This window comes from Ursus maritimus, unplaced genomic scaffold, assembly GCF_017311325.1.
Source record: "Ursus maritimus isolate PB19 unplaced genomic scaffold, ASM1731132v1 scaffold_30, whole genome shotgun sequence".
Lineage (NCBI taxonomy): Eukaryota > Metazoa > Chordata > Mammalia > Carnivora > Ursidae > Ursus > Ursus maritimus.
Genome location: NW_024425564.1, coordinates 9,041,207 through 9,167,335, shown reverse-complemented (window position 1 = coordinate 9,167,335; position 126,129 = coordinate 9,041,207). Strand labels below are relative to the sequence as shown.

General features: G+C 44.2%; 3 protein-coding genes and 3 non-coding genes across 20 annotated transcripts; 3 read left to right on the top strand and 3 right to left on the bottom strand.

Moving 5' to 3' along the window:
- Positions 1–4,884: 4,884 nt before the first annotated feature.
- Positions 4,885–4,957, bottom strand: TRNAK-UUU. The gene has a single exon. It is a non-coding gene; the product is annotated as a tRNA-Lys (tRNA).
- Positions 4,958–13,718: 8,761 nt separating this feature from the next.
- On the bottom strand, positions 13,719–17,880 carry LOC103665077 (zinc finger protein 883-like). The gene is given in 3 exon segments (XM_008692996.2): positions 13,719–14,717; positions 14,719–16,583; positions 17,581–17,880. Coding segments are annotated over 2 exon segments (1,998 nt in total). The 5' UTR covers positions 16,384–16,583; positions 17,581–17,880; the 3' UTR covers positions 13,719–14,384.
- Positions 17,881–38,084: 20,204 nt separating this feature from the next.
- On the top strand, positions 38,085–84,704 carry ZNF391 (zinc finger protein 391). 10 transcript variants are annotated; one of them, XR_005838839.1, is made up of 6 exons: positions 38,088–38,242; positions 38,457–38,636; positions 44,077–44,185; positions 79,056–79,150; positions 83,510–84,194; positions 84,305–84,704. XR_005838839.1 is itself a non-coding variant. In XM_040645151.1 (5 exons), exons 4-5 carry the CDS (start codon positions 44,100–44,102, stop codon positions 46,084–46,086), a joined length of 777 nt encoding a protein of 258 aa, XP_040501085.1. In that variant the 5' UTR covers positions 38,085–38,242; positions 38,457–38,636; positions 39,584–39,664; positions 44,077–44,099; the 3' UTR covers positions 46,087–48,097. The 10 variants fall into 10 exon arrangements, 4 of the variants coding, with proteins under 4 accessions (XP_040501085.1, XP_040501084.1, XP_008691212.1 ...); XR_005838837.1 differs by lacking the exon at positions 84,305–84,704 and having other exon boundaries at positions 83,510–83,706; positions 83,909–84,194; XR_005838838.1 differs by having other exon boundaries at positions 38,089–38,242; positions 83,510–83,706.
- ZNF184 (zinc finger protein 184) lies at positions 80,267–104,168 on the bottom strand. Of its 6 annotated transcripts, none has more exons than XM_008692993.2 (6): positions 103,658–104,168; positions 103,328–103,463; positions 93,266–93,333; positions 86,010–86,136; positions 85,595–85,690; positions 80,267–82,637 (listed from the first exon to the last, which is right to left on the bottom strand). In XM_008692993.2, the coding sequence occupies exons 2-6, from the start codon at positions 103,332–103,334 to the stop codon at positions 80,680–80,682; spliced, it is 2,256 nt and encodes a 751-aa protein (XP_008691215.1). In that variant the 5' UTR covers positions 103,335–103,463; positions 103,658–104,168; the 3' UTR covers positions 80,267–80,679. The 6 variants fall into 6 exon arrangements, with proteins under 6 accessions (XP_008691215.1, XP_040501064.1, XP_040501063.1 ...); XM_040645130.1 differs by having other exon boundaries at positions 103,753–104,168; XM_040645129.1 differs by having other exon boundaries at positions 103,328–103,817; positions 103,998–104,168.
- A 3,634-nt stretch (positions 104,169–107,802) lies between these two features.
- On the top strand, positions 107,803–107,884 carry TRNAS-AGA. The gene has a single exon. It is a non-coding gene; the product is annotated as a tRNA-Ser (tRNA).
- A 16,534-nt stretch (positions 107,885–124,418) lies between these two features.
- TRNAS-AGA lies at positions 124,419–124,500 on the top strand. The gene has a single exon. It is a non-coding gene; the product is annotated as a tRNA-Ser (tRNA).
- The last annotated feature ends 1,629 nt before the right edge of the window (positions 124,501–126,129 follow it).

Below are 126,129 nucleotides of genomic sequence, written 5' to 3'. Positions count from 1 at the left end.
TTTTTTATTTGCTTGCAAGGGCGCGGGTTTTCACAAGGATAGTGCGCCTGGAATAGAGGGAATAAACCCAACTTATTGCTCAAATGATTACATTGTGGCCACGACTGCAATTGGATCTCGTCTGGAGCCGTTGTGACACATAGAGAAATAGAAAATGATAAACTAATAAAGATAGAGGCTTCCATCCTAGGGCCCGTCTGCACGGCTGTAAACCTCATGATTACTCATGTCAACTTTTGGATGACGCCGTCATGAGTTCGCTCAGGCACTCGGCTAGGCGGTGGCTCGCACGCTGGCGTCTGCCTTCACTCCATCTCCCCGTCCGCAATTACACTGAAGGAGCGGCCTGTGCAGCGTTTTCCTCTGGCGACGAGTGGCAAGCGCAGCGGCCGGCCCAGCCCAGGATCCTTCTCCCATTCCCGCCGCGCGCAAAGCCATTCCCCGCGCAGAGCGGGGGCGCACGCGGCCTTTCTCCGCGCAGAGCCGGGGCGCGCACAGCACAGCCCAGCCGGCTGGGGGTCGGCGGGGAGGTTGCGCACGGCCCTTCCCGGGGCAGAGCGGGGGCGCACCCCCCTTGCCCGCCCCGCTCCTGAAGGTCCGGCTGCTTCCTCCGGAGCCGGGCAGCTCCCCGACACCAGCGTCCCCTCGCGGAGACAGAGAAACATCGCTAGTCACTTCCGGCCAATTTCAGGTTGCCCTCGCTTCCTGGAGGCTCTCACTTAAAAGGGCCTTTGATTTGGGTCTTCTTAAGGCAGTCCAGGCGGGATGGAGCTTCCGTTCGGCGAAGATTTCCTCAGGCCAAGACCAGGACAAGGGTGGTCTTGAATTCAGATTCGTTTTCCCAGACTCCGCGTGAAGAAGGAGGGAGACCAGAGACAGGAACCAGACCCTAAGCACCTACCTGCCCCTCTTAAGCCCGCAGGGGCACTCTGGACCCGAGAAAAGGGAAACGTGATTATTGCTTTCGGGCTTTTACCCTCCTAGAGCTTCGTTATCCCAAGGAGATGCTGCCATCTTCGAAAGATGCTGTATTCTCCCAAAAAGCAGTTTTCTTGAAAAATTTTCTGACTGCAACCCAGAGTCAGAAATCCATTTTAAATCACAGCTCAATACAGAATACAAACAAATTCGTGTCTAAATAGAGAGTATAATCTAACTGAATCTATCCATCTCGAGAGAAAGAGAGAGAGAAAGAAACTGAACTCCACCAAACAATAGTTTACTGCGTGGGGCTTATTCTGATATTTCCTATTCCTATTACAGTCTGTTTCATTTATTAGAATACCAGTCTTTTTTTTTATTTAAATATTTTATTTATTTATTCGACACACAGAGAGACACAGCCAGCGAGAGAGGGAACACAAGCAGGGGGAGTGGGAGAGGAAGAGGCAGGCTCCCAGCAGAGGAGCCTGATGTGGGACTCGATCCCATAACGCCGGGATCATGCCCTGAGTCGAAGGCAGATGCTTAACAACTGAGCCACCTAAAATACCAGTCTTGACCTTTTTTAAAATACTGATTTTACGCTCATTCACTTCTGAGACACAAAGTGGATTGAAAAACACTGTCACCTATATAATGGTATTAGAAATGGCTTGTCCTTCGGGGGTCAGAGAGTGCAGTGGCAGACAGGAATCTTTTCCTGCTGGTGGGACCAGCAGTCAAAGAGTTAAGGGAAAGGTCGTGTTACACCAGCTTTTCCTTTTGGTATTACACAGTAAACATGTTAACTTCTCAGCGTCTATACTCTGTATGCCTCTCTGTGTGTTTATTCCTGCAGTGGGTGAAGGAATATTACACAGTCTGAAGAAGTCCTTTCTGATTCAGTTTTTTCCACCTATGTCCTACATCTGTGAGGTGATTTCTTTCCCCCTTCATCTGCTGAAGGATTCTTGCATCCAACCTATTGTTCTGATGGTTCCCTCTCCTTGGAGAACTCTTACCTCATATCTCTATAGGATTTACCGCCCCCCCCCACCTTCTTCAAGTCTTTGTTCAAATGGCAGGACCAATACATCCAAAGGCTTTGGATAGATGCCACCTGCCCTCCATTTTCTGTGAATAGCTCCAAGATATTTGTATATTAAGTTCCCCTTACATTTTTCCGCGGATGGGTAGTTCTCACCTTCCATTGCTGTGTGTGTAGTTCTGTCCTTCTCTGTCATTTTGTTGTGTGTGTAGAGTTGTGCAACCACCGCTGCAACCAAGATACAAACCATTGCAGTGCCACAAAAATCTCTCCCGCTCTCTCTCCCTATACTTACACCCACCCGCCACTCCCCACCATCCCTCACTCCTGGTCACCACCAATCTGCTTTTCATCTCTGTAATGTCATTTTGAGACTGACGTATGTGTGAGATCAAAAAGCACGTGACCTTCCCAGATTGGCTTTCTCCACCCAGCACAGCGCTCCTGGATCCATCTACATTGTTGCATGCATCAGTAGTTGTATTTTTACTGCCAAGCTGTACCCCGCGGAATAGATGTACCACAATTTGTTTGAGCAATCCCCACTGAGAAACCTGCTGGTTGTTTCCAGTTTGGGCTATTACAAATAAGGCTTCTCTGAAGAATAGTGCACGGTTTTTGTGTGGCCCTAAGTTTTCATTGTTCTGGAATAGATGCCTGGGAGTGGAATGGCTGCATTGTATAGTGAGTGTTACGTGTAGTTTCTTTAAGAAACTGCCAAACCGCTTTCCCGAGTGGCCGCACCATCTCCTATTCCCGTCAGCCGTGGGTGACAGACAGGTGTAGGGTCTCCGCGTCCTGGACGGCCATACGCAGTGTCGAACAAATAAAATCTGGTCTTTTAACTCTTCTAACAGATGTGCACTGATACCTCATCGTGGTCTTCATTCACATTTCCTACATGACTAGTGATACTGAACATCCTTTCATGTGCCGTTTGTATATCGTCTTTGGTGAAATGTCTCTTCACGTCTTTTGCCCGTTTCCTAATTGATTGTTGTTTTAATGTTGAGTTTTGAGAGTTCTTCGTATATGAGTCTCGTATGAGTCTTTTGCCAGATATGTGGCTTGCAACCATTTTCTCCCACCTGTAACTTACCTTTTTATCCTCTTAAGGGGGTCCTTTGCAGAGAAAAAGCTTTTAATTTTAATGAAATTCAGTTGGTCAAATTTGTCTTTTATGGGTGTGTTTTGGTGTCATGTCTAAAACTCTTCAAGCCTGAGGTCCTCCAAATTTTCTTATTTTTTTCCTAAAAGTTTTATTCTTTTATGTTTTACTTTAAATCTGTAATTTCCAGTTAAATTTTTAATACAGTGTGAGGTTTAGGTTGAGATTCGTGCTTTTTTTGCCTATGGATATCAAAGTTCTCCACCACCATTTTTTTTTGGAAAAGCCTAAGGCTTTCCTTCCTCTACTAAATTGCCTTGTACTTTTGTCAAGAGTAACTTATCTGTACTTGTATCTGGTGATTTATAGGTTCTCTGTACTGTTTCATTGACTTATATGTCTATCCCTTGGCCAATAATGTACAGTCTTTATTACTGTGGCTGCCAAATGTCTTGAAATAATAAGAGTGATTTCTTCCACTTTATTTCTCTTTTTCTCAAAATTTGTTTTAGTTATTCTAACTCATTTGCCTTTCCATATAAATTTTAGAAAAGTCATATTCATATCTACAAAAATAACTCACCTGGATTTTGATAGGAATTATGTTAAACCTGTCTCTAATTTTGAGAAGACTTGACATGTCCGAGTCTTCAATCAATGAACACAGAATATGTATTTATTTAGGTCTTTGATTTCTTTCATCAGCCTTTTGTAGTTTTGTATTTTTTTTTTAAAGATTTTATTTATTTATTCGACAGAGATAGAGACAGCCAGCGAGAGAGGGAACACAAGCAGGGGGAGTGGGAGAGGAAGAAGCAGGCTCACAGCAGAGGAGCCTGATGTGGGGCTCGATCCCATAACACCGGGATCAGGATCACGCCCTGAGCCGAAGGCAGACACTTAACCGCTGTGCCACCCAGGCGCCCCTGTAGTTTTGTATTTTTGAGCATGTACATGTTCTGACAGATTTGCATCTAAGTTATTTTTTTAAAGGATGTAAGTGATACTGTATTTTGGTTCTCATGCCCACATGCTTATTGCTAGTGTATACAAATACAATTGCCTTTTATATTTTGATCTTGTATTCTGTGACTTTGCTGGAGGTTTTTGTTTCAGGTTCCTTGGGATTTTCTATGTAAACCATCACAGCATCTTCAAAGGGAATGGGAAGTACTATCCTTAGGCAGAGAGGGAGGGGAAATGTGTATTTCTAGAGAAAAATACAATCCACTGGGCAGTCAACTGCACCATCAACTCACGATTGGCCAAAATTGCAGCAGTGAACGGCAAAGTGTCCCTGGGTTTCTGGGGAGAATGAGTATTTCACCTAAGACCTTACCGCAGTATCTGTCAGGTAACTCCGCACCATTTGTCTTAGAATTAGAATGTGACGTCACCAGGGCTTGGCAGAGAGCTCTCCCCATCTGCCAAGTAGCTCAGTTGTGAGTGTGAAGGACTGAGAATCTAAAGGTCCCGGGTTTTGACACAGTGAACACTTTACTCAATAAAGATCGTTTCCAGTTCCTTTTCTAAAACACCCTAGTCTAGAGGGATAGCTTTCTTCTACTCCTTGGACTGTAAGCCTTTTGTACTGTGCTCCTGGGGGAAATCTCTATTAAAAAGCACTAAAGTCATCTTCTGCTTGGTAGAGAATAGCAAATCTCAGCTAAGTTAAGGTTGAAGGTAACTGACTTTTTGGTGTTTTCTCACTGTAGACAGGTAAAAGTCGTCAAAGTGGAACCCAAATTCCCTTCTTTGAAAGACAAAAGTTAAGAACCTTCAGACCCAGGGTAAACAAGGACCACAGTGCCTGGACAGGGACTTGAACCCTGGACCCTCAGATTAAAAGTCTGATGCTCTGCCAACTGAGCTACCCAGGCTCTGGGAAAGCTGTCTTATCCATATGCATAAATAGGAGCAAGCTTAATAGAGTGGTGGATTCATTCCTGCCTTCAGGAGGGGCAACTGAGCAGGTGCTCAACCTCTTCAGTCAATTCACCTAGCACCTGTTTATGTTGTCTGTAGGTAGCTAGAGAAGGGATGTAAATGGCATCAAGAAAACAGTCCTTATTTGGGTACAGTTGTAGAAAGGGAAAATAAACACAAGAAACCAACAGATTGCTTCCAATAAATATTTAGGGAATGCTTAGTGAAATCTGTCAGCTCTTATTTACTGGGCACCAAAAAATAACCAAAAAGGATACAAAGAGGAACAAAGAAACAATAAAAATATAAATAAATAATTTAAAAAAACAGAAAAGAAACGTGAAAAGCAACCAATGGAGAACAATAGTAAGAATCTGCCAAATTTAGTGACATCTACCAATTTTTTTTTCCTTGGTGAAAGAAAAAAGCGAGTCATTAAAAAGGAAGGGAAATGTCTGGTGACTGTGAGTGGCCCTGTGTCGTACACTCCACTGATGTTCTTAACCCCTTAAAGAATTTTGACAACTTGGTATTCCCTCTTACAGTTTTTCACTGGACATGTAGCATTTTTCTTCATATGTTCAAACTCTTCTGAAGAGTATTGTGACTTGTATCAAAGGAATCTAAAAAGTTTAGTAATTTAATACTTCTCTATACCCCCAGAGAGATAGAGGAGGGAGGGAGACCGAGAGAGAGACCCTTCTTTAATCTTCTGTGGAAGATTTTACATTGATCCTTTATCTCCTTGAATTCGTTATTTCCATTCTGTGTCTCCCAAAGAATGTTATCCCAATTCCATCCCTTTGTATTTAGTCTTTCTTGATCTTCCTACCATATTTCCTGATACCAAATACAGTTATAAAAATTGAAATCTGATGTTATTACCTGTGACCCCAAATCTCTGTTCAAAATACTGCTTGTGGATTGGGTTATACTTGCATCTCCTTGAAGTGCAAAAGAATAGATAATTTGAAGACCCCCCTTTACTGGACGATGTAATGGGTGTGAATGTGGAATTTGTTACCCCTTGCTTACGGCCCCCCAATGAAATCCTGTAAGAGACCACCTCAACTGAAGGAGGCATCTCTCACTCAGGATTTCCAATTGTTCCCACCCTGGGAATCCGCAAGGAGAGAGCTTCTACAAATCCAGGACAATGTGCCACAGTCAGATGAGTCTTCGTTTACAGAAATGTCTTGATTTACCAGCAGAAGGGCGGGATTTTTCCGAGGACGGTGAGAACGTGGAACTCAGAGCTGTGCTTCCCTGGCTGACTGATTCTCCGAGGCGAATTTTCTATCGCCACATTTAACCAAATATGAAAGATCCAGAAGTAGATTTAGTTAAACTGCTTGGGTACAGTCCGGCAGGCGTTGCTATAGAACTCACCCAAGGATGGCTTCGACTTGCTGATCTCCGGACCGCACGGCCCGCGTCTCGCCGCTGCTGCGCTTGTGAGAGGCGCACCCTCGCCAACATTCAATTCCGGTATCACAGTTTTTCCATAACGAAAATGGTTTCGTTTCTTTCCCCGTCCTTTTTCCTTCGTCCTCCCTCGCTCACTCCTCCGTTTTCTCAGCCTCCTTAAACCCGGTCCCTTGAGAAGTAGGTGGTTCCAGCAGTCCTCCAAGTTCCTGCCTCCCCAGTGCGCCCCGGACGCAGCTCCCGAACCCGCTTCCCCGAAGCTTGTATGGCCCCCGGAGGAGCTGCAAGGGAGGCGGCGGGGCGCGACGCGGGGACCCCCGCGCTGGGGAGGAGCCGGGGGCCGGGTCGTCAGCACTGTGGCCTCCGGGCGGGAACGTCGCCACCAGCTCCAGTCGAAAATCGCCAGGACGCTTTTCTTTTGCCTGCAAGGCAGCCAGACTTCGAGAATTCCGTCTCTGATTGAATAAGTTTGGATCCGTTTTGACAAGGACCAGGAGTTCCTGTGTTTGAACGGAGATTTCTGTTTTCTGGCCTTTTCTGCGGGCACAGGCTCTTGGAAAGTGTGTCCACCGGGGCTGCGGCTGCGGCGGCCTGTGCGCGCGGGGGCCGGGAATTACACGGCGTGTGCCCGTGAGAACTTCACTCCGCACACACGGTACTGGAGGCCATAAAAATACTGCCCACAAATGCGGACTTTAAGTCTCTCCACGGCAACTTCCCCAGTCCTCCGACCGGAGAGCGTGCCAGAGGCTGGAGCGCACAGGAGCAGCGAGATTCCTGTTGCCTCAAGTCCTCTCTGCTTTCCCACTTCGCAGGGGCGGCTGCCCTCGAATTCCTGCCCCGTTTCCCATTGGCCAGTTCCTGGTCGTTCTTTGGATCTCGGTTCGGGCATTACCCATTACCTCCTGCTGCAAGCTTTTGCTGACTCCCCGAGGCTGCGTTTTGCAGCTCATGGAATATACCCAGGATTCCTGAGGTTGTTTCCATTTTATTAATAGCACTTATTACATGTTGTATTATTACTGTCTTGTATGTTCCTTCCCTAAACATTAGCACGCGCAGGGCTCAGTCCTTAAATACCATGTGTATGCAGATGTCTCTTTCCGCCTCGGACTGTTCCTTCAAACTCCGCACTCACTTATGCAACTGCTTTCTCCACGGGTATTTCATACCTAACACGGTCCAAAACTGAGCTCCTGGTCTCCCCCCAACCCGGCTGCTCACCAATCTTCCCATCCCAACAAGCAGCTGCCCCAGTTGTGGGTGCTCTTTGGCTCAGATCCTACATCCCATCTCTCAGCTCCCCTCCAGACCTTTTCTTATTCCTCCTGTTGCTATCGCGCTAGAAATCTACCTCTTGCCTAGATTTTTGCAATAAACTCTTCACTGGTCTCCCTGTTTCTATTTCTCTTTGCCCCCTTCCTGTCTATTCTTAACACAGAATTAGTGCAAAACTCTCCAAGGGCTCCCCTCTGATTCCAGAATGAACGCTGAAGGGCTTCTAGTTACCGGTGCAGCCACCCCTGCTCACTCCTCCCCCTCACCTCCTCACTCTTCCCCAGCCACACAACCCCCTGCTCATCCTCAGACAGTCAGACAGGAGTCAGGCCTGCCCCAGCCTCAGGCCTTTGCACTCCTTGTGTGCTCTGCCTGGGAACTCTTTTTCCCCCCAAACTATGTGCCTAACTCAATTCCTCCTGTCCTTTAGGGTTTTGCTCAAATATCACCTTTTCAGGGAAAGCACACCTGCTCAACATATTTAAAATTTCAAAACACTTTTTAAGGAGTCATCCCTGTTATCTTCCTGCTTTAATTTTTTAGTAGTACTTATATCATATATTTTTTCACTTGCCTGAATTTCCCATTAGGACGCAAATTCCATGACTAACCGTTTGCTGAGTAAAGGTTGAATGAATGGCCTGCCACCTACACAGGAAACACTCAGTAAATGAGTCTTCTGCGGGAGAATGTGCAAGCAAATTTCAAGAGTTTAACCCAGAATGGGGACAGGAATGGGCTTTTCATGGGTGAAGAGTTCCAGGTTCTGTTTCCACGGCTCCTGGTGGTGTGGATAAGCCTGAGCCATAACCGCGGGTCTTCTGCTGAATCTTGTGGTCTATCCTGTTAGCCAGCAGCCCGTCCGGGAGTTAGAGCTTGACGGGGACTGACCACCTGCGACTCAAGTCCCATCTGCAGAGCTGCCGGCCTTCGTCTCTGCCATCATTAGCTCTTCCCCTTCCCAAACCTTGAGGCCGCCCAGGAATAAACCCTGGCTCCTGAGCTCCTGGTGCCCAAGGATGAGGCTATAATGCAGGAGGCTCCAGGGCGTGGGAAACTGTTCCAAAGAAGACACACGTTCCTATAAGGCTCCTGAATTCTGCTTTGAGAGATTTTACTCATTTGGTTGTTTAGTATTTTGAAATAGTAATGGACTCACAGAGTTCAAACAATCATACAGTGATGTTTGCCTTGTCACCTACTGCCTACCTGGTTCCTACTTTGTCCTCCATCCTCCATGGGTTCTATTGTTCTTCATTTCTTACCTGTCCTTCTGGAATGTATCCACTTTCAGGTAAGTGTATTCATTTGTTCTGGGCCTTGCTTTGGATACTTCACAATATAAGTTGGAAATCTTTACATGTTGATACAAAGGAAGCTTCCTTGTCTCTCTTTGTTCTGTTTTATATTTTTATTGTGAAATATAACACACAGAGAGGTAAATAAAATCTGTATCTGCACTTTAACAAATAGTTACAAAGCGAACATCTAACCGTCACTTGGGACTGTGATCAGGGCGTTGCTGGCACTCAGGAAGCTGCGTGTCCCTTCCCTGTAAGCCTCTGTCCTTCCGTGTTCTCCTAATGCCCCCAGAAAAACTCAGCCCTGACTTTTACAGTAACCGTGTATTTACATTCTTAACACACTTCACCATGTACACATATATCCCTAAACGATATAACCTAATTTTGTCTGGTTTTGCAACTTTCATAAGTATCATCATACTAAATGCTTCCTTTGTGTCTTCCTTTGACAAAATTATGTTTGCAAGGTTCATCCATATTGTTTTCTGTAGATCGGATCTGTTGTCAACTGCTGACTAGTATTCACACTGTTCATGCCAGTTAGTGCAAATGTTCACTCCACTTGCTTCCAATTGTTGGCTTTACAGACAAAGCTATTGTGACAATTCTCCTACAGATCTCCTTCTGTACATGTGCACATATTTCTCTTGGTAGAGACCTAGGAGAATAGGGTATGTGCACCTTCAACTTACGAAAGTCCAACTGTTTTCCACACTATTTGTATCAGTTCAGAGCTTTAATAGTAGTGATGAAAGTTATTACTTTACATCCTTGCCAATAATTAGTATTTGTCTTTTTAATTTTAGCAATGTTGGTGGGAGATCAGTAGCACCTAATTACAGGATTAATTTGCATTTTCCTAATTTCTAATAAGGTTGATTGCTGTAGTTGTTTTAAAGTATGTCCACAGGGGCGCCTCAGTGGCTCAGTCAGTTGAGCGTCTGACTCTTGGATTTGACTCAGTTAATGATTTCATGGGTCATGAGTTCAAGCCCAGTGACAGGCTCCCCACTCAGCACGGAGTCTTCTGGAAGATTCTCTCTCTCTGCCCCTCCTGCAACTTGCACGTAGGCACTTGCACTCTCTCTCTCAAATAAATAAATAAATCCTTAAAAAAATAATAAAGTAGGTCCACACACTCTGTGGCACTCCTGTCATCAGAAGGTGGTCCAAATACACTCTCCTTGCGGGGGCCATACTGACTAGCTTCTAACAAACAGAGCGAAACAGAAGAGACACTGGTGACATCTCAGGCTAAACATTTCCGCCAGGCTCCCATTCTCTCTCATAGATGTCATAGTCATAGAAGTTGTTTCTTTATTCTCTATTTTCGTGCTAGCCCTGTGTCAGTTATTTATGTTGCAAATATCTTCTCCCATTTTGTGACTTAGATTCATTCTTCCATAGTGCTTTCTGAGGGACAAGTTCTTCATTTCACTTATTCTTAATCTGTAAATTTAATCTCATTAAATTTATCCATTATTCCTGTTTAGTGCTGCTGTGTCTTATTCCTTACTACTGTCCAAAAGTCTGCAGTCTATTTATTTATATTCTATTCTAAATGCTTTATACTTTTGCCTTTTACATTTCAGCATTAATGTACCTGGAATTCGTTTTTATGTATGGTGTTTTTTTTTTCATATACTTATCTAATTACACCAGCACAATTTATTGACAAATTCTGCCTTTCCATACTCTTCTGTCTGCCATTTATTAAATACAAAATGTGCTCCTTTTTTGTTCCATTGGTCCATCTGTCTGTTCTTGCACAAATACCACACTGTCTGAAGGAGAGCCCTGGGGACCCGGCCTTAGTGCCGCAGGGTTTGGCTGTGTCTCTGCACTAGCCAGGCAGGGGGAGCGTGCAAAAATGGTGCTTGCCTTCACCTCCACCTCTGAAGAAAGTCCCGCTGCTTCCCGCCCCTCCAGGAGACACTTTAAGATTAGCAAATGAATCTCCTTTACAGAGAATCCAGCCAACTCTGGGAGGAGTGAGTCAGCCTGGGAGCCCTTCAAAAGGAGTAGCTCAGACTCCACAGCCCCTGGGGGCCCCTGGACATAGGCCCCCTTAGCTTCCAAAGCCAGACATTTGGGGGCCTCCATGCTCTAGTGCGGGTCCTGAGGTGGGACACAAACACCTCGCTCCTCGGAGAAACTCCAGGCTGAGATTCCTCCTGTGTGTGTCTGCTCCCCAGGGGCGGGGTTTTTGGTGAGACTGCGTCTCTGCCTCTCCTACCCATCTGCGATGGCCTTGTTATCCCCTGTTGTGGAAGGAGTCGTTCACTTAAGTATCAGTTCTTTTTCCGTGGGTATCATTACTTTGGCTTCTAGGTAAAGTGGACTGAAACAAACATTCCAATTCCTCGGACAGATCTGAGTGGGGAGCTCATGAACACCCAACAGCAACAAACTTCACCTGGCTTGAAACCAGATTCACATTTCCTTTGTAATGTGTTTGCTTTGGGGGTGTCTATACTTGACTTCATGCTCAGATCTGGACACATCACTTGGAAAGAAAGGCCTAGTCCAAGTTAATGAATTAAGAAATAAGCTCAATTCCCCATTTTGGATGGGGGGCAATCTCGTACATGCTGACCATGGCCTGCACCTTCTGAGAGTGTACCTGGCCTACACTTCCAGCTACTTCCCGTTATGGAGATACCCCACTGGGACATCTAACCTGCCAGCCAAACTTCCAGACTGAATTCATGGCCCATGAGCTTATGAAACCAGGTCCTTCTCTATTGCAATTTAACTAATGAGGGACACAATCACCCTAAGATCCCTGCTGGCTGTTTATTACCATTTGCCCCTTTCAAACTACGTATGACTTTGCTCCTTCTCTGTCTCCAGTACTTGAGGTTGTACGACCCACTTATGGTCAATGGGATAGGAGTAAAATAATGCACAAAACTCCCAGGTCACACCCCTACTGGGAAAGAGATGTCTTTTCATTTCTGCTGGCTTGAAAAGGGGTAAGATGTCTGGATGTCAGACAGAAACACGCATCGAGGATGGTGGAGTGACCTGACTGAGAGCCTGTGTTCCTGACATCTTGGCATTCCCATCCCCAGGGAACCCTGGGTTGCTTATGTGCACAGTCTGGATAGCCACTGATCTGGGCCTAAGAGATACCCATAATCCTAACGGAAGCAACCTCTGTGAATACAGAGTCAAACCTGGTCACTAACGGGCTGATAAAGAAAGTCAACTGTGTGTAACAACCTCAGTATTTTAAAACTCTCAGGTAAAGAGAAAATGGAAGCAGTGATCTAACATTTATAAAAACTAACGGACTTTTATTGTAAATGGAGACAGGAAATTGGTATTTAGCAAAGACCAAAGTGAGTCACTGATTCAATAAGTTAGCAGTTGTCTCCAAAGCAAACTACGGAAGAAAATGCCAGAATAAGCGTGTGTGAAAGTCCGGTATTGTTAACTGAACGCCAGTGGCAAGTTGCTGGAGAAAATTGAGCATGTCAAGTTAAAAAAAATCCCAGGATAGTGGTGTTAAGTATAGACACTGGAAATTATTGTGGAGAACCATATCCTATTTGAAAGTAGCCATATGACGAATAAAAAAAGGACTGTGGTACAGTATCATCTTTGATTTTAATATAATCACTATACATTTTCATTTGTTTTAATTAGTTTTAAATATATATATTTTAAAAAGTGTAGTTGTATATTCTTGGGTGGAAAAAAACAGAGAGTTCGAAGAGTCATCTTGCAAATGAGATAAAGCACATGTGTTCATCGCGGTCTCGTTACCACAGCATGTTTCCTCAGTCAGTGAAGATTTACTGAGCATCTACTGTATTTCTACTTCCACTTAGCTTCAGTGAAGTTATAAAACTCTAAGGTATGGAACCTACGTTTAAGGGGATTATTGAACATCAAGGAACCACTAAGTACTAAACCACTAAAGTCCATGTGAATAAATGCTACAGAAATTGGAAGAAAAAAAGAGCTGAGTGCTGAAAGCAGCTGATGAAGGTGAATCATCATCATCATCCAAGACCATGTCTGCGCTCGACCATAAGATGAAGTTTGAGAGGCAGGAATCAGGAAGGTAAATAAGGAGGGTACTCAGATTGCTCTCAGCACATGGTCAAAGTGTCGGGAAGTAGGAAAGTGGGACTGCCTGGCTGAAATGTTCCTCAAAGGGAGAGTGATTGCTGTATGGGGAAACAGGCTGAGAAAGCAACAACAAAAAAGTCATTAAGTAGCCGCTCTTTTACAGTCTCTTACACTTGTGCTCATAGTTTTTAAATCCACTGCATAATTTGCTAAAGTAGGCTCCTGTTCCAAAAGCATTAAATTTGTTGTTATCAAATGCTTTTAAAAAATAGTTTCTCTGGGGATGCCTGGGTAGTGCGGTCGTTAGGTGTCTGCCTTCGGCTCAGGGCGTGATCCTGGTGTTCTGGGATCGAGTCCCACATCGGGCTCCTCTGCTGGGAGCCTGCTTCTTCCTCTCCCACTCCCCCTGCTTGTGTTCCCTCTCTCACTGGCTGTCTATCTCTGTCAAATAAATAAATAAAAAATCTTAAAAAAATAGTTTCTCTGATTATAAAACAATGCATAGGCATTACAGAAAATTTGAAAAAGATTAACTGGTCAACTTATAATCACAGGCTTCTGAGATAAATCTTCATATTTTCAGGCCATTTTCTCTGTTATCACAGGACAAAGACAAGAGACCAACAGACTTTTCTGGATGTATAAGATCTCAAAATTTATTCTCATTCACATGGTCTTTACATAGTTAAGGTATAGAAACAACAAATGCATTTTCCAATTCCACCTTTTCTTGGTAACCTGCTCAAGACTTTAGAACTGTTGTCTAGTTCCTTTTCACCCAGGACATGATAGCAACCTATTCAACTTAATAGAGAAAATTTATATTACAACATTAAATTTGGGTGGATTCTAGGTAACCCAGCCTTTACCAACAAATTGATTCATTCTTTTTGAGGTTTTATCAAACACCATATTCTTAACCAAGACCCCAACCTTCCTACTGCAATAATTAGCATAATTTGTACTACTTTATCTCTAATCTCCTCGAATACTTCTGGTATTTTAATTTTGGAGGACAAATACACAGGTAATAAATAGCATGTAGCCCATATTTTTATTGAATTCCCGATGCCTACTACATCCTCACACTGTAAATCAGACTGTTGTAGAATAAATGAGTCACAATTTGAGTCACATCTATAAAAACCTGCATTGGTAATAAATAAAATAAAGGTGGATCTTAAAGGTCAATTAATCGGGTCTTCCATTTTTCAGGTGAGTAAATTAAGGCATGAAGAGGTAAAGTGACTTACCCCAAAGTAAGTAATAGTCCTAGTTGGCAACAGAGCCAAGATTAGAACCCGGGACCTCTAAAACCCAGACACGTGCTCTTCCCACTAGACCATGTGGCCACTCTAGTTAACGATCCTCCTTCTGTTTCCCTGGGAAGGGTCTCCACAGTAACCAGACTCTCAATGCATTCAGAGGATTTCTCTCCAGTGGGAGATTTTTCATGTCGAATAGATAAGTTTTGTCCAAAGGCTGTCCTACACTCAGTATGTATATTTGCTTTCTCTCCACTATGAACATTCTGGTGTTTTGTAAGATATGCGCTCTGGCTGAAGGCTTTTCCACTTTCATTATATTTGTAGAGTTTCTCTTCAGTATGAGTTTTCTGATGTTTTTTTCAGGTCTGTCCTCTGGATGAAGGCTCTGCCACATTTACTGCACTCATAAGGTTTCTCTCCAGTATGAATGATTTGATGTTGAATAAGGCCTGGGCAGTAACTAAAGACTTTTCCACATTCACTGCATTTATAGGATTTTTCACTAGAATGAGTTTTCTGGTGATTTGTAAGGTTTGTACTCTGACTGAAGGCTTTTCCACATACATTACATTTATAGGGCTTCTCTCCAGTGTGAGTTCTCTGGTGTTGAATAAGTGCTGACCTATTGCTAAAGGCTTTTCTGCAGTCCTTGCATTTATACGGCTTCTCTCCAGTATGAATTCTCTTATGTTGAATAAGAGCTGAATAGAAACTAAAAGCTTTCCCACAATCATTACATTCATAGGGCTTCTCTCCAGTGTGAGTTCTCTGATGCTGAATGTGCCCCGAGCGATCGCTGAAAGCTTTCCCACATTCGTTACATTTGTAGGGTTTTTCTCCGGTATGAACTCTCATGTGTTGTGTAAGGAATGAACTCTGGGTGAAAGTTTTCTCACATTGGTTACATTTATATGGTTTATCACCTGTATGACTTCTCTGATGTTGAGCAAGGTATGTACTTCCGCTAAAGGTTTTTCCATGTTCCTTACATTCATAGGGCTTCTCTCCAGTATGAGTTCTTTGATGTCAAACAAGAGCTGAGTAGTTACCAAAGGCTTTCCCACACCCGCTACACTCATAGGGCTTCTCTCCAGTGTGAATTCTTTGATGCTGAATAAGGGCTGAGCAATCGCTAAAAGCATTCCTGCATACACTGCATCCGTATGGTTTCTCTCCAGTATGCGTTCTCCGATGTTGAATGAGGTCTGAGCAGTAACTGAAAGCTCTCCCACAGTCATTACATTCATAAGGTTTCTCCCCAGTGTGGACAATATGATGTCGAATAAGAGCTGAGTGATCACTGAAAGCCTTCCCACAGTCATTACATTCATAGGGCTTCTCTCCTGTATGAATTCTCTGATGTTGAGTAAGGTATGCACTCTGACTGAAGGTTTTACCACATTCATTGCATTCATAAGGCTTCTCTCCAGTATGAATTCTCTGATGTAGGGTAAGATGGGTGCTCTGGCTAAAAGCCTTTCCACATTCCAGACACTTATAGGGCTTCTCACCAGTGTGAATTCTTTGATGCTGAGTAAGATATGTGCTACGACTGAACGTCTTGCCACATTCAGTACATTCATATGGTCTCTCCCCACTATGGATTCTCTGATGTTGAATAAGGACTGAGCAATAACTGAAGACCTTCCCACATTCATTGCATTTGTAGGGCCTTTCTCCTGTATGAGTCTTCTGATGGTTTGTTAGGTGGAAACTCTGGTTAAATCCCTTTCCACATACAGTGCATTTATAGGGTCGCTCTCCAGTATGAGTTCTCTTATGTTGCACAAGAGTAGCATGGTCTCTGAAGGTTTTCCCACACCCACTACACTTACAAGGTTTCTTTCCATCACACTTCCATTGTATAATTAAGTCTGAGTTTTGTTTTAAGATTTTTCCGTGTGTACCATGTTCATGAAAACACTCTTCTATAGGATCACTCTGCTCTGAAACTATTGATTGTATAATGAAAACTTTTCCAAATTCACTAGATTCTGTATCTCCTTCTTTGGCAGGAATTTCCATACAGGTGACTTTATCTTGTCCCAGATACTTCTCCTGGTTTAGGTGCTGATACTTAAACTGTTCTCTAGATTTCCAGGTATCACCCAGTACAGATTTTCTCTTTTTAAGTTCTTCTGTGTTTATTCCTTGGGATGTACCTTCTTTGAAAATGTCCTGATGCTCTACTGTTGATTTCTTGGCTTTAGGTCCATACTTGCCATCTATAAGACATAAAAACACAAATCTATTATATGTCCAATGCTGGAAGAAAAGAAGCTGCTCTGTGAGGAATGGGGTAATGAAACTGTAAATACTGAGAACACACAACACTGGGGATATAAATGTAACCTTGTAATCTAGGGAGGGGTTAGCTGGAAATGCTAGTGGTGTGACTTAAAACAAAGTAATCAAAGAGAATGGAACAAACACTGTCAGGTGAGAAGGTGATTTGGGAAAAGACTAAATTGTAGAGATTAGAAAAGAGAAAAATCATGAAGATGAGTGGGGATTAAGAAAAGAAAGCTGTTATTAAAGAGAAATGGTTTTCATGGAGTCTTCTGTGAGAAAACTACTTAATCAACATTTAAACTATTATCCTAAAGCCCATTAAGAGCTCTTTAAGAAACCTTTTCTGGGGCGCCTGGGTGGCTCAGTCACTTAAGTGTCTGTCTTCAGCTTAGGTCATGATCTTGGGGTCCTGGGATTGAGCCCCTCATCAGGCTCCCCACTCACTGGGGAGTCTGCTTCTCTCTCCTTCTGCCCCTCCCCACTGCTTGTACTCTCTCTTACTCAAATAAATAAATAAAATCTTTTTAAAAAAATAAAATAAAAAATAAATAACCTTTTCTTTTGGGGCACCTGACTGCCTCAGTCAGTGGAATGTGTGGCTCTTGATCTTGGGGCTCGATCCCATGACCCACAAGATCACAACCTGAACTGAAATCAAGAGTCCAACGTTCAACTGACTGAGCTACTCAGGTGCCCTGACAGCAGTTTTTGAATATTAGTCCAGCCACTTTTTTTTTTTTTTTTTTTTGCAACTAAACCCTGGATATTATTTAAAGAAAAAGGTGAGATAAAGCCACTACCCTAATATTTGGAACAGTAAATGTTTGATAGTATCTACTTTTCAAATAATTACAGGCATAAAAGCTAAGGGGGATATTCAACCTATAAACAAAACAACCACTGAAGAGACAATTTTTCACAGATACTCACTATTAAGGGGCACAGACAGAAACGATGAAGGGAATCTGTGGAGTAGTCAGAAAATGAGGCGAATCAGAGCTACATCCTGTCGTGCACAGCCTGAAAAGATGGTTTCATAAAGGACAGTGAACTTGATCGATTTTATCTGAGAAGATAGAAGGGGGTTAAGGAAAGGCCATCAGATTCTTCTGGAAGGAAAGGAGTAATGTCCTTTCTAAGTATATTTACAATACAGTAGTGAGAGACAAACACAATTTATAGAGTATACAGATAAGACAGGGATGCTGGGGGCGCCTGGGTAGGGCAGTCGTTAGGCGGCTGCCTTCGGCTCAGGGCATGATCCTGGCGTTCCAGGATCGAGTCCCACATCCGGCTCCTCCGCTGGGAGCCTGCTTCTTCCTCTCCCACTCCCCCTGCTTGTGTTCCCTCTCTCGCTGGCTGTCTCTCTCTGTCAAAATAAATAAATAAAATCTTAAAAAAAAAAAAAAGACAGGGATGCTGGATTTACAAACTGGGAATTTAAAGCTACCATGATTAATGTGGTAAGTGCTCTAATGGATAAAGCAGACAGCATTCAAGAACATGGACAACGTAAGAGGAACCCCCCCACCCAAAAAAAAGCTAGAGAATTTAAGATTATTTGAGAGAGTGAGAGAGCGTGTGCGCGCCCGTGCGCGTGCAAGTAGGGGGAGGGGCAAAGGGAGGAGGAGAGAGAGAATCTCAAGCAGACTTGGCACTGAGCAGGGAGTTGAACGGAGGCTCCATCACAAGACCCTGAGATCATGACCTGAGTTGAAATTAAGAGTTGGACACACAACCAAATGAGCCACCCAGGCACCCGACATGCTAGAGATTTTTTAAAAACTGTAACAGCAGTGAAGAATGCCTCTGATGAACTCATTAGTGGGCTGCACACATCTGACGAAAGACTCTCCAAGAGGATGTATCAATAGAACTTTCAAAAACTGAAAAGCAAAGAGCACAAAGACTGAAAAGGGGAAAAAAAAAAAAAAAGAACAGACACTTGTGAACCTTGTCCTATGTATCTCTTCCTGTCACCTTCCCCATATCCTTGGTAATATACTAAGCTGGCCAACATATGTGTTTCCCTGGGTTCTGTGAGCTGTTCTAGCAAGTGATGGAACCCAAGGAGGGAGGTCATGGGACCCTCCAGTTTGTAGCCAAGTCAGACCGAAGTCGTGGGCAGTCTGGGGACCAACTACTTGCGATGGGCATCTGAAGTGGGGGCCGTCTTGTGGAGACTGAACTCTTACCTTGTAGAGTCTTTGCTAACTCTGATTAGTGTCAAAACTGAAGTGAATTTTAAGACGCTTAGTTGGTGTCACAGAGAATTGCTTGGTGTGGGGGCGGAAATCCCCCATCTTTGGTGTCAGAAGTGTCATGTGTGGTGGTCGTGTGAAAATACGGGAGAAAGCCAGGAGTGTGTTTGTTCAAGATAGACCTACAACATATGTGTCTTTACTGTCCAAATAGACTGCAATTACCCGTTTGTATCACAGAAAAAAATCTTTTCCTGGGCTGTAACACTCTTTACAAACAGGACTGATTGAGCCAGTACTTATATTTAAACTTGATCATTTTTATGAAGAAAAGGCACACTTGACAATTAGAATAATGCCTACTGGTTATCTTTGTCCTTCCAAGCATCTTTAGGCTATTTCTGTTCTGAGTAAATGACTGCACTAAAAAACTTCTATTCTTTCAACATCTATTCATTGAACACTGTGCTAAATACTGACAATATGGTGCTGAGCAAAAACCCCTGAGAGCACCTGATCTCACAGAGCTGAGTGTCCAGTAGATAAACAACAGGCACACAAATATGTACATAATTGTAGTTGTGACAAGTGTCACAAAGAAGAGTCACAGGATGCTATGAGAGTCTTTAATAAGGCCATCTGACCTGGCCAGGGTTTCAGGAGAGCTTATTTGAAGAGACAATGCTGGACTAATTTCTGAAGGATGTGTGGGAGTCACCTTGGCAACAAAACAGAGGAAACGGAAGTGTGAGGAGAGGTGGGGGGGGTGAGAAACAGAAGGAGGCCAGTGTGGACAGAGCACACAGGCTGTTGGTACTGAGGGCGGGGAGAAGTGACACCACAGGACAGACAGGCCAGCTATGGGGGGCTCACAGGCCATGCAGAAGCATTCAGTCTTCAACCTGAAAGCAAGAAGCAGCCATTTCAGAGGAGACAGAAGATGACAAAGCCACATCTGAGTGTTAAAAGGATCTCTGCGGCAGTAGGCAGAGAGGTGGAAAGGCCAAAATGGACGTGAGAGAATATTTGTATGGACGCCCCAGAAATCAAGGCAAGGTGAGAATATGGACTCAAGAGACAGTGAGCAGAGACAGAAAGCAGCGATGGATTTGCAACACACAGGGGAGGGACAGGGCATGGGGACACGGTGGGCAAGAAGTGACCGGAAGGGCCCACTTCTGTGTTTCTGGAACTTCCTTCATGCGACCAGTGCATGGGCCTCTTCACCATGACAAGGCACACTGACGGACAACCAAGTGGGTCTCTTGGGTTTTTTTATGTGATTGCTGAGAAGTGATTAAGTTCTTCAGGATGAAGGGAAATAATACCAGATGGAAATTCGGATCCCCCAAAAGAACTTAAGAGTATTAGAAATGGTAAATATCTGGGTAGATTAAAATTTATTTTGAAGAGTTTGTTTTTATCTTTTTAATTTTATTTACCATACATATGTCTATTTAAAGGAAAAATTATAACTTAATTGCCTTGTACAATTCACAACGTATGTATGGGTAATACAGGAAACAACTAGAACAAAAGAGGGTGTGGTAATGGGATCTACATGGTTGTAAGGTTTCACATTTTATTTTTTTAAATTTTTTAAAGATGTATTTATTTATTTCAGAGAGAGAGCACAAGTGGGAGGGGCAGAGAGAGAGGGAGAGAGAATCTCCAGCGGACTCCTGGCTGAGCACAGAGCCCTACGGGGGCTCGATCTCACAACTCTGAGATCATGACCTGAGCCAAAACCAAGAGTTGGATGCTCAACTGACTGAGCCACCCAGGCACCTCTAAGGTTTCACATTTTAATGTGAAGGGAAACATTAATGCTAAGAAGCCTGTGAGGAATTAAGGATGCATACTGTAATCCCTACTGGAACTACTAAAAATAATAATGAAAACGCGCACAGCTAAAAAGCTAATAGGAAAATTTAAAACAAATATTTAAAAATATTTAAGTAGTCTATGAAACAGGAGGAATGGAAAATCAGGGGAAAACAAGGGGACAAACAAAAAGCAAATAATAAAATGGTGAGACAAATCCAAACATACTAGTAATTACATGAAATTCAAATAGTCTAAACCAGGGGTCAACAAATTATGGCCCGAGGGCCAATCCTGCCCAATGCTTATTTCTGAAAATAAAGTTTTACTGGATCATAGCTGCACCAATTCATTTACATATTGTCTATTGCTGCTTTCTCTCTTTACGCTTTTTACAACTCTTTGCAGAGTTGAGTGGAAGTGACGAGCTAAATGGCCCATAAAGTCTGAAATATTTACCAGTTGGCTCTTAAAGAAAAAGTCTGTCCAATCCTCATCTAAGCCCCCTGGTTAAAAGGCAGAGATCATCAGAATAGATAAGACAAACTATATGCTTTCTACAAGAGACATATTTCACATATGAAGACACAGGTCAAGGGTAAATGGATAGAGACAGATTTACTATGCAAACTGTAGATTTCAAGATAGAATTATCAGAGCTGAAGAAGGACATTTCTTAATTTTCAACAGCCATCTCTCAGCAATTAAAAAAAACAGTACAGGCAGGAGATCTGAATAACACTATCAAACAACTTGACCCATTTGATACTCTGTATACTACATCCCAAACCGCTGAATTCAGTTCTTTAAGCCCACGTGGCACATTCCCTAGGACAGACCAGACGTTAGGCCAAAACAATTTTCAGTAAGTTTAAAAAGATGGGAATCAGTATCTGAGCTGGGACTTGGAATTCTAACCACAGTGAAATAACAAGAATCAGATTTATCCTCCTGTCTGGAACAACCAAAAAATATTTGAACAATGACAAAATCTGAAGTGACAATATATATTTTGACAGCAGACAAAATACATGAAACAGTGGTTTTTAAGATACCAAACATCCAGTAGTCAAGGTGACCCTGAGATGCAGGAAACATGGGGAGAGCCCCACAACTGGCCTGGTGTGGTAGGCAGCCTCCAAGATGATCCGCAATGATCCCTGCATCCTGGCCTTCCCAGCCTTGTGTAATTCCCTTCTCTTGAGTAACCTGCTCCAACCAATAAAATATGGCAACATTGAGGGAATGATTAGGTCACAAAAGAATGTTATTTCCGTCTTGGTAGCAGATTCTCTCTCTTGCTGACTTTGAAGAAGCAAGCTACAATACTGGAGGTCTGTGTGGCAAGGACCAACAGTGGCCTCCGTCTAACAGCCAACAAGAAACTAAGTCCCATAGTCCAATAACTCGACAAACTGAATCCTGCAACAACCACATAAGTGAGTGCGGAAGTGAATCTTGTGCACAGCCTTGCAAAAGACCCTGCGGTAGAGGATCCGGTTAAGCCGTGTTCAGATTCCTGACCCTGGGATAATAAATGCGTGTTGTTTTAAGCCTGCTAAGTTTGGGGGGTGATTTGTTACGTAGCAATGGATAACTAATGCATCCAGCAGACTGCCTTGAGAGTTTCCAGGCTGTAGCATAGAGTTAGGGAATCCATACATAAGAGCTGAATAGATGGAGTGCAGAGTCTGGGGAGGCCCATGTAACCGGAGTTTGTAGAACAGAGTACTGAGAAAAGAGACACATGTAGAGAGAACTCTGGAGATCTGCAGAGGGTCCTCTCTGAGTATTTAGCAAGGCACAGATCACCATATGCATGTGATCACCATATGCATGCACTCAAGGCCAGGAAAAGAACTGTTTAAAAGTATTAGAGGTGCTCAGAGCTCAAACAGGGCCCATTCTGACAGCCATACTAGAAAATTGCATGATATATGAAATACGGGATTGAATCCATAGAACAGTCATGTTAATATGAGGGAATAAATAGCTCTTGGCTGAGAACTGCTTTGGTCCCACTTAACAAATCTTAAAAGCAAGACCTGAAAGGATCAAACTGTTTCCAAGTAACTTAACTGCATCCCAGATAAATGTTCACAAATATTTTTAGGAACACAAAAATACCTAGCAACCAAAAAGATAAAATTAATGCTGTCTGGCATCCAAACAAAGACTAGTGGGGGGGGGGGGAAGAAAAATTGCAACCCACAATGAGAAAGAATCAGTCAATAAAAAACAATCTGAACAAACAGATGTGAGAATTACAATTGATACAGTTACATTCCACATGTCTAAAATAAGTAGAGAATAGCAGGCAAAAATTTTTTTAAAAGGCTCAAAATGAACTCAGAGATAAAAACTAATATGATCAAGATGAAAAATGCACTGATGGGTTAATGGCAAATTAGACACTGTAAAATAAAGACTGGTGAACCTGAGGACAGCAACAAAACTATCCAAAAGGAACAGAGAGAAAAGATAATCTTTTCAAAAGAATGAACAGAGTATCAGTGAGCTGGGGGCAAATTTAAACAGACCAGTATTTGTGCAATTGATATCTATAGATTGGGGGGGTAGGGCAGAAAAATACTTGAAGAAATAGTAGCTAAAAACTGTACAAATTTGATGAAAACTCTAGACCCACAGACCCAAGCAGCTCAACAAATTCTAAGCACAGAAACATAGAGAAAACTGAGCCAATGCATATAATAATCAACTCAGGCAAAACTAGTGACAAAGACAAAATCTTAAAATCAGCCAGAGAGAAAAAAAGACACATTAGAAACAGAAGAACTCAGAAACCAAGCAATCTAGAAGATTGTGAAGAAACCTCTTTAAAGTACTTACAGAAAGAAAAAATGGGTCGCCTCAGAATTTTATATACAGAGGAAATACCTTTCAAAACTGAAAATAAAACGTGGCACCTGGGTGGCTCAGTCAGTTAAGTGGCTGCCTTCAGCTCAGGTCATGATCCTGGGGTCCTGGGATTGAGCCCCCAGACTCCTCCTGAGTCTGTTTCTCCCTCTGCCCTCCCCACACTTGTGCCCTCTCTCTCTCAAATAAATAAATAAAATTAAAATAAAATAAAGGCATTTTTCAGACAGAAGACTGAGATCATTCAGAATATATTCTCTGAGGAAAATGAAATTAAATTAGCAATCATTCACAATAAGATATCTAGAAAAATCTCAATATAATTAGAAATTAAACATAATGCTAAATCAATTCAAAAAATTATAAGAAATATAAACTATTTTGAACATAATGGTAACATTAGGTAACACATCAAAATCTGTGACATCTAGCTACAGAAGTACTGAGTAGCCATGTGCAAAAGAACTTCCAGAAATGAGGAACACGTTCTATTCCTGTGCTGTTAAATACAGCAGCCCTCACCACATGTGGCTATAAGGATTTGAAATATTGCTAGTACAAGGAGGTGAGCTTTTAATTTCACTTAATTTTTTAAATTTTAAATAGCTACATATAGCTGGGGGTACTGATATTGGACAATACAGTTCTGTATCTTTTTGTTTGTTTGTTTTTTAAAAAATATTTTATTTATTTATTTGACAGAGAGATAGCCAGCGAGAGAGGGAACACAGCAGGGGGAGTGGGAGAGGAAGAAGCAGGCTCCCAGCGGAGAAGCCTGATGTGGGGCTCGATAACGCCAGGATCACACCCTGAGCAGAAGGCAGACGCTTTAACGACTGAGCCACCGAGGCACCCCTACAGTTCTGTATCTTGACATGGTAGAAGTTAACACACCTATAAACAATTGCTAAAACTCAAACCATTGAAATAAAATTGTTGAATTTAATTGTATGTAAAATACACCTTAAAGCTGGGCAAAAAATAATAGGAAAGGTACAGTTGCAAAAGTATATAAAGTATAAAGAGGGAGAAGGGAAAATGAAAGGTCTTGAAACCGTAGGAAGGACGGGATCCAACGTGCAGGTGGAATTGTCCCGGAAAGGCAGACAGAGCTCCTCTACGGACATGGGCGGGATAAAGGATAGGATGACACAGATTTAGGCAGCTTTATATTGATTTCAGGAAGGTGAAAGAGTCCCCATCTGAGAGACATTTTCTTTGTCATCTGTGAAGAATAAGAGGTTCAAGGTTCGAGAAGACTGTAACCTAAATCTTTTTTACACACAACCACAGAGTTCTGTTTTGTTTTCAGTGCTAATATATAATGATTTTTTTTTTCTCTGTAAAGGCAACTATGGTCTAAATCGAGGTAATTTGTTCTGAGTTTTACTAAGATTTGGTCATTTTATCAGCCTGAGTTGCACTGTGTTCTTTTTTATTTCTCTTTTAAAGTGAGGGCATTATATCGCTTTAAAGATTATGTAGGTTAGTTTTACCCATTTAATGAATTTCATTTCAGGATAGAGATGAGGGCATTACAAAATATTTGTTATTAAAAGGGCTCATTGGGTCTGAAATAGTGGAGAACCACTGATAGACGGTCATTTAACCTCACAGCAACTCCCTGATGAAGTTACTCAAAAAAGTGAAGTAACTAGGGGTGCCTGGGTGGCTTTGTCGGTTAAGCGTCTGCTTTCAGCTCAGGTCAAGATCTCAGGGTCCTGGGATGGAGCCCCGCATCAGGCTCCCGCTTCTCTCTCTCCCTCTGCCCCTCCCCCTGGTCGTGCACGCTCTCTCTCTCAAACAAATAAATAGAATCTTTCAAAAAAAAAAAAAAAGTTAAGTAACGAGTCTAAGCTCATCACATGAGCAATACATCTCAAACCAGCATTCAAATTCAGACTGGTTTGCTTTTCAAAACCAGGCTGAATGAAAACACGTTCACAGAAAAGCCTGTACACCAGCACTTAGAGCAGTACAAGTCATAATTACCAAACACCGGAAACAATCCAAATGTTCTTTACCGGGTGAACAGATTGAAACAACAACCGTGGTCTATCTATTTAGTGGGATGTTCCTGAGCAATAAGGAACTCAAAAAGCCAAAGGAACCTCAAAGGCGTGGTGCTGAGTGACAGTTGCCAGTCCCGAAACGTCAGACAGCGTAGATTCCATTTATATGACATCCCGGAAAAACAGACTAGAGAGATAGGGGTCGGTCCGCGGCTGCCCGAGGTAACAGTGGGAGAAAGGTGTGACTATGATAAGGGAGAGCGCAAGGCAGGTTTCTGGAGTCAGTGAACCGGCTCTGCGTCCTGACTGCTAGTGGTTGCACGAACTCTACACATAGGTTAGAACTGTACGCTCCTCTCCTATTAGCTGTACTGTCCGATAAGTTTGAAACGAAACAAACCAGGCCGTTTTCATTAAGCCACCACGGATAAAAGGCTGGCGAGGGAGAAGGGGTCCCGGGAAGTGATACAAGAGGGGCGTTGCTCGAGGCTCGCACCTGCGCTCCCACCTGCGCTCCGTAAAGACCCCACCCTACAGGCCAGGAAGCCTTCTTCCCACCTACTCCTACAAACTTCCCTCCTGTGCGCTCTCGCGGGAAGGGAAAGCTGCGTGTCCTCACATCCCGTCTCCACCTCACCCCCGGTTCTGTATAGATCACTGTTCTTGTGATTTGTCCCGCATAGCCGATCTGTGGGAATAACCTTGGGAGCCTGGTTACTTAAAATATATGACCGGGCCTCCGGATCAGAAGTGGCCCTTCTGCTCTGAACAGCAGGAGCTACAAATCTGGTCTCACGTCCCCTCCTGCTGCAGGCGGGGCTGGCCCCCCCGGAACGGAATCCGGGAGGGGAGGCAGACACACAGCCCGGGCTCCTTGAAAATACAGAAACATGGTAACGTGGAAACGCAGCTCGCTCCCAACCGCACGTACGCGAACGAATGTTTGACTTCAGACCCTGTCATTCGCCCCGTGAATATGGCCCTATGGGGACGGTCGGTTGGAAGTCTCAGCTGAGGGCAGGACGCCCTGCCCAGGCCTCCCACCGAGACTCCAGGCTGGCTGTCTCCACCCGCTTCCCCAGCTGATGAGGCTGGATGTCGTAAGCACCCGATTCGATCTAACTCGGCCTTATTCTCATTTATTGTCTACTATTACCTCCACTGTGTGTAGATTCCTTTCCTCTTCTGTTTTTATTAGGTTTCTATAATAATAATAATAATAATAATAATAATAATAATAATAATAATAACAATAACGTTTTATTTCCTTTTCCACACCGCAACACGGCTGTCGTGAATCTTTTGTGCAGAACGCCCCCACACCCCACCCGGTCACTGGCTCTCACCTCTCTCTCCCTGCAGAGTCGTCGCCGCCACCGCTGGTCCGCTCCCTTAGTGGCCCTGCCTGCGGACACCCACCTCCTTGCGGCCTCTGGACCCCAGGCTGGACCCCGTCACTCTCGGGAGAGCCCCTAGCGCCGGGCTCCGAGGCCCGGAGGCCGCCCCGCCGGAGAGGCCGAGCACCCTCTGAGACGCACCGCAGATCCGGGGCCTGGAGGTGCGTCTCGCACCCCGACCCCCGCGCTGCTAGCGGGCAGCAACCGCCGCACCTGAAAAGGTGACCCTCCGCCCCCGGCCCCTTCCGAAAGAAGGCCCCTGCGAAACTCCGGACCTGCGAGGCCTACCCCACCAGTCCCGAGCTAGTGGCACCAACTACCCGGTCCCGATCCCGATCCCGGAGGAACTACGGCCGAGCGGCTCTTGGCCCCACGGGACCCGCTCTTTCCCCGGGGACATTTCCCAGCTGCGTCTGCGGCTGCGCGGACTCGGACGGGGGCGGGGCTAGGGCCTGTCCACGTGACTCTAACTGGGCGGGTCTTCGGGGTTTGGCCGGCCGGGGTCTCTAGGACGCCGGGCTAGTAACTGGGGGACCCCTGAAAAATCTGCATGCACCGAAGCGCCTCTGTATTAGAGCACTGACTGTTCTCTAGTTGGCAAAGGAGAAAGGCAGGCTCCTACCGTCGTTTCTCGTCGTACGTTAAACCACTAATGAAAAACAATAGAGCCCCGGGAAAATCGGACTCCTTTACTTCAGGATAGCGACAGACAAGGCCTGTGAAACAGAGTGTGCCAGGCACTCTTCTAGGCAAGAGTATTCTCTCATTTGAAAAAGCAAAAATCAGCTGTGCCATAGACCAGACTCAGAGGACGCTGCTGGAGCCTGCTGCAAAGTTAACAGCAACTCTCTCCCAAAATCATACCGCAGCTGTGAAGTTTCACAATGATCCTCTTTGAATAATTACTGCTTTTTTATCAATGATATCTTTGCCTTGCTACTCCCACTTAAAAAAAATTACCAAGAAATCATCTTTGCTAAAATCAGAGACTGTCAGAAACTGTTTGACATCATTGTCAGGATAAGTAAATGTCCCACGCCTGCCTGGAGGTTTAAGATTTTCCATCTCTTAAAAAAAAAAAAAAATTAATCCAGACCAGCCTTGCATTGAGCCTATCAAAACACTTCCATAAAATTTTATCTAAAATTTTACTTTTCTTCAAAATCCTGCGATTTTTCCCTTCATTTTTTGTGAGATGCTCCATGTTACTGCTGGTAACGGTCTACCTTGTTGCAGCGGATGAATAAACCTAATTTTGTTGGACTGAACGTTTATTCCTGGTGGTCCTTATCAGATGTGTCTTAGCACATCTTACCTCAAACATAAGCTCCAACAGAGACTGGCATGTTGTCGATAATAAAATAATTTTTGAATAATCGAAGTCATTATTATTAACCTCATCTTACAGATGAGGAAATGGTCTCAGAGAGGTTAAATAACTCACCCAAGGTTACCCATGATTTGGCTAGAGGAGCTCACATTCTTAATTGTTGTGTTATGGGCCGTACTACTTGCCCAAGATAGAACATGCTTCAAGTTTCACAACTAGCAAGTGGCAAAACTAGGATTAGAGTCCATGTCTAATTCCAGTCCGAGTATTTTCCTACTCTACCTACTGTGGTATTTGCGTGTGTGTGTGTGTGTGTGTGTGTGAGAGAGAGAGAGAGAGAGAGAGAGAGAGATGTATACTCTAGCTCATCTACCTGATCTTGTAGAGGCTTCAATATATTTACCAATGACAATATCTCCGAGACCCAAATACTGTCATATTTCAGACGGAAACGTCAGATTGCATCCCTTGGTAAGGTATGGCCTTGATGCTAGCTGTTCATTCTGACAGTGATGAGTGAGAGTGAAGGGGCCTTGCTCTGAGAAGCACACTGGTAGTCAGAAGAAGTCAGTAACGAGCAGAAAAGTGCAGTGCCTGGTGCTGGTGAAGTGCTAATGTGTCTGCATCTCCGACAATGTCATAGGCTCTTGTTCCTTCCTAAATAGACAAGCCTGAGCAGCAACGTCCACGGATTTGTCTGATTGTCTCTCTGCATCTCCTGAGTCCTGTACCCTTATATGTAAGCAAGCCTCCCAATCCTCTGGTTACGAATGGGCGGAATTTGAAACCTCTCACTGTGTGGCACCCTCCCTCGGTGCATCTCAGAGAATGTTCCTCGCGGTTCCTTCCATAGGTCGTCATGAAGATTAAAGGAGTTACTAATGTGATGCTGCCAAGAACCCCGCCTGGCAAATGACATAAGGAACATCTCAAAGAGGGTGGGAACAGTGAAGAGAGAGTCAAACAGAACCCAGAATTAAATATGTAGAACATTAATGCTCCTAAATGAAAAACTGCCACAAAGATTAAAATAAGGCAAAATTAGAAAAAGACAAACAATTCTATCTGGAAAAATTAAAAACTAGAAAATCATTGTCAAAATAAGCTGGGAAAGGTTAAAGTTCATGACCTTCAATGATGCAGCAAGACACGGACATCGATGGACACGTATGTCTGCATGACGTGTGTGTGGAGAGAAATAGATGCTGCCGTGCTTGACTCTGGACCCCATAGATTCACAAATCTAAATAAAAAGCAAGCTTTACAAACGTCTCAGGAATGTATACATATTGTAAAGGAAAAATTATGTGACCTTAAAGAGAAATAATAGAATAAAATGGTCTGTTTGCATAACATTTTTTCAAATATTTATTGGAAGTATTTGTAAGTATACGGGTGGGTGACTTGACAACTGCGCACACTTGAGTGAACACCACCCCAGGCAAGATACAGAGCATGTCTGTGCCCCAGAAAGCTCCCCTGCAGGCAGTGTCCCTGCATACAACACTTTAATGATTTCCCATTAAATAGATGAAATCCGAATTTTTCATTAAAAACATATTTGAATCACTGATTCTTTAATAAAAATTTTTATACTACTTTGTTCGAAGTTACGTCTCTTGGCATTTGTTAACTTTAACTGATTTTACAAATGAAAAACAGCGTTATTGACTTTTAGATACTCAAACTGCCCCAAATGCCAGCTGTTAGAGTTGTACCGAAATAACCATCATGTCATTAACCCATCAATGGGTGGATTAAATTGAAGTTAATATAAGTTTAAACCTGTATTTTCCATTTAATATTATTGAATACTGGCCTAGAGATTGAGACAAATAATTTCTGTATACTGCCACTATTTCCGTTCTCAATGTTTGGTTGTATTATAACTGTTGCCATACAATTTAGAGTCTCTTTTATATTGTTTTTGAACCCGCACTGATTAACAGCCAACTAAACTAAATAGAAGTGAATTTTGGGGGGAGAGGAATCAAGTTTCACAGTTTCATTTCTGGTTTCCTCCTCCTATGCTGTGGGTATCTCAAGAGAACTCGGGTTTACTATCATCTTACCTTCTGACCTAAGGCCCAGTCTATTAAAATGGCATGACCTTATTTAATATGGACAATTAGGTTCACTCATGGAGCATAATAACATAGTGCTTTTTCAAAAAAGATTTTCTTTCTTTATTAGAGAGAGAGCATGTGTGCGCGCACTGGAGGGGGGGGTGAGGGTCAGCGGGAGAGGGAGAAACAGATTCCCCACTGAGCAGGGAGCCTGATGCAGGGCTCAATCCCAGGACCCCGAGATCACTACCCAAGTCGAAGGCAGATGCCCAACCAACTGCCACCCAGGCGCCCCAACATAGTGCTTTTAAACCAAGTGCCAAGTAATAAGAAATAGCCTCAGAGATATAGTATCTGTGTGTCTTTCCTAAACCTCTACTTCTTCACTGGTAAGTTCAAAGGAGAGAAGATAGGTTTCAAAAAGTACAGGCCTCTATCCTGTAGAAGTTTATTCTTGTGAAATGCATCTTGAAAATCGCTCTCTTCCCGTGCGTCTTTCCCCCTGAGATAAAACCTTATGGTGTTGGGGATGAGGAAGTGAAGAGAAGCATAGTGATGGAATGAACAGCTCTGTTAAAGGGCTCAGTTATTTAAAAGGTGTCCCCTTGCTTCTATAGGAATTGTCTCTGTCATGGCTGAGAGGATTTATGTGATAGATACTTGGATTCCTGGCTTCTCTGTATAGAACTTGTGGATGTAGAATTTGGGGTGATCTTCCAATTAAAACATTTTCTCAATTTTTATTTGGGTGGTTCCATTTCCATTTGGGGCACTCCTTTTTTAAAATTTTCATTATTTTTTAAAATTTTCATTATTAAAGTATGCCTGACATTCAATGTTGTATTAGTTTCAGGGACACGACATAGTAATTCCAGAATTCTATACATGCGCACTACCGTAGGAGAGGTTGCCAGCTGTCACGATATAACGTTATTACAATATGTTTTACTACATTCCCTCTGCTGTACTTTTCATCTCCACGACTTGTTTGTTTTATAGGGGAATTCCAATTTTTTAAAGTTTCAGAAAGCTTCTGAAGATGAGGGCATAAAAAGTCTGACTGAAAATGTTTTAATGAATGATAGAAGCATTTACATGGAGTGTCTATACGAAACACTGATAAAAAGTGGAAATATCAGAACTACACAATACCTGTGCTCAGTTATCTTACAAAACTTACCTGGTAGTGTCTTGCTCACAACATTAACTTGCTGGCCTTTCATGAAATGTCAAGTCTTACTTAAACTTTCCTCGTATTGCCAGTGAAGTCTTTGATCTCTGGTGATGATTGATGTTCACCTGAAGCCGTTAATACATTCATCCCATTCACAGAATTTCTAGGTAGTGTGAGTTAGCCGATGCTTAAAAGGATTGGACTCTGGGGATGCCTGGGTGGTGCAGTCAGTTGAGTGCCCAACTCTTGGGTTCGGCTCAGGTCGTGATGTCAGGGTCCTGGGATCAGGCCACGTCATCGGGCTCTGTGCTCAGCATGGAGTCTGCTTGAGAGTCTCTCTCCCTCTCTCTCTGTCCCTCCCTTCTCACTCTCTCTAAAATAAATAAATAAATCTTTATTTAAAAAAGGATTGGGGCGCCTGGGTGGCTCAGTCGTTAAGCGTCTGCCTTCAGCTCAGGGTGTGATCCCAGAGTCCTGGGATCAAGCCCCACATCAGGCTCCTCTGCTGGGATCCTGCTTCTTCCTCTCCTGCTCCCCCTGCTTGTGTTCCCTCTCTCGCTGGCTGTCTCTCTCTCTGTCAAATAAATAAATAAAGTCTTTTAAAAAAATAAAATAAAAAAGGATTGTGCTCTGGCTGAAGGCTTTGTCGGACTAACGACAACCGTGAGGTTTTCCTGCAGTGTGCAGTCTTCCGATTTTTGGTGAGACTTGCGCTCTGGGTAAAGATTTTGCCACATTCACCACTTTCATAGGGTTTCTCTCTGGTATAGGTTATCTGATGTGTGATAAGCTGTGAACTCTGGCAGAAGACTTTCCCACACTGGCTACATTCTTAGGGTCTCTCTCCAGGACATTTTCTGATGTTTGGCAATATTTGAACTCTGGCTGGGGGCACCTGGGTGACTCAGTCAGTTAAGCATCTGCCTTCAGCTCAGGTCATGATCCCAGGATCCTGGGATCAAGCCTCACATCCCTACATTGGGCTCCCTGCTCAGGGGAGAGTCTGCTTCTCCCTCTGCCCCTCCCCCCTGATGCGTTCTCTTTCTCTCAAATAAATAAATAAAATCCTCAAAAAAGAAATAAGAGGACTTTTAAGTGAATGTCAGGACTTTGGCTTTGACTCGTGAGTGAGATGGGAAGCCACTGGAGGCTTGCGAGCGGCAAGTAATATGATGGACTGTGAATCCCTGCGAGCTGGTGTGGGAGCAGTGCACTGGATCAGACAGCAGGAGGGAACGGAGCCCCGCAAACAGAGGTCACTGTCCCCGCCCTCTACGTTTCCTTTCTTCCGCTGTGCTAGCTCCAGGTCCTCCCCCAAGACCAGAGCCTGCACAGCTCCTCCTGCCAGGACACCCCAGGAGTGCACAGCGCACCAAGCCCCGTGACACTCCTCTTTCCTTTGGTTTATTTAAGGTGATGCTGGCATTTTAAAGAGAGGCTTTTACTAAAGAATAAAAATATAAGAGTAGAAGTGGACAAGTTTAGGGAGTGCATGTCTCTCATTCTACTTGGTGTCAGTCACTCCCTTCCTCACTCCAGCCCTGCTGGAACTTGAGCTTCTCTCTGTGGATTAGACAGAATCTAGCTTGGCTGCCACAATGGTGGGATTCTCAGTCCTTCTTGGGGTACGGGTGTTGGAAGTCATGAGGCAGAGTGAGGAACATACCCACAGTTTGGAGCCTAAGGCCAAAGGGAGGTGTTTGGGGGAACCATGAGAAAGCATCTTTTAATTTATCCAGGAGGTGAGAACTGGAGAGTGCAAAGCATCTGGGGGCGACCTCGAGCGCTCTACTTGGGAGAAAAAAAACCAAACAGTAGCTTCCAAGAAGGACTGAGAATCCCATCAGTCTGGTGGCAGAACCAGCCCTTGATATATTGTCTACTTATTTTTCTGACTCTTCTCTTTTCCCATCTGTTGCATACTCCACAAGAACACACATTTCTGCTCAGCTGTGTACATTGAATAGGATCTAATAAAACAGGAGACACTGAATACATAAATGAATGGATGACTGCCTTTCCTTTATTTTCTTAAATTTATTTATTTAAATTCAATTAATTAACATATAATGCATTATTAGTTTCAGAGCTAGAGATCAGTGATTCATCAGTCTTATATAACACCCAGTGCTCATTACATCACATGCCCTCCTTAATGCCCATCTCCCAGTTACCCCATCCTCCCCCCAGCAATCCTCAGTTTGTTTCCTGTGATTACGAGTTTTTTATGCTTTGTCTCCTCCGATTTTGCCTTGTTTTATTTATCCTTCCCTTATCCTATGATCCTCTCTTTTGTTTCTTAAATTCCACATACCAGTGAGATCATATAATTGTCTTTCTCTGGTTAACTTATTTCACTTAGCACAATACCCTCTAATTCCAACCACGTTGCTGCAAATGGAAAGATTTCATTTTTTTTTAAAGATTTTATTTATTTATTTGACAGAGAGAGACAGCCAGCGAGAGAGGGAACACAAGCAGGGGGAGTGGGAGAGGAAGAAGCAGGCTCCCAGTGGAGGAGCCCAATGTGGGGCTCGATCCCAGGACCCTGGGATCACGCCCTGAGCCAAAGGCAGCCGCTTAACGACTGCGCCACCCAGGTGCCCCCAAAATTTCATTTTGTGATGGCTGAGTAATATTTCATTGTCCATATCTACCACATCTTTTTTATCCATTCACCTGTCAATAGACATCTGGGCTCTTTTCCATAGTTTGCCTATTGTGGACATTGCTGCTATAAACATTGGGGTACAGGTGCCCCTTCAGATCACTACATTTGTATCTTTGGGGTAAATACCCAGTGGTGTAATTGCTGGGTCATAGGGTAGCTCTATTTTCAACTTTTTGAGGAACCTCCATACTGTTTTCCAGAGTGGCTGTACCAGCTTGCATTCCCACCAACAGTGCACGAGGCTCCTCTTTCTCCGCATCCTCGCCAACACTTGTCGTTTCCTGACTTGTTAATTTTAGCCATTCTGACAGGTATGAGGTGGTCTCTCATTGTGGTTTTGATTTGTGTTTCCCTGCTGCCGAGTGATGTGGAGCAGTTTTTCTTGTGCCTGTTGGCCATTTGTACGTCTTCCTTGCCTTTTCTTTAACTTATATTTTTCTGATGGCTTTGTCTGTCTGATGGTTGATTATATATCAGCCAGTAACTTAGTTGACTTTACTTTTTTTTTCTTTTTAAAGATTTATTTAGTTATTATAGAGAGAGAGCATGATCGGGAGGAACAGAGGGAGAAGGAGAGAGGGAGGGAGAAGCTCCAGCAGACTCCATGCTTTGCGTGGAGCCCAACACAGGGCTCAAACTCAGGACCTTGAGATCATGTCCTGCGGTAAAACCAAGAGGCAGTTGCTTAACTGACTGTGCCACTCAGAAGCCCCTGACTTTACCTTTCAAAGCAGACTCACCATACGTCTAAGTTGCAATAAATGTCAAAGAACTGAAATCTTACACAGAATATATTCTGACCAGAACTAAATTGGTAATCAGTATAGTATACAGAAAAGCCTGGGACATTAAGAAATTAAAAACACACATTTCTAAGTAACTCATGAGTAAAAGGAAAAATCACTAGGGAAATCAGAAAGTATTTCAAGTTAAATGATCATAAAAGTGCAGCATAGCAAAGTGCGTGAGATCTAGCTGAACAGCTCTGTTAGAGGGCAGGTTGTACCTTTAAACGCTTATATTAGAAAAGAAGGTTTAAAATCAATTATCTAAGTGTCTACCATGAGAAGCTAGAAAAAGAACATATTAAATCCCATACAAGTAAATAGCTGTTAAAGACTAGAAGGCAATGGAATAGAAAACAAGGTTTGAGAAAATCAACAGAAAAAAGCTCTTTGAAAGTATTGGTAAAATTGCACTTCCTAGAAAAACTGATCAAGAAAAAAAGAGAAAGTTCACAACTTATCAATATGAGGAATGAACAGAAAATATCATTACTGATTCTATACACATCAGAAAAATAATAAGGGTATAGTATGTACAAATTCCTGCCACTAAGCCCAACTTAGGTGAAATGAACAAATTCTACGAAAAACACAACAAAACTAGCACAAGGAGAAATATATTTATTCATATAAATAGCCCTGTTCTTATTAAAGAACTTCAATGGATTATTAAATGGAATTCTACCAACAAAACAAAACAAAACAAAACAAAAACACCCCTCCAGGCCCATATGGTAAATTCTATTAAACACATAAGGAAGAAATAATACTATACTTCCCCCAAATCTTTCAGATAATATAAAGGAAGGGAACGATTCCCAGGTTGTTTTACGGGAGCAGCATAATCCTGTCACCAACTCTTGACAAAGACAGTATGATAAAATTATAGATCAATACCCTTCGTGAACACAGAAGCAACATTCCCTAAAGTATATCAGATAGATAGAATCCATCAATATTTAAAACTTTATTTTTTATTTTTTAAAAAGACTTACTTAGGGATACCTGGGTGGCTCAGATGGCTAAGCGTCTGCCTTTGGCTCAGGTCATGATCCCAGGGTCCTGGGATCGAGTACCATGTTGGGCTCTGTGCTCGGCGCAGAGCCTGCTTCTCCCTCTTCCTCTGCTGCTCCCCCTGCTTGTGCTCTCTGTCAAATAAATAAATAAATAAATAAAAATCTTAAAAAAAAAAAACTTACTTATTTTTATTTTAGAGAGAAAGAGTAGGGGGGAGGAGCAGAGGGAGAGAGAGAATCTCAAGCAGATTATATGCTGAGTGCAGAGCCTGATGTGGGGCTTGATCTCACAGCCCTGAGATCAAGAATCCATCAATATTTAAACAAAATAATATGTCAGGATCAAGCACGGTTTATGTCTGAAATGTAAGGTACATGAAACATTTGAATAATCAATGTAACTCATCATATTAACAAAATAAAGGACAAAACTTCCATAATCTTTTAAATAGATGCAAAAAAGTGACAAATACCCATTTATTTAAATAAAACTCTTAGGAAACTAGGAAAAGAAGCAAAATTCTACAATCTAATACAACTAATATATTTAACGGTGAAATATTAAAGTTTCTGCTTATAAGATTGGAAACAGGACAAAGACATCTGCTGTCATCATGTCTGTTCAGCATTGTACTGGAGGTCCTGGCTGGTGAAATACAAGTAATAAATACATATGAGGAATAAACAGAAAATAAACAACAGTAGATTTAATAAAAGTAATAAAAGAAATAGAAGGCCTAAAGATTGGAAAGGAAGAAGTAAAACTCTATTCACAGTCAGCATTATTATTTATATGGAAAAATCCCAAGGAACCTACAAAACAATCACTGAAACAAATAAGTAAACATAACAAGGTGACACAATATAAGATCAGTATAAAAAAATAAATTGCTGGGGGACCCAGGTGGCCCAGTCAGTTAAGTGTCCAACTCTTTTGAGTTTGGCCGAGGTCATGACCTCAGGGTCATGCGATCGAGCCTTGCATCAGGCCCCACGCTCAGTGTAGACTCTGCTTGAGATTTTCTCTCCCTCTTCCTCTCTCCCCACTTGAGCTCTCTTTCTAAAATAATAAAATCCTTAAAAAAGTCAATCGTCTTTCTATATGCTAGTAGCAAACAACCAGAAAATAAAATGCAAATAATTCCATATCTAATGATATAAAAGCCATAAAGTATTTAGGGTTAAATGTAGCAAAACACATGTAAGATCTTTATACTGGAAACTAAATAGATTGCTCAGAAAATTAAAGAAAACTTAAATAAATTGAGAAACATACCATGTTCATAAACTGAAGACTCAATATTGTTTAGACACCAACTCTTCCCCAGATGGATGCATGTATTTAATACAGCCCCAGTCAAAATCTCAACAGGAATTAAAACGGGAACTGAAATTAGGGACTCGGGGGCTTGTAACCAATGTTCATAGCAGCACTATTCACAGTAGTCAAAAGGCGCAAACACCCCAAGTGTTGAACAAGAGGCGAATGGGTAGGTTTCTTTGGCGGTGAGGAATGTTCTGTATCAGATGGTGGTGGTGTTCGCACCACATTCTGAACACACTGAAAACTTTCCCGTGCACTTTTAAATAGTTAAAATGGAAACTCTTTGTGGTCTGTGTATTTTACTACGATTTGAAATTTCTAAAAGTATAATGAAAATGATAAAATTAGATGGTCTCCAGGCCCCCAGCCGCTCCTGCGGTTGACTGCGCGAAGCCTCGAGGCCGGGTAAAGCAGCCGGTCTCCGCAGTGAGGTCCGGGGACAGGCCACCGGAATGCCGGTCGGACGCGCCGGGTGCCCGCGACCCCCCTCAGGCCAGGGGGCGACCCCGGAGCACAGCCGGAGAGTCTGGACGCTATTCACAGCTACGCGGGCCTGGGCTGTCCTTGAGGACCGCACCGACGCCGCACACCGCGGCTCCCCATCACCGACTCCTGGAGGGGCTCCGCACGGCGCGCCGCCGGCCCCAGCTCTCGGGCGCAGGCGCAGAGCCGCGCCGCCGCACGCTGCCCACGCGCCCCGCCCGCTCGGTGCTCCTGCGTCGGGTCTGCGCCGAGTCTGCGCCGGGCCGCGCCGAGCGCGAGGAAGGAGGCGCTGCCAGCCCACAAACCGCAAGCCGCAGGAGACGCCGGGGCTCCCCGCTAATCCTTCCGGCTTCTTCGAGCGCCGCGCACTCGGGTTCCGGCGCAGCGCGGGTCCGGCCCCGGGTGTGCCCCGGCGCGCGGCCGCGGCGGCCGGTGAGTGGAGCGTGCGGGGCGCTGGGCCGGGCCTGGCCGGGTGGGCCTGCAGGCCCTGGAAAGCGGTCCTGCGGTGTCTGGCCGCAACCGCGGGCGGGGCGGCGGGGACGCGGGCTGCGCCTGCTGGGGGCCCAGTCCAGTCCCGGGGCTGCGCTGGGGGCGGGCGGTGGTCTCCGGGGGTGGACACCTGCTACCTGTCCCCTCTCCCCTGCAGCCAGGCGCTGGATGGCTTCTGTACCCGGCTGTGCCCGTCCCCGCTCCCAGAGCTTGTGCCTGGACTGAGTCCTTTTACCCTTGCAGTCACCCCATGGCGTGCACCGTTCTTATCCCGTGTTGCCGACGGGAAAACTGAGGCACACCGAGATGAGGCCCCTTCCAGGAAGCTACACAGCTTGTGAGTAGCAGCGTTTATTTATGGTTCTGCCCAGGACCGCTGGTACTTGCGTATAGTGGGTGTCCATTCATTGGTGGAGGCGTCGACAGATTCTGTGTATCGCGTTCTGCGTTATCTGGAGCCGGTTCCCGCCAGCACTGTTGCCGCAGACCGTCTTTCAGTAGGTGTCGGGACCTGACCGGCTCTGTCCTGGGGTTGAGCCGAGGCTGCCTGGCCCTCATCATTCCTTTGTCCCTCCGCAAAGGCTCCAGCGAGCAGTGCACCCCACACCAGAGAGCAAAGCACGGGAGGAGAGCTCTTCCAGAACCTTCACTGCTTCCTTGTGACCGAGATAAAGTCTTCACACGGAAGGGGGTGGAAATAAGGGAGAATTCTTGCTGGGTTCCACATGGAAGGGCAAGTGGCGTGGTCCAAAGAACGTCAGACGGTGAGGGTCGCGGGAGGAGGACAGCTGTGAGCTTAGTCCCGCAAAGCGGACTGGGTCTGCTGGTGCTGCGGCACTTGGGTCCGCTGGGCCTGACAGTCGTGATGTGTCGGGATGCAGCGTGTACTTAGCAGTGAGGCGCTCCAAGCAACCAGGTATGAGGTAGAAGGGCGGAAAAGAGAGGAGGACTTGCCACACGGTGGTGGAGTCGTCCTTGGATGGAGCGTGAGCAAGGCAATGACCTCCTAGCCTCTGAAATAGCCGAGGGTTCCCCGCTGAGACTCTGCTCACTCACAAGTCCTGCCTTCCCGTGCATCCTCCGAAGCCAGGAAGAACACTCCTCTGTCCCCACTCTGTAGCAGCAGCTGCTGAAGGGAGCCTCACAAATTCTCTGGGAGCCGCCGCCTTAAATGTGCACCCTCACAATTTTAAAATTCATTTGAGATCTGCACAGCACTAGCATCTCTTTGTGTTGTACGTGATATTCTTTACTGTAAATGCTTTGCTGTCTTCTAACTTGTAGCATTAACAGAAGCCTTGTGAGAAAAAGACAAGCAAGTACTAGTTACGCCGTTTTATGGTGTGGGACCAGGCTTTCAGAAAGGTGAGTGCTTGCCCGGGGACGTACAGCCCTGCCCTGCTGGACGGTGGCAGCTGCCTTCTGTTTTGGTACTGGGGAGGAATTAAGAGGCTGCTATCAGACTCCGTTTGAACTCCTACCCCTTGTGAGGAAACGGACCAAGAGCCTGGATTTTATGCCTCAGATCACCTAGAGAGCTTAGGGAGGGTTCAGGCTTGGCCCAGTTCCATCCCCTTCACCTTTTAGCATTAAAGAGCTAGGGACTTCAGGTCAGACATCAGTGTCTATTGTCCTTTTTCTCTGCATCTGGGAGGAGGTGATTGCTTGTAGGCATTTGTTATACCTCAACCCTTAAGGTTACATTCAACCGGCCAGATGTGGACATGACTAGACCTGTGATTCTGACTGCCTAGGGTAAACCTTTCATTGCCTTTCACCAAAAAGAAAGCTGAGAGGAGGTGGAAGAGGGAAAGGCGACTGTCTCACTAGAAGAGCTGTGTCCCACGTAAGTTAAGGATTCTTCCTTCTCTTCTGAATGTGTCATCTCACCAAGCAGGGGATACATTTATTTCTCTTTTCAGAGAACTTCCATTAGGTGAGACTGCCAAATTTTGCCCAGGATGAGACTATTCTTTGCCCTTAATGTCTTCCTCAACACTCCTTTGCTCTATTTCATCATGAGGTGATTGAAGAAATTTATTGGCCTGTTTCTTGAATGGCTTCATCCAAAACATGGACCTTAGGCTCTCACATGTCTCTGGCGATTTGAAAAGGACTAGGTTCATATTAGTCTAATCCCCTTAGTGTAGGCAGGCAGGTATGTATTTGGGCCTTAAATTTAAACTCCAGGAATCAGAGAGCTTTGTACCAAACAGTCAAGTCCAACATCTTCATTTGACAGATGAGGAGACGTAAAATCCAGATGGGTTTCTTTCCCCTGTTTTTATGTAGCTGTCGTTAGAACGATATTCAAAATCCAGATTACTGGGGCACCTGGGTATTGCAATCAGTCGAGCATCTGATTCTGGGCTTCAGCTGAGGTCATGATCGCAGGGTCGTGAGATCGAGCCCCACATTGGGCTCTGCACTCAGAGCGTAGCCTGCTTGAGAATCTCTCTCTGCCTCTCCCTCTGCCCCTCCCCCATCAAACAAACAAACAAACAAATAAATCTTAAAAAAAATCCGAATTACCTGGTAAATGCTTGCATCACAGGGCCTCTATCTGATGTTTCCCTGATGCGTGTCAAGGCTGCCACCTGCACTGGGCTGGCTGGAGAATGTAAGGCTCAGGTCCCACCGATAGGGCTTTAGCACGAGTGGGACCCAGCGTAGCCTCCCAGGGTGCCCCTTTCAGAGGCAGGCACTCTCCAAGCCCCCGTGGCACTCTGCGGTTGAGGTCATGCTGGCACCCTGGGATCAGTGGGGGTTAGTTTCTTGGCCATTTAGAGGCCACAGGAGTGGAAAGTGCAACTCAGGTGTTGTTCCCTAGTGAGTCTGAGTCCAGGATTTAACACTTAGCTTTGGGCCAAATTACTTAACTTCTCTGTACCTCGGCTTCTTCATTTGTATTGTGGAGATAACAATAGCACCCTTCACTGTTGTGAAGCGTACGTGAGTCAATATTCATAAAATGCTTATAATAGGCAGACCCAGAGACCTAAAGAATCTCCCAAATTAGGTTCCTTTGTTTTAATGTAGAAACTTTNNNNGGTTTCTGTGTATCGATCATGTGTCACATATACAAACAAAATGCATAATACAGTTATGCATGTAAGGAACTTCTTTGAAATGCCCAAACAACTACATTTGAGGACACTTGTACTAATGGTATACTTATGAATTGAATTATACAGGTAAACTGATATCACATTGGCTCAGCTTACCAATCCCCACGATATTAATGAGCATGAAGGAGAGCTGTCAACCCCAAGCTGACCATCTTTGAATTCTGTCCTAGTTCTTTCTCTGTCCAGGATATTCTACTTCCTTTTAGGTAGCCTATGTTTTCATGGTTCTAAGAAGACAATTTACAAAGATCTTCAAATTTCAGATCCTCCTGCTTAGGGGAAAACCCAAACCACCAAAAACCTAAACATTTTCTCAGCAATGTCTCCTCCCCAGGATGGAATATAATATGTAATAATGTATATTATTATATACATATTATTATTATGTATATATATTCCACTATGAGCCACAGTCCCATTTACTATCCTGTAGTAAAACTGACAGATTGTATTACTTACCTATAGATGTAATTTCCAAAATATCAATATATTACCTAACCCTGATGTAAAGGAAAGTAACTTATATTAGAATAGTATGTATTTCAGGGGCGCCTGGATGGCTTGGCCGTTGAGCATGTGCCTTCGGCTCAGGTCATCATCCCAGGGTCCTGGGATGGAGCCTGGCATTGGGCTCGCTGCTCGGCGGGAAGCCTGCTTCTCCCTCTCACACTCCCCTTGCTTATGTTCCCTCTCTTGCTGTCTCTCTCTGTCAAATAAATACATAAAATCTAAAAAAAAAAAAAAAAAAAGAACAGTATGTATTTCAGTGTGTGCGGATTGGATGAAACAGATGCCTATGTCTATTCACAGAATCACCGTGAATACAACAGCCACAAACACAGCCCAATGTATGAATGTCGTGTTTGTGAATCTAATACCAGAAGTGGTTTGATTTTCCTGAAATGGTGAACAAGTCCTGATAGCTTCCAAAGAAAGAGAAGTATATTTCCTTAATTTTCCAATGTATATCAAAGCTGTGCAAAATATTTTTTATCTCCACGTAAAGTAGTGTTAGGTTCTAGCCTTAGGTAACGATTAACTTTTTTTTTTTTTTTTTGAGTGAGGGGAGGGGCAGAGAGAGAGAGGGAGAGAGAGAATCTCATGCAGCCTCCACTCCCAACATGGAGCCCAACACAGGGCTCAATCCCAGGACCCTGAGATCACGACCTGAGCCGAAATCAAGACGCTTTAAGTGACTGAGCCACCCAGATGCCGCTATGAACAACCTTTTTGAAAGTCACATAGGATCAGGAACATTTTTTTTGTTTTGTAGGAATGTGTATTATCCTTGACCCCCACTAAATCCCAATAGCACCATCCAATCAACATGACGATCCAAAAAAACCCCTCACCAATTTCCAGAAGTCTCCCCGGGAGGTAGTACTGTTGCCTTGAGAATTACTGTCATAACAGAGAAATAACAGTGAACTGTCAACAAAATCCTGATGGCGTAGTTGGAGGGTCTGTGCTGCAAGAATGCAGGCCAGCCAACCTAGCAATACGGCGGATTCCTACTAAGGAATGAGGGCGCCATAAAGTATGCAGCTGGATTGTAGTGGGAGGTTCTAAATAAATCAGACTCTTATTCGATCTAGTGGTAGCGCTTCTGTGTTCCCTGTTTCCAGTTGGAACGCATGTTTTTGGCTAAGCTGGATACAGACAGCATCATCACATTGCCTTTGAGGTTCTCCCCGTGTGACTTCTTGGTGGATGTCCACCACGGCTCACCTGCACATCTGGGAGGGTTCCAGTCTACAAGAAAGAAAATACCTGTGAAAGCAGATCATGTCCTAACCCAGTGGATCTCAGACTGTGCTGTGAGCAGAAGCATTAGGGGAAATGGTATATAGCTGACTGTCAAACACAAGGGCTCCAGATGAACCCACTTAAAGCTTAAAGAAAAAGCTTTCGTGGGGAAAGTTAGAGTCCAGAGATGGGCAAGGAAAGGCACAGATTCCCACATTCTCCCGTTTTCGCAGCAGAAAGGCTGCTGTAGAAGGTTGCTGTGCGGGTCACTGAGCATAGGTCAGCGTTCCAGGAGACGGCCTGCTGGTCTTACTGAGGAGGGAAGTGTAAGAACACCCCGTCAGTGGGGAGGTAAATGGACTGCTTGGTGCTGGGCCGTCTCAATGTGGGGTGCCCGCTGTGTAATAAGAGGGTCCGAGAAAGCTAGCTGCCTACTTCCTGGGAACGTCGAGGTCCTTGGGAGGTGGTGGCCCCTGCTGGCAGAAGGGAGAAGCCACCAGTCTATGGGAAGCTGAGTTTGTATTTTAGACCCTCATGCTCTGTGAGGAACATTTTTTAGGCAATCTAGAGTATGTTTCTAGGGTTCGTTTTGGACAATTCTACTTGTCAAGTTAAATGAAGTTATTAAATACAAATGCCTGGGCCCCATATCATACCTAAAGTCTGAAGCACAGTCCAGGTATCTTGACTAACAAGTTCCATGGGGGATTCTCATATGAATGTGTATAAACTTCTGGAACCTAATTTTGACCCCTTTCAGAAAGCCGTTTTTGCCAGGCCTTCCTCCCACAGCTTCTGAAATTCACACCATCTTTTCTATAGATCAAAGCATTAAGATTGAGCTCTGAATAGCCCTGTGTCTCCAGCACCCATAGCCTTGTGTTAAATCTTACCCACCAACAGGAATCCCAGCATGTGAATTGGACATGGTCATTCAGTCGGAGGGAGAACAGCTGTGGATGCTGGAACTTCAAGGAACTGAAGAGGGGAGTGAGCAACAATACCTGTCTGGGTGAGTGATATCATGAAAAGACCACTGATTCGATATTTAGGAGATATGAGTTCCAGTCTAAGCTCTTGGAATTTGCCGGGTGACTTAAGTTAGTCTGCTTTCTATTTGTCCAGTAAGTGAGCTGGCCTTGGGGAACTCTGAGTTAAGCTCTGTCACGATGAACTCTGAGAGCAGACCTGTTTAGAAGAACACCTAAACTAGCTGGGAGCACGTTTGGGGGCATGTTGGGTGGCAGGGTTGTAGACAGCATTTCTGAAATTCTGTTCTTTCTCAATCCCAAGAAAATGACTGCATCCAAGCTTGATAGAATCATCCTTACTGTTTGTTTTTTTTTAAGAGGGTATCTTTTCTATACTTAAGAGTCTATTCTTCTCATCCCTTTCCGTTCTCCCATTTACCATTGCCGATCGGCTATACTAACTAACAGCTCACTTTACTTTCTGATCCCCTAGTCTCTGCTCATCAGCTGGTATATCTGCTAGTTTCCATTTTTTTTGGCTCAGCGTAGGACCCAGTTACCCTTCCCATATTTCTTGATGTCTCTCTGCTCCCCATGCCTGTTATAAAAACTCTGCCTGTTATCTCTTCTGCTCCTGTTCACTTGCCTTCGACTGTCCCTTTTTGTTTTCTTCCCATATAAAGTTGCTAGGGTGTGTGAATGGCAAATTTGTTGTCTTTTTTTCCCTGCTGGTTTATTTTCCTTGCTCTCCGTACTAGATGCAGGTGACATTTGCACTTTAAATGTCTTTCAGATAGGGAGATGTGAACTGAGCCAAAGCATCAACACCATTCAGGCTATTTCTGAAGAACTAGAGTTTTCAGGGTCAGCAATGGAAAGTCTCAGAGGGAATACTGCCCAAGGTCCTAAGAATGAAGAGGCCTATAAAGGAGAGGGCCGGTTATCAAGGCAGACAAAATGTCCTGTAAAGAAGACATCTTTTGAGAAAACAGCAATCAGGAAAGTGTCGATGACCCTCAAGGAAATTTTCACTAGGGAGAGAGTTCCTGAATCTAGTGAATTTAGTCTAAGCTCAAAAGTTAATACACAGCAGAACATTCCGAAGGGAGCTAGATCCCCCATATCTAGGAAAAACTCCAAATATAATTCAGACTTCATTAGACACCAAAAACTCTTCCCACAAAAGAAACGTTGTAAAGGCAATGAGTGTGGGAAAGCCTTCAGTTACCAATCAGACCTTATTGTCCACAGGAGAATTCGTGGTGGAGGAAAGCCTTTTGAATGCCATGAATGTGGGAAAACTTTTAGCCGAAGTACACACCTTATTGAACATCAGAGAACTCACACTGGAGAGAAGCCGTACGAATGCAGTGACTGTGGGAAAGCTTTTAGCCGGAGCACTCACCTGAGTCTGCATCAGAGGATCCACACTGGAGAGAAACCGTATGAATGTGCTGAGTGTGGAAAAGCCTTCAGCCGAAGCACTAACCTCAGCCAACATCAGCGAACTCATACTCAAGAGAAACCTTACAAATGTAATGAATGTGGGAAAGCCTTCAGTGACCGTTCAACCATAATTCAGCACCAGCGAATACACACCGGAGAGAATCCCTATGAATGCAGTGAATGTGGAAAAGCTTTCAGTTGGATCTCCTCTCTCATTGAGCATCAGAGAACACACACTGGGGAGAACCCCTATGAATGCGGCGACTGTGGGAAAGTGTTCAGTCGCAGCTCTTCCCTCGTTGAGCATCAGAGAATCCACACTGGGGAGAAGCCGCACGAGTGTAGAGAATGTGGGAAGGGCTTCAGTCGGAGCTCATCCCTTATTATCCACCAGAGAACTCATACCGGAGAGAAGCCTTACAAATGTAATGCCTGTGGGAAAGCCTTCAGCCAGAGTTCAACTCTCATCAGACATCAGCGACTTCACACTAAATAGTGGTTGGGCTTTTCCATTAATGTTAGCATAAGAGCACACAGTGTTCACCTCCTGTACCTGCAAAGAAACACAGATACGTCTTTGAAGTTTTCTTCTCTACTAGCTAGCTAGGAGCCAGTTTCAACTTAGCCTTCCTTCCGCTTTGTAAACTAGATCCTCCAATGAGTGATAAATACAAGGGGATGACTTTAAGAACCTCACATAGCCCATCTCCTATTCTGGAGGACTCCAGCCTTAGGGTTTAGACCTGACACCTTGTATTTGCTCACTTTATCTATTCCATGGGGCTTGGGTCCCCGAACAGTCAGTGAACCTTGTTTCTGACCGCATCAGCCCCTTTACATAGAGAGGAAGTCCTGTGTGCGTGATGCTGGCTCCAGTAGCTGAAGAGAAGGAGCTGGCTTCAGAACAGGACAAAAGGCTGCCCACCAGTTTGGTGACAGTAGTGTTGAGGCAAATCCAATCTCTCATTTTATAAGGACAGATTTTTCTCTTAAACCTTTTTTTTTTTTTTTTTTTTGCTGTAGCGTATTTTCCTCAAAGTATAAACCATAGTTCTAATGTGCCTAACTAATCCTAGTATTATTTTATCTTATGCTTACCAAGAATGTCCTAAAACTTCTATTGAGTTCTTTCATTATTTAAAAAAAAAATTGCTTCCCTGGTTTTTACATTTTTCTTCTGTTTATAGACTTCATGAAACATACCCTCTGGCCCTAACTCTCACCAATTCTATAATGCTGATCTCTCAAGGACAAATTCAGTGCCTATTTCTTAGTCTTTTTACTACTTGACATTTGTGGAATTGGCACTTTTGGTCACTCTTATGCCTTAAAATTTGAGCTTCTTCTGGCATCCCTGATTCTGTGCTGATCCACGCTTTTCCAACCTCCCAGCACTCTCTGATTAACAATGGTCAGCTCTATAACTTTGGGCAAGAGTTAGACCAGAACGGTCTCATGTGATCGGGTTATAATACTTGAGGTTACTCCATTAGATTGTAAGCTTCCTGGAGACAAAGGTCTTTTAGATCCCTGTGAAACATCGAAGTGCTGAGTAGTCACTAACTGACCTGTAATTACTGCCTACTTTATCCCAGGTAATCAGTCTGCTAGATTTTATTTGAAATGGCTTACGAGTTGATTTCTTTCTCTATTCTTAGTGCTGCTGCTAGGTGCTCAGTAGTTTGGGCCCAGATTACAAAAGTCAACACTGCTGCCCTTGTCTCCCTGTCTTTATCTAGCTGCTTGACTAAACCACCACCTTGTTCAAAGAGTCCACAGTTTCTAGCGAAAAGATCAGACTGTCGAACTCCAAGGTCTCCCACAGTTACATCTATTTACTTACTTTCCCTTGTTCCCCAGTACACATTGGCAGGCTTGCCCTTTGTGTCTGCTCTTCCCTTTTCTCGCACTTGGCTTCTTTTCACACTATTCTCTGGCACCCTTTGACATCTCCTGCTTTCCTCCTTGTGTCTCCAGAAATCCTGTCCACACTTCATAAAAGGTCTTGCTGAAGTGCTGCCTCCTCTGACACTGAGTCCCCCACCGTAGAAGTCCTTTGCGGTGGTGGTTTGCATTTATTTTCCTGCATTGCAAACTTTCCTATTGTGTTTTCCAGTTGTCTCAGGTGCTTTTTTCCCATAAGCTTTTGAAGTTAGAAATTGTCTTAAATTTCTCAGAAGCCCCATCTAATACATAGTATAATGCAGGTCTGGACTCTAGTTTTAATCTAAACCAGGAGGGTTTAATTGAATAGTGCAATCTCTTTAGTCTTTTGAATGGAGAAATAACCTCATAAATATTTTGGTCCTTTTTGTCCTACCTTGAATTATGTAAATTCACTCTTGGGACTAATTCTTCTTTAGTGCTCCTGGGATGCTGACCTCTTGGCTTTCCATTTCATGAGACTGTTGTAAGGAATAAGTGAGTTTATTCATGTAAAGTGATGAAAACAGTGCCTGCCATAAACTAAGTGCTCAATAAATGCTAATTGTTATGATTCTGCTGTGCATCAGCCTATAGCTTTTCATTTAATTCCCTGCAGGGTCTGTACGTCCATTACCAGCAATGGAAGACTAGGATTACAGTCAATTAAGTTAGAAGACATTTCTGCTAACTGCAGTAATAGGCAATAGCCATCTATTTGTTACAAATGTATCATGTGTGAAAAAGGACTCAAGATAGCTTATGTGATAAAATAGAAAAGAACCAAAACACGTATAAATCAGCAGTAGAGGGGTGCCTGGGTGGCTCAGTCTGTTAAGTGCCTGCCTTTGATTTGGGACATGTTCTCAGGGTCTTGGAATGGAGCCCTGCATCAGGCTCCCTGCTCAGCGAGGAGTCTGCTTCTCCCTCTCCCTCTGCCCTTCCTCCTGCTTGTGCTTTTTCTCAGATAAATAAATAAAATCTTTTTTTTTTTTTTAATTAGCATTAGAGAAAGGAGAAAGCCTAGAAGACCAAGATCAGGAAAAGTTATGGTATGCTGTCATTATCCAGAGAGACAGAGGTGCAAACTGAGCATTCTGGCAACCAAAGGGGGATGGTCATTTGCTTACTTTGTATTTGGAAAGAAAAAAAAAATGTCCATTCTTCAAGGAAAGCAAAGCTTTCCCAATAGATTTAAGATTAATTTCTCCATTTGTATGCATACAATTGTACAATGCATTTGAGAGCAAAAATTAAAAAATAATATATTATCCACAACACTTAGCATATAGTAGGTTCTCCATTGAATAACTATGTAGTTCATAGTGGGCAACTCAGAAAGGAAGGGGAGAAGATTGTTCTTGGATGGAGTAGGGTTAGAAGGAGCAGGGCATAGAGTAGATAACCACATGAAAACTGGAGGCCAGAAGAAAAGCTTTTTTCACCCATTTGAGTCATTTAATTTCCTACCTTATGGGATGAAAAAACTGACGTTTACGGATGTGAAATAATTAACCAAAGACCAGGATTTGACCCCAGTTCTGCTGACCAGTACTGGACCTCTTACGGTGGACCCTGGCAAGGTCTGGAAAAGAAAGAACTGAGTAAAGGCAGAGAGGTGGGGAAGAGCCCTGTTTGTTGCAGTAGATGAACTGAACTGTCTGTGGCAGGGAGTTCAGTGAAGTCTAGAATGAGAAAGCGGACTTGGAATTGGGTAACTTGGTGATGGCCACCTCCAGTCGTAGATCGTGTTTGGGTTTAATAAGGGAATCACAGGAGGTGACTGATGATGGTAATGAAGTGTGGTTTCAGGGGGAAAGATTAATCTGGGAGAGGTGACAGGATGGTTTGGAACTGAGAGAGAAGGTAGGCAGACGCAAGGTGGGAAGCTGGAGCCTTAGGGTGGTGGTATTGGGAACGGAACAGCAGCCGGTGGAGGCGGAGCCGGCGCCTAGATTCGGGCGAGGGAGAGGAGGGGCCGGAGGCTACGTTCCTTAATTGCTGTTGCTAATCTTCCTGTAAGTGACCCGCACCAGCAGGGAGGGGTTTGGGATAGACACTCGGCAGATAGTACAAATGTCGACTCTGATAAGATCCTGTGGCGTCTTTTCCGTCAATGCGGAACCAGAAACGTTCTGGATTTCCCCTGGGGAAGTCGAGTCAGGGGGAAGCGTGATCGCGAGGGGTCAGCCTTTTGCGAGAACAGCGGAGGGTCTGCCCGGAAGTCACTGTGGCTCGGCTCACGCGGAAGAACGCCGCCCGGTACAGCGCGCCTCACGCAGGGCGCACGCGCGGACGCGCACACGTGCCGACGTGCAGCGGGGCCTCACATCCCTCCGTGCGGTCGCTCGGGCCCAGGTCGGGCGCGAGGACCGGAGCGTTCCGGGCTCCGCTTCCGACGTGCTCCGGCCCTTCCCGGCGCCTGTAGGCAGGCGGCGGCCGAGGCTCGCAGCCGTTCCCCCGACGTGGCCGCGACGCCGCTCGCGGAGCCTGCGGACGGGCCCGGGCCCGGCCCCGGTCCCAGACCCCACGTCCCCGCCTTCTGCGGGCGTTCGCGAGCGAGGTGGGCCCGAGGGCCGGGAGGACGCGGCGTCCGAGGAGAGGCCGGCCGAGGCCGCGTCCGCGGGGAGCCCGGCGCTCGGCCGCCACTGCAGCCTCTGGAAGTCCCCGCCTGTAGAGCCCGCGTCCCGGCGGACTTTCTGGGAAGGGACGTGAGCGCGGTGGAAGGCGCGAAAGCGCACAGCGCGGGCGGTACCGCCGAGGGAACCGTGCAGGTAAGGCCCGCAGTGCGCGAATACCGGGGTGCCGTGCTTTTCTTCCACGAAGGGATTCTGCTTCGGGTTTGCCGGCACACTCTCTGTTTGCTGGGGCACAGAACACTCGGCCGCGACTTTCATTGTTGTCGACATTACTTTAATGCTTTTTGATACAAGGGTCTGATTCTGGATTCTGTTTATTTTAATACTTGGTTTTAACGAAGAAAGTGCATTGTTGGCTGTGTTTGTTGAGTCAATATACTTATTTTTCGGTCCCGTTTTTATGCAGAGGTTTGTGTTGAAATGGTGCTGGTGGTTTTCTCTCTTTCCTCATACGAGTTAACTTGTTCTTGCAAACTAATCAGAAGGTGTTGCATTTTAATATTTTTTTAACAATTAAAGATTGAAAAAGGAACATGGATTTTAAAGTTGCTGAAGTTGCCTTCCCTTATTCCTAGTTGATGGCTCCTTTAAGCTGTTTTGGGACATGGAGGCAACAGCTGCTGATCATCAGTTTTAACTTTTACGTCTCATCAAAGTCGTATGTTTCTCTTCATATCACCCTTGGCCTTTTCTCTCCCAGCACATGATGCTTTTTCATATTTGACTGTGAAAGGGAATGAAGGAGATGGAAAGGAAGGACAAGGGTAGGGTGATGAAATTTACGAAAAGGGGTTGGAAGGGAATCAAGACTCCAAATCTGTACCTTCTATGATTGCTTTGAAGTTTTATCTCAAAGATCATAAAACCAGTCAAATCCGTTTTAAACTTGTTCTCTAGGAAATAATTCAACTGATAAAACATAATGTTCACTTATAAAAAAATTATGACAAATTTGGAACATACACAAAGTTAGATAGTACAATAAATTCCCATATAACTATTGCCCAGATTCAACAATTATTGAAATTTTGCCACATTTGCTTTGTCTCTCTTCCTTTGTTTTATTCTTTTGCTGACTTAAATTCTTTAATTCTAGTATATTTAACCCAGTGTTATATCAGTTTCAGGTGTCCAATATAGTGTTTCAAGGATTTCATGCAACACCTGGTGCTCATCTAAGTGCCCTCCTTCATCCCCATCACATGTTTCCCCCACCCCCCCACCCCCACTCTGGTACCTATCAGTGTGTTCTCTGGAGTCAAGATTTGTTTCTTCATTTCGCTCTCTTTTTTTTCCCCGTTTGCTCGTTTTTTGTTTCTTAAATTACACATGTGAGTGAAATCATAAAGGTATTTGTCTTTCTCTGGCTTATTTTGCCTAGGATAATACCCTGTAGTTCCATCTATGTCGTTGCAAATGGCAAGATTTCATTCTTTTTGAGGCTGAGTAATATCCCACATCTTCTTTATCTATTCATCTGTCGATAGACACTTGGGCTGCATCCATAATTTGGTTATTGTAGATAATGCTGCTATAAACATAAGGGTACAGGTATCCCTTTGAATTAGCGAATATTTGGGGTAAATAGCCAGTACTGCAATTACTGGATCTTAGGGTAGTTCTATACTTAACTTTTTTTTTAAGATTTTCTTTTCTTTCTTCTTTCTTTTTTTTCTTTCTTTTCTTTTTTTCTTTCTTTTTTTTTTTTTTTTTTTTTTTTTTTTGAAGATTTTATTTATTTATTTGACACAGAGATAATGAGAGAGGGAACACAAGCAGGGGGAGTGGGAGAGGGAGAAGCAGGCTTCCTGCTGAGCAGGGAGCCTGATGCTGGGCTTGATCCCAGGACCCCAGGATCATGACCTGAGGTGAAGGCAGACGCTTGACGACTGAGCCAACCAGGCACCCCTGAACTCTCTTTCTACCCAAATGGATTTAGATAGAGCATTCTTTGCTACCTCAACTCACCATATAAATGCTTGCTATCTCAACTCAAAATCCAATTTTGTTCAGATGAGAGATGTCTGTAATTTCAGAGAGATGTATAAATTAACTTTAATCTCATCCTGAAGACGCTTGACGACTGAGCCAACCAGGCACCCCTAAGATTTTATTTTCTCCAGAGAGAGGGAAGGAGAGAGAGCATGAGTGCGGGGAGGGGCAGAGGAAGAAGCACACTCTCTGCCGAGGGGGGAGCCTGACGTGGGCTCCATCTTGGGACTCCAGGATCTTGACCTGAGCTGAAGGCAGACGATAAGCCGACTGAGTCACCCAGGCGCCCCTTTATACTTAACTTTTTAAGGAACCTCCATACTGTTTTCCAGAGTGGCTGTACCAGCTTGCATTTCCACCCATAGTGTAAGAGGGTTCCCCTTTCTCTGCATCCTCACCAACATCTGTTGTTTCTTGAGTTGTTAATTGTAGCCATTCTGACAGGTGTGAGGTAGTATCTCATTGTGGTTTTGATGTGTATGTCCCTGATGATGAGTGACGTTGAGCATCTTTTCATGTGGCTGTTGGCCATCTGGATGTCTTCTTTGGAGACATGTCCGTTTCTTCTGCCCATTTTTTAATTGGACTATTCAATTTTTGGGGGTCGAGTTGTGTTTTGCTGAGATATTTTAAATGAAATTGAAACATCATGTAGTTTCATCCCTGTCTATTTCATTATCCATTTCTGAAAACCAGGGACAATTTCCTATGTAACCATTATTGGAGAAAAACAATCAGACCGACAAGACACCAAGCAACACTCGGAGAAGCAGGAGAACTCGGGTTTATTTTACGCCGGCAGACCCAGACGAGCTCACACTCGAAATTCTGGGCCCGGGGTAGCCAGGTTACAGAGCTTTTATAGGGGAGTGCAGGGGGTCAGGTTCCAGGGGCTATGCTGACTGCTAGTAGGTGGGTTTAAATTGGGGGGGGAGGTGCTTTAGGCCGGAACAGCGGTTAGGGCAGTGCAGGGAGCTTGTGGCGGGAAGCCTGTTTCTAGAAGCAGAAACAGCTGGTTATCTCTTGCTCCCAGCGAGACTTCTGGTTATCTCTAGCTATTTCTAGTAACTCTCCATCTTTTGGGGCCTGCTCTGGGTAATTTTCCTCTTCATCATAATGCTACTCTCAGACGTAACAAAATGAGCAGTAATTCCTTATACCCTTCATTTCATAGATGAAATAAACCTGAGCTACATCTTCTGTTTTGGAAAGTGCAGAGAAAGTGAGATAGCCTGGCTCTGGATGTGGATCCATGCTAACGTTAAAGGTTGAGATAGGACATTTCTTCCACATGATGCTCACCATTTCTTCAGAACACTGGCTTCTTGGGGCACCTGGGTGGCTGAGTCAGTTGGGCATCGGACTCTTGGTTTCAGCTCGAGTCTTGATCTCAGGGTCCTGGGATCAGGCCCGTGTTGGGCTTCGCGCTCAGCATAGAGTCTGCTTGTCCCTCTCCCTCTGCTCCTCAATCTGCTTTCTCAAATAAATAAAATCTTCAAAACAAAACAAAACATTGGCTTTTGGGGAGCTAGAGATTTGAGTCCTTGAGAATCATTTTCCAATATTTTTCCTTACTTTGCATCTTCTCCGATAGGCCTCTTCCCATGGTTAACCATTTCCTTAAACTTCATCGTGTAAAGGAATTCTTAACAATGAACATGTGGCAACTGAAATTAAAAACACATCCCATATCCAATCCAACAGCAAGTCCTATTGGCCCTACTTCAGAATTGTTCTGGAATCAAACTGTTTCCCAGTCTGTTCTCAACACAGAACCAAGAGGGATCCTTTTCAGATATTTGTTAAATCCTGTCACCCCTGCTCAGAACTGTCTGGTGGCTTCTCGTCCGGCTGTCTGACCTCTTGAATGTAGCCTCCTGTTGCTGTCCTTGTCATTCACTTTCCTCTGGCCACGTGGCCTTCTACTTGTCTTTAAACATGCCAGGCCACTCTTGCCACAGGCCACTCTTGCCACAGGACCTTCACATTGCTCTTTCCTCTGCCCAGATCCACATAGCTCCCTTTCTCACCTCCTGTGCCATCTTTTCAATGAGGCTGCTTTCTTGTCACCCTAGTTAAAATGTGTTCTGTACCCCATCTTGCTTTATTTTTACCTATGGCATATACACTGTACTTTAAAAAATTTTTATTATCCACCCTGTCAGAATGCAAGCTTCATGAGAGGAGGTATTTCTATTTATTTTATTTACTGCTATGTTCTCATTATCTGAAAGAGTAAGCACTCAAAGAATGAACACAGAGAAAAGCTGATCTTTGTCTTTTTGTTTGCTTTAGATTCAGGGATGAGAACTTAGACAAAGTCCGTGATTTCAGAGCATAGTGTTACTGAATAAGCAGTACCGGAGCCCATCTGAGAGAGACACTTTGAAAACCTTCCTCAGCACCCTTTGTTTGAAGAATCTTGCGTAGGTGAGAGTAGCAGAGCTTAGGAGAAATTGTGTAGGAAAAAGAAATGCTGCATTAAGGTATGAACTAGGGATGGTGGACAGGGAGAAACCTATCAAGGTCTGTTTGATCAAAGTCCCCTTTGTCTCCCCTTGTTTCTGAGTGGCTCAGGAAACATTTGTTTACCAAACAGTTACTCTTTTTCATTCTTCCTGAGAACTGCATTCCTTCCCTTTGGGTCCCAGACCCCTACCCCCTTCTCCTTGGTTTAGGAGGACATCTGTACCTCATTTTGTTTGACTGTCTTTGGAATTTCCATGTATGCATGGATTCCCCTAGTATGCCGTTAAATTTTATTTTCTCCTGTTAATCTTTCTCATATCAGTTTGGTCCTTAGTCCAGTTAGAAGGACCTTGAGAGGGACGGGGTATTCTTGCTCCCGGACAAAGCATAACTCCTCTCTCACTCACTATCACTTGACATGTACAGGTGAAAAACGTTACCTGATGAGTGTGGGAAATCTTTTGGTCTTGTTTCATCTCTTCACATTCAAAGAATAAATATTAGTGAGAAGCCCTATCCATATGCCAAATGTGGAAGGATCTTCACTCAGCTCATGTATTTCACAGCACCAGAGAATTCTGGGAGAAAAATCTCAGAGCAAGTGCTGTTCTTACACAGCATCAAAACTCCGTAACATCAATATAGACTTCTGGTTTCCAGGCCAGCACGTAAGGAGCTTGGAAGTTACCACTCCCATCCTCACAACAAGAAAAAAGCTAAACAAACTGAAAATTAAAAACTCTTCTTAGATCCATCAGAGAATTGAGGTCACAGGGCAAACACCACCCTGAAAACTGGAGGGACAAACACGTGGATACAGAGAATCACAGCTTACCAAGAGCAGAAACCGAGGTTGGAGTCAGCTACTAATAGGAATAACTGAAGGCTAATTGACTAGTTTTTGGAGACTGAGTATGGTCTAACTTGAGAGTTTAAAAACCTGGGAGGTCCAACCTTTGTGGAACCCCATATTTTTATAAGGTTTACCTCCAGGAATCCTGTCAGGTTTTCCCTGTGAAGATCTGAGAAAAATCCTCTCCCTGCTGGAAATAATAATCTTGAAATATGTCCAGAGCTATTCCATTCTCCTTAACAAATGTCTGCCCTCAAAGAAAACTATTTTACCAGAGTCTGACTACGTAGGGGACGGGAGATTCCCAACCCTAGCTCCCTCTTGCCTTCCTGTCTAACCTAAAAGGGAGGGGGAGTACTGAGAAGTTTGTCTGAAGGTTCCAGCCTAGGGTCATAGACACACAACAACTGTTGCCTAACCACAGGTTATAGAACCCCTCCCCCACCCTGACGCCTGACCACATCACTATAGTTCCTGCATACAAATGGAGGTTTACACATGAAAGAGTTGTAATGTTGGGGCGCCTGGGTGGCACAGCGGTTAAGCATCTGCCTTCGGCTCAGGGCGTGATCCCGGCGTTATGGGATCGAGCCCCACATCAGGCTCTTCTGCTATGAGCCTGCTTCTTCCTCTCCCACTCCCCCTGCTCGTGTTCCCTCTCTCTCTGGCTGTCTCTATCTCTGTCGAATAAATAAATCTTTGAAAAAAAAAAGGAAGGAAGAAAGAAAGAAAGAAAAGAAAGAAAGAAAGTTGTAATGTTACCAGGTGAACTGGGGAGACCCCAGGCCTTGGGGCCTTGACCCAGCCTGTCCCAAAGATGTTGCTGAAGGTTCGTGGTCATGTCAGGAGAAAGGATTCAAGGGCAGACACAACAGAGTGTATGAGGGGTACAAGCAGGAAAGTTGATTCAAGCAAAAGTACTCTCTCAAGATGTGAGCTCAAGAGAGAGAGCTGTGCGTCCTGGGGATTGAGTTTCTATCTTTTATTGACAGCTGTGAACTAGGGGGCAGAATATTTATTACTTGGTGCTGGAAGCAGGGTTTCCCGCTTTTTCCTCCTCACTTGCTCAGGGGTTTCCTGTCGTGGCGCCGCCATCTTGGGCCTGTCTGGTGGGATCCGGCTGCTCGCGGATGTGGCCAGGACAGGCCACTGACCTTCCCCTGGCCTCAGGGCATCCCGTTAGAGCCTGTCTACTTTCCCAGTAAAATTCAGGCTGTATTTGAGAAAGAATCTCTGGGGAAACCCAAAGACTACAGAGGAGACAAAAACAAGGACACACGAAATTAGCCTCTGAGGCCTGTGGCTGCAGAAAATAGTGAACACAGTCTAACTCCTAGCCACACAAACATACAGCCCCACATTACAGACCTGTTTACTATTTACTTCAGTTCCTTTTCCAATACATCATGTCTGGATTTCAATAAATAATTACAGGGCATACCACAAAGCACAAAACACAGGCTAAAGAGAAGGCAAACATCAATGAGAAGCAGATTCAGATATGGCATAGATTTTGGAATTATCAGACCAGGACTTTAGCTAGCCTTCTGCTCCCTCAGCAGTTCTTCGTTTGGCTGTGTCCAGTCTACTCACAGATCTGTCTAAACTATTCTTCATTTCTTCACGCTGCTTTTGAATTCTAGCATTTCCTTTTGATTCATACTTAGAATTTTTGCCTACATTATCTGTTCTTGTATGATATCCACTTTTTAAAGCCCTTAACATACTCATCATATTTGAAATTCCTGGTCTGATAATTCCAAAATCTATGCCATAGGTTTCCCATCGTGCTGATGAGGTTGTAGGATATCGGTGAGGTTCAGTAGGGTGGAATCCGGAGCCAACAACCAAGAAAGAATTCTTGAGGCATCTTTGGTGCAAAGTGGTGGGCAGAGCTGCCCTGGAGTCATGAGGAATGGCCCATTATATACCCTCAAGTTGGGAGGGGTTAGGGATAGGGTAAGTCTCTAAGGAATTTTGGAAGCAAGGTTTCCAGGACCTTGAGGGAGTTAGCTATTGTTGGGAAAAGGTCATTTATTAGGTCTAATAAAACCTGAGTCATGAGACCCTTCAGATGTATATCGGTGGGCCATATGCTTGGGGGTGATTGCCAACACGTATTGTGGGGGGGCGGTTAGAGATAAAGGAAGTTCCCAAAGGAATTTTTATACGTTAAAGTAGACTTACAGGATCTTGGTGGAGGGGAGGGGGTCAGGCTAGGACTGCCTTTGGCCCTTAACAAGTATTAACATCAAGGCAGCTGAGTTCCTAGAGGAATGTCACTGAGCCAGTTTCAAGGACTTGTCAATGGGCTGCAGGTAGTAAGGAAATTTAACTGTGTCTACATACGTTCCCCTCTGGAAGCTAGGTTACTGATAGCTTTGTTCTTATAAACTGCTAAGACATTGGTAAACTGAGGGAGACTCAAGTCTTGCAAGATTGTGGTATCTATAGGTTAACTGTTTCTTTGTCCTTTAGGGCAGCCAGGAGTGCCTGAGGAATGTTGCATGCATGGGGGGGCGGTTGCAGGCTGTCAGCTTCCGCTTTGTCCTCAGCTTGCTAGGATTCACTTTTGCCCTTAGCAAAGTACTAACATCGAGGCAGCTGAGTTCCTAGAGGAATGTCACTGTGCGTGTTTCAGGGACTTGTCAGTGGGCTGTAGGTAGTAAGGAAATTTAATATTTTCCTTCTGCCTTTGTTTTCCACATCAAAAGGACCAGAAGAAATATTTGGAGTAATAATGGCTGAGAATTTTTCAAAGTAAATGACAGATAGTATGTAACTGTGGGGACAAACTGATGTGAGAACAAAGCAATGTCATATTTATCATTTTGTGAAACAATTAAAATGTATCTGAGACTTCTCCATTGTTCAGATAAAAGTATTAGCTACTCAAAGACCAGTTTATGTGCATTTAACTTTCCTAGGCCAGTCGTATGCAGCAAGACCGCTTGAGTATTATAATCACCACCTCACACACTTATTCCTTTTAGTGAGCTCTTTGGGAAGAGCTGAGGGCAATTTTTGAACAGATAATATTGGATATATTCTTAATTCCAGGAGTACTGATTTAGCAAAGCTGTTGCTAGGAAGGAGGTTTGGAGGCCTTAGAAACAAATAACACCATCCTGCTGTATACTTCCTAGATAAAAGGATGCAAGTCAGGAACGGCCACGTGGAAGAGACGTGTAGGGCAAGGTATAGGGGACAGGGCGCAGAGCTTTCCTGCCCTCTGGTGCCTCGATGTACTCACCAGCCTGGAAGCTCTCAGAACCCCTTAGGTGAGGGTTTCTAGTGGAGGCTGCATGACATTGGCACGATGGGTTAATCACTGGCCATTAGTGATTAACTCAGGCTCCAGCCCCTCTGCCCTACATGGAAGTCAGGAGTGGGGCTGAGAGTTCCAACTTTCTGATCACATGACTGGTTCCCCTGGTAACCAGCACCCCCATCCTTAGGGCCTTTCCGAAAGTCACCTCATTAACATAAACTCAGGGTGGTGGTTAGGGGCTTTTATGAATAACAAAGGATGCTCTTTCATCATCATCATCCTGGAGTTGTTTCCAGAGCTGGGGACAGAAACCAAATACAGCAGGATGCTTCTATTGCTTTTGTTACTTAAGTAGGAAGTTACAAGGGTTTTGGGAGCTCAGGAACTGGGACAAGGCCAGATACATATTTCTTTTTTTTTTTTTTTCTTTCTAACTTTTTTTTTTTTTTTATGATTTTTTATTATATTATGTTAGTCACCATACAGTACATCCCCGGTTTTCGATGTAAGGCTCGATGATTCATTAGTTGTGTATAACACCCAGTGCACCATGCAATATGTGCCCTCCTTACTACCCATCACTGGCCTTTCCCATTCCCCCACCCCCCTCCCCTCTGTAGCCCTCAGTTTGTTTCTCATAGTCCATAGTCTCTGAAACATGATACAGATACATATTTCTTATTATATTTTAATATCACAACCAGAAATATAGAGGTTTGGAAAAGAACTAAGAACTCAAGAAAGAATTGAAAAAAAGAAAATAATTTCAGAAATGAAGACTAAACTACAAGGAACAGAGGAGCAAGTAAAGACAAATAATATATCAAGAGAAATAAGATAGACAAATATTAAAATCAGATGTAAATCAGGAGATAATGAATTAATGAGGCAACACTCCTCAGTGGCTGACGTTGCCATATGTACCTCTAGTAGATGTGTACCCCGCCTGTGGAGTACCCTTCCGCTGTAATAAATACAGAGATATGAATAGCTAGAATTAAATATGTCTGTAAATTATATATAAATGTAAACATATAGATAGAGATATATCTGGTTAAGGCTTTTGGATCTATTGATTTGTAGGAAACACAAGGGACAAAAGAAATCTGTTAAATGACACTGGGAATACAACCAGCAAAATCCAGTACAGTGATGGGAAGCCCTATGACAAACAGCCTCGTTAGTTCACTAAAAAGTTGGGGGAAAAAATACACAGAAGATGACACTATGGATTAAAAAGTCTCAAGAGACAGATCAACCAATCAACGTATGGCTCTTATTGGGATGCCAGTGCCACTTGTCAGAGCAAGTTAGTTCGGTTGTAACAAGATACCCAGAGGTCAGCCCAGAGGAAGTCACGGCCATGCTGGGAAAGTCGGAATCCAGTGCAGGCAGCACTCCCAAGACAAAGCCATGAGAAGCCGGGTCCAACCAGACAGGCCCGAGATGACTGACAAAGCAGGCCGGAAACCCCTGACCAAAGGAGAAAGCTCTCAGATACGGAGAGTGTATTTTCACTTAAGAAAACTTTCTTGCTTCTCTGCCGTTCTGTCTGTCCCTGAATTCTTTCTTGTGAGATGTAGTGATGACATCTTTGGGGTGGTCTGGATCAAGGCCTCAGGGCCTGGGGTCTCCCCAGTTCACCCAGCAACAAAACAAATAATTGTGAAATTTAAAAATTATGTTAACAAGAAAATGTGAACAGGGATATTATCTGGATCCAATGAGAGAATATATATAGAAGCAATGTAAGTACCATGAAACACCAAACAAATATAAGGTACTATTATTTTAGATTGAAAGCAGAAAGCTTAGGTGAGGAAATTTGAGACATGGGAGAAGCTGTTATTACCTTGTGCTATCAGGTTTTGTAGTTTTCAGGCATCACATCTCTGTATATAGGTCCGAGCAAGGTTCGGTTGTTGCCCCTTCTTCTGGGTGTAGTCTGTAATCATCTGGAGTATTGTCAGTTCCTGAAACATCAAGATCTGTGGCGCCTCTAGGATGAAGAATGGAGCCAGAAGTGAGAGAGGACCAAACTTAAAATAACACTGAGAGTGTTCCGAGCTGTGAGGCCAAATAAAAGACCACCCCGGAATGCTAACTGTGTAGTAAGCCTAAAGAGTCAAGATGCGAACAGGAGGAGGCTCCCAAAAGGGTTGTCAGCAAGGCAAAACAGTTGAACTGATAGATGATCTGATGTGTTTGACGCTACTGAGAAGGTTTTCATGGATCTGCCTGTAAGTTAGTGAATTGGTAGATAGAAAACTAAGCAAAAAAGGACAATAACTACCTTTAGGAAAAACAAAAATCTGTACAAAAAAAGGAAAATTAATCATAGTATACTGTGTGGCTCAGCTGTGAACAATATTTACGTGGTCCTAGTTACCAAAACGTATTTCACCCAAACCTGTGATGTCAGTTTATTGGAAAGGTTGGGGAGAAGGTAGGTGTGGGAAGGTTGAGAGGTAAAAATGTTTATCCTCCATAGCAAAAGCCAATATATGATTACCTAAAAATGAAAAATCAAGAATAAACAGCACTGTAGAAATATTCTTCTTAGAAACATTCACAGTGGGACGCCTGGGTGGCTCAGTTGTTAAGCCTTTGCCTTCAGCCCAGGGTGTGATCCCAGGGTCCTGGGATCGAGCCCCGCATCGGGCTCCCTGCTCTGCTATGAGCCTGCTTTTTCCTCTCCCACTCCCCCTGCTTGTGTTCCGTCTCTCCCTGGCTGTCTCTCTGTCAAATAAATAAATAAAACCTTAAAAAAAAAAAAAAAAACACTAAAGTATTTTTGTAAATGTTACATGGACAATTATGGAGAGATTTATTATTATTAATTGCCTACATAATTATTCACAACACCTCCTGGTTTCTCACTACCTCCTTGCCCAACAATCTCCCAGTATACTTTTTTAAATCAGGAAATATTCAAGACATTCAAAATATTACAAAAGTTAACATAATGAACACACATGTATCCACAATTCTAGCTGAGGAAATCAGCATTAACAGTACAAGTGAAGTCCCTTCTTCCTTCTCTTTAGAAATTATCCTTACTACACCCAAACAGCTAAACTTTAATTAAAACTAGTTTTCCATCCCCTCTCTTTATTTCAGTAAGATTAGAGTCATCTGATATGATTTCTCAAGTATCTGCTTAAGGGTTTGCTAAAGGTTCTTAAAACCATTTTCTCTCCTGGTTGATATATCTAGATTGTTCCCATCAAAAAACCAAATCTGATTTCCCTTGTCTGTCAGTGGTACAGCCATTCTCTCAGGCTTGAAATACAGCCATCGCCCTTGACTTCTGTCTTTTTGACACTCCCACTCTGCCTTGGCAAATTCTGTCCTTACCTGGGATGATATGAAGGAAAGATGATCTAGGACAAGGGAAAGAAATTTGTTCCCACTCCAGAAATCCAGATGGCGTTTTGGAAAGAGCAGAAACTCAACCTCACTCGGGTCTTAGCCAGCGAGAGAATGGTAGCCGCCCCCTGCTCTATGCCCTGCTTGCTGAAGAGGAGAGGAAAACTAGGGAAAATAGTTGGAGATTCACCATTCAGTGCAAATGCCCACCCTCCAGTTGATTTTTTTTTCTCATTAATATCAGAGATGAGTCATATACTCCTCTATCTCTGTCTGCTTTCCATAGCACTGTGACTAAAATCATGGTTTTCGATCTGAGTGAAGATCGGCATTCTAAACATGGCCTACAAAGTGTGTGGAGGCCCTTCAGCCTCTTCCCAACCTCTCAGACCTCCATGCTCCTGATACTCTGGCCTTCTTGTGGGTTTTCAGAGATGCCAGGCCCTCACTTGTCTTAGGCCTTCTGCCTGAAAACCCTACCTTGTTTTCTTTGCCTCTGTTTTAAAGTGTAGGTTTTATTTATTATTCAGGTGTGGTGACATCAAGAGAGTTGCCATTGACAGAAGAGTTTGTTACTTGCTGTTCCTGAGGAGCACGCATGCTGTGCCAGGCAGGGCCACATAGGAGGAAGCACAAAGGTTGGTCAGGAGGCCGAAGAGGTGGGAGGAGAATGTGGGCAAAAGCCTTTATTGTGATTTCTGTATGGAAAAGAACAGACGAAGGAGGGTAGGCAGGTTTAGAATTGGCTAATTGGAATTATTTCAGTGGGGGAGTGTAGGGCCCTGGGGTGATTAGAACAGGGGAATAGCAGAGAGTAGGCGCCAAAGGGGAGGTGTGAGGGGTTTGTGGGCCCTGGATTGGTTTTACATAAGAAAGATATGCTGGGGGCAGGGCAAATTGTTTGATATCTCAGGATTTGGCTGATCCTGGGAAGGGACAGTCCCTCTCCAGTCTGTGAGGTTCCAGATACCGGAGCATCAAGAACAAAAAATACAGAAAATAAGAAAATATGATTAGTACAACCTGTTTAGTCTTCCTTATCCAGTAGCTCTCAGCTCATGTGTCACTTCTTCAGGGCAGCTTTCTGGGACTTCCCAGAGTCCCAGACTAGGTCATTTTACTCTCACAGCTCCTTCACAATTTCTGGCTTATATGATTATTTGGTTAAAGTCTCTCTTCCTGACCAAACTTCTTAACCAAATCCAACATGAGGGCGGGTAATTTCTTTTTTGTCCACCTTTGTATCCACAGTTACAAAACAGTGCTTGGCACACAGTGGATGTCCAAGAAATACCTATGGAATGAATGATTGAATGTCTCTGAGCCTTAGTGACTGCCACACCAAAATGAAAAACTACAGGAATTTCCCTTTTATCTACATGTTAAATCCCTGAGGCCAGCAGCTTAGAAACTATTTTTCAAGGAATTAATGCTTGGCATTCAGGGTGCTAGGTCAAACTTAAAAGCTTATGCAATGAGTAATATCCCTGATGTGTTTGACTCACAAACCATCGTGCCAGTGTGGGAAAATAGATTCTGAATTCTGGACGTGAGAAGCCAACACTTTCCTATCAGTGTCGTCAGCTGGGGTGGGGGGGGCTGCCATTCTAAAATCAGCAAAGATCTGGAATGAGGCTCCCTCTGGCGTGGAGGGAGAGGATGCCAAGCAATTCGATTTGCTAACAGTTTACTTTTCCATAGAGATGTCTATAATCCCATACTGTATACATGAGAATAAATCATAATGGACTTTCTCCTAAGATGTTTTGAAACATGCAGAAATCATCTTAGGACTCAGAAATTTCTCTCCAGCCCATGCAAAGGTCGGTTGCTGTTTATAAATTGAGGATTGCCTGAATGCCCAGCCCATTACTTGACTCTAAGGTGTGTACACAATCTAGCTTTGTAGCTTCATAGAGACAAGCTAGAAGAATAAGAGCAGGGACATCATGGTGTGGTGGTCAGAAGAATGATCCAGTGGATGAAGCTTCTAGCCCCAACAGTGCTACTTACTCCCTGAACAGGGCAGTCATTTAGCGTGAGTCTGTTTCCTCATCATTTCCACTTATCCCACAACACTACTAAGATATTTAAAACACGTAGAAGTGCAAAGAGCAAAATGCTCAGATCTTATTTAATAACTCGTAACAACAAATTGATACCTAATGTCGAGTGCTTATCTGTGAGCCATTGTCGTCAAGCTTTACAGGAATTTATTGAATCTATTGAACCCTAACAAAGACGTCCATGATATTATCCATATATTAAACATGAGGAAGCTGAGTTAGGAATAGTAATTTCATCACAGCTACAGAGGCAGGGCTTGAACCGAGGGAGTCTGGGGCTGGGGAGCCCATACTTCTGCGCTACCATGCCTCCCTAGAAGGAAAGTGGGCTGAGGGCATTTGATAATTGTATTGTTCCTTCCCCCTGAACCATGGGAGTCAACTCAGGATGATGATGATGATGATGATTATTATTATTATTTACAAATTTCATGACCGTAATGGAACCACAGCAGTGCCTGGGGTAGAGAAGTGGTCTGCATGACCTGATGTGAGGGCGACGTTAATGGGTCTCAGGGATTCCGCTGGCATGTCACACTGAAGCAAGACACGTTCTTTTCCCCCAGCCTTCGTTTCAAGAGTTCTCTTCCTAGATGTCTGTTTCTCGCCTTTCCACCCGTTAGAGATTGATTTCATCTTCTCTTGGATCTCATCTTTCTGTTATTCATATCCTCCTTTGAGGCTTTGAAACAAAAAACCCACCACTCACCATCTCTTGGTACAGAGGATTTTGTGGTTTCACCTTAATCCTGAATTTTCCTGGTAGAGCAATCAGGAATGGCTTCAACCTCCACGGCTTTAGGATATTATTCCTTCATGTGACTCTTCTTCCTAAAATCTCAGGCTGAAAAGTTGTAGGTCGGTTGGTTTTTCCTGGTAAAGATTCCTGTTTCCCAGAGTAGCAGGCACGCGGCGGTCCCAGCACCTTGGTCCTACCCCATCCCTGCAGTGCTGCCCAGACACTGGGCTGGCAGCCGCTCCAAGCCTGATTTCAGACAGTCTCACAGGAACTTTGTGTACTGGGACTTTCTTTCCTGTGCAGCACCCGGCTGTACATAGCCTTCACCTCCTTTAATGGCTGGCAAGAACACACAGAGCCTCGGGTGCCTCCTCCCAAGTGGAGGTGGCCTCTGGACAATGCACAGCGTGCTCCAAGAGACCCCGCACCCTCCTGGCTTGGTCGCAGCCCACAGCTGAGAACTACAATTCCCAGAAAGCCCCGTGTTGTCCCAGCTCCCAGACTCCATTTCCCAGAAGTCTTAGGGACAAGTCCCGCCCACACCAGAAACCCTGTGTGACGTCACGGGCGCCCACTGAGGATTCTGCGGGTGTGGGGTGGGCGGCAGCTCGCCAGGTGCTGTGGAGGCGCGGTGGCTCTCGTTCTGGGCGTGTGGCCGACCCTGAATCTGTTGCTGCCTTTTCTATCAAGGCGATAAATCAGAGTGAAGCCATCGCCGTTTTTCGTTATATTTTTCTCGTTTAGCGTGTAGTTGCCCTGCCTGCGATCTGTTCATCTCCATTTCTGATTTGTGGACTGGGAGATTGAAGAGGACTCCCTTCCCTGAATATTAATTCAGCCTGATCGAAGAGGCCACGATCCTTCCCCAGCACCTCCCCGCCACCCTCCCCCAACCCCACCACACTCGCTGAAAAGCAAAAAGTGCTTATCCCGTCAGGGAGATACTAGTAAATGTCCTTTCAACCTCTCCCCCCACCAATACCTGTTTGTTTATATCTGCATATGCTAGGTATGGAGAGAGAGGTGTATATATGTTTACACATAACAAAGATTATAGTATATATGTGACATTGTTTGTATATTCATCTTGAACATCCCCATGTTAATATTTTACATTGTAACTTTTAATAGTACTATCAAAGACCTAACTAATCCGTCCCTGCAGCAGCTTGTCTTTTCAGGCTTTCTAAACACCAGTGTTTTTATTTTGCACCCTTTGCAAATGCTTCAGTCACTTATTATCAAAACAACTTTATAAAATTATTGTACTAGTTGTGATAATGGCATTATGGTTATGTTTTAAAAGAAAGAAAAAGTCTTTTATGGGTTAAGAGATACAATTCCTATGATATCTGGGTCTTACTGAAAAATACTCCGGAGATAAGTAAAAGTGGGGAGTGAAGGGGCGATCACTAAACAGGATTGGCAAAGTACTGAGCATTACTGAAGCTGAGTGAGGGACGCACTGGAGTACTACCCTTGTCTGTTTGAAATTTTGGGTAATTTTTGTGTGTACCAGCATTCCTCATGGAACAGTGAGGTCCTCTGATTCCTTCCTGCCTCATGTTCAAGTCATCCTTTCACCACTGCCCAAATTAAGAATTGTCACCTCCAGTCATCTCTGTGATGCTAGTGATTCCTTTTCTGGGGACCCATCTCGTGACTAGATTTTCCACAGTACCTCTGAGGCTAAAGTAAATCTCCGCTTTTCCCAGAGTGTGCCTTTTATCTTAATGGTCTCAGACATACGTGACCCTGGCATCCAGCTTTTAGCCTTCTGCTCTATTTCCTGGTCTCATTTCATTCTGAATGACATCAGTGTGGCTTACAGGGTAAATGCTTAGTAAATATTTGTTGAATCTCGGTGTCCACATGGATGAATCATCCAGCAAACATTCTGCCTTTTCTCTGGAACCCTGGGGTCTTGGCAGGCAGGAATCCCCATGCCTGTGGCCAGTGTAGCATCTGCGGCTTGTGCTTTTCCTCTCCCACTGGTGAATATAAACTTTCCCTTTTTAATTCTTGTTCCAAAAGTTCTCCTCCTCCTCCGCCTTTAAAAGGTGCCTGCCATCTGCTCCCCACCCACCAGCTTCTGTCCTCCACACTTTCCACACCCACCACTTAGCTCCTATCCATCCCAACTTTGTTGGAGATCCAGTCCTTTATGTCTCCTTTATGACTTTGCTCTCACACTCTTCAATTTTCAATCTCTCTTTTTCTGGTGACTCATTTCATTATCACTTTAAACAAGTCTAATAGATCTCTTCTATTTAAAAACATCTTCATTAAACCCACACGCTCCTCTAGCCACCAAGCAAATCCTCTCCTAATATTGCCAGATTTCTGTCCCTTTAGACTACCTGTTTCTTCAGTTCTACACTGTACCGTCATCCACGTTTCCCTAGGCCCTGAAATTTGACCTGTCCCTTTGAAGCTCAACTACATCTGTTCACAGAGAAGGGAGAATGAAAACTACGTGGAGCTATTGTTTTCGTCAGTCAGACTGGCAAAAATTCCCAGATTTGACAGCATAGTTGTTGTCAAAGCTGTGAGGAGTCCGTCTCCTGCGTCGCTGGTAGGAGAAGCAACCCCATGAAGGGGAGTTTGGCAATACCTGACAATTGCATTGATCTGCACATATTTAAAATGACGTAGATATGAGGTAATTCACTGAACAATTTGTAATAGCAAAAAATTGATAATAACCTAAATGCCCTCCATCATAAAATTGGTCTTACAAATTCTATCCATAAATGAAATACTGTGTGTCTTATGATGGTTAATTTTGTATGTCAACTTGGGTAGGCTGTGTGCTGAGTTGTTCGGTCAAACCCTAGATGTTTCTGTGAACGTATTTTGTAGATGTGATTACTGAGTAAAGTTGATAGTCTTCTGTAATGTGGATGGGCCTCATGCAGTCAGTTGTAGGCCTTAAGACAAAAACTGAGGTTTCCGAGAGCAGAAGGAATTCTGCCTCCAAGACTGTAACACAGAAGTCTTGCCCGAGTTTCCAGCCTGCTGGCCTGCCCTAGGGATTTTGGACTTGTCGGCCCCCACGTTTGCATGAGCCAGTTTTTTAAAATAAATCTCTGTCTTTCTGTATCTAAATCTATATATCATCTATGTCTATGGGTTCTGTTTCCCTGGAGAGAATGACACACCACTATAAAAAAAAAAATGAAAATACTGTCTATGTGGAAGAATCTCCAGAATATATTTTTGATTAAAAAAAAAAAAAAGGCCAGGTGAATAACATTCTGTGTGCCATACCAGTGTTAAAAAAGAATTAAAACAAGAATATGGATTTATATTTGCTTTTATCTGCACCAGAATTCTGTAACGGTACACAAATTAAGTGGTTACTTAAAGGGACTTCTGGGCAGGTAGGTGCAGGACAGAGGTGGGAGTGACTTTTTTTATACTTTTGTGATTTTTGCGCCATGTGACTGTTTTTACCTATTCAAAAACTTTCATTTTCTGTGGATTTCACAAGCTCCTAATTGCCACACACAGTCTTGCTTTGGAATTTCCACTTTTCCCTTCTCAGAGCTCTGACCCTCCCAGTACTCTGACTTGCTTTATCTCTTTCTCTGACTCGTCTGTTTCTTGACTTTGGACATTCTCCAAAGTTCTGTCTTTAGCCTCTTTCCTCTGGCTCTCTCTCCTCCTGTGCAGCTTAAACCATTAACTCTGAGGTCCCAGTCGCCTCTCCACACACAGCTTCCTCATGAGCTTAAGACCTATGTTTCCACCTGTTTCCTAGGTGTCCCCAGACACTATACTGTTGCCGCCACGAAGTAATGTGTCTGGAAAGGGACTCGTCATCTTCAGCCTCCCTTGTTATGCTGGCTACCATGTCAAGTGGTATCCCCAGCCCTTTAGAGGGCACTTTGGTGGTCACAGTGACAGGGGAGTGTTCCTTGAATTTAGTGGGCAGGAGTCAGTGACGATAAACATCGTAAAATGCGTGTGGCATCCTGGCACAGCGGGAACTGTCCCACCCAAATGCCAGTAGGGTGACAACCTCACCTTCCACCCCATCGTCTTGGCTCAAAATATGGTGTCATCTAAGCTGTTCTCTTTTCCTTACTCCTGTACTGAGCCCATCACCCAGCCCCGTGGATCCCGCTTCTGCTGCTGTCACTGGCTTAGTTCACGGACGAGCTCTCAGCTCCAGCTTTGCGAAGGCTTCCTGACCTGGCCTCTGCCTCTGATCTTCCATGTCCTGCTCTTTACGTTTGCCGTCCGTTCTCTTCCCCCAGGACATATCTGATCGTGGTGTTCTTCAGTAAGCCATACAGCTGAGACTGAAAGCCCGCTTTGCTAGCTTTCTCTCCACTCCTAACCTGTGTGGGGCAAAACATCCCTTTCCACCTCCTTGTGCTCCCCTCTGGGGAAGGACACAGGCCTAAGGAATAACTGGTCCTACTCAGGAGCTCCTAGGATTCCCATGCAAAAAAATCACCAGCCTGGGGCGCCTGGGGGGCTCAGATGGCTAAGCGTCTGCCTTGGGCTCAGGTCATGATCCCAGGTCCTGGGATGGAGCCCCACGTCGGGCTCCCTGCTCACCGGGGAGCCTGCTTCTCCCTCTGCCCCTTCCCCCCACTCATACTCTCTCTAAAATAAAGTTTAAAAAAGAAGTAAGGATCTTGAGATGAGGAGATGGTCCCAAGTGTGAGGGTGGACCCTAAATCCATTACGTGTGTCCTCGTGAGACGGAGGCAGAGGAGAGGGGGCGGCAGTTGGGACCGAGACTGGGGTGATGTCATCATCTGTTAGAGACAAGGAGTGATTTCTCCCGTGGAGCTTCCAGAAGGAGTGTGGCCCTGCCAATACCTTGATTTTGGCCCAGTGACCCTGATCTCAGACTTCCCGACTCCAGCAATGTGAAAAGAAATGTGTTGTTTTAAGCCAGCAAGCGTGTGGTAATTTGTCCCAGCAGCTTTGGGAAACGCACATACTCTTCTGCCCTAGCCCTTTCCGGCTGGGGGTGACACTGTGTCTCTGTGATGGCTCGATGCAGCTGCTCCACTGGCCTTGCTTGGTTCCCCGTCTTGGGGACATTTTCTTCCATTAAACTGCTTGAGGGGGCCATCAGTTTCTCTCTGGGACTCTACCTGGAGGTGCGGCAAAGAAAACAAGGGAGCAGACAAGAGGCCCCTGAAAATCTCTTCCTTTACCAGTAGTCCCACGTTTGTTTCTGAATCTTCCTGGGCGGTGACAGGGCCATCAGCCCTCAGAACCGTGAGTCCAGATTTCCCTGGCCCCCAAGTATTCTGCTCAGAACTGCCTTTCTCGGAGGTCTCGGTAACGATACATTCTCTAGTTGCTGGGTCTTGGGCCTGATTCCTTTCTTGCTCGTCCAGGATCGAGGTGAGTCAGGCAGGGGTGGGTTCATCCACGGCTCAAGCACCTGGCAGCCCATCTGAGGTACAGGGCGTGACCAAGACAGTGTCTAGAACACGGGTCCCATCCCATTGTGAGGTCATTCTTTCCCTCCCCTCTCCACGCCTCCTTATAGGGACAAATCCAGAGAGAGAAACTTCTTGGACCTGTCCCTTGTTGGATCAAACTATTTTTCCTGGGAACCCCTCTCTACCAGTAGCTGGAAAGAACACCACTGAAATTGAATAATTGCTCTTCACAGAGGAAAAAGTTAATGGATTGTTGTTGTTGTTTTTCCCTCAGCACTAATTTGTTCTGCCATATTTCTGAAACCTTTAGCAACTGCCAAAACACTCCGAGCACTGATAGACTACAAAATGAAAGCACAGGGAGCGAAGTAATTACGTGTCGTGGTTTAACAGTATGTCTTGCTCCAGCCCAGCAGACAGGCGCGATCTTAGTTTCACGGGGTGTTTTGTAGAAGAGCCAGAAGTTTTGCAGGCAGGCAGTTTGATTCCTAACACTGTGCACGGAGATTGCTGGCTGGAACCGAGCAGTGCTCGTGCAAGGACTCCGTGCGAGGCCTTGGAGGTGGTGGCCTGGTCACCCCACGCCGGTACGGTGGGTCAGACGTCAAGACTGATGTCTCCACACAGGCACCAAGATAGTGTGCAAGTGAGACTTTCTGGGGAGAGCACAGCAAGCCCCGCACTTGGTCAGAAACTAGTATGGAGGGGTTGCTAGCTGGGGGTTTTATGTGGACAGGGGCCACTGGGATGAGAGTTCCCTCATGTGGGCCAGGGATTGTGTGGGTTGCACACCGTCTGCCTAGGCTGCCCAAGGACAAAGCTCCACGACTGGCCCAGGTATCAGGCAGAAGGGGAGGAGGGGGTAGCTTGAGAGCTGTCCAAAGTCAGCCGTCAAAAATAGACGCTTCTTTATAGATGGTTTCTGCACGAAGGGTCGAGAACCTTATGGAAGGAGCTCCCGCTCAGGGAAGTGAGAGTGTCTGCATCAGATGTTAAGGACAGAGGACCAGGAGCTGACGAAGGGACGATTCTGAGTGCCACTTGCTGTCTGGTGTTCATACAGTCCTCTTTCCCAGCTGCTTGGATTGTAGAGCGAAGCAGTGGTAAAGACCAAGTACAATTTTTCAAGGAACTCTCTCCAAACATCTGTTCCCCAGAAGGCGAAGGGGACATCCGTGCTTGTAGTGCATGTTACGAAGGACGAGGTGGGGATGGAGAGGCAGTCTCTGGGGTGGAGGGAGAAGCTGGAGGGAAAGGGGTCTTCTCACCTTTTATGACCTAGACCTGGAAGCCAGGTCCCTTCTGCTGAGCACTGCTCAGGGAGGCAGTAACAAAGTCCCGCCTAGGGGGGGAGGTTGAGTGGGAGAATAGGCTTTCTGGAAGAATGTTTAGGACCGGAAATATTGTTACGGCCATTTTTGGAAAATAGTGTTTCCAGCCGTGGAAAGATCTGACAGAGCTTTCCAAGCAAAAGCCACAAAGACCACTCTCCCTCAGTCACTTGTAGTATTCACTTAATTCCTCAAATTTTTTATTTCTAGCAACCAGATTTATAAATTGTAACATTCTCTGTGTGATGGGAGGCTGCTTTTGAGTTCTTTTACATTTTTGAATGTTAGTTTTCATTTTGCAGTCTCTAGAAAATGTTGCCATTATTCCGTCAATGTGGATGGCACAGTAGCTCTCAGCTCGTTTTTCTAGCCATGCGTAGCAGAAACTTCGCTATTTCATATCGAAGAGGGCACCGTAGGGGCTGTTTAGAGTGTCCCACATGGGTCAGCAGCTCGTTGCCGGCCTTCTGAAGTAGCAGGAACAAGATCCCCAGCGAGTCTGAGAAGCACCCCCAAGATGGTGTCTCAGCAAATCGATGACGAGCTCTATCAGAGAAGCGTGAGGCAGGGCTCTATCCAAGGACCCTGAGATCATGACCTGAGCTGAAGGCAGGCGCTTAACTAAGTCACCCAGGTGCTCCGGTTGTTATTTATTTATTTTTTAAACACTCATCTTGTGTTTGGGGAAATGTTTTCGGCAAGGAAAATGTCACAGAGATGGAACACTGAATATGTAAAACTATGGTGGAGATTGAACGAGGTGCTTGGCTATGGATTCTTGCCACTGGAAGAGACCCGGTGGGCTCAGTGCCCAGAGGGTGGCATTACTGGTGGTGACTCGCTGGTAGGCGTTGTGAGGCGGTGGGAAGATAGGGACTCGGAAGCAGGCCGGAACAGAAGTTGAATGCCCATTCCACCCTTACTGTATGATGGACGGAAAAGTTAGTTACCATTTAAATTTCAATTTTATCACCTGTAAAAGCAGGTATAGCAACAGAAACCTCACAGGGTCGTCATTTTTAAAAATGGGATAACGCGGGGCGTCTAGGTCGCTCAGTCGTTAAGCGTCTGCCTTCGGCTCAGGTCAGGATCCCAGCGTTCTGGGTAAGCGGCCTGGAATGCTGCTTTTTAATAAACAGTAATTACTATTGCCGTTGTCATTGGCCAGGGCCTGGTCCCCAGTGTTCGAGGCCGGGTGTGGCCAGAATGTAGGAGTTTCTTCCCACGGCCTAGTGCAGATCCAGTCTGTCCCCTGAGACTCCCGTAGAACACAGGACGCTGCTCCGTTCATCACCCACAGGAACCGCGGCTGTCGGGAGGGCCGAGCGGAATGAGCACAAACCCCGCGCTCGCTCCTGGGGGGCGGGTCTATAGTGCAAACCGGGTTGTTACAGAAAATAAGGATGTGCAAGTAGTGTGAAATTTGTGCAAGGGGAATCGGTCGTGTGAGTCACAAGGTTTGGGATCATGCTAAAGTCACCTGATGCCGATCGCCCCACACTGTCCCATCGGCCTGTGTCTTAAGTCCCCCCAACTCAGCTACGCGCCCTTCCTTCAGGGCCCGGTGCCCGTCTGTTTCCCTCCCGAGGGCCCGTCCGGTTTCACCTCCTATTCTCTCCAGCCTGGAGGCTCTAATTTACCAAGGGACTTGGGCCATGGGTACTTGCCCTCCAAAAGAATAGGATCATTGTGAAGAATAGGATCATATTGACCCCTCTCCTCCCTCGTAATGTGTTTGCCTCCCTAACTTTCAGCCAGTTACCGCTTAGAGCCGCGACTTGAGTGGCTACCGTCTGAGGTGGTGTGCCCTCTCCCACTGCTTCCTCCTTCCTGTGAACAGAGCGCAGGCTCTGTGATCACTCCTTAGTCTTGGTTCAGAATGTTCCCAAATTATCAGTCTCCGTTGTCACTTGGGTTTGTCACAGCGAGAGCACGCACAAGAAAGTGCATCAGACTGAAAACAATTCTTCAGGTAATTCGGGCACTTCTTTTGGAATATTTCCTTCCTTCTCGCTCTTCTTCCTTGCATCTTTCTTACTAGGCAGACGTGACTGGGCCTGGAGGTGAGGTGGGTGTCCTTGCAGGCCATTGTTTCCGCCTCCTCCCTATAACCCCCAGCCCCGCCAGGACATCCGCCATCAAACTAGACCACCCACCACCCCTTCTTGAAGTCATCTACTGATCCCAAGTCCTCATCCCCTGGAGGTCGCAGCACCTGCCTTTCTCTTCCCATGACTACTTAGACCAGTGTTCTTGGTGATTTTAATATTCATGTAGTCAGTCCACCTAACAGCCTGCGCTCTCGGCTCTCCGCTTCCTCTCCTCCAGCCATCTGCTTTTCTTTCTCTTCAGACATCTCCACCGTAGTCACACCTTAGACCTTGTGTCCTTACCAGTCAGTACACTCCTCACAACCTCCATTGCAAGCAGCCTGCTTCCTGACTGCCGTCTGCTTCCTCCCTTCTCAGCGTCCTCCCGCTACTACTATACTTTGTTTTCAATCTCAGCAAAACCTAAAATAGTGAGACCTATGGATTTGTCTTCGCTTCCCTCACTCCATTCCCCGCGTAAGTGCCGCAGGTCATTATTCTAATCCATCTCTCCCAAGCAGCCTTGCTCTCTTAACCCTCCCTTGGGCCACACTCTCCTTGAAAAACCCCGGTTAGACCCAGTTTTCAGCTTACCCCGTGCCTGCCCCCACATCCCGGAACATCAGCAAAGGAAGCTCAAAGACGGTGATGGGTCTCATTGGGAATTCTCGGCCAGGTTCCTCGGAGGGCCTGTCTGCTGCCCTCCAGCCCTGCGTTTCCTCCGTTGGTCTCTCCCCCGCTCTGTCAGAGGTCCCCGTTCCACGCCTTGTGTCCTCTCATTAAGCCTCTGACAGTTCTTCACCCACTTCTCCATCTCCGCTCATGACCTAATTCTGTGGAAAACAGAAGCAATGGAAGGAGAACTTCCACATCCTTCCTCCACCAACCTACCCGCAACCACAGCCGAATACTCTGCACTCGCTCCTGTTTTTATAGCCGTCCTGGTCATGCGCCTGTTTTAAGGTCAGCCTTCCCCACTGTGCACTGAGCTCACTGCTTCCTGCTCCCTTCAGGACTTCACTTGTCTGTCTTTACTCCTCTGTGGGTCAGTTTTTCTCTCCACTGGATCAGTCCCAGTAGCATTCAAACACACTGTACTAACTCCTGTTAAAAAGTCATCAGCTCAGGGCGCCTGGGGGCTCAGTGGGTGAAGCATCTGCCTTTGGCTCAGGTTATGATCTCGGAGTCCTGAGATTGAGCCCCATGTCGGGCTCCCTGCTCAGTGGGGAGTCTGCTTCTCCTCTGCCCTTCCACCCCCACTCGTGCGCTCTCTCTCAACAAAATAAAATCTTAAACAAAGTCATCAACTCAATATCCTCTTCTAGCAACTACCCCGATTTTCTTTTCTCATTCTAGCAAAACTCAAGTGCCCAAACTTGCTTTCTCCAGTTGCTTCCTTCCTGTTCTCATGCTCGCCCCCTCCAGTCGGTTTTGGTTCCAGCAGTCCACCAGAGCTGCTTTTCCGGTCAGTGTTAATCTCTTCCCTGCCGAATCTAAGGGTCAGTTCTCAGCCTTCATCATATGCGACCTCTCAGGAGACAGAGCCGATCATCTTCTCATTCTTAAACACTTTTCATTTGGCTTCCAGTATACTCCACTCCTTAGTTATCTTCCTGCCTCACAGGCTGCCTACCTTCTTCATGGATCCCCACCTCTGATTTCTAAAAGCTGGAGTTTCTAAGGGCTCAGTCCTTGGAACTCTCCTTACCTGTCGTCTCCTCCAAAGCCACACCATCCAGTTCCATGATTGTAAATACACACCGTAGACCCCCAAGAGCAGACCTCTCCTTCCTACTCCAGACCTGCACATCCGGCCCGTGACTTGATACCTGGACTTGGGCGTCTAAAGTATCTGAGACAATACTTGGCCCAGGTAGCGAAAATAAAAACGCCTTGAAAATGTTGGCCAAGATCCAGAGCAATGAAAACTCTCAGACGGGTGGCGGTGGTGTAAATTGTTACTCTTTGGCAAATGGTGTGGAATGTCTGCTGAAGTTGAACACATGTATACCCTGCCACAGTGATTTCACTCCTAGGTGTACACGGAACGGCGATGGGCACGCCTGTGCACAAGAGGTGTGCAACAATGTGCCAGTGGCATTATTCCTAACTGCCTCAAAGTGGAAACAAGCCAAATGACCCACCCGTAGTAGAATGGATAAACAGTGCGGCATTCACAGCTCCTTGCGGCAACATGGACGAGTCCCACAGACACAGTCTGAGTCTAAAAAGCTGGTCATCCAAGCCTATTCTATGAGCAAAGATCAAAACCAGGTGAAACTAGTCTCTGGTATTAGAACGCAGGGGGGTGGTTCCCTTGGGAGAAGACAGGTTGTGATTGGAAGGGGGAAGAGGAGGGGTTGCTGGGATGCTGGTCATGTTCTTTCTGGACCTGAGTGGTATTGTACCGATGTGTTGCTTGTACACGTTTTTGGGGGGTTTTCCCATGTTTGATGAGTTCTAAAACTGAAGTCAGATTCCTCACCCCTTCTGTGAACCTGCTCCCTTTGGTCATCTTTTCTCCGGGACACGGCAGCTGCTTTCTTCAGATGTTACTCAGGCCGGAGCCCTTAGAGCTGATGCAGGAAAGATGTTAGGGTTTGAGGCCGACGGCCAAGGAAGAATTCTTGAGGCGTCTTTGGTGCAAAAAGGTGATTTTATTAAAGCACGGGGACAGGACCCATGGGTAGATAGAGCTGCAACGGGGTCATAAGGAGTGGCCCTCAAGTTGGGAGGGGGTAGAGAGAGCGTAAGTCTCTAAGGAATTTTGGAGGCAAAATTTCCAGGACCTTGAGGGGGTTAACTATTGTTGGGAAAGGTCATTTATTACCATCTAATAACACCTGAGTCATGAGACCCTTCAGATGTGTATCGGTGGGCCATGCTTGGGGGTGATTGCCAACACATATCTGGGGGGAGGGTTAGAGATGAAGGAAGTTTCCAAAGGAATTTTTGTATTTTAAGAGTTTCATGTTCTACCGACTGAGCTAGCTGGGCGCTGGAATTTCTATATGTTAAAGGAGACTCACAGGATCCAGGGGTCGGGCTGAGGTTGCCTTTTGCGCTCAGCAAAGTGTCAGCATCCAGGCAGCTGAGCTCCCAAGGAAGGTCACTCTGCCTGTTTCAAGGACTTGTCAATGGGCTGTAAGTAGGAAGGAAGTTTATTTTTTTATTATTTTTTATTTTTTGGTCTTTGTTTCCCACATCAGAGCCATTCTGGTTACTTTCTCTCAACCTTTCATGTCCAAACCATCAGCAAATCTTGTCTCTTGTTTTCAAAATAGAGCCTCAGTCCCAGCTACTTCTTACCTCTCATCACTAACACTTGAGTCACCTGGGCTCACCGGGGTAGCATTCTGCCCAGACCCCTACAGTCTCTTCCCTCCATCGAGCAAGTGACCCTTTTATTTACTTATTTTTTAAGAGTTTATTTATTTGACAGAGAGACGGCGAGAGAGGGAACACAAGCAGGGGGAGAGGAAGAAGCAGGCTCCTAGCGGAGCTGGGAGCCCAACTCGGGGCTCAATCCCAGGACCCTGGGATCATGACCTGAGCCGAAGGCAGAGGCTTAACGACTGAGCCCCCCAGACGCCCCCAGGTGACCCTTTTAGAACCTCATTAACATCATGTCGCTCCCCTGCTCAGCAGCTTCCATTGACTCACCGTCTCATTCTGAATAAAATGCCCCGTTCTTGCCAGGGCCGAGGAGGCCCTGCATGACCTGTTTCCCGGCTGTCTGACCTCATCTGCTGCTCGCTGTGCCCCCACCAGTGTTCCTCAAACTGCCGGACATGCTTCTGTCTCAGGACCTTTGTGGCCACAGCCCTCTCCCTGGAAGGCTCTTCTCCAGGTGTCGACTTCGTTCTTCCCTCACTTGCTCCGCTGGTCTCCTTGGCACTAAGGCACTGCCCAGCCGTCCGACTGAGTTGTAACCACGGCCCCGGGGGGATTCTCAAGCCAGCCGTACTGTTTGAGAGCTAGTTAAAACATTTATTTATTTATAATAAAATGGGAATCCTGTGAAAGCAGAGGTTTGGCTTTGTCCGCGTCTGACCCCAACTGCTATTGAGGTCAGGTGGCTCATAGGCACTGGCTGCGGTTGGATTATTTGTAATGAAGACCCAAATGTTTTCCGGTTTTGTTTTCAAGATTTAATTTTATTTATTTGAGAGAGCACAAACAGGGGCGGCGGCGGAGGGAGCAGCAGACTCCTCGCTGAGCAGGGAGCTGGACGCAGGGCTTGATCCCAGGACCCTGAGGTCATGACCTGAGCCAAGGGCAGATGCTAAAGGGACTGAGCCACCCCCGCACCCCTGAAGACACAAATGTTTAAGAAGGAATTACTACGTTATGTGACATTTCCCCCTCTCCCTCACCCATGTATTTGACAGAAACCTACTCAGGTGGCCCTTTATAATTTTGAGGCCAATCTAGGACTGAGGGAAAAGTGTGTGGTCTCTATATGCTCAGTCTTGGACACCGAAACACCCAAAGAAACTACATATTAAGGTCACTGAATTTTTTGTAAATAGTAGAGAATGTGTCTCATAAAGTATTGTCTGGTTTTGTTGGTTAAGTCTGAGATCCTTTTACTTCTGGGCAGCTCATCAATGGATGGTACACCTCGAATGTAAACCGAACTCCTCTAGTTTTCTGGGCTGATTTTAAGTTCAAGGAAAATGCTAGAACTTCTAACTTCCAGTTCTTCCCTGTAGATTTTAGTTTTACCCTGCTGTCTAGTAGGACGTAGCGGGATAGAGCATGTTATGTATGCATACAGTTATGTTCTCGTAGGTGCTTGTGGCGTTTCAGTGGCAGAATTAAGAAAAAAGGACTAAGAAACCATTTAAAGCAACTTCCTCTCTCAGCTCTTAAAATAGGGGTCGGGAGGCGGGGGAAGGAGCGGCCGTGGCGAGGGCACATGTCGGGTGACGAGCACCTTCAGTGCCCACGGCGTAGGGTCAGACCGCTGTGCCCGAGCGGGAGCGGCAGCTGCACACCTGCCCCCTGGGGACGAGAAGCACGCTCCGGGACAGCGAGGAGAGCGGTGTTTTGAGCTACTCACAAAGACGACACAGAAACCAAGGCCCTGTTAACCTCTGGAGGCCCCTGCTTCTCCATTCTGCAGGCCTGTATGATCTGGGAGAGATCTGGGCACATGGGGGACGGGCAAGCAGAGGAGAGGAATTAAGTTTGGCAGCGATCACGTGCTCTGGGTGCTCTGGGTCTGACGGCATCTGTGAACAGTGGAACAAAGTGGGGTCTTTCAGGTTAATGACACATTTCCACATAAATTCTCCTTCATTCAGGAATCAAGGGCCCAAGGACAGGAGCCTTCCCATTCCAGACTCTGGTGTTTTTCCATTTTGGGATCTCCTTTGAAACGAGAGGGCCCTTCACGCAGGTAAGAAACTTCATTTCCTTGTCCTGTGGGAGGGGCTCCGATCCCACCCCAAGCTTCCCCTGTATGCGGCAGTTTCCACCTCTCTGCAGTGGGAGCCTATAATCCCTACATGATGGAAGCCTTGAGAAATTAAGAAATACCAAGATGGCATTCCTTTATAGATGTTTCAAATTACAACAGAGAAAGGTGCTGAGATTTAAAATGGCTACATTTTTTCCTGAATTTGATCTGTTTTTCACTGTCTGGCACCTCCAGTTAAGGAGGGGACAAGATTCCAGTGCAGGTCTCTGGCAGTTATATGTGCCAAAAAGACTGAATTTTTTTTTTTTTTCCACTTGTGAGAATCAGCAGCACCCACTCCCCCCAAACCTCACCTGTAGAAGAGTCAAGAACTTTTCTGTGCTACCCTGTTCTCAGAGCTCTCCATTCTCAAGGCCCGGCTGGGAAGTCGTCGGTTGGCCTGAAAAGAGCTACCTGGTAATTAGACTAGATCTGGAGGAAATCAAAGGGGCCAGTCTCTTCCAGGCTCGGCCCATATGGATTTCTGGCTCGCACGTTATCCTGACCAGGGATGTCATTAGCACTGTCATCTGCTTTTGATATCTGGGGCCAAGGAAAAGCAGATAAAATGACCTTTACACAGCTGTTTTATTTCTGCACTTCGGTGAGGAAATAAATTAACCCTACCTCCCAGCGTGTGTGAGAACTCAACTTACAAAATAAGATGATAGTCGAAATGATGTGTACAAATTATGTGAGGTTTCTAGAAGCAGCCACAGGAAACTGCCGACTAAAGGAGTGGGTGATCGAATCCAGTTGTTCTTTCTGGGCTGCCTGTGAGGACTGTAAAAAAATACTGAAGCCTGGTCCCTAACCCACTGGGCCAGTTAAATTAGTCTCTGAAGGTGGGGCCTTGGCAACAGAGTTTTATCAAGTTGCTGAAGCGATTCCACTATTCAGTGAGGGTTAGATAACACTGGTGTGGCTATGGAGGGGGAGCTGTAGTTGTGATAAACTCCTAGGATGCTAAGACATACTAAGAGAAATAGGAACAGGAAGGCTTAACCCTTGCCCTGAGGTAAGCCAGTATATACTGATGAATTATTGATTTAAGGATGCTTTATAATTATTTTATTAGGAACCAGTTAATCAACTTAAATGCATTAGAACAGGAGCCTAATAGGTCCCCCGTCCAGTTACTGAAGCACGAATGCTTTCTAGTAGCAAAACATGCAGAAATATACACACTCTAGATGCTGACGTAGAGAATCCTAATCAAGAATATACTGTGAATATACAAAACTGGAATATAAAACTCCCAACACGCCCTGAAACCATCTACTCCCAATCCCTTGTTCACAGAGCAAACTGAGGCCTGAACAGTTGACCTTTCCGGTGTCCCAGAGCTTAGCAATGCCCCTTCCCGTGCCACAGCGGACCGTGAAAAGTGAAAATATTTTGAGCGGTTTCTAGATTCACTCCGATTCTTCGGTACTTGACCAAAGGACAAAGCGGCCTTCCTCGAAGAGTCATATACCCGGGTGCAGTCTCTGGTGTTTGTTGAGGGCGGAACGGTACCTGAAGGCTTTCCCGCAGTCGCTACATCCGAAAGGTTTCTCCCCTGAATGGATTCTCTGGTGCTGAACGAGGTACGTGCTCTGGCTGAAAGTCTTCCTGCACTCGTGGCAGTTGTAGGGCTTCTCGCCCGTGTGCGTGTTCTGATGCTCCGTCAGGTGGGTGCTGCGGCTGAAGGCCTTGTCACACTCGGTGCACTTGTAGGGCTTCTCTCCGGTGTGGATGCGCTGGTGCTGAGTCAGGTGGGAGCTCTGGCTGAAAGCCTTCTCGCACTTACTACACTGGTACGGTTTCTCTTCCGTGTGGGTCTTCTGATGCTGAGCGAGAGAGGAACAGTGCCGGAAGGCTTTGCCACACTCGGCACACTCGTAAGGCTTTGCGCCCGTGTGAATTCTCTTGTGCTGGGTGAGGTGTATGTTCTGGTTGAAGGCTCTCCCACATTCGTTACACTTGTAAGGTCTTTCTCCGGTGTGTATTTTCCGGTGCTGAATGAGGGACGAGCCGTAACTGAAGGTTTTCCCGCACTCGTGACACTGATAGGGCTTCTCGCCAGTATGAATCCTTTCGTGTTTGGCCAGAGATGAACTCCGGATAAAGGCTTTCCCACATTCCTTACACTCGTACGCTTTCTCCTGGGTGTGCGTCTTCTGATGCTGATTCAGGTTGGAGAGGTAACTGAAGGCCTTCCCGCACTCGCTGCACTCGAAGGGCTTCTCTCTGGTGTGGATCCTCCGATGCTGGGTCAGGGAGGAGCAGTAGCTGAAGGCCTTGCCACACTCGCCGCATTTGTACGGTTTCTCTCCGGTGTGAATCTTCAGATGCTGAGCAAGGGACGACCAGTAACTGAAGGACTTTCCGCACTCGGCACAGTCGTACGGTTTCTCCCCCGTGTGTGTCTTCTGATGCTGAGTGAGATTTGAGTGCTGACTGAAGGCTTTCCCGCACTCGTTGCACTCGTAGGGTTTCTCCCCGGTGTGGATCATGTGGTGACGGATGAACGTCGAGGGCCCGTTGAAGGCCTTCCCACATTCATTACATTTATAGGTTTTCTCGCCAGTATGAATTTTTTGATGCTGAGTAAGGTGTGTGCTCCTGGTAAAGGTTTTATCACATTCATCACATTTAAAAGGTTTTTCTCCTGTATGAATTTTCTGATGTTCCATAAAGTGGCCTCTCTGGCTGAAGGCTTTTCCGCACTCATTGCACGTGTACGGTTTCTCGCCAGTATGAATTCTCTGATGCTGGACAAGATGGGTCCTCTGACTAAAGGCTTTTCCACATTCATCACATTTATAGGGTTTTTCTCCAGTGTGAATTCTTTGATGTTGAGTAAGAGATGGACCCTCGATGAAGCCTTTTCCACACTGATCGCATTTATACGGTTTATCTCCAGTATGAATTCTTTGATGGTTTATAAGGTTCTCACTCCGGCTGAAGGCTTTTTCACATTCATTACATTTGTAGGGCTTTTCTCCAGTGTGTGTTCTCTGATGGCGAATAAGAGCCGAACAGTAACTGAAAGCTTTCCCACACTCGTTGCACTTACAAGATTTCTCTTTTTTAACTGGGTTGGGATTCTGTTTGGCACTTGTTTTAGTAGGGGTCTCTTCTGGAGATTTTTCTTGTGTTACAAGGTTTGCAGTCACATTGATGCTTTTTTCAAAGTCCTTCGTTCCAGGGCCTCTCTCCCAGCTGGCTGTTGTCTTTTCAGTGATTTTTCTCTCTCTTGCCAGTGTCTGTTGGTTTGCCTGGTGCTTCTCTACACTGCTTTCAGACTCCCAGGTTTCTAGGACGTTGGAGCTACAGGGATCATCCCTTCTGGGTTTTTCCACTACTGCCTCTCGACACGGCTGCTCTTCAGAAACGTCCGGCTCTGGGACTGATCTGCTATTTTCTGGTCTTGTCGCGCAGTCTGAAAGAAAAAGAAAATGTCTATATTCTCTAAGTAGAAGGAGAACAAATAATTGCTCTTGTTTGGGAAGGACCTAATGAAGCTAAAAATAAAGCCCGTAGGAAATCTCGAGGATTTTCAAGTATAGCCAATTTGGGGAGAAAGTTGGAAAGAGCAAAGGATAATGATAAATGAAATATGAAAGTAGCAAGAGAATGTCTGTTTCACAGTAATCTCTAAGAACCGGGAAGGTAATAGTAAAGTACAAACTGACCACAGAGATGAGAGATGGCCGAGAGGAGACACCATCAGACTAAAGCAAGTCTGAACTGGGGTTCCTTGTCAACAAGCAGCAAACAAAAGTCTGAGAACAAAATTTCAAGTAAGGAAAACGTGGCTAATTAGGACCATGGTTGTTAGCCGGCAACACAGAGGGAACAATTACATCTCTGCCAGGAATGGGAAGGGCGCAGAGGACATACTTCAAGGGAGGAAGACAGGTTCACCTCTAGGCATTCTGAGAATTAGGAAGAGAACTGAGGGACCAGACTCTGGCGGTGTTTGGGGGGGTGGAAGATTCCAAAAGTAGAACCCAGATGTTCTGATATAGGACAGGAAAGATCACTAAAAAAGGAGCAAGAGAATAGGAGAAGCAACAGGAATGTCTGAGAAAAGAAGACCCTTGCAGATCGGGTAATGGGCTGAATAAAACGTACTAATGAAAGCAAGCAGTTTTTCGGCACACAGACGACGGACGGGAAGGCGCATAACCAGGAGGCGGAGTGTTGCTCAGGACCGGGAAGAGGACAACTGAAAGAAGCAGGGGAATCAATGCTGGTAGATGCAGTAAAGAAACAAAGCTGTTTAATAACACATTTCTTTGGTTCCATTAGGAGAGGACCACGATCAGCATCGTCGCTGCCAGCGCGCACCGTGAGGCAGAGACGCAGGACGGCCTCCCAGCTCCACTCCTGGTGCCCTGGCTACGGGCGCAGCGTCCGGAAGCGCAGGCCGACACGTAACAGCCGTACTCTTCCAGCACGGACCTGAGGAGTTTGGGGGAAGAGCCAGTTGCAGCACAAAAAAATGGGTATGTTTTCACTAATGGAATGACCAAGACAGACCTAGTTGTACAGCAGATGGCCATAATTCTTTCAGGAAGTATTTCACAGTGAGGAATATGGAGACCATGGGGGGTGTTCAAGGGAAAGGGTGTCGAGCCCTGGAGTTGCAGCTGAAGGCAACAAACACAACAGACCATGACCAATGTTATCCACATTGTCATGTCCTAGATCCGTGGTAGGACAAAGAATGAAGGACTGGAGAGAGTACCAGAAGGTCAGACTGAATGGCACCATTCCTACTGCAGAAGGGAATTCTCTCTTTACTAATGCAAAGCTGTGAGCCTTGACCACACTACTGCCAGTCCCGGTGCGTGGGGAGATAATCAAGGGTGCTGACAACCGGGCTGCGAAAGACCAAGGTAGACCCACGAGTCCGAGGCCGTGTCAGGGTCACTGGTCGGGATTCTGCAGGGGCCAGGTCTCCACAACGCCATGCCACAACGCCATGAGGAGGGTAAGGAGGAGAATCCAGACAAGGCCCAGGACCTGCCGCCACTTCAGTGGAGGTACTCTTACAACTTCCAATCACCCGTACTTGTCTGTAAAACTACATTATTCTTACAGAGAAAAACAGCCAAATCAGCAGTAAAGAATAAGTCCACTCTGATGGAAGAGGCCAGGGCCAGCTCACCAAGACACCATCACGTCCCACTCCAGTAGTAAAGTCAGCCAAGGAACGGAGCCACATGTTTCAAGTGATTGTCTTCTCCCTACCGACCGGATCACTGGGACCATCCACCCAACATGAGGTGTGTCTCTAGTGTTGTTTTTACCGAAATCTCTCTTTGGTAACGACTAATGTGTTCTGTGAGAAGTCTAGGATTTTTCAGTACGTAGAAAGCAATTTTAAAATACTTAACTATCTGCTCAAATTGGGATTTTTTTAAAAACTTTAATTTGTAATAAAACCTGACAACTTTTTTCCAAAAGCTAAGTGTGACTTAATAAAGCTTTTAATTTTTCTAAAAAAATCAACTTTTCTAAACTGTGTTCTGTGAAACCATCTTCTAAGAGAAGGATTTTAAAGGTGCGGTATGAAGAGGATTCATGGTGGGGAGGGTGGGGGGAGGAAGAATGTTACAATCTATGCAACCCTGTTGGAAAGTCATACTGCCCAATTACATATTTAAGAAATCTCTGAGTGCTCTTTCAGTAGGAAACCTGCTAAAATTTTAGATTTCCCAGCACTTCCCAAATTTGAACGTGGAGTGTTTTCTCCCCATAAAAACGAACTACTCCCTCCTCACGGACTCTGGAGAGCTATCCCTCCTCTAGGGTGACTAAGGCTGTATATTTTTTTTCAGGGTCAGATCTTTGACGAGCCCCTCTGTGCAGTTTGGTTTACAAGAAAGTTATGCACAACTTCAAGGACAGTCTGATTAAGTTGTAGGGTCAAAACCTTAGGGAATAGGTGATAAACGAAGACTGCAGGTACGGAACTCACTTTCGTGGAGTTTGGCTGGGCAGGCAAGGCGGCAGGTGGTGGCCGGCAGGATGAACAGTGCTGAGTAACAGCATCTGGAAGTTTAGGGTACTATTTCTGTTTGGAGGTGCTAGTCACAGAGCCTGCAGATCCAAAACAAACTCTAACGGCTGAAAAGTGAGGTGGTAATTAAGAGACCAGGGTCCCAAAGGAGGTGGGAAGAGACAGAATCCAGGGTCCAGGTCAAGAGGTTGCGTTCAGGAAAAAGCGGGAAGGATACCATCTCTGAAAGGAGTATCAAGGTAGATGTGTTAGAGAGCCCAGGAGATGCTAAGGAGAAGCAAGTACATCTACACGTTCGGACATAAAACCCTCTTCTCAGGCTAGCGGTCAGAGTAATGGTGCGCATCCAGCAGGGATCCGTTACTTACCTCCGACAGTACCTACTGGGATGCCAGGCTCCACGATCCATGGCTCCGTCCCTTGCTCTAACTGGGAAATCACGTCAGGTTTGGAAACTTGGAGTCCTGCTCACAGGGGAAGAAGAAAAAAAAGGTGTCTGATTACAGTAGGAGGAGAGTGCTACACGGGACAAAGCCGATGGCAGTGAACAGCACACAGAGCCTCGATGGGACAAATTCCCAGACGTGGCAGAATTTGGGAACCAAAGTGGGCTCAGAAAAATGACTAGTTTATTACATGTACTTGCTAGGAGTACAAAGCTCTTCAAAACCTTTCAAAATTTGGGAATCTGAGGTTCCTTAACTTGATTAAAGGCAAACACTCACCGAAGCACAAGAGCCCCCTCCTCCGCACCCCAAGACCGCACTCAGAAATCATCCTTACCTATGGAGACCAGGTGCGTGTAATTTTCCAGTGTCACGTCCCTGAACAAATCCCTCTGGACAGGATCCAGCTGTTTCCATTCTTCCTGGGTAAAATCCACTATCACATCCTTGAAGGTCACAGATTCCTGAAATACCAGATTTCGCCTTAGCCATAAAGGCTTCACCCAGGAAAGGGGTGAAGTTTGCAGTATGGACAGAAGGAAGGCAAGACAGCGACGGGGCTATCTGAAAAATGACTTTGATGTTTCCTCTTTGTGGAAGGCATGTAAAAACAGTGCCTCAATCAGGGCTACTGTGAGAAATTAATAAATGCTCAACAGGAAGTGCTTCCTTCGGGGCCTGGTGCACAGCTGGCACTAAGTCGCGCTGGCCAGGCTGCAGGTCACCGTCAGCGTCGTCCTCTCTGTTCTAAGATACATGAAACACCACTAGTGTACCTCCTAACGTCAACAGAACATTTCACTACCTCCAATGTTTAAGAACCAAAAATAGTTTTGGAAGAATCTGGGGAGGAGACTTGCCCTACCACATTTCAAAATATACCAAGAGATAAAGATAAAAGAGTGGCCTAGTATGGAATAAAACTCAATGAAACAGACCTAGGGTTATAAGAACTGAATAGGATTAAGCAAGTTTCAGATTAGCTAAAATAGCTGAATTAGCCACTAAACAGTGTCATAACAAATGACTATTTGAGAAAAAAATTAAGGTGAGTTTCTTCACAGCACACGAAAATTTCTGTTGGAGTAGAATTTTAAAGAAAAATAGAATAAAAGGTTTATAAGCTTGAAATTAGAAAGCAAAAAATCCTAAAACAGATTGACAGAACCGCATAAAAATGTAAAACTTCTAAAATAAACCATAAACAAAAGTCAATATTCTGAATTCCCACAAATAGCAAGAGAGATGAACCCACAACAACAAAATAACAACCCAAACAAGCAGTTCACCCACGACAATGTTAAATAAGCCCTGAGAGAATGCTCCACTCCACGAAAAACGTGGTACGAGAGAGGCCAGCTGGGCTAACAGCTGAAGTGCACGTGGACAGCGTGGCAGGTCTACCTAGGGGCCAATCCGACAGGATCCATCAAAACTTCAGTCCAGTTTTGTTGCCTGTAGGAATTTATTCCCCAGAAGTACCTCAGAGTGCAAAGACACGCGAGCACCCTTGCAACACTCTGGAGGAAAAAAAAACAAACTTAAATGTCCGTTAATAGGACAGCGGTTCAAGAACGTATGGTGTATCCATACTAACGCGCTTTATGCGGACATTTGTAAAAGGAAGTCTCTATATGCACTGATTAGGAAGCACCTGTGATATTAAGAACGGCATATGTGGCATGATCCTGTTTATATTTTTATGACTAGGAAGGCTTATGTGTAAATGACAGAAGAAAACTTGAAAGAAGACATTACCAGATATTATCGGTGGGACCCTGTGGTGGGGGCTGGAGGTGGTACAGGGGACGTCCTACTTATTCTTTATTCTGTATTTGAAATTGGGTGAGTTAATTTTGTTTTAAAACTGATAAGTCAGCTGGTGAGATTTCTGTTTCTAACCATAAGAGAGCAAGTGGACTAGCTCTGCCGGGTCAACGACTATCCGACTGAACCATCTATCTGGGAAGAAACAGGCAGGACAGAACGGTGACCCTGAGAGAAAGGAGACATGAGCCCAAAGCCCCCTCGGCATCCTGTCTGGAGGCGCCCCAGGCTGGACAGCAGCGAGGCGGGAGCCCCTCAAGAACAGTGGCCGGACAGAGCCGAGGACACAGAGGTGACCGCTCGGGCCCATGGACGCAGGGAGTCTGAGGGACAGATGCTGGAGAGAGGAGGACGTGCATTGTTCTGGTGTAAGGATGACAGTCTCCACGGGCCACAGGAAGTCACTACGCCAGAACCCCGTGTGAAGAAAGACACGCACGCTCAGCCCCCGCAGGCCGTTCCGGCGCCCTTCAGAAGCCAGGCAGGTCTGCCCGTGAGCAGAGTAACAGCAGCAGGTCGGGTCCGTTCGATGCTCACTAACCCAAGGAGAACTGGACCCGTGCTTCCGAGCCTTATGCTCTGAAGACGAACGCCTACATCGTCACGGCCCGATGGGGTCACTGTGTGCCTGGAGGGTGATGTCCCCGACGGTCCACACTGCTGCCAGTACACACGAAGACATCACGCACGTACGGTGCGTCATATCCCTCGTCGGGGGCCCGCACACAGCTGCTCAACAGCAGTGTGCCCCGAAGGGATCAGCCCCTTCTAAGAACTCTGGACTCCAAGACTCAAGCAGGCTTCCCCAGGAAGAGACGTTTCCCACATCTCTGATCACAGGAGAAGCCAAGGGGCTCTGTGCGATCCTCACAGAGGAAGGACTCGGAAGCCTGCGCCTGATTTCTCTGGATTCCACCTGTGAGGCTCTGTCTCCTTTGGATCCTGTTCTGTAGCCTTTGTTGTAATCATCTTTAGCCCTAAGTCATGCCCTGAGTTGGGTGAGTGATTCTAGCGAATCACGGAATTACAGGGTGGTCATGGGGCCCCTGAGAAAGAGTCCCAGAGTAAGCCTGGGCTAGATCCGCCCTCATAAAGCTTATGGTTTATTAATAAGGATTAATAAATTCAAAGACGACAACCTCAAAAGGACCATGCTGTGGTCAAGATGAGGTTAACAAGGTTGGATCCACACTCCTGCATGAAATAACCAACAAACTGCAGACAAAGCATAGGAAACATGTTTCCAAGACAGTGAATCTCCTACAACAGAGAACAGTGATCCCTGAGAATCAGTAAGCCAATGAGGTGAGTCCCACGACTGCTCCAGCTTACTGCCTTGAGTTTCCATGCAAGGGTACAGACAGGGCACCCAGGGCTGCCCAACAGACTCACCGAACTGAGAGAATGCTGAGAGTTTGGGGAAATCAGGGGGACTCGAGGTCACAAGACAGAGTACTGCAGACGAGAGTTGCACAAGGAAAGAAGCAACGAGAACTGCAGAGGTTTCCACTCAAGTACTCAGCAAAGTACCCATCACGGCGTGCGTGTGAGGAGACCACCGAGGTGGGGGAAGAATCACCCAAAAGGATTCAAGGGAGCAGTACCGGTGCTCTAAAGGGCTGGAAATAGAGTTTCTATTGCCATCAGTCAAACCGGCAAATTTCACAGTTCGTCGGACACTGCGTAAAATACTCAGGAAGCCTGGGCCTCAACCGTGGGACCAGGCGGCCCTAACCCTACTCACGGTTCTGCTTCACCTAATACATCTTAGAAGCCGGATTTGAAAGAAACACAGTTTCAAGTAACCTAACCCAGAATAAGGCTCAAAAATATTTTATAGGAACACAAAAGTATGCAGAACCCAATAAAGTAAAATCTACAGTATCTGCCATTCAAAGATTATCAGGTCTGCAGAGAAGCAGGAAAATACAACTATAATGAGGAAAAAATTAATCCATTAAAGCCAACCCAGAACACAAATACTAACAGATGAGAACATTAAAAATTATTATGACTGTATTCCATTTGTTCAAAAAGTGAAGAGAGACATGGAAGACATTTTTTAAAAAGACATCTAGAGCTAAAAGTGAGAATGTTCAGAGATGAAAAGCATACGGACTAGTCTTCATGGCAGACCAGGCACTGAAGAAGAAAAAATTAATAAATTCAAAGACAACAAAACAGAAAACAACAAAAGTGAAACAGAAAAGAATTTATAAGAAGAGAAGGCATCAGGGAGTTGTGGGCGACTTCAGGTGGCCCAATATGTGTGCAGCTGGAGTCCCTGAAAACAGAAAGAGGGGAGAGGAGCAGCAAAAACATTTGAAGAAATAATAGCTCATTACTTTCTGAACTTGATGAAAGTTCACAGGTCTAAGAAACTCAAACTGCAAGCGTACGAGACACAGAGAAGTCTACACTGAGGCACATCTTAACCAAATAGCTCGAACCCAGTGTTAGAGAAACTCTTACCAAGTATTCAGAGGAAAAAAGACACATAAATGTAAAGGAACAAAGATAAAAAACAACAGCAGCTTGTTTGTTGGAAGCAATGCAACAAGAATACATGGAGCAACATTATACACTAAGAAGAAGAAAAACTGTCAAAGCAGAATTGAATTCAGCAATGGCAAAAGAAGGCCTTCTTCGGATATAAAAACTTAATTCATGACCAGCAGACTGCCCTGCGGGAGATCCTGAGGAAGCCTTCATGCAGAAGAAACAGTGACACCAGGTGAGAGTAAGGGTCTGCAGCCAATGCTTCTCAACCTTGTTGTTACTGCTATTTTGGACCAAATCATTCTTTTAAGTCGCTGTGGGGGCAGCATCGCTGGCATCAACCCGCTGGGAGCCAGGCGCACGTCCCACCGAGTCGTAACAACCAAACCGTCTCCTAACATTTCCAAACGTCCCAGGGGTCAGAATCCGCCCCGCACTGTCAATCATTGATAGACATCCTGAAGATGAAAAACACCAGAAATAATATGTGGATAAATATATAATTTTTTTCTTATTATTTCCATCTCTTTAAAAGATAATTGCTTAGACAAAAAATAACAAGTACTGTGGGGTTCACAACACGTGTAAAAGGAAACCACATGCCGACAGTTGCATTGAACAGTGGGACAAGAGCAGCGGAAGAACGCTACTGCAAGGTTCTACTCACGAAGAGGAGAATCACTTGAAAGGAAGTGGCGATAAACGTGTACCTTAAGCAACAAGTAACAAGGATGGGGCGCCTGGGTGGCTCAGTCCATTGGGCATGTGCCATCGGCTCAGGTCATGATCCCAGAGTCCTGGCATCGAGTCCCACATCGGGCTCCCTGCTCGGCAGGGAGTCTGCTCCCTATGCACCCCCCTCGTGTTTGCTCTCTCTCAAATAATCTTTAAAAAACAAAATTAAAAAAGAAAATAACGAAAGGGTTATGGCTAATAAGCTAATGAAGAAAATAAACTGAAATCCTAAGCAATATTCAGTTTCCAAAAGAAGAATGGAGGAAAAAGAGAACGAAGGTAACATGAACAGAAAAAAAAAGCTGAATAATCACACCAATAATCACATTAAATGTAAAATCACATTAAATAAATGGTCTAAACACCCCCAATTATTTTTTTTTTTTAAGATTTATTTATTTATTTGACAGAGAGACAGCCAGTGAGAGAGGGAACACAAGCAGGGGGAGTGGGAGAGGAAGAAGCAGGCTCCCAGCAGGGAGACTGATGTGGGGCTCGATCCCAGGACTCCGGGATCACGCCCTGATCTGAAGGCAGACGCTTAATGACTGAGCCACCCAGGCGCCCCTAAACACCCCCAATTAAAAGGCAGATTGCCAGATTGGACTGAAATAGGCAAAACCCAATGAACTACATGTTACCAATAAGTAAATATGAAGACACAAGTAGATTAAAAGCACAAGGATGAAAAAAGACACGCCACACTGACACTAATCAGATACCAAAGCAAGCTTGGAGGCAAACAACAGAAGGGTCATTTCTCAGCGATAAGTAAGGTCACTTGAGGAGGAGGCCGTAACAGTCCCAAATGCTTAGGCACCTAGTAGCAGCTTCAAACACAAAGGAAAACCTGACAGAACTGCAAGGAGAAATACACAAGTCTACGTCATGACAGCCCCCAACTTCAATATCCCTATCACAACATGTGATAACAAGCAGACAGAAAATCAATAAGGATATAAAGCATTTGAACAACGCTCCACCGACTTGGCTGGACATCTGCACGTACGGAATAGGGGCCCCTCCCAAAGATGGCCACGTCCGATCCTCCGAACGATGACATTATCGAGAACAAGAGGCACTGCAGATGAGATCATGCTGAGGCCTTTCAGATGGGGAAATTATCCCAGATTACAGGGGTGGGCCCAATGTCCCCAAAAGTCCCTATAAGAAGGTCACAGTCAAGAGCAGGAGATGTGAAGAGAGATTTAAAGATGCCACACCGATGGCTCTGAGGATGGAAGAACGGGACACAAGCCAAAGAATACGGGCTGCCTCTAGAAGCTGGGAAGGTGAGGGCACAGACTCTGCCCCACAGCCTTCAGAGGAATGCAGCCCGGCCAGCTCATTTTGGACTTCCGACCTCTGTAACTGTAAGACAGTAAATGTGTTGTTTTAAGTCCTTAAGCTTCTAAAAGGAAACTAATCCATTCTTAGAATCCTCTACTGAACAACAGCAAAATACACATTCAAGTGCTCACTGTTCATTTCCCAAGGGAGACCAAGTCAGGGCAAAACAAGTCTCAAATTCAGGAAGATTCAAGTCATACAAAGTACGTTCTCTGACTGGATATGGTCACTGTCTTCATCGCGGAGATGGTTTCCTGGGTGCACGTGTATGTCAAAACTTAGCCAGTTACGCACTTCACATACATGCAGTTTATTATCACATTATACCTCGATAAAAAATAAAGCGATACCAGAAGTACTTGAGCTGAAAGTGGGAAGAACTGGGATCATTTGATTAGATGATTACATTGTGGGATGGGAAGTAGGGGAAAAAGTCTAAGAAAAGGCCTGAATAAGGGAGGGCTTGAGGTGACTTATACCTGGTGGAAAAACGGTTACATTTTTCGTCTAACCGCTCAGTTACTGGTTTTTCCTAAAACAGTATCCTGTCCCTTTCTTCCTCAGAAACCATTAATGGTTCAAAAACTATGTACAGAATAAAACCTTCAACTTCTCATCTAAACATTTGAGGCCTGTCATATTCCAACTTAATCATTTACCATCTGCCAAAATAAACCAGCTCCCCCAATTTTTCTGATTCCTGTGTAACTCCTGTTAATTGTTGTGAACCTTTGCTCAAAATCTTCTCCATAGCTAGAATCCACCCCATCTCTCCCACATGTCTAAATATCCAAATGTCCCCCCATCCTCTGAGAGGTAGTGCAAATCCCATACCCCTTGAAACTCTCCTGACCCCTCTAGACCACACATTTTTGCATTCTCTATTTTTCCATGGTACTCATTTAACTTTTTTTATATTGACCTGTTCTGGTTTCTAACAGTCACTTGGTCTATTCAAGTAAAGGATCAAGTTTTGTTCTTCCTTTGCTCTGTCACTGTTGGAGCATGACAAGATAGTAAGCAGCACGTTAAGTGGTAAATGTCTTAGTGAAGCTGGAGAGGCAGAGGTTCAAAGGTCACTGGGCAGGCGGAAGCCCAGAATGACTTCCCGACATTGGTTTTTAAATGAACATACACAGTCCACTCTAAGGACCAAATGGCATTTCAGGAATTCCAACTTACTTGAAAACTGGCTGATGCAAGTAGAGTGTGTCCCCCCTGGAGAAGGGCAGACTCCGAAGAGGACAGCTCTGGAGAGGAAGAAGAAACCACAGTGAATCCTGTCCAAATTAGCTGTTCCCAGCAAGCTATTAAATCCAGATTATCTTTCCATGTGAAAATAGAGCTATGCCATTGCCTTTACTTCTCCGAATCCAAAAACAGAAACAGGATAACTGCTAACTAGGGCTCTGGTACCCTCATCAGTAGACTCGGGACCCAAAGCGTTACTTCAGTGTTCACGGTTCTGTCCCTAGACACATACGTAACCTTCAACTCAGTCTGTGCCTTATTAAGTGAGGCAAAATACTTCTGCTGCCTTCTCTCCTATGAACAACATCTGAATAAATAATACAGTTACTTCCCAAAAGTCTTCACAGGCCCTTTGAAACTTTGCTATTAATATAAATTAAATATCACAATGGCATAATTACTTATACTACCTACCCACCAGAATGTCTAACAATTAGATTGACATGGTCAGTACTAACTGCCGGCAAGCACACAGAGCAACTGGAACTTCTGTGCATGGCTGTGGGGAGTAAATGTATCAATCATGTAGGAATGTTCGGCACTTATATACTGAAGTTAAACAAATGCTTGTTCTGAATTCAGCAATTCCACTCGTGTGCCAGGCCTCGTGGCCACCTAGAGACTCGTACAAGACTGTTCACAGCAGGTTTATTCATAATATCCCCAAACTGGAAACAACCCAAATGTCTTTCAACAGGTAAACAGATAAATAAGCCACAATACTTTCATACAACAGAATATTATTCAGCAATATAAAACAATGAGCTATTGATACACCTAATAACATGGATGTACCTCGCAATGCTGAGCACATAACGGTATAATTCCACTCACATAAAAAAAAAAGCGAAACAAACCAATCGATCGTAATGGAAGTTAGAACAGTGGTTACCTCTGGAGGGATAATAATAACTGGGCAGGAGCACAAGAGAAACTTCTGGGGCATCAGAAACATCCTACATGTTACTGTGGGTGGTGATTCCACTGGTATATAATATACAAAAATTAATCAGGCAATATCCTTTAGAATTGTGCACTTAATATATATGTAACTTATATGACAATAAACAAAAATAAACTTTGCTCCTGGGGAGGTCTATTCAGAGTCATGGTTCACAGGAAAGCCCAATTCTCAGAAAGCAGAGGAAGCAGTAAATTTAGAACTATGTATTATTCTCAACTTAAATTTGATTGGTAAGGGAAAACTATTGTAATAGAAATCTTAAGAAAACAATGAAAGTGTGATTTTAGAGTTTTTAACAGCAGAAGGAAATGTTGTGCATGTACAGATATGCAACCTAGAATTTAGGAAAACAGAATCAAGACAAATGTCTCAGGTAAGATGCTTCTGATTCCAAGTAGCAGAAACCAAGAGGACCAACAAGAGCGAGACTGCAGAACCAACTATACTGGTGACAGTAAATGGCAATCACGAGCGCTCGGTAAATGCTGCAAGTACTACGACTGTAAGGGACGGAGGCACATGAAAAGTAATCCCGACTGTACAACTGTGAAAAATCCCAAGAAGAAAAAAAGCAAGGACTTAAAACCATTTTGTCTGATTTACATTTATAAAAGATATAATAGGATAAAGAATCGAGGAGTGACATCAACGTGGTATAATAAGAGTTTTCTATCCTCTTGCCTGCAAAGAACATGGATTTAGACCATCACCCACGGATGAGAGTGTCTTTGTGGAAGCCCAGGAGTCCAGCAGAGAAGTTTCAGCACGTCGTGGAAGCAAAAGAAAACAAAAAACCCAGGACTGGATGCATTGAAGATGGAAGAGGCGGCTTCATTTTGTCTGTGTCACAGCCCCTACCCCCAAGGTGGTAAAGCTCGGTGCCAAGAGAGACCTTGGCCCCTTATTTCTCCCACAGGGGAAAGTGAGAGTGTGTGAGCACTCAGCTTACCTAGCTGTGCGGATACCACCAAAAAAACCCATTTCCCTCTCATTCATCCAGAATACTGAAACGTCCCAAGTGACTGGGGGCAGGGAGCAGCTGGGGGAACAGCAGTTGGTGTCTTGGAGGGCAAAAAAGGACACAGATCCTACGAGCCACTTTGTGGACTCCATCAGGAAGCCTGCCGAAGAGCCACTGGGGATACTTCACCTGTAGATCCCCCCAGCTAGCCTTTGGGCACCTCCAATGCTCTGCATGCCTCACCTGCACACCCACACCCCCCACCACCGGGGCTGGCTCCCCGTGCACATCCCTGATGGCAGTAAGAGCAAGACTTCGGAGACAGCTAGTGAGCACACACAGGCCAGCCTGACTCTGCAGGATTGGGAGAAAAGGACTAAAGCCTGAGCATTCAGTACCAAAGGAGAGCAAACGCGAGTCTGTCAGCACCTGGCCTAGCTTTGCAGGACTGAGAGAAGGCATACAATTTTAAGAAATCCTCCCCACGAGGGAACAAGAAGAGTGGGGTAGACATATCCACAGAAGGTCTGAGAAAACCTAAGAATCCCTAACAGGGCTGACAGAAGGTATTTTTCTCCTGAACCCAGTAACTAAAGACAGGAGGAGGTGACTGCCTCCTCAAATGCAAAGACATAACACCGGACTTCAAGAAACATGAAAGATCAAGAAAACACACCACCACCAAAGGAACACAATAATTTTCCTAGAACCAACGCTAAAGAAAGGGATTTAGGACTTACACAGTAAAAAAAATTCAAAATAGTTATTTCAAAGATGCTCAGTGAGCTATAAGAAAACACAGAAGAACATTTAAATGAAATTAGGAAAACAATACACAAAATTGGAAGTTTAACAGAAATCATAAACAAAAAAGAAAAGACAAATTCTAGAGCCAAAGAAATGAAAACTGCAACAGAAGACACCTATTGCCAACTGGACCACAAAGAGGAAAGAACCTGTGAGGTAGAAGACAGGTCATTTGAAATTATCCAGTCAGAAGAGAATACAGGAGAAAAAGAATGAAGAACTCCTATGTAAACAATAGGATACCATTAAAAGAAACTATCCACACATTACTGGAGTCCCAGAAGAATAAAGGGAAAAAGAGACAGAAAGCTTATCTAAAGAAACAATAGCTAAGGGGCGCCTGGGTGGCTCAGGGAGTGATCCCGGAGTCCTGACATGGAGCCCGCATCAGGCTTCTCTGCTGGGAGCCTGCTTCTTCCTCTCCCACTCCCCCTGCTTGTGTTCCCTCTCTCACTGGCTGTCTCTCTCTCTGTCAAATAAATAAAATCTTAAAAAAAAAAAAATAGCTAAGAATTTCCCAAATCTTGGCAGAAACTAGGACCTCCAAGTTCATGAAGCTCACAGGTCTCCAAATAATTTCCACTGAAAAATATCTTCTCTAAAACACATTATGATAAGGACGCCTGGGTGGCACAGTCAGTTAAGTGGCTCAGGTCATGATCCCAGGGTCCTGGGATCGAGTCCCGCATTGGGTTCCAGTCCCGCATTGGGTTCCTTGCTCAGTGGGGAGCCTGCTTCTCCCTCTGCTGACAGCTTCCCCTGCTTGTGCTCTCTCTTTCTCTCTCACAAATAAATAAATAAATCTTAAAAAAAGAAAAGAATAAAACACATTATGATAAAACAGTCTACAATCAAAGACAAAATTACAAAAGCAGGAAGAGGGGGGAAAATTATAAAAGCAGGAAGAGGGGGGAAAAGATGCCTTACATTTAAGGGGAAACCCTGTAAGGCTATTGGCAGACTGCTCAGCAAAAGACTGTGCAGCCAGGACAGAGTGGGATAATATATTCAACATACTGAAAGAAAAAAACTGCAAACCAAGAATACTTCACCCAGCAAAGCTGTGCTTCAAAAATGGAGAAAGACATTCCTATAATACAACAAAAGCTGAAGGATTTCATCACCACTAGACTTGCTTTACAAGAAATGCAGAAAGGCATCTTTCAAGTTGAAATGAGAGGATGCTGATTAGTAACATGAAAACAGATGAAATTACAAAACACGCTGGTAAAAATAAGTGTACAAATTTAAAACAATATTGTAATATGGTTGTGTGTTCAACATTAATTCTTATGTAACGGTTAAAGGACAAGAATGTTAAAAATAACTATAGCTACAATAATTTATTAAAAGATAGAAAATATAAAAAGAGGTGAATTATGACATCAAAGACATAAAATGCGAGGAGCAGTAAAAATTAAGGGTTCTTGTATGCAACTGAGGTTAACTTGGTTATCAGCTTGAAACAGACTGTTTGATCTGGAAGATGTTCTATGTAAGCCCCCAGGATAACCACAAAGCAAAAGCTATAATAGACACACAAGATAAAGAAAAGGAAATCAAAGCATACCTCCCTGGAAAATGATCCATTCACAAAGGAAGTCCTCAAAAGAGCAAGAAAGGAACCAGGGAAGTACAAAACAACCAGAAAATAACTAATAAGGCATCAGCATGTCCTTCCTTACTAATAATTAAACATGAATGGACTAAATTCTCCAATCAAAAGGAATAGAGTGGCTTAATAAAGAAAATAAGATCCAACTATATGCTGCCTTAGAAGAGACTCATTCGGCTTTAAGGGCACACTAGGCTCAAAGGAAACGGATGGAAAAAGACATTCCATCCAAATGGAAAGCAAAAGAAAGCAGAGATAGTTATACATACATCAGATAAAACAGACTTAAAGTCACAAGCTGTCAAGAGACAAAAAGGGCCATTATATAATGATAGAGTCAGTTCATCCAGAGGGTAACTGTAAATTCGTATGTACCTAACATCAACGCTCCTAAATCTGTTACGCAAATACTACCAGATCTCAAAGGAGAAACAGACAACAGTGCATAAGAGTAGAAGACTTCAGTACCCCACTCTCAGCATGAACAGATCATCCAGACAGAAAATGAACAAGGAAACCGGACTTGAACCTACTTTAGACCAAAAGGACCTAAAAGACATACACAGAACATTCTATCCAACACCACCAGAATACACATTCTTCTCAAGGACACAGAAGCATTCTCCAGGATAGATCAAAAAGCAAGTCTTAGCAACTTTAAGAAGACTAAAATCATACCCACTGTCTAGTCCACAAAAATAGTATGAAACCAGAGATCAAAAAGTGGAAAATTCACAAATATGTGGACACTAAATCACACACTCCTGAACAACCGAAAGAGTCAAGACATCAAAAGGGAAATCAAGAGATATCTTGAAACAAATGAAAATGGCAACAAAATATCAAAGCATATGGGCTGTAGCAAAAGCAGCTCTGAGAGGGAATTCTGTAGTGCTAAATGTCTACATTAAGAAAAAAGAAAGATCTCAAATAAGAACAAACTAAGCCCCCAAGTTAGCAGGAAAAAGGAAATAACAAAGATCAGAGCGGAAGTAAATGAAATAAGGACCAGAAAAATAATAAAAAAAGATCGATGAAACTAGGAATTGGTTTTTTGAAAAGGCAAACAAAACTGGTGAGAAACTAAGGAAAAAAAAAAAGAAAGAAAAAGCTTAAATAAAATCAGAAATGCAAGAGGAGACATTACAACTGATACTGTAGAAATACAAAGGATCAGAAGAAACTACTATGCCAACAAATTGGCTAATCTATAAGAAATAGATAAATTCTTAGAAACATAGAGCCTAATAAAAATGCACCATGAAGAAACAGAAAATCTGAACAGAACAATAAGGAGTAAGGAGACTGAACCAGTAATCAAAAAGCCCCCAACAAAGACAAGCCCAGTGTGAGACGGTTTCGCTGGTGAACTCTCATATTGCAAGAAGAATTAATGCCAATGCTCAGCGTAACAGCATATGTAACAAACCTACAGCTAATATCACACTCAATGGCGAAAGGTTGAAAGATGTCCCTCTAAGATATGGGACAGGAGGAGGGTGCCCACTCTCACCTTTTCTATTCAGCATAATACCAGAAGTCCTAACTGGAGTAATTAGGCAACAAAAAGAAATAAAAAGCATCCACATCAGAAAGGAAGAAATAAAATTATCTGTTTGCAGATGACATATTATACACAGAAAATCTTTAAGACTCCATCAAAAATACTATCAACTAATCAACAAATTCAGTAAAGTTGCAGGATACAAAATCAACATAAAAAATCAGTGGTGTTTCTATACACTAACAAGGAAGTATCTTAAAAAGAAGAAAAACAATCCCATTTAGAACAGCATCAAAACCAAAATACGAATAATTTAACCAAGTATGTGAAAGATCTCTACTCTGAAAAGTATAAGACACTGATGAAAAAAAAAACGGCAGAAGACAAATAAATAGAAAGGTATTCCGTGTTCATGGATCAGAAGAATTTTTTTTTTAATATTTATTTACTGATTTGAGATAGAACAAGAGAGCGTGGGGGTGGGCGTGCAGAGGGGAAGAGAGAGAAGCAGGGTCCCCGCTGAGCAGGGAGCCTGATGTGGGGCTCATTCCCAGGACCCTGGGATCATGACCTGAGCGAAAGGCAGACACTTAACCGACTGAGCCACCCAGGTGCCCCATCAGAAGAATTTTTATAATTAAAACGTCCACACTACCCAAAGCTATCTATAGATTCAGTGCAATCCCTATCAAAATTCCAATGGCACTTTTCACAGAAATAGAAAAAACAATCCTAAAATTCATATGGAACCACAAAAGACCCCCCAAAAGGCAAAGCAATCCTGAGAAAGAAGAATAAAGCTGGAGGCATCACACTTTCTGATTTCAAACTATATTACAAAACTGTGGCAATGAAAACATACGGTACAAGCATAAAAACAGACACAAATTAATGGAACAGAACGGAGAGCCCAGAAATAAACCCTCTTATATTGGCCCATTAATATTTGACAGGGAGTCCAAGAATACTCCACAGGGAAAGAATGGGGGAAGAACAGTTTCTTCAAAAAATGGTGGTAAGAAAATTAGATAATCACATGCAGAATGATGAAAATGAACCCTTATTGTACACCAGTCATGAAAATTAACTTGAAATAGATTACAGACTTAAAACTTAAAATCATAAAACTCCTAGAAGAAAACTTAGGAGAAAAGCTCCTTGACATTGGTCTTGGCAATGATCTTTTCAATATGACAACAAAAGCACAAGCACCACAAGCAGAGATAACACCAAACTAAAAAAAAAAAAAAAAATCTGTAAAGCAAAGGGAACCATCAACAAAATGAAACGGCAATCTATGGAATGGGAAAAAATATTTGCAAACCATATCTTTGATAGGGGTTAACATCAAATATGTATAAGGAACTCATACTACTCAACAGCATAAAAACAATCCAATTTAAAAATGGGTAGAGGACCTGAATAAACATTTTTCCAAAGAAGATACATGAATGGCCAGCAGGTACATAAAAAGGTGCTTGACATAAGTATCAGGTAAATGCAAATGAAAACCACAGTGAGATATCACCTCACACCTGTTAGAATGAATACTATCAAAAAGACAAAAGACAGAAAGTATTGGTGAGGATGTGGAGAAGAGGAACCTTTGTGCACTAGTAATGGGATGTAAATTGGTACAGCCACTAGGGAAATACACATGTCGCATATTCTTTATCCACTCATCTGTTGATGGACACATAGGTTGTTTCTGTGTCTTGGCTACTGTGATTAATACTGCAATAAATATAGGGGTGCAGATACTTCTCCAAGGTAGACTTTATTTTCTTTGGATATGTACCTAGAAGTGGGATTGCTGGGTCATATGGTAGTTCTAGTCTTAATTTCTTTTTTTTTTAAAGATTGTATTTATTTATTTGACTCACAGAACACAAGCAGGGGGAGGGGTAGATGGTGAGGGAGAAGCAGGGTCCCCCCTGAGCAGGGAGCCCTATGTGAAGCTCGAACCCAGGACCCTGAGATCATGACCTGAGCCGAAGGCAGACTCTCAACCATCTGAGCCACCCAGGCGCCGCTATTTTTAATTCCTCGAGGAACCTCTGTACTGTTTTCCAAAGGGGTTATATCAACTTAAATTTCTCCCAGCTGTCACCACAGATCTGTGTATACACATACACAACGGAACACTATTCAGGCATTAAAAAAAAAGGAAATCCTTCCACTTCCAACATACGTGTGTATGGACCTTGAGGACACTACGCTAAGTGAAATAAGACATGGACAAATTCTGCATGATATCACTTACATGTGGAATCTAGAAAAGCTGAGCACACAGAGACAAAGAGTTTCCAAAGGTCAAAGGGCATAAGCTTCCAGTTATAAGATAAACAAGTTCTGGGGATCTGTGTACAACATGGTGACTGTGGTTAACGGTACTGTATTATATACTTGGAAGCTGCTGAGAGTAAATTTTAAAGGTTCTCACCGTGCACACACACAGAAGGCAGTATGTGAGGTGAGAGATGCGATAATCTGCCTTACTGCGGTAATGACTTCCCAGTCTATAGTTTATCAAATCATCACGTTGGACAACTTGAACTTACACAATGTTAGGAGTCAAGTATATCTCAATATGGCTGGAAAAAATTTTTCTCATCAACGTTTTGTAGTTTCAGTGTGCAGATCTTACACATGCTAATTATTGTAAACAAAATTGTTATTATAATTTACAATTGTTTATCAATAATATAATGAACGAGTTAATTTTTAAAATAAAACTTTTTGTTTTGAGATAATTTTTGATACACATGCAGTTGTAAGAAAGAGATTCTCTGTACTCTTAAAAAAAGAATTGAGGATTAATAGAAGGTATGGCTTAAACCTACATAAGTAATATAATGTTAAGACGTCTATTGATATTAAACAAATTCAAAAAAAGAACTGTATGATAATAGGTTAAACCAAAGTTGCGTGCATACGGATACCTGAAGAACATAACAACAATGATAATGCACAGGAAAGTCTACAGTGACGCGTCATAGGGCTCTGTCCTAACTCTGACCTGTTCAAGGACATGAAAGAAGAAATAGAAGGAGCACTCATTAAATATGCCAGTGACATAAAGTTGGAAAGGACAGTTAAAACCCTGAATAAATGAAGATTCATAATTATTCTGACAAGCTGGAAAACTTGGCCAAAAAACTGAACAATCATATATGTGAAGTCCTGTTATTAAGGATAAAAAAAAATTCTCTGACACAAGGATGGCATAAGTCTAGTTCACTACAGTTTTTGTAAAAAAGATCTAGGGCTTACAGCATAATATCGCTGATTTTTTTTTCAAAGCAAATATAATCTGATGCTAAACAGCAGAAGTATAATCCAAACTGAAAGAAGTACTTTTAGGTACTAAAACTCTATAGAATTTATCATAAACATATCTAAAGAACTATGTTTCATTTTAGGCAATGCATTTTAAGAAGCATGCTCTCAGGCAGAAGAGTCTTGGCAAAAGAGGTCCAGATATATCATATGAAGATCCATCAAAGGAACTGAGGCTGTTTTGCTTAGAAAAGAAAAGAATTTATGAGTAGGAGTTCTAACAGCTGAATTCACATTCTGAAGGGCAGTAATGTGAGAGAGAACAGTCTCTTGCTTTTGGAAACTAAGAACTAAGACCCAACACAGAAGTTACAGGGACAGGCACTTCTGCCTAACATAAGGAACTTAAAAAAAGAAAAAAAAGAAAGAGCCACCAAGGGAATAGTCTGCACCCAAAATGAAGAGTTTAATGCCACACTTCTTCAGGCATAGACTTAACAAACGGCCATCTGCCAGGGATACTTTAATTCTTGTACTGAAGGGATGATTACCAAGATTTTTTCTGACTACAGGATTATCATTCTAATATTTAAGAAATAAAAGTCACGTGAGGATCACAGACATTCTGAATCATCGCTCCTTTTCATTCCCCGATCCCGAAGCCAGGGAGAATTAACTCTTCCTGCAAGTCTCTTCATAGAAACCTAAGTAAAAATCTCGCACCATAATGCAGTTCAGTTTTTCTCTGCCCTTACGATAAGATTCCCTCCTTCCACCTCTACCAGCTGTCAGGTGTTTGATCTTCCAGTCCTGACTGTTCTTTTGCCTCCATCAGCCCGCTCTCCCTCTGTCATCCCCACTACCTTCCATCTCAGGAGCTCATCCGTTCCTCTGGAGCCTGGACACCAGGGTTTCCCAAGCAGCGTCTTTCCAGCTGGGGCCTCGGTCTGGGGCTCAGGCAAGAAGTCTGAGCCCTTACACACGCTAAGGTTGGCGGCCCTAAAAGACACAGCATGGGGTCAGCAGCATGCGTCACAATCGTACTTCAGAGTTTTGCACAGTGGCTAAGAGATCCCTGGGAAAGAGAAGTGCCCGCCGAGAGCCACTGAGCAGGCACTCCCGCTGAACAAAAAGAGAGTGGAGCTCGAGTACGCAGGTTTAGCTCCAGATGCAAAAAACCCCTTGGTGCTTACCCTCAAATCCGGCCAGAGGCGCCCCCAGACCCGGCCCGTTACCTCCATGCACACTTGCGGGCTCACACCCCGGCTTGGATTACAGGAAGACACACCTGTTGCGGGGTGGAAAAGCTGGAAGGTGGACAAGCAGGGCGGGGCCCGGTTCCAGTCCTTCCTCCTAGACCGGAACAAAAGAACAAAGCCCTCCAAGGGATCAGGGCGGAACCGCCCCGCACTGAAGGAGGCGAGGGGCGCCCCCTTCGAGGACTCCCCAGCTCCCTCCCGCAGAGGCCGCTTCCAGCCCAGTGAGAAGGGTGACGTCACGCGGCCGCGAGGCTGGCGGTTGCCATGGTGATACCTGGGCTTCCCTCCCTCTAGGGCGATCCACACACTCGGATCCCGCGTCCGGAAGCGATGGGACAATCACCAGACCTAGCGAAGGGAGCCGAAGAGGCTGCACTTCCTCAGCGCCAACCTCTTTTCACGCCTACTGCCGGCTTCAACGGCCACTTCCGGTCGCGCGAAGAGAACCCCGCCCCCGCTCGGTTTTCGACCGCGCCCGGAGGACTCACAGAACTACGATTCCCAGAATGCTCCATGACACTGAACTCCATTTCCCAGAGGCCTCAGCTAATGCGTAAGGTTTCCCATTGGGCAGGGCCGGAGTTCTCCCCGCCAGTCACTGGCTTCTAAACGTCGCAGGTGGCAGTAGCGGGACGCGGTGACTTTCAAGTTCGTGTGACCGAACAAATTGTAAGAAATACGCATTTACACACGTATATGGTTTTAAAACACGAACAAGCACTTCACGATGCATTATTTGCCTTATTATTTGTCCTGCATTCTATTTACTGCTCTATTCCTTTGTCATTTAAAAAATTCTGGTCGTGACCCATTATGTTGCTTTCAGGACTCTCAAATGGTTCGCGACCTACATTTTTTTTACATGCTGAAAGAAACCGGGAGGTGTTGTTACCATGTTTTGCCCTACAGCCGAGCACGGTTTTTGCCTGCGTCAGCCACCTGCGAATGGAGTCCAACGCCAGTTTGTCAGTATGTCCCTGGCAAAAAAGAACCTAATAGAAGTCGGCAGGTTTTTATATTTTTCCATGTGTGGTTCACCCACGCACTTCACTGTCGTGTGCGTCCCCTAGCTTTTGGCTGGAGGGCCTACGATCGAGTCACTCCATCTTTTGGCTGACAAAACACTAAACTTGGAAATCCTAACACTGAGTATACGAAAAACATTCACAAAGGAAAGGGAACTATAAACTAGAAGTCTCTAAGAGCAGATTTCAGAAAAGATCTAAGGTAGGCACTAGAAAATTTCAGGGAACAAGTTCGTATTCTCAGTAGGTTGCAAGAAGACATGGCCTGAATGAAACAGAATAGAAAGATGTGAGAACGAGCTGGAAAAAAACAAAACAAAATACTAAAAAGACATTCTAGATGAAAAAGGATAAAAATATATAGCAAGCATATTTAAAATGAAGCAACATAATTAAAGTCGTTCTGGAGAAGAACTGAATTGATGCTGTGAAAAGTGAGTCCATTATGTATAGAATATTTCTTTTAAAGCTATTCCATGATTCAAAAGAAAAAGATGAAGTAGAAGAAAAGAAAGTGATATAAAGGACAGCCAACACATGGATAACTGGCCATCAGGCAAGAGACCATATGAAATCAGCTATGATTTAACACTTTCTAATATGCCAGGCGGTGTTCTAAGTGCTTTTTGCCTTTTAACTTATAATTTCTAAAACAACCTAATGAAGTTATTTCTTTATTATTCCAACTTTACAACAAAGGAAGCTGAGGCACAAATAAGTTGAGTAACTTGCCCACGATCACACAGCTAATATATGGGGGAAGCTGGGACTTGAATTTAGTAATTTAGTCCCAAACTCTCACTCTTATCTCTGTAACACTAGACTCCCAAGTAAAGACATGAACAATTTCCCGAATTTAACGATACATCTCTCATTCATTGCTGGTGGGAGTACTTTGGAAGACAGTTTACAGTTTCTCATAAAACTAAACATACAATATGATCTAGCAATCTTACTCCTTGGTATTTACCCAAATGAACTGAAAACTTATGTCCATACAAAAACCTAATTTCCAAAACTTGAAAGCAACCAAAATGTCCTTCAATAGGTGAATGGATAAACAATGGTACATCTGGACAATGGAGTATTATTCTGCAATGAAAAGAAATAAGCTATCAAGCTACCAAAACACCCTAGGGAACGTTAAATGCATATTGCTGAGTTAAAGAATTTGAAAGACTTTGTATGATTCCAACCACGTAACATTCTGGAAAAGGCAAAACTATGGAGACAGCAAAGATCAATGGTCGCAAGGTGTTGGGGGGAGGGAAGTCGGGATGAACAAATAGAACAAAGGGGTTTTTTGGGCAGTGAAACTATTTCAGTACAATAATGTAATGTTGGATATATGTCATTATATATTTGCCAAAACCCACAGAATGTACAAGACACAGAGTGAACCCCTAATGTAAACTAGGGGTCGTCAGCTAATAATTTATCAATATTGGCTCACCAATTTTAACAAAGATACCACACTAATGCAAGATGTTAATAATAGGGAAAACTGGTGGGGGTGGGGGAAGTGAGAGTATATGGGAACTTTATACTTTCTGCTGAATTTATCTGTAAACCTAAAACTTTTTCTTAAATGTGTTAATTAAAAAGTGTATGACTGTTAAAGGTGCTCTGGTAAGGTGTCAGAAGGAAATGAAGGACACGTAACTAGAAACTGGAAGGAAAGTGATTGTTGTTATAAAGTGAAAGAAACGTGGCTGAATTGTGTTCTACAGTTGGGCGGCAAACAGAATTTATAAACAATGAACTTGAATATTTAGTGAGGAAATTGCCAAAGTGTAGAAGGTGCAGCCTGATTTCTCCTTGCTCTGTAGAAAAAATAATAAAAATAATAATATTATTTTTAAAAAAGAAAGAAAATTGAGGAAAGAATCGTTAAGCAAAAGACAACCATTTTTTGAGGACTTGGAAAATTTTTAGCCACACCTTATACAAATGAGCCTTTCAATACATATTGAGGATAACAAGAATGTGTGTCTGGGTCTGCACATACAGCGTAAGCGACCATAGGAAACCCATACAGATGCTCCGGGTACGTAGGTAAAACATTAACTGACCAGCTAGCATGTGCCGCACACCAATAAAACACACGATCTACACAGAAGGCATAATTTAGTGAATAAATCCAAAAGTTTACTGTGTTTTTACTGGACACCAAGCTCTAAAGACTTTATTTGAATTAACTCATTTAACTCAGGATCCCACATAGAGAACAGAAAAGGATGGAAATTCATGAAAAAGGTGTAATATGTGTATGTGTACGCCACAGAAAAGTATGTGATACGTGTAAATTACGGATAAGCACTTGCGTCCATCTCCTGGAGCAGGCTGCCCCATTAACCCTTGCTCAGCTCTTCTCTCTGTACAGATCTCTCCATGGGTGATCGTTTTCCTCTTTTCTTAAATTAGCACCAATCCGAGAAGTAGACTACGCACTGGACGGGCTCCGGGAAACACCGCCACGCACGGCTTTGGACTCGGAGATTGAAACCCAAGGCGGGGGAGTAAGGAAACTGACTAGCATTCGCAAACTTCTGGGAAAAGGAGCGCATGCTTGGGCCACAATTCAGACTGGGGTCTTCCTCTTGGAAGGTCGCCAGGCTCCAGGGGCGGAGCACGCGCAGTGCCCACAAGCTCGGTTCCTCCGCGGCTCCGCGGTGCAAGCCCCGCTGCGGCCCTGGGCGCTCCCGCAGCCCTGCCCTCCGCCCGGGACACGGGGACACCGGGCAGCCGCGCCGAGCCCCTCCCGGGAAACCCGGCAGTGCGGGTCGGGCCCAGAACTGGGAAGGGGGTGGTCCGGATCGGGTGACGGGGTGCGGGGGCCTCAGGAGTGTGCACAGCCGCCGCCGCCGGGAGGACCCCCTTCCAGGGGTCTCGGTCCCGCGCTGCGGGAGGGGACCGCCATGCTGCCAGCCGGCCGCCTCCGGAGCGCTCCTCGGCGGTCCGCAGACGACGGGCTGCTGCGCTCCCGACCCCCCTTTCTGCTCCTCCGGCGGGTGCAGTGTCTAGTAAGGATTTAAGTAGCCACCCCAACACCGGGTAGTCGTGGCCGAGTGGTTAAGGCGATGGACTAGAAATCCATTGGGGTCTCCCCGCGCAGGTTCGAATCCTGCCGACTACGGCGTGTTTTTCTGCGCCTGGAATGGAAGTCTCCTCGGTGAGAAAGGTCTGTCTGGAGTCCGAGTCCGGGCTCCGGACGCGGCGCAGGAAGCACGGGGCTCTGATGCTCTAACCCCTCAAGGAGCGGGACTCCCGCGACTGCGAGCGGTCCTCGGCCCTCTTTTCCTTGGGAGACCTGCCTGAAGCTTTAGTGGAGTCGGTCAGGTTAGCCACTGGCTCCCGCATGGCAAGCGTAGACACGTGCCCAGATGCCTGGGACCAACGGCCACGTCCCTTTTATTAGTCCCGTCCATCCTCACGCCTCAGACGTGTGGCCGGGCTGCGTGCTCTGCGGCCGGGAGGGGGGCCCTGCTCGGCCGGCGGGCGTCCACCTGCCGCCCCAGGGCACTAGGACCCAAGGTGGCCGTGGGTGGCGCCCACTAGCGCTCAGGCCCGGGATAGGCGGGGAGCGAGGAGCGGAAGGAATCCAAGGAGGACAATGGCTTCCCTGCAGCAGCGGCGCCAGCGAGACGCCTCTGACCACGTGGTTGACGGGGGCGACCAATCAGAATTACGTCCGGATGTGGCACGCTCAGGAGGGCTCAAAAATGCGTAATCTGAATCTGATCAGAGGAAACCTCAGACAAACCCAAATGAAGGGCCTTTCTACAAAATAACTGAATTGTACTCCTCAAAAATAGCACTATTATGAAACACAAGGAAAGACTAAATATTTCACATTTAAAATGACAATTCAACACATGATCTGGGATTTTCTTTTGCTGTGCAGGGCATTATGGGAACAAATGGTGAAATCTGAGTAAAGCACATAGATTAAATAATTTTATCAGTGGTAATTCCTGAATGCATTAATTGTTCTTTGGTTATGTAAAAGAATGCCTTTCAGAAAATACTGAGATATTTAATGTGCTTTCAAACTCAATCTCCTACAGTTGCAAAAAAAGAGTGTATATAAATATATATACATTGCACGACTGTCAGCCACCAGTTTATTCTTCAGTAACTCTACTGCACAGGAGGGTGCCCCCTTCTTTTCACCTAACACAATTTCCTTTGTCTCTCTTACTTCTTTTCTTCATAGGCAACATATTCCTTTTTTTATGGAGGAAATACAATTTGTCAAGGATAAGAACTATGAAGGCATTGATAAGCAATCCATGCAGGCAGAGCTTGAAGGCCTACAATCCTTGAGAGAAGGGAAACATGATATGAGGTTCACAAGGGCTTCCCCTTGAGGACATGTTCTATTTTGCAGCATTTTGGAATAGTGCAAAGAAGTCAATGGCTATGATAAGGGAACAGAAGGCAAGCTGAGGACAAAGCAGAAACTGACACCCTGCAACCCTCCCCCCCCCCACGGGATGTAGGTGACATTCCTCAGCGCTCCTGGCTGTCCTAAAGGACAAAGAAATAGTTAACCTATAGAGACCACAATCCTCCAAGACTTGAGTCTCCTTCAGTTTACAAATGTTTTAGCAGTTTACAAGACATTTCTATCAATAACCTAGCTTCCAGAAGGGCATGTAAATACAATTAAATGTCCTTATAATCTGCAGCCTCCAGGAAGTTCCCAACCATCTTCATGCTAATGCCTTAGAGGGAAAAACAATCTTAACTTGACAATGGCAAGGCCTCCGGTATCCTGTGCGTCATCTTTAACATATGAAAGTACTTTCTCAACCTCCCTTTTTCCTTACTTCCCCCAACCCCATGGTATATAATCAGCCCCCTTTCACAACCCGGGTGCAGCAGCTCTTTCTGCCCACGGGTCCCGTCCCCGTGCTTTAATAAGCCACCAATTTTGCACCAAAGACGCCTCAAGAATTCTTTCTTGGTCATCGGCTCCGGACTCCACCCCACTGAACCTCACCGATATTCCACAACCACATCAGGCTGGGCTGAGGAGATGCTTGGAGTTTGGGGGTACCAATGTCCACAGAACCTGAGGGACAAAGTTCCAGTGATGAGGGAACCACAGAGAAGGAGCTCATACTTCTATGTATAAATTGTTCTAACATCACTAATTCCTAAATTGCACATATACAAAAAACATTCCAAAACTCCGTAGGAAAGAGCAGCTGGAAGACTGATAACATTCTATAGAGATCCAGCAGCTGCATAGTCCTGGGGAAACAGGTTCAAGTTCATGCCTTTCCCAACAAAGGGAACTTGGTAAGCACGATCAGCTGCCATTTGAGACTTCAGAGGCATTACCCCTTAGCAGTAAGTGACAAACCCTAGTCATAAGAACCACACAAAAGGAGTAACGGTTATGTCTTTAAAGAAAAACTAACATAGACCAACTGTAACAAAGGTTCAATCTTACGTATTTCAGAAAGACTACCAGAAAACTCCAAATGTTTGAAAAGTAATACACATCTATATAACCCATGGGTCAAAGAAGAAAACACAATGGAGATTTATAAAATTTTGAGCTGAATAATAACAAAATATATATACTAATTTGTCTGATGTAGCTAAAGCTATTTTTAAAGGGAAATTTTTACTTTTAACTGCATGCATTAGGGCAAGAGAAAGATTGAAAATAAGTGATTCAATTTTTTAACTTGATGGCTCAAGAAGCCATAAAACGTTGGGAATTTAAAAGCAAAAAGTAGTCGCCTGTATAAAAATAAGTGCAAAAATCAATCGATGTAAAGCAGACATACATCAGAGAAAATCAATAAAGTAAAAAGGTTGGTTCTTTGAGAAGACTGATAAAAATAGATATACCTTGAACAAGACTAAGGAAAAGGAAAGTAAGATAAAACACAAGATACCAGCCTGGGGAATGGAAAGATGAGATATATGTATATATCCTAAATATACTTTAAAAACAAGAAAGAAGTGTTACAAATATCTTTATGTCGATATATGTGAAGCATTAGATGAAATGGGTACATTCCTTGAGAAACACAATTTGCCACAGTCGACACAAAAAGCAATAGTGATGAGGGAACAGAAGGCAAGCTGAGGACAAAGCAGAAACTGACACCCCGCACCCCCCCCCCATGGGATGTAGGTGACATTCCTCAGGCACTCCCGGCTGCCCTAAAGGACAAAGATAGTTAACCTATAGATACCACAATCCTGCAAGACTTGAGTCTCCCTCAGTTTACAAATGTCTTAGCAGTCTACAAGAACGAAGCATTTCTACCAATAACCTAGCTTCCGGAAGGGAATGTAGATACAATTAAATGTCTTTATAATCTGCAGCCTCCAGTAAGTTCCCAACTATCTTCACGTTAATGCCTTCCTAGAGGGGTAAACAACCTTAACGTGACAATGGCCAGGCCTCCGGTATCCCGTGGATCTTCTTTAACACATGAAAGTACTTTCTCAACCTCCCTGTTTCCTCACCTCCCCCAACCCCATGGTATATAATCAGCCACCCCTCACAACCCGGGGCAGCAGCTTTTTCTGCCCACGGGTCCTGTCCCCGTGCTTTAATAAGCCACCAGTTTTGCTCCAAAGACGGCTCAAGAATTCTTTCTTGGTCATCGGCTCCGGACTCCACCCCACTGAACCTCACGTATATTCCCAACCTCATCGCTAGGATATCTGAATTGTCCAATACCATTAAAGAAATTGAATCTACAATTTAAAAAGTCATTCATAAAAACCTCTAGGCCTAGATAGATTCACTTGTGATTTCTTCTATGCAAAGAGAGATAAAATCAATCTTACAGAAACCCTTTCAGAGAATAGAAAAAGAACTTTCAACTCATTTTATGAGACTAACAAAACCTGAAAAGAGATTATGAGAACATTACATGCCACTATCTCTTATAAACAAACTTAAAACTGTTAACTAAAATATTAGCAAATCAAATCAAGCATATTTTCTTGAAAAGCTAAAACATCATGACGAAATGGGATTTATTCTAGAAATTCAAGATTTTTTTTTTAAGATTTTATTTATTTATTTGACAGAGAGATAGAGAGCACAAGCAGGGGGAGTGGTAGGCAGAGGGAGCAGGAGAAGCAGATTTCCCACTGAGCAAGGAGCCCGGATGTGGGACTCAATCCCAGGACCCTGGGATCATGACCTGAGCTGAAGGCAGACACTTAACTGACTGAGCCACCTAGGTATCCTTAGAAATTCAAGATTGATTTAACATTTTTAAAATGTAATTTATCACATCAATAGACTATAAGAACCAAATGATCATCTGAGTAGACATGAAAAGCCATTTAATAAAATTCAATATCAATTCATGATAAAAACAAAAAAAGCTGAACAGAGGGGAATTTCTTTAGTCTAACTATAAAATAAAATACCTACAATGAACCCAAGTTTGGGAACATGACAAAGATGTATCATTTCTTGTACTCAAAATGGTGCTAGAAGTAAAATCTAGCACAATAAAACAGGAATAATTTATATTAATATTGGGAAATAAAGCCTTCATTATTAGAAGATAACTTGATTAGGAATGTGCAAAACTGAGAAGAATCTAAAAACTGTTGGAATTAATAGTTAAATGAATCTAGTTACTTATGATTAGCTACTATTTAGAAGGTTATTGCCTTTGTGGTCAATATATAAAATATCAAATGTATAAATATATTCTAGCAACAAGCAAGTGAAAATAAAATTTTCTAAATTCCATTTTCAATAGCATTACAAACATTACCTAGGAATAAGTCTGAAAAAAGTGTGCAACTACCTTAAAAATGACAAAACATTGCTGGGATAAATTAAAGAAGACCTAAAGAAGTGATATTCCAGGTTCATATGTGGGATGACTCAATAGTGTTAGGAAGTCAATGCTTCTTAAATTGATCAATAGAGTCGATGAAATCCCAATCAAAATCTCAGAAAGTATTCTTGTAGAAACTAATTCTGAAATACTACATTTGGAAATGCAAAGAAACTTGAAAAGTCAAGTCCATATTGAAGACGACTTCAATAGCTAGAAGACTTGTGCTACCAATTTACAAAATAGGTCTTAAATTTAGTCAAGCAAGAGTGGTCTTTTTAATAAACGATGATACAACACTGTGATAGAATAAAATTAACTTGACTTCCTACTTCACATTATAAACACATTCTTTTTTTTTTTTTTTTTTAAATGATTTTTTATTATATTATGTTAGTCACCATACAGTACATCCCCGGTTTCCGATGTAAGGCTTGATGATTCATTAGTTGTGTATAACACCCAGTGCACCATGCAATACGTGCCCTCCTTACTACCCATCACCGGTCTATCCCATTCCCCCACCCCCCTCCCCTCTGAAGTCCTCAGTTTGTTTCTCATAGTCCATAGTCTCTCATGTTTCATTCCCCCTTCTGATTACCCCCCCTTTCTTTATCCCTTTCTTCCCCTACCGATCAACCTAGTTCTTATGTTCCATAGATGAGAGAGATCATATGATAGTTGTCTTTCTCTGCTTGACTTATTTCACTTAGCATTATCTCCTCCAGTGCTGTCCATGTTGTAGCAAATGTTGAGAACTCGTTCTGATAGCTGAGTAATATTCCATTGTATATATGGACCACAACTTCTTAATCCAGTCATCTGTTGAAGGGCATCTCGGCTCCTTCCACGATTTAGCTATTGTGGACATTGCTGCTATGAACATTGGGGTGCATATGGCCCTTCTCTTCACTACGTCTGTATCTTTGGGGTAAATACCCAGTAGTGCAATGGCTGGATAATAGGGTAGCTCAATTTTTAACTTTTTAAGGGACCTCCACACTGTTTTCCAGAGTGGCTGTACCAACTTGCATTCCCACCAACAATGTAGGAGGGATCCCCTTTCTCCACATCCTCTCCAACAATTGTTGTTTCTTGCCTTGTCTATTTTTGCCATTCTAACTGGCATAAGGTGGTATCTCAGTGTGGTTTTGATTTGAATTTCCTTGATGGCTAATGATTTTGAACATTTTTTCATGTGTCTGTTAGCCATTTGTATGTCTTCATTGGAAAAGTGTCTGTTCATATCTTCTGCCCATTTTTTGATTTGTTTATTTGTTTCTCGTGTATTGAGTTTGAGAAGTTCTTTGTAGATCTTGGATACCAGTCCTTTATCTGTAGTGTCATTTGCAAATATATTCTCCCATTCCGTGGGCTGCCTCTTAGTTTTTCTGACTGTATCCTTGGATGTGCAGAAACTTTTAATCTTGATGAAGTCCCATAAATTCATTTTATCTTTTGTTTCTCTTGCCTTTGGGGATGTGTCATGAAAAAGGTTGCTTTGGCCGATGTCGTAGAGGTTGTTGCCTATGTTCTCCTCTAGAATTTTGATGGATTCCTGTCTCACATCGAGGTCTTTCATCCATTTGGAGTTTATTTTTGTGTATGGTGTGAGATAGTGGTCAAGTTTCATTCTCTTGCATGTAGCTGTCCAATTTTCCCAGCACCATTTATTGAAGAGACTGTCTTTTTCCCCCCGGATGTTTTTTCCTGCTTATAAACACATTCTAAACAAAACGATTTCGTGGTAAAGCTAAACCGTCACGTGAAAGAAAAAACAACCCAGTTTCCAGAAGAAAAACAGTAGAATATCTTCACAGGCTTGGGCTGGACAAAGATTTCTCAAAGAACATAAAGAATCCAAATCATAAAATAAGAAGCTGATGAGCTAGACACTTTAAATGAAGGATGTATTGGTTGCAAGAGACCCCATTTAAAAAGTGAAAAAGCAGGCCATGGAATGGGAGGAGGTATTGATGACATATATGCATAGTATATATGCACCCATCAAATGACTGATACCCATAAATATACAGAAGAACCCCTACAAATCAATAAGAATAGACAACCCAATTTGAAAATGGGCAAAAGACGTGGCACTTTATAAAAAAGATGCAAAATGGTCCCTAAGCATATGAAAAGATACTCAACATCATTAGTCATGAGAGGAATGCACATCGAAACCAAAATTAGATCGCACTGCACACCCACCGAGCCGCTAATATTTACAGCTCTGACGATACACATTGGTGGTAAGAGCATTTTTCACATTGTTAGAAGTATAGATTTGTATAACCACTTAGGAAAAACGTTTCACCATACCTACAAAAGCTAAACATAATGTCCTTGTAACCCAGGTATTACACTACTTGAGTATAACAGCAACATACATAGATGTACATACTCAACTTCATTTGTAATAGTCAAACTCTGGAACCACCTAAGTCTGTCAGCGGCAGAACGGAAACAGAGACGAGCATACGGTCAGCATACAGACAACTGCTGACGCACACAAGAACACGGCTAAGTCTCATAGATACAGTGGCACTCAAAAAACGACACAGAAGAGTACACTCTACTAAGAAGTACGAAAACAGCAAAAGTAATTTATGATGATGGAGTGCTTGTCCTGGGAGGGAGGGCACGCACAGACCGGGACAAGACTAACGAGAGCCTTTTATACTGCCGATCGCGGTGACTGTCACACAGGTACAAGAGAAAACTGGTCAAACTACATAGTTCAGATTTGTGCTCTTTACAGTAGATAAATTATACCTCAATTTAGAAAATGAGGAAAATTAAGGCAAAATAAGGATGGTGTAACTTAAACAAAAGCCAGGAGAATTCTTCATGAGAAGATATACATTACAAGACATAATAAAGGGAATTCTTAAGGCCAAAGAAAAATAAAAAATCTGAAACTTATACTTAATAGGCGAATTAACATGTTAGCGAGTTTCATGGTCAATATATAAAATATCAAGTGTATTTATATGTTCCAACGTGAAGTGAAAATTAAAAACTTAAAGTTCCAATTTCAATAGCCTCGAAAATGTAAACTTCCTAGAAGTAAATCTAGTAAAAGATGGGCAAGATCTCTACACTGAAATTCTGAATGTATAATTGAAAATTAATCCAGAAGAAGAAGAAGAATTGAAATACTTATCAATCTAAAAACAGGCAAGGGAGCAGGAATGGGAGAACAAAGAACTGGCAAAAATAAAATAGGAGGCAAAACTCGACTAAATAAATACTCATGGTTAACATAACTAGACTAAATATTTCAAAATGGGAAGAAATTTACCCAAACTCTATGCTTTTTATAAGGCATACAATTTAAACATACGAGTATTTAAAAAGAATGTAAGACATACAATAACCAAAAGGACCAGAACCACTTCAATGGTAATAATTTGAACTTACAGCCTTTAAGAAAGAAGCAATACTAAAAACAATAAAGCTATTTCATAATCTCCAGGGTCAATTTAGTAAGAAGATATTACAATCCTGTATTTGTACACACATAATAACAGCTTCAAAGTATAGAAAACAAGACTGACAGAGCTAATGGAGAAACACAAAATCCCAAATCATAGCTGAATACTTCAGTGCTTCTATAGCAATAACGAACGGCACAGACAAAAATTTAGCAGGGAAATTAAGTAAAATTTAGCAAGAAAAAAAATTTTTTTAAAGATTTTATTTATTTATTTGACAGAGATAGAGACAGCCAGCGAGAGAGGGAACACAGCAGGGGGAGTGGGAGAGGAAGAAGCAGGCTCAGAGCAGAAGAGCCTGATGTGGGGCTCGATCCCATAACGCCGGGATCAAGCCCTGAGCCGAAGGCAGACGCTTAACCGCTGTGCCACCCAGGCGCCCCTTAGCAAGAAAATTTTAAGCAACTGGATTAATACTACCCCTAAATGCAGAATGCCTTAGTTTTTGAGGAACACAGGAAACACTGAACAAAATCCCCACATGCTGAGCATAATGCGAGTCTCAACAAATTTCAAAAGACCACGATCACGTAGAGTATGTCCAGCAGACTGTAATTACATCAACATCCATGACAACCGCAAACGGAAATCCTCAAATGTTATAAAATGACGTGACAGAATACAAAATAATCTTATGGGTCAAAGAAGTGTAAAAACTATAAAATGTTTTTTAACTGAACGATAATGAAAATAGGATATATCACTTTAGCTCCAAATATATTAAAAGAGCAGAAAAAGTGAAAGGTAACAATTTAAGCTTTCATCTCAAGAACCTAGCTTTAAAAATCCAGTAAATTAAACTTTTAAAAGTTAGAAGGAAAAAATAATAAGGGCTACAATCGCTGGAAAAGAAAGAAAAAATAGAGGAAATTAATAGAACAGAGCTTTACGTTTTACATAGTAATATTGTTACCCCAAATTAAGACTAACTTCTTTTAAGGGGGAAACAATTATAAAAAGGGGACAACATTAAAGATCTTACTGATACCAAGATCAGAGTGAGAGGATAGAATGGTTTCTGGGAAATAAATCTGACAATAGAGGACAAATTATAGGTTCCTTCACAAATATGTAACTTACCAAAGCAGACACAAAAAGAAATTAAAAGTTCAAATAGTCTGAACTCTATTAAAGAAATTAAAATCATAATTACTCTCTGTATTAGTTTGCTATGGTTGCCATTACAAAATAACTTAGAATAACAGAAATGTATTTTCTCACAGTTCTTGACGCGAGAAGTCGAAGGTCAAGGTGCAGGTTTGGTTGATCCTGAGGCCTCTCCCCTTGGTCTGCAGAGAGCCACTTTCTCCTATGTGAGGATCACTCTGTCCTTATATGGTCTTTCTTCTGCCCCTTATCTCTGGTGTCTCTTTGTGTCCAAATTTCTTCTTCCTGTAACAATACCAGTCAGAATGAATTAGTGCCCATGCTACCAGCCTCATTTTAACTCAATTACCTTTTTAAAGGCCCTATCTCCAATTATAGTCATGTTGCGAGGCACTGGGGGTTAGGTCTTCAGCATCTGAATTTGGGAGGGAACACAATTCAGCTTATAACACCTTTTGACAAAGCAAACACTATGCAAAAATGGCTTCACTGTTGAAATCTTAAAACATGAAGGAAGAACTAATACCATACATAAACTCTTTCAGGAAACAGAAAAAGTAAAAACACTTCGTAACTCTTTTAACGAGGCCAGAATAATCTTCATACTAAAATTTGACAAGGATGTTACTAGAGAGGAAATTATAGGTCAATCTATGTGTTAAACATTCTAGATGCAAACCTCCTAAATAAAATAATAGCAATCAGATCCAGTAATTACTTACCAGTAATCCAATAATATACAACAGTCAAAAGTAAAGACATGATGTTTATCTTAGTAATATGAAATTTGTCTAATATAAAAATCAATCACTTTAAGTGTATCACAAAGAGTAAGAGAAAAAAATCAAATGATCATAGCATTCAACAAAATTCAACACCACTCGTTGAAAACTTTCACTAGTCTAGGAATAGAAAGAAGATTTCTTAATCTCATGATGAATATATACAATATCCTACATCTAACATCCTGATAATAGTAAATATTTTTTAAATTAATTAATTTATTTAAGTAACCTCTACACTCAATGTAGGGCTTGAACTCACAACCCAGAGATCAAGTGTTGCACGCTCCATCAACCGAGCCAGCCAGGCGCCACCACCCTTGATTACAGTAAATATTTAACACTTTCTCCCAGATACTGGGACAAAGATAAGCATGACCACTATCATCCCTGCTCTTTGAAATTTTACTGGGGATCTTAGACCATGAAATAAGACATGACAAAGAATTAAAAGATATTAAGATTAGAAATGAGGAATAAGACCATCCTCATTTGCAGATGATATGATTAAATGCTTGGAAAAACCCCCAAATCTACAAATTATTAGAATAAGTAAAAATAGCAAATTTGCTGGATACAAAACCCAATATTCAAATGTATGTTGTATTCATATATACCGGCAAAAACAATGTTTTAAATATCATTTACAATAGCAAGAAAACTATGAATAACCTAATAATAAATCCAATAATAAATGTAATTAAAATGTGCAAGAGTGCTACATTAGTTCCAAATCACTGTGCAGAGAATCTTAAAAATTATCTAAATAAATGAAAGGATATACCATATTCATAAATTGAAAGACACAGATTCAATGTAATTGAAATAAAATATTCAAACAGGACTTTTCGTAGAATTGACAAACTTTATCTCTAAAGTGTAGTTGTGAGTGGAAAGGACCTAGTATAGTCAAGAAAATCTTGCAGAAGAACAAATCTGGAGGACTTTCACTACCACATAACAAGATTCATTCTAAAGCTATACTGATAAAGAAAGTGTGTTACTATGGGCAGAAGACATGAACAGACATTTCTCCAAAGACGACATACAAATGGCCAACAGATACATGAAAAACTGCTCAACATCACTTGGCATCAGGGAAACACAAATCAAAACCACAATGAGATATCATCTCACACCTGTCAGAATGGCTGAAATTAACAAGTCAGGTAATGACAGATGTTGACAAGGATGCGGAGGAAGGGGAACCCTCCTACACTCTTGGTGGGAATGCAAGCTGGTACAGCCACTCTGGAAAACAGTATGGAGGTTCCTCAAAAAGTCAAAAATAGAGCTACCCTATGAGCCAGCAATTGCACTACTAGGCGTTTACCCCAAAGATACAAATATAGTGATCTGAAGGGGCACCTGCACCCCAATGTTTATAGCAACAATGTCCACAATAGCCAAACTATGGAAAGAGCCCAGACGTCCATCAACAGCTGAATGGATAAAGATGTAGCATATATATATATACAATGGAATATTATGCAGCCATCAAAAAATGAAATCTTGCCATTTGCAATGACATGGATGGAACTAGAGGATATTATGCTAAGCTAAATAAGTCAATCAGAGAAAAACAATTATCATATGATCTCACGATATGTGGAATTTAAGAAACAAGGCAGAGGATCATAGGGGAAAGAAAAAATGAAACAAGATGAAACCAGAGAGGGAGATGAACTGTTAGAGACTCTTAATCATAGGAAACAAACTGAGGGTTGCTGGAGGAGACGGGGGTGAGGGGATGGGGTAACTGGGTGATGGACATTGGGAAAGCTATGTGTTGTAATGAGCACTGGGTATTATACAAGTCTGATGAATCACAGACCTGTACCCCTGAAACAAATAATATATATGTTAATTAACTGAATTTAAATTTAAAAAATGAAATCTTGCCATTTGCAGTGATGTGGATGGAACTAGAGGGTATTATGCTAAGTGAAATAAGTCAATCAGAGAAAGATAATTATCATATGATCTCACTCATATGTGGAATTTAAGAAACAAACCAGAGGAGCATAGGGGAAGAGAGGAAAAAATAAAACAAGATGAAATCAGAGAGGGAGACAAACCATAAGAAACTCTTAATCATATTGAGGGTGGCTGAAGGGGAGGCGTGGGGGGTTGGGGTAACTGGGTGATGGGCATTAAGGAGGGCACGTGATGTAATGAGCACTGGGTACTATATAAGACTGGTGGATCACTGACCTCTATCTCTGAAGCTAAGAATACATTATATGTTAATTAATTGAATTTAAATAAAAAAATTAAGAGTGTGACTGGCATGAAGACAGATAAAAAGATCAACGGAACAACGTAGATATGCCTGTACAAAACCACAGATAATACAGTGTGGGGCAAATGACAGATTTTTCAAAAAGCAGAGCTGAGTCAACTGGACAAAGGAAAACAATGTGGACATCAATCTCTTCTGTAAACTATCCCTTTAGCTAATTCAAGACGTATGAAAGACATAACTATGTAAGCTAAAACAATAAATGTTATAGAGGAAAACAGGAGACTAACTTCATGAGCTTTGGGTTAGCAAAGATTTCCTGTTTAATAAGCAGAAAAAGCAATAACCATAAAAAATTGACAAATCGGACTTCCTTAAACTTCACTTCAACACATCCAAAGACACCATTATCAGGATGAAAAGGCAGAGTGGGAGGAGATGTTTGTCATACACATATGTGGCAAAAAAATTTTGTCTAGAATATTTAAGGAACTCCTTAAAATCAATAAGAAAAAAAGACTACAGGAAATAAATCGGATGGTGGGAATCTGGGTGGAATTCCTGGGGACAGTGGCTGCAAAGCTGGCCGCTAACAGCGAGGGCCCTTCCAAGGCGGCCGTCGGCGACCCGTCGGTGCGGTACCGATGCCTTATTTTGAATTCTCCGGGAAGGCAGAGCACGGCGGCTTCAACGTCTAGACAGGGTGGAGGAGATCAGCAGTAGCCGTCCAGCTCCACGTCCTGAGCCTGCCCGTACCACAGAGGCAAGAAGGGCGAGAGCACATTTCCTCGGTTCGCTGGCAAGTCGGGTCCCGGGTGGCTTCATGCTTCCGTCCGAGGTCACGGGTGTGGACACGCGCCGGCTCATGGGTGTGGACACGCGCCGGCTCCCGGCTGACAGTGGCCGGCACCCTGGCCACTCCGCACGGGGATGCAAAGTGCGGGGTGTCGAGGAGGCCGGGTGTGCTCCCCAACACGGCGTTCTCAAGGAGCGGTCCCCAGCGCAGCAGCACTCGGCAACTTGTTCAGAAATTTGTTCCTTTCTGACTGTTCTGTGTTTTCTCAGGTTCTGTACTTGTCTCTTCGGTACCGACTAATCCAGGGCCAAGTTAACCGGAGCTTTCTGTCTCCTGCCCTCCAGAGCCCACTGCCTGGACCACCTCCTTTATCTAATGCTCACGAACCAATGTCCTTCGTCAGCCCAGGGCCAGGTACCAGACAGCTAGGGAGAGCCCTGACACCCCCAAGCTCCCTGGGATTATTCAGATTAGCCCACCCTGAACTGTTTACCCTGACCTGCCTTTCCCTGCCTGAGGAAATCCCGACAAAGACTAGGGCTCATGCTTCCCCCCTGCTCTTTTTTGCTTCCTGACCAACACCGGTGCTTCCCACTGTGACCCTGGGTAGTTTCTAGTTTTCAGGAGAACTGTCTCTCAGAGAACTCAAAACTGTTTCTAGAGGAGGAACTGTGAGTAACAGTAAACTTTTCTTTCGGTATTGACCTCTCCTCTCTGAGTGACCTCTCATCACTCAGTCACCTTTATAAATTAAGACCAGGGGCACCTGGATGGCGCAGTTGTTGGGCGGCTGCCTTCGGCTCAGGGCGTGATCCTGGCGTTCTGGGATCGAGTCCCACATCGGGCTCCTCCACTAAGAGTCTGCTTCTTCCTCTCCCACTCCCCCTGCTGTGTTCCCTCTCTCGCTGGCTGTCTCTCTGTCACATAAATAAATAAAATCTTTCAAAAAAAAATTATAAATTAAGACCAGGGCACAAATCACTGACCGACTTGCTTTCTGTCATGACAAATCACGTTCATGCTACAATTTGAGAACCACTGCCCTAGAAAGAACACTCTTACTGCAGAGGCCTCCAGATGCCTGAAATCAACAATTCCAGCAGCAGCTTTAAAGACTGACTTGAGAGAGAGAGAGAGAGAGAGAGAGAGAGAGACTGCTTGAGCAGGGGGGAGGGGCAGAGGAAGAGGGGAAGCAGACTCCCCGCTGAATGGGGAGCCTGATGCAAGGGGGGCTCGATCTCAGGACCCTGAGATCAGGACCCTAGCCAAAACCAAGAAACCAAGAGTTGGATGCTTAACCGACTGAACCACCCAGCACCCCAATCTCCTACTTTCTTGACCCTCGAGACGACAGCAGCCTCTCTTGGAAGACCATTTCTGCAGGGTGGGATTAGAGCTGGCATCTCCCTCCATCCCTCTGTTGCAAAAATTCTGTTAAGTTCTGTATTCTTTTGTAATCCCCTTTTGCTTAAAATAGCTTGAGAGGTTTTGTTAAGTACATTTTTATTGATATACAATATAGTATCAATGCAGAAAAGCAGATAAACTGTAATTATACAGCTTAAGAAACGTTCAGAAAGTGAACACACCTATGTACCCAGCACCCCAGAATGAGAAACAACCGTTCTCAGCATCTCCAGCAGGTCGCCTCACAGACTTTCTCAGTCATAACCACCGTCAACAACCACCTTTCTGACTTCTAATATCATAAATTTGCTTTGTCTGTTTTGAACTACATATAAATAGAATCATATACATCTCTTTATGTCTGGTATCACTTTAATATGAGGTAAGATTTTTCCAATTTGTGTGCAGTTGAAATTCATTTATTCTCATTGCTCTACTATCCCTTAGTATGAAAACCAATTATTTACCCTTTCTCTTGTTGATGGACTTTGGACTGTTTCCAGCTTGGGACTAAAATGGCTAGAATGGTTTTGTTTCCTGCAGCTGAACTCCAATTCACTTTTGTCTGAATCTATTGTCCTATGCCCCTTCTTTTTTCCCCCAGTCCACACACGTCAATGGGGAGAAAAATAAAAACGGTGAAACCATCAGGGATCCCTGTTACTTTTATTCTAAGTAAAAAAGAAAAAAATTGATTCAACAAATTCAGTTCATATTAATTGCACCCATTTTTTTTTCCTGTGGTCTTTGAAAGCATGACACGTTTCTCTTCTGTTATTTCTTAGGTATTCAACTTCCTTCAAACTAGAGTTCCAAAGGAACTTACCTAACATGTTGTAGGTTTGCTACAAATGTGAAGCCTGTAGACAACAGGTTCGAGCAATGGAAACCTGATCTAGGCACGAGGGCCCACAGGGACCACCCGGCTGAATGCAGACAGGCCCATCAGCTGACCCACTGCAAAACACCCGGAAGCCCCGGCGGGCAACGGGCTACTTACAACCAGGCACAGTTACCAACAAGCGAAAATTCCAGACATCCCCATACCTCCTCACTTTCCCATTTTTTAAATTTATTTATTTGAGAGAGAGTGCGAGAGCACACTAGGGGGTGGGGGAGGGGCAGAGAGAGACTCCCAAGCAGCCTCCATGCTCAGCTCGGAACCCCTTGGGGCTCCATCTCACAACCCTGAGATCATGACCTGAGCTGAGATCAAGAGTCCAGGGAGCTTAACTGACTGAGCCACTCAGGCGCCCCTCACTTTCCCATTTTGAATACAGCCCCCACCCACGGCCTCCTTGCAGCCAGACTCTCCTCTTCTGTCCTGTACCCCCGCCCCATGTTGTATTCTATCGCCCTTGTTCGGCCTCAGGTGAATCTTTCCACCGCCTGCGCCGCCACCTGAAATACATTTGTCCTCCCTCTTTAAAACATTAGATTCAGACCTTCCAAGCAGGATAGACAAATATCAGTTTCAAGACTTGGGGAAACACTGTGACAGAGAAACTAAGGTCGAAACGTAAGAGGAAAAACAAAACCTGTTGCGTTGGTTAAATTTGGCTAAAGTAGCCCCTGCGTGGGGCCAAAGAAGCCAACGGCGGAGCGACATGCTGCGGGGGCTGCATCACTTTGAGCGCCCCCCACCCCGGACACAAAGCAGCGGAAGCAGTCCCCCGCCTGGGGACCCCCTGGAACCCGCCCGGAGCCCGCCTGGCGCGGGGTCCCCCAGGGAGGAGCGCGGGCGCAGAAGGAGACGGTTCGGCCCTGGGGCCCGGGCGCCCGCGGGTCTGCCGCCGGGGAATTGCGCTCGGAGCAGGCAGGGGTCACCTGAACTCACCTGGGACTGCTGGCGGCGCTGGGGCTCCCGGGTCCGGGGTCCGGGGTCCCGGGGGGCCGCTTTCCTCCCACAGCTCCTTCCCCGCCGCGCGGCCGCGAGCTCTGGCGCGTTGGTGCGCGCGGCCCCGGAGCTCCACGGGAGCGAGCGTGCGCTCACGCCTGCGTGTAGTCGTGGCCGAGTGGTTAAGGCGACGGGCTAGAAATCCGTTGGGGTCTCCCCGCGCAGGTTCGAGTCCTGCCGACTACGGCGTGTTTTTCTGCGACCCCCTAAGGTTGCCCCGGCAGGACTGCAGGGGAACCCCGGTGACTGAGTTCCTGGCACCGTCCCTCACTTGTAAGTTTGCTGTGTCCTGCGGTGGTTTTTTAAACAATTACCTTCGCGGGCAAAAACCCGAACACACGAAACTAAAGAAAGCCAACCGACCAGGTTATTCTTTGAGCGAAACGCGGGGCTCGCGATGCCGCCTCTCTGCTGTCCCTGAAACCCCCCCGGATTTTCCTCTCCACGCGCGCCCTGTGGCCAGAACACAGCTGTCACTGGGAAAGCCAGCCCCGTGAGACCCCAGGCCGCGCTGGGTTTGCAGGAGTCGCACCCGAGGTGTGGCGCTTACCTCCAGCCACAGAGCCCCACGCGGTCCGGGGACACCCCGGGGACACCGCCGGGCCTCGCCGTGCCCGGGGCGCGGGCGTCCCCTCCCGGGCGCGTGCGTGCGCTTCCCGTCCACTCTCGCGGCGCCGACAAACCGCGCCTGTTTTTCCACTCACATATTACCTTACTTCTTCCTTTACCTTATATTTTTTCTAGAAGCGAAACGCATAAATCATATGATGGGTATACAAAAGGAGAACCGTAATTTGACCGTGGAGAGCCGAGGCAGGCACCTCGTTAATCAATTGATCAGAGTTCGCATCTCCAGTATCGGAACAATCAACATCACGCACCTCCCAGTGATGAACCTCATTTGTGTGGCTTTCTGCTAAAAGCGCATAATCTGAATTCAACTCTCAGGAAACATCAGACAAACTCAGGTGTAGGGGGCATTCTACAAAATACCTGCCCGACTTGGGTTTTTTTTAATGCCAATGAAATGGGGGCACCTGGGTGGCTCAGTCGGTTGGGCTGGGCCTCTGCCTTCGGCTGAGGTCATGACCCCAGGGTCCTGGGATTGAGCCCCCATCCCCGCCCTGCTTGGCAGGGAGTCGGCTTCTCCCACTCCCTCTGCTGCTCCCCCTGCTTGTGCTCTCTCCTAGTCAAACAGGTAAAATCTTTATAAATAAATATCAATGAAATGAAAGACAAAGGGTGGAGAGCTTTTCCAGATTCAAGGACTAAGGAGACACGACAAGTAGATGCAATCTACTTTTCTTAAAATAAAGGATCCATACAATTGGCAAAACATTAACAAGGTCTGTAAATTAAATTAAGAGTTTTAATCCTGATTTCCTAATTGTTCTGTGGATAGGAAAGAGAAGGTTCCTGTTTTTAGAAAACACTGAAATACTTAGGGGTAAAGGGACATCTTGTCTGAAACTCACTCTCAATACCTAAGGGAAAAAATTATATATGCGTAAATCTGTATCTATTGAAAAAATAAAGCACATGTCATAAGTTGTTAACATTTGGTGAATATAGATGAAGGATTTATGAAAATTCTTTGTCCTATTCTTTCAACTTCTCCATAAATTAGAAATTATGTCAAAATAAAAAGTTGAATGAAAAGCCAATAGATCAATTAATTAAAAAAAAATAATGCTCATTGAAATAAAAACCCAAGCATAATTTGAACATAAGATGTTAACATAGGTGATGAGGAAATTATTAAATATGAAAGAATAGTATGCAGAATTCTATAGTAAGCAAGGAAATTGATACACA

Bases quoted from the DNA above. Each gene is read 5' to 3' on its own strand.
- ZNF391 (XM_008692986.1), top strand. From the start codon at position 45,016: ATGGAAAGTCTCAGAGGGAATACTGCCCAAGGTCCTAAGAATGAAGAG.
- ZNF184 (XM_040645128.1), bottom strand. The intron at 86,137-93,265 runs GTAAGTTGGAAT...CTGGTATTTCAG, and splicing joins TTGCATCAGCCAGTTTTCAA to GAATCTGTGACCTTCAAGGA. The intron at 82,638-85,594 runs GTAAGTAACGGA...TTTTTCTTTCAG, and splicing joins CCCAGTAGGTACTGTCGGAG to ACTGCGCGACAAGACCAGAA.